Genomic DNA, 107,364 nt, shown 5'->3' with positions numbered 1-107,364 from the left:
GAGAGAGAGAGAGAGAGAGAGGAAGAAACAGACTCCCTGCTGAGTGGGGAGCCCAATGCAGGGCTCCATCCCGGGACCCTGAGATCATGACCTGAGCTTGAGTCAGACACTCAACAGACTGAGCCACCCAGGCATCCCCTTTGTTCATTTTTATTTTTATTTATTTTTTAAAATTATTTATTTATTCATGAGAGAGACACACAGAGAGAGGCAGAGACAGAAGCAGGCTCCCTGTGGAGAGCCTGATGCAGGACTTGATCCCGGACCCTGGGTTCAGGACCTGAGTCAAAGGCAGATACTCAATCGCTAAGCCACCCAGGCACCCCTGTTCATTTTTATTTTTTATTTTTTAATTTATTTTTATTTATTTATGATAGTCACACACATACACACACACACACACACACAGAGAGAGAGAGAGAGAGAGAGAGAGAGAGAGACATAGGCAGAGACATAAGCAGGCTCCATGCGCCGGGAGCCCGACGCGGGACTCGATCCCGGTCTCCAGGATCGTGCCCTGGGCCAACGGCAGGCGCCAAACCGCTGCGCCACCCAGGGATCCCCCCTGTTCATTTTTAAATTGAGTTGTTTTGTTTTTGTTGTTATTGAGTTTACTTACATTATTTTGCCCAATATTTCATTATGAAAAATTTCAAAAGTTCAGAAAATTTGAAAGGTTCGTAGAGTGAACATCCATATCCTCACTACCTAGATTCTTTGATGAGCGTTTTGCTTTATTACCTATGTATGCATCCATCCATCAGTCCATCTGATTTTTTTATGCATTCCAAAATAAGTTACAGACATCAGTACACCCCACACCTAAAATCTTCAGCACGCATATCATTAACTAGAGTTTAATATTTGTTTGCAAATTTAAGGTAAAATTTATATACAGGTAATTACACAAATCTTGAACGTACCATTTTGTGAGTTTTAACAAATGTATACACCTATGCTATCCAAACCCCTATCAAGATATAGAATATTTCCATCACTCTGGGAAGTTTCCTCATGCTCCTTCTGGATAATCACCATCCCCAACCCATCCTCAAGAGGGTTGCTCTGTTTGTCCACGTAGGTTGCTGCTCTGAGAGTTCATTGAAATGAACTCCTATAATATGATCTACTCTTTTTTTTTAAGATTTTATTTATTCATTAGAGACACAGAGAGAAGGTAGAGACATAGGCAGGCCCCCTGCAGGGATCCCGATGTGGGACTCAATCCCAGAACTCTGGAATCACGCTCTGGGTCAAAGGCAGATGTTCAACTGCTGAGCCACCCAGGCAGCCCAATATGATCTACTCTTGTATAAGCTTCTTTTGTTCAGAATAACATATATTTGTTTACTTTTATTTGTATTTATTTTATGCAGAATTTGCTCCTGGACCATATAGTTTTCTTTCTTTCTTTTTTTAGTTTTATTTCTTCATTTCCTTCTGGGATATCTTTTTCTTCTGTGCAACCTCCTCTTCTGGTTTAGGAACAGTCTGCTCTTTTCCAGTAACGCTCATCTCTGTGGCAGGGAGAGCTCACAGATGGGTTAACTTGAACATGTGCTCTGTAAGTTCTCACCACACTTCAGGGGGTTTTGTTCACCTGGATATACTCAATGACCACAGAATTACATCTAAACCCTTAAGTTCAGCATTGCTCTCTGCCTGTTTAAGCATGTGCAGTAAAGATTCAGAACTGTTTTTGGGTCGCTGACCATGTGTCCAACCCCATTGTTTGGCCTGAGCACACCTGCCAATTCCACCATTGCAGCGACAGAATGTCACACATTGCGTCTGCAAAGTGACATCCTTCAGATACTGGGTGACTTTTCAGATATGCATACCCTTGATGGCCTGGGCAGTTTCACAGGTGTTCTTTAAGGGAACATGAAAGATTCGAACTTCTTGATTTGCATGATTTTGTGGGGTTTTCTGGGTCAAGTGCATAGCAAACCATTTTCAGAGATCACCTCAGACCTTTTACAGGAAGAATTCAGCATAGTATTTTCAAGATTCATCCATCTTGTTGTGTTGTTTTGTGCCAGTCTTAGCCTCTCAATAACCAATGTTGTGGTTGGACCAGCCCATGGTTCTTATTATGAGTGCAAGACACTTTTCAGCAATAAACATCAGGAAACTTTGAAAAAATAAGAATGTATTATTTACAGGAGCTGAAATTTACACAGCACACCCAGAGCCACACAGCAAGGTCATAGGTAGGGAGAGAGAGAGGCACAGACCTGGGGTTTTACTTTTATTGGGGTTAAGGGTAGAGACCTAAGATTTCAGGGACTCGGTGTTTTGTTTTGTTTTGTTTCTAAGATTTTATTTATTTGTTTGAGAGAGCATGAGAGAGATAGCATGAGCGGGGGAGGGGCAGAGGGAGAGGGAGAAACAGACTCCCTACTGAGCAGGGAGCCTGATGTGGGGCTCATGGCTGGATCCCAGGACCCTGAGATCATGACCTCAGCCGAAGGCAGGATGCTTAACCGACTGAGCCACCCAGATGCCCCTCAAGGGCCTCAATATTTCTTGGTGAATTTAAAACCTAAGAGCAGGAATTTAAAGCATGGCAAGAGAAAAAAAAAAAAAGAGGCCCAAATGGTCAATTATCAAAATCAGCCAAGCTCTCTAAAACAAAGGAGACTCAGTGGAGGAAAGTGGTCTGGTTCTTTATCTAGTAACGTGGCTGGCAATATGTTTATTGGAGATAATCCATCTCTGAAGTAGATGCCTCAGCTATCAAAGCTTAAATCAGGCACTTGCCTTACAAAAAAAGAAATCTAACTGGGCTTACACCATATGTGTGAATCAGAAATTTTTTCTTCTTATCACTAACTAGTACTCCTTTGTTGTGAAGATATTTTCCTGTTTTCTTCTAAAAATGTTGTAATTTTACATTTTGTGTTTAGATCTACAATGGCTCTCAAATTTTCATATACGGTCTGAGGTAGGAGTTAAAATTAAATTTTTTCACATAGATACCTCATTATTACAGCACCATTTATTGAAATAGTTGTCCCTTCCCTGTTACATTTCTTTTTTTTTAATTTTATTATTTATTCATGAGAATACACAGAGAGGAGACAGAGAGAGAAGCAGAGGCACAGGTGGAAGGAGAAGCAGGCTCCATGCAGGGAGCCTGACGTGGGACTCGATCCGGGGTCTCCAGAGTCACACTCTGGGATGAAGGCAGGCGCTAAACCACTGAGCCACCCGGGCTGCCCCCTTCCCTGTTACATTTCACTGGCACCTTGTTTAGGAGTAAATGGCCATGCCACTGTGGGTCTATTTCTAGGCTCTCTATTCTGTTCCACTGACCTACTTATTGATCCTTGTGTCAGTAGCACAGTTGATTGCTGTAGCTTCCCAGAAAATTTTGAGAAACATCTCCATGGGTTCTCCAAGTTTTTTTTTATTACTTTTCAAGATTGCTTTGGATATTTCTGGTCCTTTGTATTCCTATAAAATATTAGATTTGTTCATTTCTTCAGGAAAAGCTTATTGGGATTGTGTTTACAATTGGATTGAAACTATAGATCAAGTTTGGGAGAATGGATATCTTAAATATATTGACCCTCCAAATCCATGAACTTGGTATCTTGCTCTCCATTGATTTATATCTTCTTTACGTTCATGCAGCAATATTTGTAGTTTGCAATGTAGATGTCTTACAGGTTAATTGTTAGATTAATTTCTAAGTATTTTATGTTTCTAGATGCTATTGTAAATGGAATTATTTTTAATTTTTCAATTATTTGTTACTACTATAATGGAAATATAGTTAATGTTTGTATATTAACTTCATATCATGACTGTATTAGTTTGCTAGAGCTGCTGTAACAAAGCACCACAACTAGGTCATGTAAAACAACAGAAGCTCACACTTCTGGGAGCTAGAAGTCTGAAAAAAGGGTCTTAAACAGGGCCATGCTCTCTGAAGCCTGGAGAGAAATCTTTCCTTACCTCTTCATAGCTTCTGGGGGTTTGCTGGGAATATTTGGCAGTCCTGGGCTTATAGTTATGTGACTCCAATCTTTGTTTTTGTTTTCACATTGCATTTTTTCCTGTGTGTCTCTTATCACATGGATGCATTCTTCTGAAGACACCATTCATGTTGGATTAGGGGTCCATCCTACTCTGGTAGGACCTCATCTTAACTAATTACACCTGCAATGACCTTACTTCCAAATAGAGTCACATTGTGACATACTGGGTATTAGGACTTCAACATATATTTTTTGAAAGGGACATAATTCAACCTTGCTGACTTCACATATTAACTTATAGACCTCTGTAATTTGGTTTTGTAGATACACAGAGATTTTCTATATAAAAGGGTATGCTGTCTGAAATACCATCTGTCTAGTTTTACTTCTTTTACAATATTATAACTTTTATTTCTTTTTTCTTGCCTTATAGAATTATCCAGACCTCCAACACAACATTGAATAAAAATGGTGATATCAAGCTTCTTTGCCTTGTTCCCAATCTTAGAAGGAAACAGCTCAGTCTTTAAGCTGATTATGGGGCAGCCCCGGTGGTGCAGCGGTTTAGCGCCGCCTGCAGCCCAAGGTGTGATCCTGGAGACCTGGGATCGGGTCCCACATCAGGCTCCCTGCGTGGAGCCTGCTTCTCCCTCTGCCTGTGTCTCTGCCTCTTTCTCTCTCTGAATAAATAAATAAATAAATAAATAAATAAATAAATAAATAAATAAATAAATCTTTTTTTTTAAAAGAATGATTATAGAAGCAGGTTTTTCAGAGATGTGGCAAAGATTTTGAAGCAACTATTATAACTATGTTCAAGGATATCAAAGAAAATATATTCATGATAAGTCATAAGATGGGAAGTCTCAGCAAAGAAAAAGAAACTTTAAACAAGAACCAAGTGGAAATTCCAGAATTGGAAAATACAATATTAGAAATAAAAAATTTACTAGATGGGCTTACCAGTAGAAGGGAGGTGACAGAAAAATCAGTGAACTCAAGATAGATCAATATAAATTATCCAACCTGGACAATAGAGAGAAAAATGATTGATTTAATAAATGAACAAAATCTCAGGGATCTAAGAGACCCTGCAGTAGTTCATACGATCTATCAGGTGTGTTACTGGAATCCCAGAAAAAGCAGAGGGATAATGAAGGTGTGTATTAGTTTCCTATCACTGTTGTAACAAGTTGTCACAAACTTGGTGGTTTAAAATAATACAAATATATTATCTTATATTTCTGTAGGTGAGAAGCCTGACACAGGCCACAAAGGGCTAAAAGCAAAGGGTTAGTAGGGCTCCATTCCCATCTGAGACAAAGTCCATTCCCTTGCCTTTCCCAGCTTTTAGAGACTGCTTTGGCTCACATTTCATTCCCACATCTTCCAAGACAGCAATGGTGGGTCACTTCTCACAATTGCACCTCTCTGACTTTTCCTGCCCCCCTTCCACTTCTAAGGGCCCTTGTAATTACACTGGACCCCCTGGAATACTCCAGGATAATCTCCTTATCTCAAGGCTCTAAATCTAGTCACATTTACAAAATCCTTTCTGCCATGTAAAAAAAACATATTCCCAGGTCCTGGGAATTAGGATGAAGACATCTCTGAGGAGATCATTATTCTTCCCACCACAGGGAGGAGAAAAATATCTGAAGAAATAATGGTTCAGCCTTTTAAAAAATGTAATGAAAGACATACGTTGACAGATTCACTGAGGTCAGCATTCCCTCAACAGGGTAAACACAAAGAAAACCACGGCTAGACACAACCTGGTCAAACTGAAAGCATTGAAAATAAAGAATAAATATTAAAAAATAACCAGAGAAACACGGCACATTATATACAGGGAAAGGATACAAATGTTAGCTGACTTTTCATCAGAAATTATTGAAAGACAGGGGGCCTGGGTGGTTCATTTGGTTGGGCAACTGATTCTCAGTTTCAGCTCAAATCAGGATCTCAAGGGTTGTGGGACTGAGCCCTACATCCAGCTCCCTGCTCAGTGGGGAGTCTTGGCTTGAAGATTCTCTTCCTCTGCACCTCCCCCCACTTGTACGTGTGCAGGCGAGCTCTCTGTCTTTTTTTTTTTTTTAAGATTTTATTTATTTATTCATGAGAGAGAGAGAGAGAGAGAGGCAGGGAGAAGCAGGCTCCATGCAGGGAGCCCGACGTGGGACTTGATCCAGGGTCTCCAGGATCGCCCTGGGCTGCAGGCAGAGCTAAACCCCTGCGCCACCAGGGCTGCCCTATTTTCTTACTTTTAAGTAGGCTCCATGCCCAGTGTAGATCCCAATGTGGGGCTTGAACTCATGACCCTAAGATCAAGACCTGAGCTGAGATTGAGAGTCGGAGGCTTAACTGAGCCACCCAGCTGCCCCAAGAAAACTATTGATATAAGCACAACATAGACAAATCTCATAATCATTATTCTGAATGAAAGATACTAGTCCCCTTCCCCTCTAAAAGAATACATACTATGTGTATCTTGAAAGTCTATAAAATGAGAAGTGTGAATTTTTGGAGGTGATGGTTTCATGGCTGTATATATATGACAAAACTCATAAAATTATACATTTTATTTTTTTAATACATTTTAAATATATGTGGTTTATAGTAGTTTGTGTCTCAGTAAAAAAAAGAAAAAAGAAAAAAAAAAGCTATTTGCCAATTCCAAAGTCTAGAATCATTCCGAGGCTGGTCTTCACTGATTGCCTTTCCTCTTCTACATGGCCCATTATTTCTTTTTTTTAAAGATTTTATTTATTTATTGAGAGAGAAAGAACACAAGCATGGGGAGAGGTGGAGGGAGAGGGGGAAGCAGACTCTCTGCTGAGCAGGGAGCCAGACATGGGGCTTGATCCCAGGACCCCAGGATCATGACCTGAGCCAAAGGCAGATGCTCAATCAACTGAACTACTCAGGCTTCCCTGGCCCATTATTTCTTGTTTCTTTGTATGTCTAATCATTTTGGATTGTATCCTGGACATTGTGTGATCTATCATAAAGACCATAGTTTCCGTTATGTTCCTCTGAACTTGTTTTGGCAGACAGTTAATTTGGATGAATGACAACTGCAAAATTTGATACCCCTGTAGTGTAAGGCAGCTAAAATCTCTGTTCCATTATTTTAGCCTTGGGTGGGCTACTTGGAATCTATTCTCTACATGCATCCTTCAGACGTTACCCAGAGATCTGGGCAGAATTTCTATGCAGAGTTTGGGACTCACCCTGCGTGGCTCTCTCTGAGGTCACCCCCCGCACTTTACAGTTGCTATGGTTCTGAAGTCAGCCTCAAGCAGAACAGCTCTTGGAAACAGTAATACCTTCTGGGCTCTTTTCAAGTTCTAGCCACTCTACTGGAGACTTCTTGATAATGGGAAACTCATGTTTTTTCCCCATGTGTTCACTCCCCTCTAGTTCCTGCCTGTTCACTATCCAATATCTTCAGATTAAAAATATACATATATATTGTCCAGAGTTTGTCATTGTTATTTATAGGACTGGTCCAAAACCTAGTGACTTCATGCTTACCAGAAGTGGAACACTTGTCATTTATTTATTTATTTATTTATTTATTTATTTAATTTTTTTTTCCACTTCTCATTTTAAATATCTTTTGAGGGACGCCTGGGTGGCTCAGCGGTTGAGCATCTGCCTTTGGCTCCTGGCCTGATCCTGGATTCCTAGGATCGAGTCCTACATCCGGCTCCTTGCATGGAGCCTGCTTCTCCTCCCTCTGCCTATGTCTCTGCCTCTCTTTTGGTGTCTCTCATGAATAAATACATAAAAATCTTTTAAAAAATAAATATCTTTGAAGCTTCTCTAAGTTGCTAGATACTGTTAAGCCATCCCTGCAGATCCTGTAGTCCAGGCCTCCTCGACTATTTTTCTATCTGGCAATCAATAGAATAAGCATTTCCCCTTGCTCCTAGCAGTTCATTCAGTGCCCAGCACCTGCTACACTAGGCTCCTGTGGTCCCGTTTCCCATGAGGAAGCCAGTTCTGTCGCGGCATCTTTCTCCTCACCCACAGGGGGCAGCAGGGGCCTCTCTGGCTTTTCACAGGGCACTCCTTTCACCAGGCCCTCAGAAGGATCTGGGGCACTCACAAGCACTTTGTGGCTTTTCTAATCATTAGCCCCATTCAACATGCTACTTTTCTGAGTCTTCTGATCTCTTTCTTTGCATTTTTTCCATGGCTATTTGAGTATCTCCATTTTGTTTGCTGTAGACCACGACTTTTTTCCATGGGTCGCCCTGGCAGTGTATTCGAATTATTTCTTGAGGGTTCCTGTAGAGTCTCCTGTGTCACAGGAGAGTACCTCTGTGTGGATCAGCTCTTCCTTATCAATCCTTGTGTCCCACTTTCTCCATCGACTGCCTTCAGGGTTCCCACTAAGGCATCTTGTCCTGGTTCTTGCCAGCTCTGCTCAGACAAACCTGCAGTACCCCTTGCACACCACCCATGCCCTTCCAATGGACCCAGCATTTCAGTTAGTCTATGCTGAGATATGATCCTAGTTTGGGGTGTGGTGGCTGACAAGGGAGGTGGGGGTGACCCAGAAGCAAACACTGTCTGATACGGTGCCTATCTCTTTTGAGGTGTGTGCAGAGTTCTGATGCATGGTGGGGCCACTTTTGTTACCCATGGACGAATCCTAGAGGGTTCGGGGGAGTCTGGGCTTCAAAGTGCTCAAGTCCATCCATCCAGATATCCCCACTCACTCCATGTGTCAGGGTCCCATTTCATCAGTATTAGGGCCCTGACTTTGATGTAAAGAGGCTTAACTAGGTTAAGATCCCTACTCTGCAGTGTCTCATCTTCATTTTCCTCAGGCTGCAGGGTCTCTTCACATGTGCCAGGTGGTCTCTGACACTCACTGTTGATTAATATCTCTGAACTTGCCATGTTCTCTCGTTAAGGAATCAATAATACTTCGCAACGGCCACAGCTCTTATTGTTACCATTTCCTCCCTCCCTCTCCAGTGCCTGAGACAGTGCACCGGCTACTACCTCCTTCTCCACTGTTTCCCATCCTGGTTCTCCCAGGTGACAGTTTTCAAAGTCACACTGCTACTCACGCCAGGCGCTATGAATTTTCCATATGTCATCAGTGATGGTCTCTCATTGCCACCCAGTTGCTAGGAATCCAACTGTAGAGAGCTGTCCTTAAGGTCGGTTTCCTGGGACCACCTGCTCTGGTCAAGGCCAAGTTCCCTAAACGCAAAGCCTGATACTGAGAGTCTTATCCAAATGAGATGTTTTTGAGGGTGTGGTCTTAGGAGTGAAGAAATCTGCATCAGTTTGCTAGGTCTTCCTTAACCACGTCCCACAATCTGTGTGGCTTACCGGAACAGAAATTTATTCTCTCAGTTCTAGAGGCCAAAGGTCCAAAATCAAGGGGTCCACAGGGCTGTGCTTTAGGTGAGAATCTGTTCCATGCCTTTTCCTTAGCTTCCGGTGCTTCCGGCAATCCTTGGTGCCCCCTGGCCTGTAGATGCATTGCTCCATTCTATGTCTGTTATCATGTCACTTTCTCCTTGTGTGTCTGTGCATCACGTGGCTTTTCCCTCTCTGTGTGTGTCTGCCTCTGTCTCTTACTTCTTTTAGTTTTTTTTTTAAGATTTTATTTACTTATTCATGAGAGACACAAAAAGAGGCAGAGACACAGGCAGAGGGAGATGTGGGACTCGATCCCGGGACTCCAGGATCACACCCTGAGCCAAAGGCGGACACTCAACCACTGAGCCACCCGGGCGTCCCTCTGTCTCTTAATTCTTATAAAGATATCAGTCATATTGGATTAAAGGCCCACCCTATTCCACTATGACTTCATCTTAATTTACATCTTAAGTACAGCTGCAAACACCCTATTTCCAGTTAAGTTTACATTCATGGGTACCAGGGTTTAGAACTTCAACATCTCTTTTTGTGGGACACAACAGAGGTATAAGGTGAGCAACCATTCTGGTTTGGGCAATGACATTTACCTCCTGGTAAAGTCTTTAGTGTCAGGAAACTGAGATGGTCAGTTACCCTGGAAGCAGGACAGGGCAGGGTGAGGAATGGAGAGTGCTAGGTGAGAAGGTGGTCTTGGTTGGGGTCAGCTTCCTGAAATCCCATATGGAAGCACTGGTGGCTTCACAGATCTGAATTGCCTTGAGGCAAAGTAAGGACCAGTCTTTTGTACCCTTATGCCAGTCAGTTCTTGGCTGAGCTCTGCCCTGAGCAGAGGGAGTGTGGGAGGGTCCGTCACCAGGGACAGTGCTTCAAGGTGGAGGCAGCTGTGCTCCATTAGCCACCAACACTCAAAGCAGCAGGACAGATGGGCTGACCACTGAAGGCATCTGGACGGAGTCCCAGCAGCCTCCATGACACCACCCATGGGCACACACCTGTCTACTTGTCCCCCTTGGTAAACGGCCCACCTTTCTACCTAGTCACCTAGATAAATGCACACCTGTCCATTCAGGTTTCGTGGCCCACCTGCCCACTTGAGCGCCTTGGTAAGTGCTCACCGGCCACAGGGCCATCCCTGCCTCAGAGGGGTGAGCCTGCCCACAGAGCCAGCAGTGTTCTCTACAAACAAATCCAATCAGAGCGCTCCCCTGCTTCATATTCTCAGGATAAGAGGATCCTGAGGATTAGTCCCTTTGCGTCCATGGTCCCCCAGCCCCTGGACTTTGCCACTTCTGTCCGCCTGCCCCATTGGCCTCTGGCTTCTCCCCTGATGCCCACATTCCGGGTCAGCTCCTCCAACCAGTCTAGTGCACAGCCAGCCTGGCTCGTCTCAGGCCCACCCTGGGGCTCATGGTGGTCTCTGCAGAGGGGCCCTTCCTACTCACCCCACTGCAACACCAGAGAGCTCAGGGCCCCTTTCCCTGCACATGCTCCGTCAACAATCCTAGTCAACACTGGATGCCCTCACTTCTGTTTTCCACACTGAAGAGCAGACCCGGCTGCTTCCAGGACTGGTCAAAGCCGGTTAGTGCCAAAAGAGAGGGACAGATGCAGGAGCATCAGGGGCCATGGGAAGAATGGATCTGCAGATGAGCCCTGAGAGATCGTCGGCTTTGGACAGACACGGGAGTGCAAGGCAGGCGCAGCAAGGCCCCGGTGGGTTTGGGGGTTAGGTCTCAGCAAGTGCAAGGATGGTGCAAGAGGGGAGGGGTCCTTGCATCCAGCAGAGAGGCGGCCAGGGTGGAAGTGGGGAGGGTCCTAGGTGCAGTCCAGGGCTGGGTGAGGCAGGCTCAGGATGGAGATGGGGAGTTGGGCTCCTGGAGGCAGCACCCCTCCTTTCTCCTGCCCCTCTTCCTACATCCCCTCCTCTTTCCGGACCCCCTTTCCTGTCTCCCTCCCAGGCCTGGCAGGCGAGGCCATCAGGATTCCCCTGATTGCTTTCTTTCATCCTGGTGCCTTTCTCTGCAGCAAACGCTGCTAATGCCTCCTTTATCACGGAATTAGGGGATTTAGGGCCAATAGCACAAAGAGGCCTTCGATAGCAGCCATAATCAAACGCCAATCGGCCGATCTTGAACGGGCTGGGGAAGAAAGCGAGCGCCGGGGATTAGCGCGGGACCCGCGGGCCGGGCGGGCTGAGATAGTATCGGCGCGGTCGCGGGGCTGAAGCTGCGGGGAGGGCCCCGGCCACGGCCACAGAGAAAGGCCGGCTTAGCTGCTCAGCGCCGGGGATTCTGAAGCCATTAGGGGGGATTAGCACCCGGGTTAATCTGCTTTGGCCGCTCAATTGTCAGCAGGGAGTGCGCCAGTGGTGGAGGACACCTCTGGCCCCGAGTGGCCATGGGACCTCTGCGGTCCAGCCCCAGAGGCTGCTCTCGGTTTCCCCAGCTGCCTGGGCCGAGCCTGGTCCTGAGGAGCAGAGGTAAGGATGCGCAGCCCATTTCATCAGGCCAAGGGGCTGATGCAAACACCTACCCCCTAGGTGTGAGTGCAGCCAGGCTCTTGGCTCTAGCCTCCCCCTCTGCCAGCCTTTTTGGGAGATCAGAGAACACGGTCCCTGCCCATCCTTGGGGACACCCTTCCCTTCTGTCCTCTCCCGCACTCCACCTCTGGCCTGATCACCACCTCTGGCCTGATCACCGCTTGCAGCCCTGGGGGTCAGCTTCCCCACTGAGCGTGGGTTCCTCAGTAAACCATACACCCTCTCCATCATGACCGTGAGGCAGGACACGGGCCGAGGGATGCTGATGGAGATCGCAAGGAGCCACCACTTGCAAACCCTTCTTGGGTCTCTCTTGGGGTCCCTTCTCAGGGTCTGGACCCCCGAGGGGCCTATTTGCTGATTTATTCAGTCAGAACTGATGTGATGCTGCCTGCTGTCTCCCCACTGCTTGTCTCCAGCCCTCTCGCACTAGCTGAGGCCAGTGGGGCCGTGCAGACCGGGGCCTCCATAGGTCCTGGATAGTCCTTTGTCTCTGCCTGGGTTTTCCCATCTGCGAAACAGGGCTGGCTGAGAGAAGGAAAGGTCCAGCCAGGAGGCGCCACGGTCCAGTCGCACTACCTGTGCTCACTGCTGCCTGCTGGAGGGACACCCTCCAGCCCCTTTGCCTCCTCCTGGGCTGCTAACGACAGGCTCCTAGAGTAGGAAACTCAGAGGGGTGTCAACACCCTAGGCAATGAGGATGTGGCAAGGCCACTGTGCCTACACAAGCCCACGGCCAGCAACAGATGGCTGGTCCGAAGGTGGCCAGGCCGGCACGATGGGGCGGGAGGCGGCAGCGGAGAGGCTGGTGGAGCCCCGTTGGTGCCATCCCCTCTCCCGCGGCTGAGGCTGGGGGCACCGAAGTAAACACATGCGAGAGGAGGAAAAGACGGTCTCCAAAGTTCCCTACCCTCCCTCGGCAGAGCCCTGTCCAGCCTGGGCTCCGTGGAGGGGACACGCGGAGCTACAGGCCCAGGCTCTGCCCCGGGAGCTCGGCTGTGGGCGCCCAGGCAGGCAACCCGGCGCCGGGCCAGTCCCCACCTGCACGTAGGTGGAGCGGACCGCGGCTGCCCTTCTGGGGCGAGGCGGAAGCGCGCTGCCGCGAGGAGGCCCAGCCCGGGGCAGCATCTGCAGGCGGGGCGCGGGGGCGCGCTTCCTCCGGCCGGCAGCGTCCCGCGGGGACAGTCGGTCGCCGGCGCGGGGCCTCAGCGACTCGGGGGAGCGGAGAGTGTCGGGCACTGGCGGTAACACACGAGGCTCGCGGGCTCCGGCAGCGCCCACCACCGGCCTCCGACGCCCCAGCCGCTCCGAGCGCGGCCGAGCCCCAGGGCGCGTGCGCGAGCCTCCGCCGGGAGCGCGCCCGTGACGCCATCAGCGCTAGCCGCCCCGACTTCCGGGCGCGAGCGTCCCCGCCGCGGGCGGCCGCCGTTCCGCTCCGGCTCTCGCTGCCTGTCCCCAAGGCCGGGAACACAGGTGGGCCCGGGCAGCCCCCAGGGTGCCTTCTGCGCCCGCGGGCCCCGTCCCGGACCTCCAGGGGCGAGGGCTGAGAGACGCCCCGACGGCCTGCGGCCTCCCGCAGCCGCCCTCACCTCCCTGGCCCCGGCGACCACAGCTCCTTCCCCGTGGCCCGGTCCGGACAAGGCCCCGGGTCACCAGCGCGGGCAGCGGATTACCTTCGCCCGTCGCAGCCCTGCGGGGTCCTCGTCAGGTCACCGGGCGGCGCGGGTGCGGAGGGCGCTGCGGGGCCTCGGTCAGCCTGTGTGGGGCCCCCGGGCGCAGACGGACGGACTGGCCGCGCCGCCCGAGGCCCCAGCGTCTTCGGTGCTTTCGGCCGGGGGTCGGGCGGCAGGCCCCGGCGGTCATCTGAGCTCCGCTAAGGGGCAGAGGCGGTGGGATGCGTTACCCCTCGAGGTCACTTCAGGACAGGCCGCCCCCTCCACCGCGGCCAAGCCCCCCGGGTCCGGCCTGCCCAGTGGAGGACTCTGTGGGGAGGTGGGCGTGGCCTGCCTGGGACACAAATGACAGCAGCTGGGGAGGGTCAGGGTCCGAACCAAACTGAGGGGGGCGGGCGAGAAGGGGAGCTTGCCCTCAGGGGTATTGCCAGGCGGGTGTGGAGGAGGGGAGATGGAGACCGCACCAGACCGCAGCGGGGCCGCCTTGCTTCCCACGGGTCACCCACGTGGTTGCCTGGCTCAAGTCCCCCGCAGCCCTGAGTGTTGTCTGGGGCCTCCAAGTTGTCCTTTGCGGCCAGCTCTTCACTGTGCATGCATCTCTGGCCTGGTCCCTGGGGCGAACAGACCCTGCTCCTGGATCTGGTTGTGGCAGGAGCCGCTCAGAGCCCCCCCCCCCCATTCTGTGCTCCTCCCCAAGGACCCTTTGTCTGGGGAACCTGAAAACGCGGAGGAAGTACAAAGAGAGGAAAATACTCTGGCATCGTCAACTGAGATTCTGTTGGCCATAAAGGCTGAGGGCACGATCTGAAGAACAATTCTCTTTGTTGGGTAGAAGGGGACAGACCCACTTCAGGAGTGACTGGGTTTTTTGTGTAGTAAACTCTGCCTGCCATTCATCACCTACACAAGGACACAGAAGAACCCAGGGAATGCCTGTGCAGTAGGGGCAGAGCAGGGGGTGGGTTCAAGGAAGCAGGGGGGCTGGAGGACAGCTGCGTGCGGCCCAGCCTAAAGCAGTAGGACACCCGGCCCCAGCCCCGCAGCAATGACCACAGGGCTGGCGGCCAGCCGAGCCCTGCCCAGGAGTAGCCACCACCTCACCCTCTGCTCGGTTGCCCTGGCCGAGGCCATTGTCCCCTTTGGCTACATTAGGTTAGTAACCCCGGCTCGAGGCCATGCTTGACGGTGAGGCTGCCTGAGGCCGAGTGAGGCTGGCTGCGGCCTCCGGCCTCGCACTGAGGCCCTGCGTGGGGCCGGGACACGGTGACCTGGAGTCCCCACACTTGTCAGCTCCCATCTCTCCCCTGACTGCGCAGAATCCCCCCACCTCCCGGGGTTCCTCCACCCCACCCCCTACCCACCACGGGGCTGTGTCCAGGTCTGTGGGAGACCGGGTTGGAAGTTGTTCTACCAATTACTTGCAGACCTGCACACATTCCTCCTCTGTTCCCCCACTGCCACAGGGCTAGGGTCCCCGTCGTCCTCCTCTGCAGCCTTTTGGGGTCTTGGTTGAATGCAGCTGGGCTCCCTCCAGGTCCCTACCTGCTTGTTCAGCTGCTCTCTGCACGCCCGGACACCTGCTCTTTCCCGCATACAGGACACCCCTCCCCTCCTGCCCCCTCAGGTCTCCGCAGAGAACCAAGGCCGCCTACTAATTCAGGCTGCGTGAAGGGGGTGAGATTGCCTCCACCACAGTGGGTGGCTCTTCTGTAATCACAGCCCCAGGGGGCTGGCCTCCCATTGTCCACATTGTGCTGTGAGGCACAGGAGAGGCAATGTGGCCCCGTGGTAGGGTTCCTGGCCCTCCTGGAGAGAGGAATGGGACCTAGGTTGCTCCTGGGTGGGGTTAGCCTCAGCCCCATCCTCCCAGTGACAGGTGAAGGGGACAGGCCTCGGGGATGCTGGTGTGCAGCCAGTGAATGGATACCATTCTGGACAGTCAGTGTTGGGGACATCGAGTCCCTTTGGGGCTCAGCACTGGGCTTGCCTGCTCTATGAACTACCTGGAACTCTGGGAGACTAAATAATCTCCTGCAACCCAAACAAAAACTACACATGCAAGGGCTTACTGTGTTAGGCATTGTTCTAAGCACTCTAAGGATGGGACGGGTTTTTCAGTCACCCCATTTCACAGATTAGGAAATTGAGCTTACACCTACCCTCACACGGTGGGCAAATGAGAGCCAGGGTTTTCTGTTCCCCACCACTGTCCACAGATGCTGCCTGCTGTGTGCCCCCTGGCCTCAGTGGCCTGTGCCATAGGCCAGCACTGCCTGTCACCACAGAGCCAGTGGGCTGTGTCTGGGCCTGCATGCCCTGGTATGTGTGTGGGAGACAGCCGCTGGCCTCAGGGGGCAGGCAGGCTTTGCTGTGGGGCTCGTTCTCAATTGTGGCTACGATTGGTATCTCCCAAGAGCACCGAGTGTGCACTGCCCAGTCCTTCAAAACCATTTTCCTTGTACCGCTACACCTACAAGTGTTCCTCAGATCTGCCCAGGTCCCCAGAGCAGGGATCTGGGTGCTGTGGGAGGTTGCGGGGGCAGGGCACTCTCCCCTAAAAGGAGCAGCTCTAAGGACCAGACCTGCTTACTGAGAGGCTCCTGTTGGCAAATTATTTCCCAATCTGAGCCAAACCCTTGAGTGACTCTTACCCATGGATCACTTGGACAGCAAAGTACCTTCTGCCCCTGCAGTCAGAGGCCCTGGTTTTATTCCATCCTGCTCTCGGATCTCTTCCACTTGGACCTGGGTTGTGGTTCCCAGCTTCTGATCTGGGGGCAAGGTGGGGTCCTGGGGCCCTGGTCGGGCGGTTCTACTCCCTCCTGCCCCACAGCAGCTGTCTCTTAGCCAGGGTAAAGGAGTGAGCAAAGGCGCCCTGCTCAGAGCCTCAGAAACTGGATGCCCCAGAGCACTTCCCCACAAGCAGACCACAGAGAAACTGAGGGAGTAAGGTATGTGGGGCCATAGGCTGAGGGGCAGTCAAGGGTCCTGGCGCGCGGTCTCCCAGGCCCAAACCCTGGGGATGGGCAGTTCTCTGTTCACTCAGTGCTGCCTGCCAGGTGACCCCGAAGGCATGTCTACTAGCTGACCCGGCAGAACCTTGCCCAAAGGCCACAAGCATGGCCTGGAGAGAGTCCAAATGTTATTTGGCTTCATGGAGCCAAGCCTCTTGGGAGCTGACGCTGTGGCCACAGCTGGCTCACCCACCAGCCTGCCTGCTGCCCTCCTTCCCTGTACTCCTGCCACTGTCCTCTGGTGAGGCAGTGGGCCTGCTCTTTGCAGAGGCACGGCCATCGTTATCCCATAGATGGGCCCACACAGGGACAGGAGGCTGCGACAGGATCCGGTTTATTCTGCCTTGGGAGGGTGGTCCTGAGAGTGGCGGGTGCCACCCTGTCCCGGGCGGAGGGAGGGCCCAAGGGCCAATTAAGGCCAGTGGCGGGAGAAGCAGGGGGCACATAGCCCCTGGAATGCGGTGAGGCCAGGCTGAGGCCCGGAGGCAGCTGTGGTAGGCTGGAGCAGGTGCCCCTGCTGCCCAGGGTGGAAGGCACCTGGCTGGGACCGGGCCATGGCTACAGGGCCGTGGACCCAAGCCACATGGGCACCCCGGGAAGCGGGGCACAGGGTCACTTGACACTGAACATGAAACACAGGCACACGGCTCATGAGTAAGCACATGGACAAGTGGGCACAGATTCAAAGGCCAGAGGGATACCTAACCTTGGCCAGACACATGGACACAATAGTAGTGTCATACACACCACAGGGGACATACGGCACTAAGGGACATATGGACTCGATGGCTACAGGGGATAGACCCAGGCCATGGAGTGCAAGGAACAGGGGAAAGGGGCCTTTTGGCACGACTGCACTGGAATTGTGAGAAGAGGGCAGTGGGGGTACTGGTCTGGAGGCACCTGGGGGCAGCCCCCATGCAGACCCCCTCAGTGACTCAGTCTGTCTTCCATACTTTGTTGAGTAGCTTCACTACTTCATCGTAGATGACAAACACGATGGCCACATCCAGGCAGACCCGGCCCAGGCGGGGGATGGTGCCCTTGTAGAATCTGGGGTTGGAGGGGAGGTAGGAGGTGAGAAGGCAGATGAAGAAGTGTCCCTGGACAGTGAGGGTGGGTCCAGACACCAGAGGGACAAGGGCAGGAACCTAAAGGTAAAGTCTCCCTGGGGGATAGCCTGGGGCTGGCAGCAGGTATGGGGGGAGGCCCAGGTAGAAGGCCGGGGGAGGCCTGGGGTGGGGACAACAGCCCTGCCTCCTGCCACACTCACGCCTTGAGCCCCTCATTCCTCAGGATCTGCAAGCCACAGTCCCACGTATTCCGGTATTTGTGCGCCTCCAAGCCCTGAAGGACAGCAGCATGCCACAGGGTTCAGCGGCTAGCCTCTGTCACAAACTCCCACCCCCTTTCTGGCCCCACCCTCACCTGCATGCGTGTCTTGATCACATCCAGAGGAGTGTTCCCAAAGACACTGGCTGCACCAGCGACAGCTCCAAACACTCCAGTGATCAGTGGGTTCATGGGCCTGTTGGGGTTGTCCCCTGGGTGGGGGTAGGGTTTCAATCAGAAAGTGATACGAAGGCAAAGGGGAGGGCTCTTCAGGGCTGGGGAGGAGCATGGACCAGAACCTTTGAATGTGGGGGCCCCAGGAGGTCCTGGCCAGGAGGATTGAAGAGGAGGAGCCTAACCCAGAGTGGCTGGAGGTAGGGTCTTGGGGTAGCCGACCCAACAGATACAGACCTCTGTACCAGTTACGCAGGGAGGTCATGACGAAGAAGCGGATGGCCTGGTTAGATCCCTGCTTCAGCACGGTGGCTGTGAGGCCCTGGTAGGTCCCCTTCAGCCCTAGGGGGAGACAGACATGGGAGTCATACTGGTGTCTTCCAGGCCCCAGTCCGGGGAGTGGGGGGAGTGGCGCATTAGAGCACCAAAGTAGGAAGGGGGAAGTGCAGGCCAGTCTGGCCAAGGTCCCTCGGCCTACCTGAGGAGGAAGGCATCATGGCTCACCTTGTTCCCGCACAATCTCCCGGACCCCATGGAAGAACCCTCTGTACTTGGGGTTGGGGGAGGTCTGGTCATGGATGAACTTCACCTGTGAGAGGGGAGCAAAGGCACTGGTTCTCAGGATTCCACTGGAAGGGCATGCTTCACCCTTTGCCTTGCAGGCCCAGGGCCCAAACAGCAGATCAAGGTTGGAGGTGCAGCTCTTTACCTGGAAATAGGGCCACCCAAGGCCACCAAGGGACACAAGGCCCCAGGAAACAGAGGGCTGGCCTTACCAAAGAGTCTCTGCAGTTGTATTTGCTAGTTATTTCCCACAGCTTAGGCAGGAAACATGCATTATCTTATGTTTTCTGTTTATTAAAGTTGTTAAAAACCCTAATATCACTTGCTCCATTGCCTTTAGGACAGAGTCCAGTCTGCGGCACACCTCCTGCACCCAGCTCCCTAGGCCTGCCCCCTGCACGCCTTGCCAGGCTCCATGGAGCACAAGAGCAGACTGGCCGCCGACTGGCCGCCGCCACCCCGGCATCCCTCTGCACCCCTCTGCACATCCTACCCCTCCTCACCTTGATGGTCTCCATTGGGCACACGACCACCACAGCTTCGGCGACGCCGGCACCCAGGCCGCACAGCAGCCCCCGGGTGCTGTCCAGGCGTCCCTGGGGATCTCGCATGTGGTTGCTGAGGAACTCAAACATCCCGAACCTGGGGACGGGTGGTGGGTGGGGGTGGGGCAGTGGGGTGAGAGGGGCTGCAGCCGCCCGGGGTGCCCTCCCTGGCCGCGGCCGCCCCAGCCCGCCTCACCTGACGGCCGCTTTGGGGATGGAGCCGTAGAGCAGGGAGCTGAGGCCTCGATACAGGCCCAGGACGCCATGGCTGCGGACAGTCTGCCGCACGCAGTCCCCTGGAGGAGGGGGCGTTCAGCGACCCCAGCCGCCCCGAGACCCGACCCCCGCGGCCCACCAGGGCTGCTCCCCGCGCGCAGGGGCCCGCCGTGCCCTCCGGGCGCCCGTCCAGCCGGAGCCGCGCCGCAGCCCCCTACTCACCGATGCCCCGGTACCGCGGAGGGTGCGAGCGCTCGTCCAGCTGCAGCTGTGTCTTCACGTACTCGGTGGGGAAGGTGATGCAAATTTCGATGCCGCCCGCCAGGCCGCCTGAGGGGACCAGGGACCCGGCCCTGAGACCCCCGCCCGGCGCCGGGCCGGCCCGCCCAGACTTTGTCCCGCGCCGGCGGGGAAGGGGAGGACCCGCGGCGTCCCCCGCCCCACCCACGTCGCCCTGGCCCGTGGGGACCCGGGCCGCGCCCCCCGCCCGACCCGGAAGTGGGGCGGGGCCTCGGTGTCCCGGGCCCACCCGGAAGCGTGGTGGGGCCAACGGAGGGGGCAGCCCGGGGGCCCGTGTCCCGGGGAGGGGGGCCCACCTGCCAGGATCGCTTTCCCCGGGTGCGTCAGCTTGGCCTTCCCGGACGCGGGCGCGGCGGCCGCCAGGGCGCGGGGCGCGGCCATAGCAGGCGGGGAGGCGGGGAGGCGGGGCGCCCGGCGTCGGCCTCGGGTCCGAGCCTCCTGCTCTCCGCGCTCGGTCCGCAGCGGCGGCGGCGGCCGGTTATGGCCCGGGGGGCGGGGCGGTCGCGTCAGCTCCCGGGCTCCGCCCCGCGTGGTCCGAGCCGGGCCCCGCCCCCGGCCCGCCCTGCGCCGGCCGGGAAACTGAGGCCGGGGCGGGGCGAGCGAGGCAGGCGCCGGGGCGGGGCCGGCAGCCTAGCCAATGGCCGAGCACAGAGACCTTGGGAGGCGGTGCTGTGCCCGGGCCTGGAGCTGCGGGTCAAGGTGCAGTTTCTAAAACCCGCCCCGGCCTCTGGCACAATCCGGCACGAGAAAGAGCTTGTCTCGTGGTCTTTGCGTCGGCCTGAGCGGCTGGGTCCTCGGGAAGTCGCGGGCGGAGAGACGCGCAGACCCTCCCCCAGGACACACGGGGCTCGTCCCGTTCCCGGTGCTTCAGGGTTTGGCATTCCGACACCCAACGGGCAGTGCAGCTACCCTTCCCCCTATGGTATCTAGAGCTCCATGGGGAGCACGCAGGAGAAGACCCCCGGTGCACCCTGGCTATCCTCCCCCTGCACGGCTTCTTCCCCGGGCAGACGCAGGTCCCCATCCCAAGAGGCCCCAACAAATCTTTTGTCTACCCACACCAGCACCAAGCAGGGAAGCTTTGCCTTGATAAACCGACTTTAATATTCATGATCGGTAGGAGGCTCAGGGCCAGGTTAGAAGGTCCGTTGTCTGCAAAGGGGCCTGGAGCTGGCAGATTTGCCAGTGCAGAGCGAAAACTGGGTGCCCCTCCCACCAAAGGCAGGGAATCCCTGATGAGAACTCCCCAGGAATGCCTGGCTCCAGCCAGAGGGCCTGGAGGCAGGAGTCCACCAGAGCTGGTTGCCTTGTGCAGTCAGTGGCTACCCTGGCCGCCCCAGGTGTGAGGATGGTTCAGAGGCTGCCATCACTGGGCCTCAGCAAAAATAAATAATGTCCAGGTGTCCCCGCCTCCCATCAGGATCCTCTGTGCTTCTGAGGTGACATACTCCTTGAGGTCAATAACCCCATAGAGGTGTGTAGCCACTGAGCGCCCACTACACGCTGAAGCCATACACAGGAGGCTGGGCGAAGGCAGCTGCAGCAGTATATCCATAGGGGAAGCCAGCAGGAGCAGGGCCTGCAGCAGAGCCTGCTGTCAGCATCAGCTGCTGGCCTGGAGAGGGAGAAGCAGAGTTAGGTAAGCAGAGCTCCTGCTGCCCCCGAGTGGCCAGGGGCCCAAGGAGCAGGGTCACAGACCAGCCCTGACCACCCAAGGCTCAGGCACTGGAGAACAGGTACCTGGGGGCAAGGACAGTAGGAGCTGCTATTGTGGGAGCAGCCACAGAGGCTGGCCAGGCTAGGGGGTAAGCTAGTCCCAAAATGGGACACTTACTTAGCTCAAATGGCTGGGTCTCAATCATGCCCATCAAAATCTAAAAAAACCAGATTGACATTAATGGTGGTGGTAGGGGGTCACAATGATCGTGAGGACACAGTTGGTGGGAGACTTGAGACTAGGCTCACGTGCTGTGTGCTCACACGACACCCTCAGGCATTTGTTAGCCCTGCAACACACTTCAGACCCCAAAAGCCTTTCAGTGCAGTGGACACCAACCAATCTGTCTGCTCAAAGGCCAGGCCATCCAGACAGGCTCTCAAGTCAAAGCCAGCAGCAGCCTTGCTGCCCGGAGCCAGGCAGAGCAGCACACAGCAGCAGACCCGAGTTAGGCAGTTGCTAGGCAAAGCAGCAGGCAGGGACACCTTCGCAGAAGGCACGTACCCTCCGAAAAGGGAGGACGATGGCTGTGCCTCTTCCACATTCCTGGATACACTGACCTCTTCACACCCAGCAGCTGTCAGGTGCTTCCGTCCCCCACCCTGTCCATTCCTTCTCCGATCTGAAGCCCAGCCAGGGAAGGACACTATGAATCACGTTCCCTCTCTCCCCTCCCTAGGGACAGGGGACTAGGGGCAATGGGGGACCACCTACCAAATAGGAGAGGGGCAGGCTCCACCACATGCTCCTCTCGCTTGCGCAGGCTCTCCGAGGCGTCTAGTCTGTCTACCTGCAAAGAGGTGAGAGCACTCAAGTGCTTGCCTGCCAGGCCGTGTTCAGTCTGGGTCAGGAGGTAAATGTGGGGCAGGGAGGTGGCATACAGCCTCCAGCAAAGTCAGAGTGGGGGATGGCTGGAGGGCAGAGGCCGTACCCACAGTGACCACTGCCCTGCTCCACAAGAAGGTGAAGCGTCTATAACTGGGTGGACATGGAATGGCCAAGGGGTCCTGGTGACCTCTGGCTGTTGTTCCAGTCCAGTGCTTTCCAAGCAGGCACTGGGCTGCCTGGTGCATCAGAGCAGTGGCCAGTGACTGCAGGCTGCATGTGTGGCACGACTCATAGGGCTAGGTCCTCCTCTGGATCAGGGACACTGCTAAGACAACATAGCACTTCCTACATCCAGCTAGTCCAGGCTGCCCCCCCTTCCTGAGATCAGTCACTTGACATGTGGGACATCCCACCTGGCAGGGAGGATGAGCCACCTCAGAGACAGGGGCAGCAACAGCCATCTGAGGACAGGCTGCCTCCTTGCTCTTCCTCGAGGCTTCAGCAGGGGCTGCCCATGCAGTACTCACAGGCTGGAGCAGACACACATATGGGAAGGGAAAAGAGCAAGGCAGTGCCAGGGGCCTGCAGGGCAGACAGCACTGTGCTTGTGGGGGCAACAGCAACTGTGTGTCTGGGGCATCCCTCCCACCCCTTTGCCACCCCCACCCCCAAAACAAGAAGAAATTATATGCCGTGTGTGCACTTGGGCCCAGGAGGGATGAGGCCAGGTACCAGAACCTTAGCAGAAACAGCCCTGTTACTGGCCCCATTACACCCCCTTCCCCTTCCCTCCTTGGGACCAGAGCTGAGGGGAGGAAGGAGCAAGACAGTGCAGGAGACTGGCAATCCACTCTCTTCCTTCAGCTGGCTCACAGTCAGACTGAGATCTAAGCTAGGCCTGCCCTCCACTGAGAGACCCAGGGGGTTCAGAGGTGTGGCTTTCTCTCAGAGGGATGGCCCTCAAGCTTCCCAAATGAATCAAGAGACCCTGGACCTGGTTCTCCAGGCAGGAAGGGGTTGTGGCCTTCTCAAAATAAGAAGTGCAGGGGAAGGGGGTGTCTGGCACTGCCAGCTTTGGCCTCCAAGGGCTTGCTCTGTCTGCCACCTACAGAGCCTCCTTGGAGCTGCCCAGCCTCTGTCAAGGACTGTCTTCCCTTCCCCAGTGTAAACACTAACTCCTGAAGGCACCTCCTCTCCCTTACACCACTGAAAAAGACCTCAGTCTAGTGGCTTCTTGGTATTGTGGGGCCTCCATGTGGCTGGAGGAAGGTTAGGTGTAATGGCTGACTAGGCCAGTAAGTGCTGCTGAGCAACAACTTTCCTGCAGCCTTAGAAACAAACCAGACTAGGTGACAAGGGTCTCTGGACAGTGCCTCAACTAGGCCCCAGACAGGAACTCCTAGGGCTTCAACACACAGGGAGAGCTAAAATCAGACACTGCCACCTCATTAAACAGCTCACCAACCTGCAAAAAAAGCCAGAGTAGGATGCTAGGGCCACTAAGTGACATCCAGAATAGTAGAAGCAATTTACTGAGACATGAGTATGGCCCTGAGGCCAGGAAGATGTGGGTCTGAGCCCAGGTCTTCATCAATCAGCTTTGGACCCAAACCCATGACTACAGCTGTAGAGGGGATGATTACCTACCCGTCAAGGTGTTGCCATTCCTACTAAGTGCTCAGCAAAAGGGGGGTTACCATGACAGGTATGCCAACAAATGCACCCCGAACTCCACTGGAGGTATGCTGAAAGGTTAATAGACCATATGGGGATGGAGCCCACGGGCTGTGTGCTGGTGCCTTGCTATTCTCACAAAAACCCTGGGCTGTGGGCAAGCACATAGTGCAGGAGAGCTGATGCAAGGGGAAGAAGTGCTTACTTCTATCCAAAGGCCCCCAAGGTGATTTTTTACAATAAGTTAATGTTGCGCAGAAAACCACTCAACTGTGAAGGCATAAGGCCCCTCTTCAAGGTGAGAGGGGCTGGTTGGACAACTTGGGCTGGTCCCATACAGGCCACTGGCTACCACATGGCCTCCGTGGACCTGGGCTAGCGTCACAGCCGAGCTACATGGGGGAAGGGATCCAGGGCAGAGCCTGTACTTACTTTGCTAAGGTACTCTCTCATCACCTGGATGAAGTAGGGCATGGCCAGGTCCACGAGGTTGTGTCTCCAGGCCAGCTCCAGCACCACATCTGGGGGAAGCAGGTCATAGCAGGTGAAGAGAGAGGCTGCGAAGCACTCTCGCTTGCCCTCCTCCAGGAACCACTGCAGCAACTTCTCAGCCAGCTCAGCATCCCTGGATTCTGCAGCATGCTGCATGGCATCCTGCAACCAAGGCAGACGCACAGCTCAGGTCTGTCCTGCCCGAAGCACATTCTGGATCGGCAGGACATCCTGGCCCATCTAAAATAAAGAATTATACCCATCCAGTGAGTAGTCATCAGCAAATTAGTGATTTCAATTTTCTAACCACAATGATAAGAACTGAACAGCCTAAACTGCCAGTGCGTGCGTCAGCTCCTCCGACCCTCCAACAGCCCTCTGTAGCAGGTATCCCACCGTCTCCTTGAGGACCTGAGACTGAAGCCCGAAGATGAGGCCTCTCAGCTGACAGGCACAACCAGTCTCAAAGGCATTCTAGTTGCCTACTAATTGCTGACTGCCATCATGGTCTCAGCTCCTTGCCTGCTCAGTCCTCTGACACGAACCTCTGAGGTCTGTTTGGGAGACTCTCCCATGGGACCCAACATCCTGTAAGCTAGCTCCGTGGAGGCCCCCCTCTGGATCCTGCTCCTAAAAGGATCCTCTCCCACTTGCTTGTTGCTGTCTGCTGAATCCTGTGTCATCCCCACGCTGTTCCTATGAAGGCAACTGGCCTTTTTATGGCGGGGGTGCAAAGTCAGCGGAGGCTCAAGTGAAAGCTCCAGGACGCCTTCAGGTCTCCTTGGACCTCTGACACCAATACTGTCGCTGCTCGGCACTTTCTCTGCATGTCCTCCAGTCCAGCAGAGCCCACCCATGGTTGGCTCATCTTCAATGTGCACCTAGAATTGGGCACTTCTCTCCCTCCACAGACCTGGAGACCATCTCACAAACCCTCACAGCCTCAACTGCCTTCATCAGAAAGTGGACGTTTCCAGAACCCTTGCGCTTCAACTGTCTACAATGGCAATTTCCCAGAGGATTCAGGTGCAGTGAGCCCCACAGATGATCTCAGTCTGTGCCCTCCTCCTGCAGCCTAGAACCAAGCTTGATTCTCTCACACCTTCTTACTTCTTGTAAAGTAAATAGAACTGGCCCATGTCACTATTGGGGGATTTCTCTACCTCGTCCCCATCCCTCAACCTCCTTCCCAAACTACTGGCAGCACTTGCCAGGGCCCTGCTCCAGGCCCTCGCCCTGTCCTTCATCATCCCCAGCCTGTGACTATACCTCTGCAGGCTCCTGTTCTTCACTTGTGGGCGTGAGGTACCTGTGAACCTATTGTCTGTTCACACACCTGAGTGTGGGCCCCTAGCCCTCACCTTCCCATGTCCTGACACATTCCCTCATGCACCACCTGTCCTGCTGTTCCTCAACAATCCCAGCCTCCCACGTGAGTTACCACCGCCTCTACTCCACTGGCTTCTCAAGTAGAATGAATACACCTCAAAGTGGCTACCCCTGACAGCCAAACGCCCGCTATGCTTTTACATCCAAGCTCTGCAATCTGGAAAATGTGCTTCTTATTCCTTTATGACTATTCCAGAAGCTAGCACTGACCACTCACCAATCCCTCCAGGTGGCACACTGACAAACCACTCACTCAGGACTTCCATGTAGGGCAGGCTCTACTGCTAAGGCATGGCTGACACTTGCATATGTGTATGGGGTGGGGGCCTGTGCACTGTGGGCCCTTCTAGCACCACCGTGGCCTCCACCTACTAGATGTATCACCACACCCCCAGGTATGACAACCAAACATCCCCTAGGGGTCGCTAAAAACCAGGGCACTGGAAAGTATGCCCACAACTTGCTGTCTATGGCTTTGTCCTTGTGGATTCTCTTCCTGGCACACATTGCTCTGAGTGGGACTGCTGGCTGAAGTGGACAGATGCCCTTCTGGCAGTTCTCATAGCACTGCTTGCTCACTCACTCACTGACTGAGTGATAAGGGGCTGCACTTTCAAGACTCTGGTATGCACACTGGCAGGATGGGACAGCTGGGACCCCTAGAAGGGGACAGCTTCCCACTGGTGTGTTGGAGCCCCCACTGCCGCCTCCCAGCACCAGAGCCTGAGCACCCTGACAAATTGTCTCAGAGTTCCCTTTGCAGGAGCTCTGTCAGCATCTGAGGAAAGACCATGAGCACTGTCACTAAAAGGGAGGACATGTCACATAACAGTCCCAAACTGGAAGTAACAATTGGGATGAAGCTTGATGTGCCTCTGATATCCAGGGTTCTCTGGCCTCAGCCAATGTGCTCTGAGGGAGATGCCTGTCCTCGTCCTAGAAAGGAACTCAGGAATGACAAGGACAGTTCTGGGAGTAACATCTTTATGTCAAGCTCATGGCTTGGGAAAAGGCTCTCCAGAAGCTCCTTGCATGGGGACCCCCTGGATATCAGCTTAGCCACACAGCACATTACAATAATGGCCCTCTCATGCAACTGCACTTTACCCCACTGGGGAGATGCTGAGGCCAGGTGGAGCAAAGGGCCTGAGACCTCTCCAAGCAGCCCACCCTGGCTGCCAGATGCCCAGATCTGGATCCAGACCCGAGGGTGGTGCCAAGCCACCACTCAATGGCAGAAATAAGTACTGTGAATGTGATTTTCACTTTGGAGTCTTTATTCCCCACATTTTTTTAATTCCCCACATCTTGATTGATAGAAAGCAAAGTAGGTGCCAGGTGAATGCTGCCACACTCTGCTGAGGGAAGAGCGAGACTTACAAATACCTGCCAGGAAAGACTGAACTCCATGGGAGCTAGTCTTCTGATCCAAATAACTGTGAAGAGGCTCTATGTTAATGATAGATAAGGATCCTAACCCTGTGTTCTACAAACACATCTCCCTTAACTTCATCCTTCTTGTCCCCACCATGAGGGTCTCCTGGGAGGGGGTGGTGGTCATCAGGAAGCACATGGGGGATGGATGGGGCACTGGGACACTAACCTTGTAGAGATGGTCCTTCTTGCAGAGCTCCACACTCTGGGCCCACCGGCTGTTGCCCTTGTATAGGTAAGCTGCAATGCGCCTGAACTCAATCAGCTGGTGCTTCTCCAACCTCTGTGCCAGGGCGATGTTGTCAAAGTTGTCGTAGGCATCTATAGATGCCCTCAAACCCTAGGAAGACCCAGCCTTTCCGTGGGTGAGGGCCACAGTGGAATGGACAACCAAGAATTACTCCCTGGCAGTTGCTGCCACCATGACCTCAAAAGGCCCCTTCCCATCTCCCTCTGGTGGGATCCATGACCACTCCTGTGCAAGGTCAGCCCTTGGGGAAGAAGGCTGGTGTGGAGAAGGGCTCTCCAGTTCCCTGAGCGCCCAACACAGCTGCTTCCCTCACACCCACCTGGTAATCCTCCTCTTCCGTCAGTAGGTGGTTGAGAGCCTCATTCACACTCTTGTTGTTGTGGCTCTGGACTGACCGCAGGTAAGGCTTCACTAGGGGCAACTGGCCTGCCTGACGAGTCAGGAGAATGGTTAGGGCACTCAGGCAAGTCATCAGGGCACTGAGCTGGGGGCCCTGGGACACACTGATGGGCCAATGCATATGCCTAGCTCCAGGTCTCCTTCTGGACACCCACAACTGATATGCTCTACACATAGTAACACATGACGGGCTGTCTGGGTTATTAAACAAATGTCATTTCATCTATGGACATTTTGGCGGAAGTACAAAGCTATATCTGAAACCTAAAGCGGTTTGATACATTTAATTTTTATATTTGCTAAGGATCAATTTAATAAACTACTCATTAAAGTATCCCTGAGTGGCTCAGCGGTTTGGCGCCTGCCTTTGGCCAGGAGCGTGATCTTGGAGTCCCAGGATCAAGTTCTGCATTGGGCTCCCTGCATGCAGCCTGCTTCTCCTTCTGCTCGTGTCTCTGCCTCACTCTCTCTGTGTCTCTCATGAATAAATAAAAATCTTTAAAACAAAACAAAACAACTATTCATTAAGGAATGGGTGCCTGGATGGCTCAGTCAGTTAAGTGTCTGCCTTTGGCTCAGGTCATGAACCCAGGGGCCTAGGATTGAGGCCTGTGCTGGGCTCCCTGCTCAGCAGGGGGTCGCTGCCTCTCCCTCTGCTGCTCTCCCTGCTTGTGTGCTCTTTCTCTCTCTCAAATAAATAAATAAAATCTTTTAACAACAACAACAAAAACTTTAGGGATGCCTGGGTGGCTCAGTGGTTGAGCGTCTGCCTTTGGTTCAGGTCATGATCCTGGGGTCCTGGGATCGAATCTTACAACAGGCTCCCCGCGGGGAGCCTGCTTCTCCTTCTACCTGTGTCTCTGCCTCTCTCTGTGTGTCTCTCATAAATAGATAATAAAATCTTTAAAAAAAGAAAAAACTTTAATTAAGAAACTACCATTCAGATGACCTTGGCCCAACACACCCTTCTCTGGCCCTGGGATGCTGGCTGACTCACCTTTGAAAAGAAGCCAACAGTCCGGGTATGGTCTAGCCGGGGCGCCAGCACAAGCAACAGGTCATTGATGAGCAGAGGTTTGTAATCCAAATAGAACTGCAGGGCTTTATAGTAGAGCTCCACATTGGCAACCTGGAGGTGGGGACAGAGCTGAGGGTTGGCCTCTGTCAATCTCCAGACTGCCCACATGTCTTAGATGTCTTAGATGTGTCTTAGATGCAGCACACTCTACTGTAACTCCTGGTATTTGCTCAAACGCACTTTATTAGCAAGGCTTGTTGTGAACGCCCCTTTTAAGACCACATACTCCCTCCCAACATGCCCCCTTTCCTACTTCTGACATTTTTCTCCTCAGCACTTGCCCCTCAATGACCTAAGAGGCAGACATTTGTTTCCTACCTTGCCCTAGTATCTGACAGAGGTCGATGCCCAACAAATAATTTCTGTTGAGTGAATGAAAGAGGGGTAACAAGCCACGATAAATCCAAACACCAAAATGTGGTTTTATCCAAGCAAGAGTCCCTCAGTTCTCCCTGGATGTGCAGCCTGAGCTGTAAACAAATCCATAACACATCCTATTATGTCTACATTGCTCTCAGATAAGACGCCATGGTGCTCAGACTGGGCACCCTGGTACACAGAGGAGGGCTGAATCACTCCAGGCTGACCCTGTCTATTTTATGGATGGGGTCACTGAGGTTCACAGTGATGACATTAGCTAAAAGTGACAGAGACAGCAAATGGCTGAGATACAACCCAGGCTTGTGTCACCCCTATCTGGCTCTCCACCGCTCAGTCCTATGGTCAGGTGATTCTGAAGCTCTCCTGTTATGTGCCCAGAATGCCAGCAATGTCCTCTCTGACAGGTACCATGCCAGCTGGTGTCCTCTACCTCTCTTTCTCCTCCACATGTGACCTGACAGGAGGCTCACATGGCAGACAGGCAGATGCACCAATGTGTTGCACCAAGAACAGAACTCAACTGTCAACTGTTTGAACACTATTTTGCCACAAGAAATGGTCTTGTATGCAAGCATGAGACCTAGGGCCCAAGATGCCATGATGCCCTCCGTCTCTCCTCTTGTCCTGACCTGAAGCTTCTTATCCTGACCACCATCCAGGTGGACTGAACTCAGGTCATGGGCCACATCAGCTGCCTGGACAACTTAGAATGCTCCAGATACCACTAAGAAACAGAAAGCACTGCCACCTCAACCATGGCACATCATCAATTTTAAAACGCACCCTGATTATCATTTGAGTTCAATGTGAAAAAAGCTCGCCTAGAATTGATCAGGTGTAGGTTTTCCAGCATGGGTTTCACGTGCTGGGGGCATAGGAACGTGAACTCTGGCCACCCTTCCTCAGCAACCTGCAGACCTATACAGGGTGGGACATCTGCAGGCGGCCACTGATTCCAATTCCACCACACTGGTATGTGAATAGCACTGACGTGTGACCCCAGACACTGAGACCTGGCTAGGCATCCCACCTGTCACCCACACCTGCCCCCAGCAGCCATATGTAGAACAGAGGCAGACAATTCCCTGGACCCAGACGGTGAGGAGTTCACATGCTCCCCTGTCCCTGCCACCCTGGGAGCAGTAAGACAGACACACAGTCAAAATGCCATCTTTCACTGACAGACAACAAATGAGAAAGATCTGTAGACAAGTTATTCGTATAAGGCCACTGGGACAACATGAGGACACTCAGAGCAAAAGACCCGGGACTGATGACAGAAAACTTCATGTCCCTACCTTCAAACATACAGAGCTCACAGAGGAAGAGAGAGGCTTGGAAGCTGGGCCCACTCTGAGCCCAGAAACAAAACAGCAGAGGTCCACTCAGTGCTTGCACCCAGACCTGACACCTGCCAACATGAGATGGCAGCTGGGAGACTAGTTCAGCACCCTGGTTTAGCCCAACTAGACTACTAGTTGGAAACTCCTAGGAAGGGCAGGGACCCAGAGGCCAGTAGATCCAGGCTCAGGACTCCACCTCCACAAGTGGCTCTGAGGGTGGCAGTTTTGGGAGGAGAGATGTGAAGAAAAAATATGCCAGGTGGTAGGAAATATGAAACGACAGGAAATGATATAGACAGAGTCTGGAGGTGGGCCCCAGTATGATAGGGCAGAAGGAAGAGTAAACACCAGGGTGTGGCTGTTCAGGACCATGCGTGGGAGGGAGGGAGAGTGGCCCTGGCCCCTGCCCCGCCTGCAGACCAGCTATGAGGTCGTGGCCAATCACTACCCACCTGAAACATCTATCCCCTCTGTGCAGACAGAATCCCCACCGCCCGCACAGAGGGCACAGAGACTCACGGGATAGAGGCAAACACAAACACACTCTGGACGCACATGCTGGCAGTCATCCTAGCCCCCCCAACCCCCGCAGGGCAGGCTGGGCAGAAGCAGAGGGGGGCTGGTGCTCAGGCACCCTCTGACCTTGGCAATGACATCCTTGAACTGCCCTTCCCTCCAGGCGTCAGTAGGGTGATTGATCATGGTAAGGACGGCATTGTCATACTCCTCATACTTGTCATAGAGGAACACCAGCTCTGCCCAGAGATGCGCCTGCTCTGCCGCTCTCAGCACCTGCGGGGACAGCCATGGCCGAGGGCTGGGCTTGTGCCACATATGCTCTCGGCAGCTAGAACCTCGGAGGGCTACATTACCTTTGGGATGTTGACTCGGGACCAGAAAAGCTCCAGGTGCTCTGGCATCTTCTGAGGCTTGAATTTGGAGTAGAGGATGGCCAGCTCTGTGAACATGCCCATGTGGGCTCGCTCCAGGCCCAGGGCAGCCTCCAGCAGAGAGATCAGTTCCTCAAAGTATCCCCGATCCTGACAGACCGACAGACATACTTGGGGTAGGGCTAAATGTACTCGGAGTGGCCAGCCCTGCTCCCTCTCTCGTATGCGCTCTGGTTCCAGCCTGCCTGACATGCCTAAGCTGAGTCTGACTGGGTCTCATCACAATAATGCCCGAAAATCTCCAGGGCCACCCCCAGGGGACTTCACACCCTCCTCATTGTCTTCACTCTACAGATAACCTTGCTCCTGCTTCACTGAGAAATGGAAGCCATTAGAAGCAAATGCCCGTGTTGACCCTGCCATCATCTGTACCCATGTTGTCTGCTGGCGAGCTGCTTATGTTCCTGCTTAGGACCCAGCCAACCTGGAGGCCAGGCCCCAGCACCAGCCACCTACAGAGGATGCTAGGCCAGTAACTGTCCCTTTCTCTCTGGGCACCAGCTTATCCCTCCACAGCTTGCCTTGAGCAAACATCCTACTAATTTTCTCATCCTGAAATGCTCTCTCCTGACTCCATGGCCCCTACCATGGAGAATCTACCCACCGATTCTCTACTCTTTCCAGCAAAACTCCTCAGCAGGACCCTGCCTGGCTGACTATCCTTCCCTCCTGGGCACAGCCATCTTGTTCTCTGGAGCTCCTTCTTGCTTTACCCCAACACGCTATTTCAGCTATTCTTTATCTGCTCCACCCCCACCCCGTGACCTCACTTAAGTTGTATGTCTTTATGTTCCATCTATGTGTCAACCAATGGATCCTATTTCACTTCTCTAGCTGAGCTTCTTCTCTGAACACCCAAGCCCTGTTTCCCTCTGCCTCCCCCGACACCTCTATATGAACATCCAATTGGCAGCTCAAACTTGGTGTGTCCAAAACTTAACCCTTGTCCTTCCTTCCACTAGTCTCTTTAGTCTTGCCCATGTCCACTAGGGAGAACCTCAAGTTGTTCAGGCCCAAAATAAATGGAGTCATCCTTGTCTTTTCTCTCTTAGTCATACACAATCCACTAACATATTGACTCAGTTGTACACTCAAAACCCCTGAAACCTGACCACTTCTTACCCCAAACCACCCACTTCAGGGCTCTCCGGGCTGCCACCTGCACTGTCCCCCACCTGCTTATCCCCAGAAGAGTTTGTTCTCAACATGCAAGTCAGAATAGCCCCTTATGCTCAGGTCCTGTGTCCTGCTGTGAGTCTTTCATGAAGGCCTGTGTCCCCGATCTCCCTTCCCCAGGACGCTTCCTCAAATACTTGGCATATTCCTGCCTTTGGACTCTGCTCTGGCTGCTGATTCTTCCTTCAAATATCCCCATGACCAAGCCTCTCAACTTCTCCAGGTCTCCTTTCAGGATCACCCTCTCAATGAGTGAGACCTTTATAGCCCCTCTGTGGTTTCACCTAGGCCCTCCTGGTCTCAGGCTCCACTGCCCTTGTTACTCATCACTTCCAAACATGATGTGTGTTGCCTGTCAACCTCACTGAATGTAAATTCAACTGAGTGAGGGTTTTTCTGTTTGGTCCGCTGCTATCATTACCTAGAATAATGCCCAGCATATGGCAGGTGCTTTAACACCTGCTGAACAAATGAAATATTTGTTCAGCCACCAGACTGCTTCATTACTTTCCCTGTCTACTTTACAGTTTTATTTTGTGAACTTCTGTAGAATAGGAAAGTGTATGTCAAGAAAAGTCATCCACCCTATCTTGACATTTTAGTCTCCAGTGGCACTCATTTTCACAAGGTCACAGCCCCTTGAGCCCCGTGACTTGCTAAGTCCCCCCATAGTCCTTACTATCCAGTCAGTGAGGGAGGCTGGGGCTTGAGTTCCATGTGACCAATAACATTGCTGAGCAAAATCAAACTTTTAGTCTTCCCTGCTACCTTCACACTTTCACACATATAGTTCCAGGATTCCCACAGACAGAGGCTCAGGCCCTCAAGACACTTGATGTCTGTCAACCACCTGACAGTGAAGATTAACTAGGATACCAACACAGGTAGCTCCCACTCTTCAAAGGCCTCCTGGGTTCCCTCCCCTGGACTGATGCAGGCCCCCTGTCTCTATGGTACCTGATAATCATACCCTCTGTAGGCCACATTCTGGGGCACTAGGGTGTGGGCTGTGTCTCTGCCATGACTGGTCCAGTGTTCCAGGCAAGGTACCCAAGGGTTATCCAAGCCACTGGCTGGGCTTCTGAAGGTCCAAGGACACAACAGGAGGGGAAGGGCACTTAAAACCACAAATATCAGCCAGAAGTGAGGTCCAGGATATCTAACACACCCATCCAATTTGTGGACAGGTTGTCTAGCACATGAAAAGACTTTCCCGTAGAGACAGTGCTTTGTATGACTTCCTGTGGATGTGACCCATACTAAGGGGATAAGCGTCCCTCTATGTGGAGTGTTTAGGTGTTACTTGTTACCTTCACTGCCAATAGAGATAATCTCTGGTCAGAGACTAGTTACCTGGTAATAGCGTATCAGCTCCTCCAGCTCATCTGCGTGAATGACAATGTGAAGACCACACAGCTGTGCAAGGCGGAACTCCTGCCCATCCACACATGCAAAGCATACCTATGGGAGGCAAGGCCAGACAGTGTGAATGTCCCCAGATGGGGCACAGGGCCCCAACAGCTGGCTACCAAGGATGTAACTACAAATGTAGAAATACCAGCAGACGGGGTTTTTAAAGTTAGATTCTGAACAAGTAAATAACTGAAAGGTGAGCTGTATGAGACTGGGAGAAAAAATAATGAACTTTCTAATCTGCAAGCCAAGGGGATGTTTGAGACCACGGAGAGAAGGCGGCTCATGTATTACTTTTAAGTCCTGAGATGTTAAGGTCTCTTTAGGTGACAGGAAAGCTATGCTTGCATTTCAGGTTTGGGGTTTGAACACACTTTTAACAAAGCTCAAGAATAACTGTCAATGGAGCACAGTTCATCTGAGTGCTGTTTATGTGGGAGGAGCTTATACTTTAATAAATATTTTTCTAACTGGGCTTTTGTTTTAAGATACTCTGAGGTATATACACATAAGTTCTAGGGAGTAAAAGCAGCCCCGTGCATTTCTGCTCAGAAAGACTCGAAAGGGGCCCCTGAGTTGCTCTTCTTCCTTTGTCATTTCCTTTTGTTTCTTTATTTCTAAGATTTTATTTATTTATTTATTTATTTATTTATTTATTTATTTGAGAGAGACAGAGACAGAGAGCGTGTGTGCAAGAGAGCACAAGCAAGGGGAAGGGCAGAGGGAGAGGGAGATGTGGAAGATAACCCCTGCGGAGCAGGAAGCCAAGTGAGGCTTGATACCAGAACCGTGGGATCATGACCTGAGCCTAAGTCAGACACTTAACCCACTGAGCCACCCAGGTGCTCATAAGCTGCTCTTCTTTCAATGGCTACAGACAGTCCTCATACCCACAGGCAGAGCTGGCTTCTTTTGAGGTTTCCCAACTTCATCTTCTATATATGCATGTGTTTTCATGGTAGATGAGGCAGGAAACCCAGATAAACAAAAATAATCCCACAACCCAGAGATAACTGGTCGTTACCTTGAGACACAATTGTTACCCACTATTTTCCCTGTGATAGAGCACCCACCAGCTCTCTCTCTCACACACTCACAAACAGAAGGGATTACACTGGACATTCTACTTAGATTTCTCACAGAATACTTCAAAAACCTTCCCTCCTGTAACCCTCCCTATGCAGTTTGGTAGAGTTACAATATGTATACTATTTAACCATGCCCTTGATATTGGACATTGATGTTGATTTTAATCTTTTATTAAACAGTACTTCAGAGATTCACTGAAGCTAAATCTTTTGCACCTTTCTTTAAAACTTTTTTTACTTACAGATACTGATAGTATCAGTGAGCTATAGATATGCCCTATCAATTTACTATAAAAGATCAACAATGTCAATTTACAGTGATAACCCTGAGAATATGGTGGTTTATACAAATATCTTAAATCATGATACTACTTCTCAGACTGATAATTCCATGCTATTAAGACAGCTTCTGGGGGCTGATTGGTCCAACACGGAGTCCTCCAGGACCTTTGCTACAACCACAACTGATAGCTTATGAGATTCTCTGAGCCTTCCCCTTCTGAGAAGACTCAGAACCCTGCCTGAACAAGGCAGGCATCCAGACACACCCCATGTGGCACAACGGTGTGGAGGAAGGAAGGACAAAGGGGGAAGGCTTGAGAGACCAGTGGTCCCCTGAAGACCAACTAAGCTTACCTCCTTCCATGTGCGGGTGCTATTGGCCTTGCGGCTGCTGTCCACTGCTGCCTGATATTCCCCGAGGTGGACCAGGGTGGAAGCTAGGCGGGCAAAGTTAGAAACGCTGCTGTACAACAGCTTGGCAGCTTCATACATTCCCTCCTCGTAACAGCGGTCTCCAACCTATGAACAACCGGGTAGCTCTGCTGAGACATTCTTAAATGGGAAGATCCTCCAGAGGTAGTCTAAAGTTCCAACTGATAGGGTATTTCTGTGTGTGTGTGTGTTTTTTTTTTTTTTTTGGTATTTCTGTTTTCAAAGAAGGTATCTTTCTGATCACACAGCATCCTGGGCCACCACAGAGCTTCTGAAGGATGAAGTGTGACCCTCAGGCCCTGGACCCACACCTGCTTGCTCCTGTGTATGCTGGCTATCATCTCCCACAGCTGCACCCCGGTGGGCCTGGCCTCAGAGCTGTGCTCCTTGCTGCTTCTAGGCTCCTCTCCACAACAGCTGCCTACCAGAGAATAGCCTGCCAGGGATCACACACAACCCTGGTTCTTGCTGCCATCCAAAGATCTCCCTCACTCCCTGACAGCTTTAACTTCCTCTGAATTCCTCTGGTCTGAGGACCTTGTGTCTCTGTGACGGGCCAGTCAATCCTGGGAAGCTTAGTACAAGAACCTACTCTGCCTGCCATCTCCCCTCCTCTCCAGCTCACCACCTCCAGCCCCCAACTCCTAACCCACCACCCCCATCTGCGCCTGGCCAACTTTCCTCCTGGCTTGATGGCTGTTGGCAAGCCATGTGGGCTCTATCTTCACTCCCTTGGTTGTAGTTGGCCAGCCCCAGTCTTGCTTAGAGCGGTTCTCTGCCAACTCCACACACCCAGGACTGCAGAGCTAAGTTCAGAGAGCTGAACTCCCAAGTGCTGCCTGGGCTCTCTTAAACTTCATGATGGTGACCCCAGAGGAACTCATGACATTAGCCATCCTACTCCCTCAGCCCAGGTACTTGCTCCTTTCCATCATTCATTTCCTAGCTTCTCTTCCCAAATCTCCAACAGCTCAGGCTGAGTGCCTGGTTCTCAGACCCTGAGGAGACAGACACAATCAGAAGATCCTGTCCATGAGCATCAGGACTGAGTCTGCCCCCTGCATCTGTGGTCCTCACCTGGCCACCTGGGCCAACTCACCTGGCCACCTGGGCCAACTCTACTGGTACACACGACCCCAGGTCCCCTCCCCTACTCTAGGTCAGGGGCCCAGGAAGCCCTAGCAGTGATTTTGCCCACTATCCTAAATCACTGCTATAAGCTTAAGGAATCAATACTGCTTTCCCCAGTTCCAAACCAAACTAACCAATCTTCACTGTGACCTCAGCCCAGCTATTGGCTACCACCCAGCTTTTAGCATTTCTTTTTAAGCAGTACTTCTCAGAAGAGGTGTCTGTGTGTCTTAAGAGCTGTCCCCAGTCTCTTTCTGTGCTCTCTGGAATCTGCTGCAATCCGTCTCTTGCTGATTCACCAGCAGGGTCACTGCTTCTAAGTCACCAGCACACCATCTGGCTTCCCTAACACTCTCCTGGACAGATATCTACTTGCTTCCCTGTACAAACCTTTGCTTTTGTCCCCCCTACCTCCAGCCATCTTCCTGCACCTGGGCTTAGGAGTGACCTAGTCTCAGGCCTCAGCTTCCCCCCACTGTACAGTGTCAACTGCACACTGAAGGCTGCCACATTTACAGCTCTAGTTTCAAATTCTCCTTAGAAATTGGACTTCTGTACCCAGCTGGACAGACATCCCTGGATGTCGAGATTGAACTTGTCTGCATATGAGTCTTGACTGCCCTCAAGGCAGGCCTCATACAGGGCCCCACCTTGGCAGACACAAATCCATCTGTCCAAAACTGTCCCATGCCACACATGGCACAGATGCCTCATTCCCGCTTCTCACTTACACTCCACCCACAACCCAAGCATATCACCAGCTCTCTGCCACTCATCCCGATCACTTACTCTGAGTGGCCATTGACTCTGGCCCGGGCTACTGAATCACTTATCTGCTCTCATTGCTTCTGTCTCTGTCCTTCAGTCTATTTTCAGCATAGCAACCAGCGGAGTTCTGTTAACCCCTGAGACCAGATCATATCCCTCCTCTGTTCAGTGTCCTCTTCCCAGACTGAAAGCCAGAATTCTGCCCATGGCCTCCAAGTCCTGACATGCCCTGCCAACAACCATCATTCCCCAGTGTTCCACCTTTGACTTAACTGAGTCCATGTCTGACCGTGCTGCTTCAGCCTCCTAGGCCACCTCTGCAATGTTCCTGCAATATGCCCAAGCACTCCTCAAGGCACCCTTGAACAGGCTGTTCCGTCCATGCTCAGGCCTCCTCCCCCACAGAGATGCAGACTCAAAAACTCACCTCCAGACATCTTCTTGGCCACCTGTCTAGAAGTGTACCACCCACCTCACCCACATCACCTGCCCTACACTGTCCACCCCTCCCTGCTGTACTTTTCTCCTATACATTTACCATTTAACATACAAGAAATTTTTTGAATGGATCATAAGATCTACAAAGGCAGAAATTTGACTACTACTTTCACATATGTATCCACAGTCCCTATCCTGGCACATGGAAGATGCTCAAGAAAAGTTTGTCGAATGGATTAATTAATGAAGTATCATATCAAAGCACATGATCCTTTAAGACCTGTTATTGTTGACTTATAGACAATACAGGGAAAATGAGTTAAATGACATCATGGGAATTCAGTCAGCAGAAGCCAGGCTGTGGAAAACATAAAAATAGGTGGTGGGTTGGAGCTGGTTGACGTGTACTGAGCCCATCTTGGAGGACTGTGGAAGGCAGTGAGTACAGCCTTAGGGTCACCATGAACAGAGGCAAAGAACAAACAAAGCCATCTGAGCTTCCCAGGCCAGCTAGCTTTCCAGTAGGATTTACCTTCAGTGTGACCCAAAAGAGCATCTCTGGCTATGATATTTAATGGGCTCCCCAGTTAGGAGAATTCTGTTATGAATTCAGAGGGAGATCTCGGACAAGGCTTAATTTTCTAACATCTTACTAATTTTATGATTATAAAGACAATTTAAAAAGTTTTGGTCACCAATCAAAACAAAACTTGGCAAAATGGGCAAATGAAAGGAAAATGGAAGACTACTGCCTAAACTGTATCTTTGCTGTCACACTTGGCATGTTTTTTCTAAGTACATAGATATGTTCATCATATTGTACATGCAGGTTTTCACTCAGCTGCAACTTACCTCAAAAGATTTTTCTGTCACAAACAAGGCTCTAAATACCTGTAATGGCTATATTATATTCCACTGATGGATGGTGTTTCATTATTTCCTTTTGTGGGACACTGGCTTTCAACTATTATTGGTATAAATCATGGTGCAATGATTAGATATTTATATTAAAGCTATCTGTACTTTTTTTTTCTTTCTTGGGATTTATTTTTACATTTAGACCTATGAGGCCTATGATTAGGAATATACATATATGTAGAACTTTTATGCATTAGATGAACTGATACTTTCCTTTATGCTTTCTTCAACTGCTTATATGCTTAAAAACTCCTTCCTCATGGAAAGACTCAAATAGATATTTAAAACTTTTAGATAAAACCCCCTCAACTTTTACCTATAATTTTTTCATATGGAATTTTAGTTACAGAATTACATGATGAACTTTTAAGCCCTTTCAAAACTCCAACCTAATTTCCAACAGCTAATTGGATCTTACTTTGAAATAAAGAATCCTAAGTCCACTTTTGTGTTACTTATTTCAGTAAAGAGTGTGTATTCTTTACAGAGGGGTTAGAATATATTCCATTAACCCTTCATCTCTATCACTTTTTCTAGGGGTAACACTTTATGCCAGGAAATAGACTTTACAGTTATTTATATCTTTCTTTTATTTAATACTTTCCCTTAAGGTTTATTTAAACATTTTGGTGTTCTTCCTACTTTAAAAAATATTTTTACCATTATGTTATTTGATAACTGCTGACATATGGAAAAACTCTTTTACCTGGCTAGTTAGTTCACTTTGCTCTCCCGTGATAATAGCTAGAACACTGGCACATAGTCCTGACACCTTTTTTTAGGAGTATCTTTCTGATGTGCACAGCCAGGGCCCTTAACTTCCATACTAGGGACAGTAACAAAGCTGTGGCTTGTTTCTCAGGGTCAGAGATCTGGGCCACTCTAGGGAGTAATCCCTAAACCTGCCTGTAGCAGTTCGCGGTCCCCAGGGCACAGCCTACCTGCTGGATGTGGGCATTGTTGGGTCCATTAATACAATCTTCTAGTTCAGACAGACGGTTGGTTTTAGCCAGGGCAAAAATAAGTTCAGTCTCTACATAGGATTCTCGGCCCTTTTTCCTGGCCATCTGTAGAAATTTAACCAGATCCTCCCAATTGTCTAAAGACAGAAAACAGAAATAGGTTAATCCAGAGCTGCTAAATTTAAACAGGAGGCTCAGTTCCTCCCATTCTATCCTCAGGTAAGATGTTTACACTCCCACTCTGCCTCAGTGAGGGCCTGGACTCCAGGTAAGGTCTCAGAGGACTTGTTTGTCTGCTAAGCAGAGCCCTATCCCAGATGGGAGAGACAGAAAGAGCAAAATCACACAGGGGCTGACCCCGGGGATGGGAAACTCTACGTCATCAAGTAAAGACCTCATCAGGAGAGAGGATGCTTATTCCAGTCCCTGGAGAAGCAAGCACCAGTTAACTGGAAAGGCTAGAAGAAGCTCTGGACCTAAGGTTCTGACCTTAAAATTATTATGATAGTGCTATCCATTGTGCTTAAACTGTCCAGCCAACCAAAGAGCTAGTGTCTAGTTAACAGTCAACTAAAGAGCTAGTGTCATTAGCAGAATAATAGTAATAGATTCTTTTGGAAAACTTTTACTTAGTGGTGTCTCCAATATTTCTGGATGTGTAACATGTGCAGATTCCTGGGAAGGCCACATCCTTCTCTTGCGAGGCTTCACACCAGTGAGAAGCAGAGCCTCAAGGAGAGGAAGTTCACTTACTGCTCCTGCTGGCTGCCTGAACGACCTCTAGGTAAGAGGAAGGGTCATCTGCTCTGATGTAGGAGTCGATGGATTCTTTCACCAAGTCTTTCTGGAGCTGGGCGCGGGCCAGCTGACTCCAAACAGCAGGCTCATTACATCTCTCTGCAAACTCGTATGCTCGGTCCAGGTTTCCAATGTGCTCAATCAGGACCTAGGGGTTATAAGAGGGCACTTATTCTTCACCACACCCAGCCAACTATAGGGAGCAGATTTTTGTTCAAAATCTAGAACATTTTGCCTAAAGCTGCATGGCCATTTCAGTCCAAAGCAACCAGGCATTAAGTATTTCTCAGATGATGAATGGAAGGAAAAGACAAGACTTATATTGTACAGGAGGAAGATGACTCATGGAGAAGAGACACTCCAAAAAAGAGAAATAAAGAAATGGGAGACAGTCAAGCTAAGCTTTTTGGTCCACAACAAGGACATGGGAATTGCCCTTGATCCTGGTTAAGATAGTACAATGGAGCATACAGGGTGTAAAAAGGCTCAAAGGAGCTACTGTAGGGAATGAGATAGCTTATCAGGCAGAAAATACCCTTGAAGGGTACTGTCATCTGGAGGCCTGGGGTGCAGCAGTTGCCCCCTCATACAGTTTGATCTCAGAGCAAGGCCACAGACCATGTATGAACCAAAAAGAGGGGTGTTTATGTCTGAGATTTCACAGGCAGGTACAGAAAAATGGTAAGGGAAGAGGCAAGGACATAAAGAATCTTGGTAAGAGAGTAATTAAAGTGATCTGTCCCATGGTTTATAATTAATTTGGAAATAAAACCAGAAAAGACCAATAGGCTGGGAGGAAACAGAGGAGGGTTATGGGAAGGGCTCTTGGTGGGGTTGAAGGTGGGCAGGAGGGCTGGCAGGACTGCTCTGGAGAGGTGACTGCTCTGGGGAGGTGAGGTAGCAGTGGGTGAAGGACTGGAACAGTCATCACGTGCAAGGACCTCAGTCACCAGGGCTGATCACATGACCTGGCATCAGGTACCCAAGTCTAGAGGAATGACCGGGGGTGACTGCCAGAGAGCAGGAGTACTAGCAGAGTAGGAGCCAACAGGCTGGGAAGACAGGTTACTGGTGAAGAGAAGAAAAGAGCACAAGAATCTGAGAGACACATCGAACAGCCAGATGGGGGTGACGACAGATGATGACGAGGACACGTGTGGCAGAGGTCACTAGGGTCTACCATGACCGCACTCAGCAGCCCACCTGGATTGCTGAGGTGTTTACATCAAACTTGCGGAAAATGGCAAAGGCCTCCTCATACAGTGCGCTGCTTACGGCGATGTTTGCAATGTCTGGGGCATCGTAGTTGTCCAGGCGGCTGATGTACTCCATGACCCGTGTGCGGTCTGCCTTAATGGCGGTTAGGATCAGCAGATTCTGGAGATTCCTTAGGAGAGGGGGTAGTCAGCACAGTGTCACAGGAATGAAAGCCACATGACACTCTTTGGCAGGTTGACCGGCCCAAGATTCTCAATTTAAAAGTATTTAAAACACACACACATGACTAATGAATGATACAACAGAATATTTATAAAGTACATGTGGTCCAAAGTCTTGAGAAAGCACCAGGTAGGAGAAATCAGAAAACCACCCACCACTGGAGGGCTGCTGTGGCTTCTCCAGAAGCAACCACCACCCTTACTTCACAGGCTTTCCTCTAACAGCTCTTTGTGTTTTGTTTTTTTTTTATAGTTCTGCCATATAAATTGTATATCTAGGGGTGCCTGGGTGCCTCAGTCAGTTGGTCATCTGTCTTCAGCTCAGGTCATGTTCCCAGGATCCTGGGATCGAGCCCTAAGTCAGGCTCCCTGCTCAGAGGAGAACCTGGTTCTCCCTCACCCACTCCCCATGCTTGTGATCATTCTATCAAATAAAGAAATCTTAAAAAAAACCTGTCTATCTAAGCAATATAGTTTTGCATGTTTTTGAACTTTTCTTTAATCATACTAGATGCATTCTTATAAAATGTTTTTTTTTACCTTATTTAAAAACATGGGGGAAAAATCAAGGTAATGTACCATATTAAGAATCTAAAAAAGAATAACATGAACATCACGTTGTTGACTGAGAAAAAGTATCTGACAAAATTCAATACTCATTAATGATAAAGACTCTAAGCAAACTAGAACTAGAAGGGAACTTCTTCAATCTGATGATGAAGGCCATCTACATAATATTCACAGCTCTCAATACTGAGAGACTGAATGCTTCTCCCCAGGATCAGGAATAAGACAATGATGAGCACTTTCCCCACTTTTATTCAACATTCTACTGGAGGCTCTAGTCAAGGCAGTTAGGCAAGAAAAATAAATAAAAAGCATCTAGACTAGAAAGGAAGAAATAAAACTGTCACTATTTATAAGCAACATAACTGATAGAAAATTCCAAGGAATCTATGAAAAAATCCTAGGAGAAATACATAAGCTTAGCAAGATATTAGGATAACCATTAAGTCATTTGTAGTTCTGTATACTAGCAGTGTACAATTGTAAACAAAGAAACCCCTACCTATTTACAGTAGCTCCCCAAACATGAAATATTTAGGTATTAATCTAATAAAACATGTACATGTTCTATATGCTGAAAAATATAAAATGCTGATGAGAAAAAGTAAAGATCTAAATAAACGGAGACATGCTGTATTTATATACTCAACATAGTAAATATATCAACTGTCCCCACATTCGTCTATAGATCTCATGCAATTCCAGTCAAAATTCCAGGAGGTTTCCCTTTTGATACAAAGCTAATTCTAAATCTTGAACAAGAATAAAGTTGGAGGGGGCAGCCCAGTTGGCTCAGTGGTTTAGCGCCGCCTTCAGCCGAGTGTGATCCTGGAGACCCAGGATCGAGTCCCACGTTGGGCTCCCTGCATGGAGCCTGCTTCTCTCTCTGCCTGTGTCTCTGCCTCTCTCTGTCTCTGTCTCTCATGAATAAATAAATACAATCTTAAAAAAAAAAAGAATAAAGTTGGAGGAATCATGCTACCTGGCCAAGTGATTTTTGGCAAAGATGCAAAAGGAATCTGACACAGAAAGGACCTAACAAATAACCCTGGAATGACTGGATATCCACAAGAAAAAAATGAACCTAAACCTAAACCTCATATGTTGGTGGGCACTGGACCACAGATCTAAATGTAAAACTGTAAGACTTTTAAAAGGAATTTAGAGAGAATTTTTGACCTGGGACCAGGCACAGAGTCCTTAACACCAAAACACAATCCATAATCACAGTCAGAGAAAAGTCTGACTTTGACTTGATCCAAATGAAAACTTTTAAGGGCACCTGGGTGGCTCAGTTGGTTAAGCATCTGCCTTTGGCTCACATCATCATCCTGGAATCCTGGGATCAGACCCTGTATCAGGCTCCCTGCTCAGCACTCTATCTCACTCTCGCTCTCTCAAATAAATACATAAAATCTTAAAAAAAAGAGAAAACTTTTTTTTTAAAGATTTTATTTATTCATGAGAAACACACAGAGAGAGAGACAGAGGAAGAGACACAGGCAGAGGGAGAAGCAGCTCTCCATGCAGGGAGCCTGACATGGGACTCAATCCCAGGTCTCCAGATCACGCCCTGGAGGCAGCGCTAAACCACTGAGCCACCAGGGCTGTCCGAAAACTTTTTTATTTTATTTTTTAAATATTTTATTTATTTATTCATGAGAGACAGAGAGAGAAAGAGAGAGAGAGAGAGAGAGAGAGAGGCAGAGACATAGGCAGAGGGAGAAGCAGGCTCCATGCAGGGAGCCTGACGTGGGACTCGATCCTGGGACTCCAGGATCACACCCGGGCTAAAGGCAGGCGCTAAACTGCTGAGCCACCCAGGGATCCCCACAAAAACTTTTTTTTAAAAAGATTTTTAAATTTATTCATTCATGGGAGAGAGAGACACACAGGGGGGCGGGCAGAGACATAGGCAGAGGGAGAAACAGGCCTCATTCAGGAAGCCTGAAATGGGACTCGATCCCAGGTCTCCAGGATCACGCCCTGGGCTGAAGGCAGTGCTAAACTGCTGAGCCACCCAGGCTGCCCAAAGAGAAAACTTTTGATCTTCAAATGATGCTATTAGGGGAATAAAAAGACAAGCTCCACACTAGGAAAAAATATTTGTAAATTTTTTTTGCAATCGAGTCCGATATGGGACTTGATCCCAGAACTCTAGGATCACGACCTGAGCCAAAAGCAGATGCTCAACCATTGAGCTACCCAGGTGCCCCAAGGCAAAAGATTTAGAAGGATCCTAGACCCAAGAGAATATATGGAGGGTAAATAAGCACAGGAAAAGTTGTTTAACACTATTAGCCATTAGGGAAATGCAAATTAAAACCACAATGACATACCACTATACACTTATTAGAATGGCTAAAATAAAAAATACCGGTAATATCAAGTGCTAATGAAGATGTAGAGAAATTGGAATTCTCACACATTGCTGGTGGGAATGCAAAATGGTACAGTCACTCTGAAAAACAATAGTTTGGCAACTTCTTAAACAGTTAAACATATATATACCATGTGGTTCACCAATTGCTAGATGTGTTCAAACAAAAATCTGGACACACGTTTATAGCAGCTGTATTCATAGTCACCCCAAACTGAAAACAATTCAAATGTCCTTCAATGAGCAAGTGGATAAACAAACTGCTGTACATGCATACCACAGAACACTATTCACCAATAAAAAAGAACAAACTATTGATGCAGATAACTTGGATGAAGCTCAAAGGCATTACACTGTGTAAAAGAAGCCAACTCTCAAAAGACTCCATACTGATTCCCTCTACATGACATTCTAGAAAAGGCAAAACTTCAGTGATGGTGATGAATCACAGATGGATGACTGTCAGGGGATGTAACTGTAAAGGGTAGTTTACACAAGGCAGTTTCATAGTGAGGGAACTGTTCTGTACCCTGACTGTGGTGATTACTTACACAAATCTTAGGCATGTGTTGAAATTCCTAGTACTGTACATCCCTCATAAAAGGCCAATTTAACTGTATTATAATGAAAAAGGAGGGGAAAAGGTATTAAAAAATTAGGTCCTAGATTCACCTGTGCTGTTGGACAGCATTCATTTTCTCTGTGACATGGTACGCCACTGTACAACAGTACCACAGCCCTTTTACAGTTGGGTATCTGGATTGCTCTCAGATCTTTGTTGCTGGAAACTGTGCTTTGTGCATTCTTGCACATGTCTCCTGATACATGTGAGCCAAGTTTCTCCAGAGTTCTGAACCAAGAGTGGAAACCTTTCCAACATGCACTGCTTCCCAAGAGGAATGCACATTCCCAACAGGGCATATAAGAGGCCCAGTTGCTCCACACTGTCATCAAGGCTGATTAGGAGAGCTAGATCCTTGCTGCTCTGCAGGAGGAAAGGGATGGCACACAGCAGTCAGACTGTGCTTCCTTGATGGCTGATGAGGCTGCATTCCTGCCTTAGGCTCACAGGCTGTCTCTCTTGCTGAAGTATCACTCAAGTGCTTTGCTGAGTTTTCTAACAGGTTGAGTTTTTCTTTCATTATATGTTCTCTGGGCTAGTTTTTGTTGGTTATGTATGTTGCAAATGTTGTCTGTGTTTGTAGCTTACCCTTTTCTCATTATGATAAAGTTCTTAAGTTTAACATAGTCTTACTTACTAGTTTTTCTTTTTTTTTCTATTTACTAGTTTTTCAAGCGGTTTATATATTTTCGTGGCTGGCTTATGTGTGCATTAGGCCACAAATACATTCTTCTTCTAAACATAAACTCTAAAAACATTATAGTTTTGACTTTATATTTAAATCTTTACATAGTATGGCACAGAGATCCAGTTTTAATTTTTACCTATATGGATAATCAGTTGTCCAGACATCATTTTACTGAAAAGTCTATTATTTCCTTCTGCATAACCAACTCTGTCATAAATGCATGTTTTACATATGTGTAGGTCTATTTTAGGGCTCTTTGCTCTACTATAATGGTCCATTTCTCTGTTCCTTGCCTAAACCATCAGGACTTGATTTAATTTTATAATAATTCTAGATCAGAATAAGTATCTTGCCATCCCTAAACCTACTCCCACCTCTTGGGTGATTTATTATTTGTGTTGGCAATCCTGATTATTCTTGGCCTTTTATCTTTTTGATTTAAAACTTAAAATCTCCTATCAAGTTTCATAAATAAATAGTTTTATTGGTATTGCAGTAAATCTGAATAACGTACTAAAACTGATGTCTTTTTTTCCTTAAAAAAAACTTAAGATTGGGATCCCTGGGTGGCGCAGCGGTTTGGCGCCTGCCTTTGGCCCAGGGCGGGATCCTGGATACCCGGGATCGAATCCCACGTTGGGCTCCCGGTGCATGGAGCCTGCTTCTCCCTCTGCCTGTGTCTCTGCCTGTGTCTCTGCCTCTCTCTCTCTCTCTCTCTCTCTCTCTCTCTCTGTGCGTGACTATCATAAAAAAAAAAACTTAAAAAAAAACTTAAGATTTTACTTATTTATGAGAGAGAGAGATAAAGTGAATGCATGTGCGCATGAGCAAGGGGAGTTGCAAATGGGAGAAGCAGGCTCCACACCGAGCAGACAGCCTGACATGGGGCTCGATCCCGGGACCCTAGGATCACAACCTGAACTGAAGGCAGACACTTAACTGAACAAGCCACCCAGGTGCCCCTGATGTCTTTCAGTATGTGATCATTCATAAATTTACATCAAGCTCTTTATCATGGTTGAGTGGATAGGATTATAGAAGTTTGCCTTTTCATTTATTTGTCTCTTGATTTGTTTTTTTTTAAGAACCATGCCTATTTGTTGAATAGATGTAAATTCATTCTAGTAAGCTTATAATTCAACAGCTATATTATTTTTATTTACTTTAAAAATGTATTTACTATGGTCTTTCTTTATGTATACTTTTTAATATGCTCATTTAAAAAAAAGATTTTATTTATTTATTCGTGAGAGACACAGAGAGAGAGAGAGAGAGGCAGAGACACAGGCAGAGGGAGAACCAGACTCCATGCAGGGAGCCCGACATGGGACTCGATCTCAGGTCTTCAGATCACGCCCTGGACTGAAGGCAGCGCTAAACCGCTGAGCCACCAGGGCTGCCCTAATATGCTCATTTTTAAAGCTAATTGTTCTATCAATTACCCAGAGATGTGTTAAGATGTTCTAATGTGCTGAATCTGCCTCTGTCTTCTTGCAGTTTTGGCAATTGCCACCTTACATATTTTGAAACTATATTATTAGGTATGTACAAGTTCAGAATTATCTCCCCGGTGAGTTAAATATTTCATCATTATATACAGTAGTCCCCCTCAGCTGCAGGTAATACATTCCAAGACTCCCAGTGGGGGTTTGAAACCACAGAGAGTACCAAATCCTACATATATGATATTTTTTCCTGTATATACATCCTTTGATAAGCTTTATTAATCAGGCACAGTAAGAGATTAACACTAATAACTCATGATAACATAGAACAATTACAACAATACATTATAAATAAAATTTATGTGAATGTGGTTTCTTGCTCTCAAAATATCTTGTACTGCACTCACCCTTCTTGGGATTATGTGAAATGCTAAAACGCCTATGTGATGAGAAGTGAGGTGAATGATGTAGGCACTGAGACATACTGTTAGGCCATACAAGCTTCTGACACACTATTTTCAGACTGAATATAGTTAACCATGACAACTGAAACCATAGGACATGAAATCATGGATAAATGGGGGACTACTGTACTGGATCTTTTTACTATTAATGGTTTTTACCTCAAAGTGTATTTTGTGTGACACAAATATAGACCATATAATATATATAAGTTTTTCTAGTAATGGTATAAGTATATAGGGATCTAGTCTGCCATACTGCCAACTCTGGCTATTTACACCTACACAGAAAATTATGTCTGATGAAGCAGCCAGTCCTAGAAAGAGGGGCAAGAACTTGAAGGTCCCCTTGCATGTATGAGAAACAACAGTGTTCAAGGAGTCAGCACACAGAATCAGATGTATTGATCCTTTAAGTATTTTTCTGGGGAAAGTACTAACAAGCTAATATCTATCAAAGGAGGTTGAGCAGACAACAAGATGGAATATCCTAGTCACCTCAGGCATCCTGTAATCAAGAAGGGCTCAGGATTCCATTAACATTTTACATTCCATAATTTGCCATTTAGCATTTCTGAGTTTAAAAACAAACACATACACAAAAATATGCTTTAACACATGCCACAGGCCTTGAAAGCCTTTCTGGCCTACAAAACAAACCTTACAATTAAATCTTTACAGCAGGATTTATGGTGCAAATATACTGGTCTGTTTGACACAGAATCTCTGATAACGAATTTTAAAGTGGAGATTAAGTGCTGAGTGCGACCACATTGAAGCATGCTCTATTACTTCCAAAGTGTCTGCCCATGGGGCATCTGGGTGGCTCAGTGGGTTAAGTGTCTGCCTACAGCTCGGGTCATGATCCCAGGGTCCTGGGATGGAGCCCCATGTCAGGTTCCCCTTTCAGTGGGGAATCTGCTTCTCCTTTTCCCTTCTGCAGGTTGTGTCTTTCACTCTGTCTTCAAATAAATAAAAATCTTTAAAAAACACACACACACACACAAAACAAAACAAAACAACAACAACAAAGTGTCTGCCCATGCTGTTGTTTCTGCCTAGAGTGTTCTTTCTACCAAAGCTCCTACTCATCATGTCTCTACATTACATATCCAGCAAGTCTTCCCTGATACATGACCAGATTTAGTTTTCTTGGCATTTGTTTCCAAGTTTTGTTCACCATGATTTCAAGAGTTTAACATGCTTGGGACATAGTAGGCACTAATGAATATTAGCTCCCTTTCTGAGCATTGTGGTTAAAAAAGAATAGTGCAGGCCAGAGAAGCAAGAGGAAGGATAGCTTCCTGGAAAAAGGAGAATTTAGATTGGGCTAGAAGACATAGGTAGGACTGAAAATACAGAACACAGTGAGAAGACACTGGGGAGCAGTCAATGAGGCTGGGCAGGTGAAGAAAGCCCAACAGTGTAATGGAAAGTGAACGTCAGGCAGGTGCTTGAATCTGACCTAGTCAGCACTACCCTTGGCATACCCTTACCTGTGCTCACTGAAGACCGAGTTATCCAGAACAATCTTCTCCAGCAGCTCAATCAGTTCATTAGGCAGATCAGCTGTCATGAAGGCTTTGACAGTGACTGAGACCTCTTCAGGATCCTGTGTTTCTGACAATGCCGTCTGTACTACCTGGTTTTAAAAATCATTTGAAAGAACTTGATTTAGATACAGCCAATTCAAGACTATCTTTGAAGCTAAACCGAAGGGAAGGATTCCTCCATGGCAGTCTGAAATAGTCACAGAGAAAACAGATTTCTCAAGGCAAAAAGGGAAGGTTGTCTAAAGGAGTCCATTTCAGAGATCTCTGCCTCCTCTATTTGACAGTTAGTTGCTCTCTCACATCAAAAAGGCTGCAGATTCATCTCTGCCTGAGTGACCATACAGCAAATTTACTCCACACTCAATAACACAGTGTACTAAACAGGCAGCTGAAAGGCATGTCTGCTTTCATCTTTGTTTTTTTAGGTCACTGTTCATAGCAAATATGGCTTCCATTTCTCTAATGAAGACACCACTCTAGTGAAGCTCTTGCTACCCTAGAGCACTACTGGCCCAGCTCACTTCCAGGCCTGCAGTCCAGTACACCCTGAGCTCCACAGCCCTCAGAACGCCAAGGGAAAGACTGAAAAAAAAACTTGCCACACCACCCCTCATCCAACTACAGGTGTCTTATTACAAAAAACTCACAAGTGGGGGAAAAGACACTTTCCCAAAGAGTACACTTCCTAGATGACAGCAGGCTAGAAGGCCAGCATCGTTCTCTTTATTTATACTTTGTGCCAGGGGCCTTTGGTGACTTCAGGATCTATCAGTTTTGCCAAGTTCGGGTGTTTATCAGGGGTGTGCAAGAGCAGTGCATTAAAGAGAAAGAACTGACAGCTCAAAGAAGGTATGACAGATAATAGATGATACACAGCTCTGGCCATGACCTTTTACTCTGCAAACAGGAGGGGCTGCAATAGAACTAGAATCAAAGCCCAGTCCACCTTGCAAGTGGCCACTATATACTCAATGGCCTCATAAGATACAAAAGTTCTTCTGAGGAGTTTATAACAATCCTAACAGTTATTCCAAGGAGTTTGAGGAAAAGGGGCTATCACAGGAGATAAATAACAAAAAAGGTGTACTTAAGGTAAAAGAAAACTGTCATAGCACACAGAATCCATCCAGAGTAGGAGGTATTTCCTGCCATCATGACATCTATCCATTCTTGAAAACCTTTGAGTGCTTTAAATATACACTGTTTATTTTAAGGGCAAAAATAAATTTCCATCATCTATTTGAGTCAACAGGATGCCTAATCTAAGGTTACTTAAGGAAGCTGCTTCCTCTAAGTAAACTTTCCATAATGAGCTTCTCCTCCAGGCCTACAAGCAGTCTACCTCTGGCCTCATGCAGTCTCTCTAATTAGAGAGACACGGTAGGTAAATGCCCCCTAGGAGGTGGCTATGAATATTCAGTCTCAGCAGACATAATGACAGGATTAGCAGCCCTACACAGACATGGGGAGACCAAGAGACACTCTGCTGGCTTCAGTTTAGCAAAGCATTAAAACTGCTTGAGCCAATGCAACATGGCCTACAAGACATGTCAGGCAGTTGGACAACACCTGGAGAAGTATCTGTTGTCTGTAAATCTGGAGATAGATCTCTAGTGGAATATAAGCCTACTCTGTCCCAGGCCCTTTGCTGTTCAGTATCTGTCAAGTCTGGATGAATGAATCTTCAGGCAAATCTTAGAGATGGGTAACTCCAAAGTTAATATGAGATCCAAAAAAAAAAATAGTCTTCTAGCCATCTAAAAGTGTTCCAAAATGAAGTTTATTAATAAAAATATAATGGCAGAAACATGAACAGTGGACAGAAAACAAGAAGATGAAATTCAGGAGAGATAGAGGTGAAACCCAGCAAGTGTGCCCAGTGGTTGGTAATGCACACAAAGGAGCAGAGGCACTTTAGTTGATAGGCTCAAGGCTGAAGGCCACTTCTTGGACCAGGGTGTCTTTTTCCCACCTTGGTCTTAGCCTACCCTCCAAAGAGTATGCCCAGCAGCTGAGGGGAGAATGGGGATGGTGAAGTATCAATTGTTGCCTTGAAGCTATGGGAAGCCTACCAAGTGGCTGAGGTTGACACCCATCCGCCAGACTGCACATAGGAGGAACCCTGGCCTCAGCACTGGAGGAGAAGGAGGCAACTGGATCATTATAAGAGTGCAAGGGGTTCCTCGACAAAGGCAAGTCCAGCTGAGACAACCCTGAAAGTCATTTACCTTGTGTCACCGGGGGCTGAGCTGAAAAAATACTAAGGATCCAGCATGTAGGCATGCCATCAGATATTCCTTTTACTGGGGCAGCACATCCCTGCTTTGGAGATCAGGGCCAACTCTGTGCCTTTAACCAGTAAACTCCAGAGAGGATTCACAAGATAGTCTGTCTGGTCATGCGTCTGAAGATGTGTTAGACATAATAATTCAACTAGTCACTCTGGCCACAAAATGGTAAGACAGCAAAATGCAGGCATGCATACCCATACTCCCATTTCCATTCCTCACCTGGTCAATCAGCTGTCTCCTAGACGGGTTAGTCTCCTCAAGGACATGAGCCCAGAGCTCAGGATCCTTCCTGCGCACCAGGTAGCGGGCCTCACTCTTGAACAGAGAATTCTCATTGCAAACCTGAAATGAGCACACTAGTGTGTATAACACAGCCAACCAATGGATGCTACTTAAGGGACCCAACCTAGCCAGTTCCCTCTGTCCCCAACACTTGTTTAGTGTCAGCCAGAGCCTAAATGAGAAACAGTACTTTGACATGTGATAAGCAGCATCCCAAAAGAGTGACAATGCACTTCCCAGAGTGACAAATTACCTCAAAACACAAGTTTCTCAGTTTAAAACTTAGAATGGGTATGACTGTGAGGCAGCTCCTCTCCACAGCAACCTGTTGCCCTAAAGTAGTGCTACCCAGCAGAACTTTCTCAGACAATGAAAATGTTCTAGACCGGGATCCCTGGGTGGCGCAGCAGTTTGGCGCCTGCCTTTGGCTCAGGGCGCGATCCTGGAGACCCGGGATCGAATCCCATATCGGGCTCCCGGTGCATGGAGCCTGCTTCTCCCTCTGCCTATGTCTCTGCCTCTCTCTCTGTATGTGACTATCATAAATAAATAAATTTTAAAAAATTAAAAAAAAAGAAAATGTTCTAGACCTGTGCAATGGAATGCGGTGCATGAAGGAGGGACTAATTTTTAAATTTTAGCTAACTTAAACAGTCATCATCTCTAAAATGTTATCAGAATATCCCAGAACTGGTACAAAACAGCATATATGCTACATTTCAAGGTCTATAAACTTTAAAATACACTTTCCTTGATTGAACTTGAGACCCTTTTTCTGAGTGTTCTAATACACATCTCTAAGAAATCAGCTGTTTACTGGAACATCTCAATGTGTGAGGCACTTGCTAAGGCCTAGTGGGTATCAGACTGGCTGGGTACCACAGGCCAGGCACAAGGCTAAGTGCTGCATGTGTGTCCATGGGCTGCTCATGTGTGCACAGCATGATTTCTAGCCTGCCCCAAAATCTCACTGCAGCTTCTCCTTCTGACACAGCAGACCTTAATGAGCATTTTTGGGTCTGAACTCTGCCTTACTAAAAGGCAATGTCCAGGTAGGACAGATGAGTGTAAAAATCCCTGAGAGGTCACTGAACTGAGTTTTAATAAAAAGGTGGTAACATTCAGTCAAAAGGTTGGCTTATGGTATCAAACCAACTAAAGTCCCAACTTCACACAAACTGGCTCCCTAGAGACTGTAAGACAAGGTGCTGTGTCAACCTGGCCTATTACTTGCATGGTCAGTGTCCAAAGCTAAAGTAGGATGAGAAACTGGTACACTGCTCTTGAGCTTTGGCTCTATATGCTTTATACCCTAACATATTCCTTCCTCAGTTGCTGAGTTTCTACCATGTTGTCAGGCACTCTGAAGTGCCCAGGGCAAACAGATGTCTATAGATCTTATAGTCAAACAAACATCAGGCACACCCACATGAGATTTCTGGAGTTTAAGGTCACATAAAATATGTAGATCCAACCGAGGGCGGAGGTAAGCAGACCTGAGGTGGATGTTCCAAGGAGGGGCCAGTTAAGAGCTCATGGTTGGGAAGAGTTGGCAGAGGGTATGTGTAAGAAGCTGCCCTAAGAAGAAGAGCAGGAAGTGCTAGGGCACACAGGATGGAAGCATCCAAGGTAGAGAGGCAAGAGGGGAGGTAGTCAGGCTGCTGAGGACAGGACTTGCGGTTCCAGAGGAACTGTGTGAACCCAAGTCAGACCAAGGGGCTCAATTTTGCCCTCAGGACACTAAGTAACCTTAAGGACTGTAAACAGAAGGCTGACAGGTCAGACTTGGAGCAGCCAGGCTTATAGGTACAATATATACAAACAGGGTATAAGGCATCTGAATGAAAAGTAAACCAAGTTTATGGAAATGTACCACATGATCTGCAACTGTGGGGCTCAGAGGAAGTCCTCAACAGCCCCAACTGATGAAGTCCTGCCACAGGAAGCCAGGGCAACAGCTGGCAGCTAGGTGTATTTGCTCCCCACCTTAATGAGTTCAAGATCACACTGCCCCCTCTCGTAGGCAACGCAGGCCAGATGTGGGTCCCGTTTCTCACAGTAGCGCCCCACCACACGGCTGTCATAGTAAGCATTCTCTCTCAGGAAGCGCTCGGGGCTATTGTTGCTATCAATGTAGATCTTGGCAAGTGCATTGTGAGTGGCAGGCTCTTCACAGCCTTCGTGACTCCGGGACTCCAGCCAGGGAAGCAGGAGCTTTAGCCTTTGGAAGAAAGAAGAACATCATAAAAGTCTCAAAACGAATATCCTAAGCCTCCAGAGCAGACCCTGAACTCTGAAGGTTGCTTCTAGAAACAAAAATCTCATTCTATTAACCTCAGGTTGTTCTAGGGACCAACACAGACTTGAGTTCCAAACTGATTTTAATTGTTACATTTTCCTGAAAGATCTGCAGTACCAATAGCAAATAACTCACTACCATGAATCCAGCCATGGAGACAGTTTACTCTTGGGGTCTGGAGGCTGACTGAAAGGGATCTTGGAGAACTTAACAGCAAATAGAACCCAGGGGCAAGAGAAGATACCGAGCTAGGATCCCTTACCTGTTTCTTTTTTCTACTTCAGCCACCAGCTCATCAGTAGAGAACTGTCCTCTCACCACCATGATTAAGTTTTTAATTACTTCCTCAGAACAATCCACATCAAGCAGCCCTCCAACCACAGCAGGTATCCGGCTAGGGTTGACCTAGAATGGTCAAGGTGGTGACTTCAGTGCTGCAGGCACAGGTCACTGCTACAAGTTCCCCAGTGCCTGGACAGTGTGGCTGTCTTAAAGGGCTCCTGTGGTGGGCAGAATGCATATTTGAAACTCTAAGCCCTAATGTGACTGTATTTGAAGATGGGCCTTGAAGGACATAATTATGGTTCAATGAAGTCACAAGTGTAGGGTCGTAATCAAAGAAAAGGCCATATAAAGGCACAGCAAGAAGGTGACCATCTATAAGCCAAGGGGAGTGGCTTCAGAAAGAACCAACCCAAGGTGGTGGGGTCAGCACCTTGATCTTGGGACTTCCGGGCTCTGGAACTGTTAGTAATAAATGTCTATTGCTTAAGCCACCCAGCCTGTGGTATTGTGCTATGGCAGCCTGGGTTAAGATACCAGCAGTCTCAAACACATTCAGGGAGCAGAATCGGTCTCTCAGGTGTAGGTTATTACCACCAACCAAGGCACAAAGGCAGACAGGTGTCACTTGGGGGCCAGCAGCGACGGTCCCAGTAGTACCTTCTGAACGTAGATCTCGATGTACTTCTGCAGGTTGTTGCGGTATAAGTACAAGACGAGGTCATGGACAAAGTCAAACCGATCACACACAATGATGAGGGGAAGCTGGTCTGTGAGCTTGGCCTCCTGTATTTTGGGAAAGCACAGAACAAAGCAGGCAGTGAAGACCCCACAGAGCTAGACTGCAGGAATCAGGAATAAGCATAGGGATGGCGCTGCTTCTATAGAAAAGCAACTCCAAGAAGACTCAGGATGAGAGTTTGTTCTAGAGATGCTATTGTTTTAAGTTATTTGCTTTTGGGGATATAGAGTTTGCCTGGGGAAACAAGTAATAGAAAGATAATACTATTTAATTAAAGAAGAAAAGAACTCTGCTAAATTTGGCAATAACACTGCAAACTGGTCCAAAAGCAAATACCATTTGTGTTAAGATAAGCAGCCCATTATGTATAAATGTGACTCAAGCCTGGCAGCAGACAGTGTGGGCTACTTTCAAGAACACCTGCCAAGAAGGGCTGCCTTTCTGGGCAAACAGCCACACTCCATGGAACATCAGCCATCAGTGCAGGGGGCTCCCCCCAACCCCCTGCTAACACACACAGTCCATCATAATAACGCCTCCCCTCATTTGGCCATACCTACATGACACTTCTCAGGTGCCCTTGCTGTGCAAAAGCTTCTTATCTTGATGAAGTCCCAATAGTTCATTTTTGCTTTTGTTTCTTTTGCCTTCGTGGATGTATCTTGCAAGAAGTTACTGTGGCTGAGTTCAAAAAGGTGTTGCCTGTGTTCTCCTCTAGGATTTTGATGGAATCTTGTCTCCCATTTAGATCATTCATCCATTTTGAGTTTATCTTTGTGTACGGTGCAAGAGAGTGGTCTAGTTTCATTCTTCTGCATGTGCATGTCCAATTTTCCCAGCACCATTTATTGAACAGACTGTCTTTCTTCCAGTGGATAGTTTTTCCTCCTTTATCGAATATTAGTTGACCATAAAGTCCGGGTCCACTTCTGGGTTCTCTATTCTGTTCCATTGATCTATGTGTCTGTTTTTGTGCCAGGACCACACTGTCTTGATGACCACAGCTTTGTAGTACAACCTGAAATCTGGCATTGTGATGCCCCCAGATATGGTTTTCTTTTTTAAAATTCCCCTGGCTATTCGGGGTCTTTTCTGATTCCACACAAATCTTAAAATAATTTGTTCTAACTCTCTGAAGAAAGTCCATGGTATTTTGATAGGGATTGCATTAAACGTGTAAATTGCCCTGGGTAACATTGACATTTTCACAATATTAATTCTGCCAATCCATGAGCATGGAATATTTTTCCATCTCTTTGTGTCTTCCTCAATTTCTTTCAGAAGTGTTCTATAGTTTTTAGGGTATAGATCCTTTACCTCTTTGGTTAGGTTTATTCCTAGGTATCCTATGCTTTTTGGGTGCAATTGTAAATGGGATTGACTCCTTAATTTCTCTTTCTTCAGTCTCATTGTTAGTGTATAGAAATGCCATTGATTTCCGGGCATTGATTTTGTATCCTGCCACGCTGCCAAATGGCTGTATGAGTTCTAGCAATCTTGGGGTGGAAGCTTTTGGGTTTTCTATGTAGAGTATCATGTCACTGGCGAAGAGGGAGAGTTTGACTTCTTCTTTGCCAATTTGAATGCCTTTAATGTCTTTTTGTTGTCTGATTGCTGAGGCTAGGACTTCCAGTACTATGTTGAATAGCTGTGGTGAGAGTGGACATCCCTGTCTTGTTCCTGATCTTAGGGGAAAGGCTCCCAGTGCTTTCCCACCTTTGCAAGGTTCCGGGTGTGGCCATGTGATCCAGTTTTCTCTAATGGAATGGGAATCGAAGTGCCACATGCCACCTGCAGTCTCACCCATAAAAACCACCCATGCTTACTCCTCTGAACTCTCTTTCCTTTTTCCTGTTGACCATTCAAGGTGGTATGCTGAAGATGGCAAAGCAGCCATCAGCCTGGTCCTTGAAAGATGGTGAAAAAGAAAGCCACCCTACTTAGCTCCACATCTACCCCAGTCTGTGCATGAGGAAAAAATACACTTCTCACTTTTGATGCCACTAGCACTGAGTCGCTTATTTGCTTCTATAGACTTTCCCAACCTAATTAACAAGGTCATAGTTGGGACATTGTTGAAACATAATGCAGCAATAAACTAACTACCTCTACTCATACACTGGATAATTAACAGCATAGCCTCATAGGTTGTAAAATGAGCAGTGGCTTCCTCCAAGAACTTTAGGCCATAAAGTAGAGCTCTGCACTAAGGACCTAGGGAACACTAATGGAGACAAAGCCGGCTTTCCACCTCTTGGGCAGCTGCCTGATGGTTTGCTCAAGGAAAGAGGCAATGCCTGGACACACTTACCTTCAGGAAATTCTTCACTCGCTCTGGGTTGTAGCAATTACTCTCCCGGCATATCCTCTCCACCTCCTTGATCTGCCCCGTCTTACAGGCAGCCTGAATGTATTTCAAGTGCACATCTGGATCTTGGCTGAAGTTCACAATTGAGCCCAAGAAGTAGAAGAGGCCTACAAAGAGAGATTGTTTCATCTTATGCCATCATAATATCGACCTGCCTTTTCCACAGTCACAGTCCACCTGCCCTTGAGGGCCAGCCCACAACAGCAATGCTCCAGTCTCCCAGCTCACATAGCCCACTCACCACTTAGAAAATCTACATGAAGTTCTTCTGCTGTGGCATCTCCCCTCAAATAGCTAGTTCTGATTTCCATCAAATTTGGGAGGTACACCTGAGATGTTCTGATGTAAAATACTGTGTGTGTGTGTGTGTGTGTGTGTGTGTGTGTGTGTGATCCTTCTGGGGGGCCCAGGCACACCCTGGATGGTCATCTTCAAGAATAATTCAAATTCAGGTAACCTAAGAGAGCTGTGTGACTGCTTCCCTAAAAAAGACAAACCAGGGAGAGAGGAAAGCAGAGGCTTTCAGTGGCAGCCTCCCTGACACTGAGCTGCTGGCACACATGGAGCCACTGTGGACTGGGCTGCAAGGTGAGTCACAAAGCACCGTTATTCATCAGAGGCTGAACATCTCCTGACTCTCACAGAAGCCAGCCAGGGAATGCTGGTGATAAGAACAGGACAGGATACCACAGAGAAAACCACTTTCTCTGAGGAGGTCTTTGGTCTAACCTGGGGGAAGGAACCAGAACTCTGAAAACAGACAGCTCCCACTGACCCTACTCTACTGCCATCTCCTCTCCCAGTGCAATCTAATAGCTGCTACAGCCTTTCCTGCAATGGCGTCTTCTGATGAGAGGGGCAGCTCCCTATAGGCAGGTCTTGCCTTTACTCCTCCAACATTCCAGCCTCACTAGGCCCAGGGAAGTGGCTTAACACCTCACTGGACAAATGCTCAGTTTCTATCCCTGCCCCAGCCTGTCTCCAGCAGACTCTCACCTAGGAAAGCCATCACCTTCACTAGCATATTCTTGGTGTGATACCCATAGGAGGACAGAGGTGGCTAACCACAGTCAGGCCTGCCAGCCCAACAACCACACGCCACTGAGCCTCCATGGGGCTCTTACTTGGGGGACGCCAAAGGCACTGCCCTCTTAGGGCCATGCACTAGTGCAAGTGGCTCAGGCTTTCTGGTGAACATTCAGCAGACTGTGTGACACAAAGATACTCAATTCCACAGAGGCTCCAGGGACACGAGGGGGATTCTAAATGTCCCCACCCAACACCAACCAACTAATTTCTTCCTTTGCAAATGCCAAAAAACTACCTAAGCTGGGTAACACGCACCAGACAGCAGAAATCTTCTGCCAACGACTGACACATCGGCCTGGCCTGTAGGAAGACTGTGAGATTACTACAGGCACCTGAGCAAGAGGTGCAGTTGGCTAGAGGCTGTGAAGTTTACCTTCGTAACTCTTGAAGGATTCAAAGAGCTCCACCAGGGACTGTGTGCCCAGTTGCTCGTGGTACTTGGAGGCTACCTGCACACACAGCTGAAGGTTCTGTCTGATACTGGCAGACAGCAGAGCATGCAGACACGCCAAAGAATCCTCAACCGACAAGGAGCCAAAGAAGCTGATGAGCCACTGTGAAGCAAGGAAGAGTTTGTCCACAGCTAAGTACCATTGTAGATGTTGCCGACACTGGCAAAATAACTGGGTCAATTCTTCCCACTGAGTGTCAAAAATATAAAGAATCTTCACTTAAGAGGACTGAAAAGCAACTATCCCTTGTGGTAAAAAGTACAAGCAAGGAGTGAACTTAGGATAAGATACTAAACTTCAACTATTCATTAGGCTGTCCCAGACCCTGCAACACCCCACAGTTGAAAGAAAAATCTATTCTGTAAATGGAATGCAGTACCAATTAGCTTCTGCTAATGGTTTTAGACAACCCTGATAGAGCTGTCAGTATTAATAGGTTCTTTCGGGTTAAGTCAAAGGTAGACAATGGAAAGAAAGAGGTGATGCAAGCCCAGCTGTGTGGGTGAGCAAGTGGAGCTTGTGTGGGGGCTAAATGAGAACTGTATATAGCAGTGACGAGGTTCATGCACAGGGAAGATACATGCCACAGTCCTATAACCACGTACATAGGAAATTTTGGGAGCATGTGATCCTAGTGATAGGTGGGTGTCATCCACAACAGGAGTGCCCCAAGGGTGCATGATACCTCAGGATTGAGGAGGTGAGTGTGGACCACAGCCCTCTTGATGTCGTAGAGGTCAGTGTAGTGCTCCAATGCACGCTGCAGGAGGCCTGCCTTTTCACAGAGCTGGGCAATGTGGGCTCGATCATAATGAGTAAACATCTGATTTCCAAGAATGGCATCTGCAACCTGTGAAATAGTGAGGTCAGGAAGAAAGTCTAAATGGTGGCAATTTTAAGAGCAGCTGCTCAAACCTTATCACTCAGGGCACAGCTCCAGAAAGTGCTCACAGGAGAGAGGGGCTTCACCAGGTCTAGGTCCTTCCCCACTTCTGAGCAGAACCCTAGCCAACCATCCAAGCCACGTAAGGCTCTTCAAACAAGGCTCTGGGGTACAAAGTGAGGTATGTATAAAAGGCTGAGGTTCTGCCCTAAAGCGTGTTACTTGGATCAGTCCAGACTATTACTCTGGCTTTTTAGCCATCATATCTGTACAGTTTTCTATGGCAAGTGAAGGTCAATGTCAGGGTGTGAGTCTACAAGGGTCTCCCTTAATGAGCTCAATCCTTGGACTAGCAACAGTTAAGATTAGACCTGGCAGTAACAAATCCTTTTGGCATTCACTAAGCATCTCAATTTGGTAAAAGGCAGAATTAGGGGTATGTTTTGTGGAGTCGGGTATGTGAGAAAATAACTAACACTCCTAGAAAGAATTCTGGTAAGATTTAATATCTATCATCTTTAAACAAGCAATCTCTGGCCTAAGAATGAGTAGGTCAACAAGCAACCTGTTATCTTGTTAAGTGATCTGACCCTCAGTATCTAACTAGTATCAAGTCTTGATGAGATGTGCTCCTGGGTGTCACCCAGAACACTCCCAATCCTTCCAGAATATGGAGCACCAACCAAGTATGCAGTGTCCACAGACCTAGTCTAACAACATGCTGCTCCAGGGAAATGTATACTCTGGGTTCCCTATAGAGGAAACAATCCAGACCAAGGGCTAAGAGGAGAGTTTTGTAATATCTGGAACTTATCGATGTCCCCACTGTTTGTTTTCTCCAGATCTGTCTTTACTATCCTCTTTAAAAAAAAAAAAAGTTTTCTCATTATAGCAATAGCGTCATTTAAAGAACTCAGAAAACACAGATGAGCCAAGAAAGAAAATATCATCCAGCCTCTGACATCCAGAGAAGACTGCTCCAATATTTCTGGTGTTGTGCCCAGCTGTGCACCCATCCAGGCTGACCCTCTTTCAGGTTTGGGCTCTTCTTAGGGTCTATCTGCTCAGTTCCTAAGTGGTACTTAGTTGCTGTTTCAAAACTCATTTACTAGGACAGCTTGGGTGGCTCAGCAGTTTAGCGCCTGCCTTTGGCCTAGGGTGTGATCCTGAGTCCCGGGATAGAGTCCCACATCAGGCTCCCTGCATGGAGCCTGCTTCTCCCTCTGCCTGTGTCTCTGCCTCTCTCTCTGTCTGTCTCTGTGTCTCTCATGAAAAAATAAAATCTCAAAAAAAATCTCATTTATAAGATTTCAACAGAACACCAAACAACAAATTAATAGCATTTTTGCTTCGTAAAGGTAGGGTATGAACCACACAACAGCAGCTGACTTGTGGACTGGATACCTGAGATCACAGAACAATACAATGAACATACTGTTTCCTAATCACAAAAACAGTACATGATTATAAAGAAAAAGAAACTGGAACACAAACAAGTAAAGAATAAAGTGAACTATGATCTTGTCCACTCAGACGACTGTGGTTAAGAGCTTGATATAAATTTCTCCAAACTCCTTTCCTGCATATATATCCAAAATTAACCCAAAAAGGCACATAAATGTAATTTAACGTCACCCCTCAACTTTCAGTTCAAGAAATGCCCTGCCACAATGAGCTACCACTTTACACCCATTTAGGAGAGCTATTTTTTTTTTTAAACACATACGGAAAATAGCAAGTGTTGACAAGCATATGAAGAAATTGGAACCCTCATATATTATGGTAAGAATATGATATAACTGCTTGGAATACAGTATGGTGGTACCTCAACAAGTTACATTCAGTATTACCATATGATCCAGCAATTCCACTTCTGGGTGTACACCCCAAAAGCTGAAAACAGGAACTCACTCAAACTGATTGATACCTGCATACCAATATTCACAGCAGCACTATTTGCAACAGCACAAGGTGAAAGCAACCCAATGTTTATCAACAAATAAATGGATAAACAAAATGTGATATACACATACAAAGGAATCTTATTCAGACATAATAAGGAATGAAATTCTTTTTTTTAAGATTTTATTTATTCATGAGAGAGAGAGAGAGAGAGAGAGAGAGAGAGAAAAGAGAGAGGCAGAGACACAGGCAGAAGGAGAAGCAGGTTCCACACAGGAGAACGTGGAGGACTTGATCCCCAGTCTCCAGGATCATGCCTCGGGCCGAAGGTGGCCCTAAACCATGGAGCCACCCGGGCTGCTGCCCTGGAATGAAATTCTAATCCATGGTATGACATGGATGAATCCTGAAAATAATATGCTAAATGAAATAAGCCAAACAAAAGAACAAATATATGATTCTACTTATATGAAGTATCTAGAATAGGCAAATTCATAGAAAAGGTACATAGAATACGGGGTTACCAAGGACTGGGGAAGGGAATGGGGAGTTACCACTTAATGGGTATAGATTTTCTGTTTGTGATGATAAAAAGTTCTGGAAATACATAGTGGTAACAGTTGCACAATATTGTGAATTTAGTTAATGCCACTGAATTGTGTGCTTAAACATGTTTAAAACTGGGGTGTCTGGGTGACTCAGTGGTTGAGTGTCTGCCTTCGGCTCAGGGCATGATCCCACAGTCCTGGGATCAAGTCCTGCATCGGGCTTCCCACAGAGAATCTGCTTCTCCCTCTGCCTATGTCTCTGCCTCTCTCTCTGTGTTTCTCATGAATAAATAATATCTTTTAAAAATGATTAAAACAGTAAATTTTTTATGTATACTTTACCACAGTGAAGAAAAGAAGAGAAAGAAAAGAAAAAAGGAAGCAAAAGAAAATATGCCCCAGTTGTAATTATTTCTTTGAAAGTTTTGCACCATGGATTCTGGAAATCTCTTATAAGAAAGTCCTAGAGAATGTCCACTGAAGCACGAGCACATCCCAGCCCAAAGCCTCTGTGTTTAGGTGTGCGAGTCCTACACAGAAACAGGTCCTTTGTCCCTTGGTTTCAGCCTAGAAATGGCACTTGCCTGGGGTGCATGAATCAGGTTCATCTCCAACAGGCGAGTCTGGAGGTGCCCCTCAGCTGGGCGATTATTTTTCAAAGCATCCAATAAGAAGGAAGTACACTGCTGAATTAAACTGTTTTCCATGAAAACATCTACAATCTGAAACAGATAGCAAGCCACATTTTTACCCAAAGGAAATGGTTTTATTTTCCTATTCAAATAGTTCCTAAAAATGAATCTCATTTAAAAATTCAATAATTAGCTCCTTCCTTTGCATTTAAAAACTTTTAATTTATTTTAGTAATCTCTACACTCAACATGGGGCTCAAGCTCACAACCCTGCGATCAACAGTCACATGCTCTTCTGAATAAGGCAAGTAGGTGCTCCTGCATTTTCTCTTATCATCAGAAGTAATGTAATTCATGGCCATTTTCTATTAGGTAATTTTGTGAAATTTATCACCCATGTCATACTCACCAACAGGGCATTTTATTCAAGTCAATCAAAGGAAGTAGTTGTATCGGTATGAATCCCCAAATTCCTCCAAAGTGATCCAAGCAATCTTTTTTTTTTTTTAATTTTTTAATTTATTTATGATAGGCACACAGTGAGAGAGAGAAGCAGAGACACAGGCAGAGGGAGAAGCAGGCTCCATGCACCGGGAGCCCGACGTGGGATTCGATCCCGGATCTCCAGGATCGTGCCCCGGGGCAAAGGCAGGCGCTAAACCGCTGCGCCACCCAGGGATCCCTGATCCAAGCAATCTTAACAATCTATTACTTAATCAAATCCTAGAGGCAGTCAAAACCTGGTTTCTAGCCCTTATACTCTTATTATTCAGGCACAGTTAAGAAAATGCAAACATTGACTTAGACACCAATCATTAGAGTTAAAATAGATATTAAAGAATAAGCCTTACTAAGAAGTGAAATATAGGTAATGAATTTATGAATTGTGTAACTGTTTCCAAGTTTAAAATACAAGAGAAAGTTTATAATAAAAATACTTCAGGGGTGCCTGGGTGGCTCAGTGGTTGAGCATCTGTCTTTGGCTCAGGTCGTGATCCCAGGGTCCCAGCATCGAGTCCCACATTGGGCTCCCTGCAAGGATCCTGCTTCTCCCTCTGCCTATGTCTCTGCCTCTCTGTCTGGGTCTCTCATAAATAAATAAATAACATCTTTTAAAAAATACATAAATAAAAATACTTCAGGAATATGAAATATAATCCAGATATAATCTGGAGGTTTTTTTTTCCTCTTGAGATCTATGTAAATTTGCCTCAAACCCCTTAATCTCCAAAATCTGCAAATTCCAAGATGTATATAACCTAGTGTGACTGTACTTATAATTGAATCTATACAGGATATTGATTTTGCTTTGCTTCAAGCTTCATTACACATCTCTGCATTATCCAGAGCTCTTTACACTAACTATGTTATGCTAAAATAACAGTCTCCTGTTCACCTACCTCCAGGTTAGCCAGACACCCACAAGATGAAAGTCTGCAGACTCAAAAGCACTCACCATAACCAGGTATGCAGGAAGAATTGGGTGGCTTTAGTCAGCAGAGTATAATGATGTGGGGCTGGGGGTGGAGTGGGGCCACCATTCCCAAATGACATCCTCACTCTCCACCACAAACCACCGCAAAGAAACAAGATCCTCACAACCTGACACATGAATCCTCTAAAATACTTCAAAAAAACGGTAAATGATATGTATTCAAACAATAAAAGACTAGAAGACAATCTCCTCTGGTACATCATATCTTTTAAAACTGGAAGATTAACAGCAGGCAAAGAAAATTGAGACACTGGTAAGAGTAAAAAAAACAAAAGGGAATCTTCTTGACAGCTATACAAGCCACAAAAAGCTGTCCCAAACAATCAGCCGATGCTCACCTGGTCAATATTGGCCAATGGCTCTTCCTCTCGCACTAGCATCTGAGTAAACTGCAGGGCCTGGTCTGGACTGATCCTCATTACACTCCTTAGCAAAAAGATCCAGTCTGGGACATAGCCAACCTAGAAGCAAGGGAACACCCATCAGAAAAATAAACAAAACACTGTGAGTGGCTAAACAAAAATAAAAACAATAAACAACTCCCATTTTTTGTTTTGAACTCATGTTTACAAAGAAATGAGGAACAATATTAGCATGTGTACATGCTCGGCCTCTGCCAAACACAACAACCACTTCAGTGTGATGATGCCATGTATTGCAGAGGTGCAATCAACTACACAAATAGCCTGGACCACAAAAACATCACTCCAACCAGTGTGCCAGTTCTGACCCATACCCAGCACACAAGCCGGTGAACTTTGGGCACAAGCTGCTGTGGAAGCCTGTGGAAACACAGGTTTAACACACAGATGATGCTGAGGAGGGTGAGGGAGAAAGAAGAAAAAGAACAAGATAAAATTACAGGAAAATCCCCAACTGGAAGGAAATTGGAAGGACTGTAAACATAAGACAGGAAAATAAAAAACTGAAGAGAATAAAATAGGATCATTATCACTGAATGACAGATACTAACAGCAACATCAACAACTCACACTAGAGCATGTCCGTAGGAGGAAGGGTATTTTATAAATTTCAGAATCAGCAACCACTCACCACAAATTAATTATCTATGAAATGCTAACGGTTAGGCATATATTACCTTTTTGGCATAGAGGACAATTTTCTGGAATTGGCCAGTTTCTGCAAAACATTGGATAACTTTGCTTGGCACATTTGCCCGAAGATATACACTCAGAGCGAGTGTAGGGTCAGCAGTTTTGACCAAATCTCCAAGTTCTTCTGAACACTCCAGCTGTGATGTGCCAAAGAGACAGGATTAGGACCAGAGGAGCCTGTGACCTTGTTTTCAAACTGTGCTGAGGGTTGTGATTTCGTAAGTGTTTGTACCTTATCTTCTTTCAGCCACTTTTCTAAGAGTTGCTTTCGTCCCTGCTGAAGCACTGGACGGCAAAGTTCTAAGGATTCAAGTTTATTGAGCTGACCCTGGTCAAGCAGGATTCCAAAGTACTGGAGCAAAGGAGAGGCCTGCCCTGGCTGGGCAGGAATACTCTGGAACTTCCGAACTGTGTCACTGGTACGCAGGACTCCCTGATGACAAATGGAAATATAGGTTGTTATGTCATTAATCACAGGCTGTCTCTTTACTTAACTGGCTTATATTTTTAAAAAATCTGCCAACGGAAATTCCTCACTAAATTAATTGTCAAAGACAGAAAGTCCTCTACCAAGGCAATGGCTTCCATCTTCAGCAAAAAACCACAAACACATTGGGTCTTGGTCTCACAGATGACTTCTAGCAAGGGTGAGAATTAGGCTTCTAAATCAGCTTTGCAGTAGTGAAGTTCTACTACCACTACATTTTAATTCAAAATACTCGAAGTCCTGGGTAAAGACTAGAAATAGTTTGTTCATATGCATCACTTGAAAGACAGAAAAAATCCTTTCAAGGAGGAGCAAATCAAAACCCTTTCTTTATCTGCTCAGAAGCAGATCTAGGCCTAGGACAATTTATCTTAATGAAATAAATCAAAGAAAATGCCCCAAGCAGTACTATTAACATTCCAGATGAGTGGAGAAAATAAATAGAATGTGACTAAATAAAATTGGGGCACAACCACTTGATGTATAATATATCTCTGTATTTCCTATGTTAAGAAGCTGGGTGTGAAATATCTATGCACATAGGTAATAACTGAAAGAGAATTTTAAAAAATATTGTAGTAGGATTGTACTTTTCATTGATTTGTCTCATTGTTATGCCAGTGGCACAAAATTTTAAAGCTAAAACAAATAACAAAACAGTAAGACAATCCAACAACAGCAGTGGAATGCTTTTATAACTGATTTTACTCTCAGACTAGAACACAGCACTCGAGGGTCATTACCTTTGGTGCAGATGCTGCTACTTTCGCAGCTTCAGCATAGCTCCCCTGTGCAAAGAGGGTACTGAATTTTCTCACAAATAATTCCTCTGCCCCAGCCAAGTTGCTACGAATGGCCAAACGCAGACCAAGGTCTGGATTCTGAAGCACATTGGTTGCATAATTCACAATGTTATCTTCCTCAACACAAATGGACAGCACCTATAAAGACCCAACAGGTGAGACTGGCCTACCATAGAAAGTGCTCCATATATACCTACTGCCAACATCTCGCCTGTAGGCACTGCAGTATCAGCAAAGTTCTAAAGCTCATGCTGAGTATCCCTAGAACATTGGCTCTAACAGTGACAGGATGCACAGGAACCAAATACCTAATGATAATAAAACAGAACTTCATGACAGAGCTACAGCATGGTCAAATGAGAAAAATATCAGGTTGCATGGATACTGACCAGTGACGCATTCAAGATAACTCTGCCAAAATCACTGGCTGTGGGGGTGGAACTGACAGTTTTTCTTCTCAGTCTTCTTTTTAAAGCACAGATTTCATTCTTTTAACTGTTTTAACTTTAGTTGAGAAAGGTAATTTAGGTAGCATAGCACCTGCCTTTCAACCCTCCCCAATTAGTCTGTGCCTAGCCTGAACATGTTAGTAGTGCGTATCAGAACCACTGCTCCACTGGTAGAAGCTTTGTGCAGGACGGGAGCTACTCCTCTCAGAATTGATCCTGTTTAATGGTGCTGTCCAGGGGCACCTGGGTAGCTCAGTCTGTTGAGCATCTGCCTTTGGTTCAGGTCATGATCCCAGGGTCCTGTTCGGTGGGGAGCCTGCTTCTCCCTCTCCCTCTGCTCCCCTGCTCCTGGTCTCTTGTTCTACCTCAAATAAATAAATAAAACCTTGAAAAAATGAAAAAGAATAGTGCTGTCTGAGAGGTGAAGTGATGGTAGGAAGGAGAAGGGAGACATGGGTGTAAGTTGAATAATAGGAGCTGATAATATTTGACCACCTTCCTGAGGAAGGAGGAAAAGTTAAGCTCCAGTACCCAATGAATGGAAAATGTGGGAGATGAACCCTCAAAGTTCCATACCTGTCCCTTTTTGTTGACACCGATAATTCCAGAAGTAGGTTCATGTGGAGCAGTGACAAAAATTGTGTCAGCACTAATACGGTTCATGTAAATGCACACGCCAGACTCTAGGTCATACAGATGAAGATAGCCATACTTTGTGATCAAGTAAATAACACCATGTTTAGCTCCAATCTACAGGGAGATAGAGAACAACAGGTAGAAATGTAAGTAAGGAGAAGTCAAAGCGGACAAAAGAGCTCACAAATGATGAAAGAGGAGTTTTCAGCCCAAGAGATCATTTATCATTGGTGGGAGTGGATCCCAAGTTGATTCCAGTCATATCCATTTGAGAACTAGTTTTAAAACCAATACTTTGCTTGACTTTTCTCAAATAAAGGTGCAATAAATCAGGCTATTCCATTTGTCTTTCAGGTCTAACTATCCTCTCCCCACTTCCTTACCAAATCCCTTTAGAAAAAGCTGTGAGTTCATAAAATAAGGGGAAAGTTCTGGATAAACTTTAAAAAATTATTATAAAACCCATAGTAATTTTATTTTTTAAAAGTTAATTTAAGTAATCTCTACACCCCAAGTGGGGCTTGAACTCATGACCCTGAGATCAAGAGTCACATACTCCTCCAATGGAACCAGCCAGGCACCCCAAACCTATAGTGGTTTTAAAGTATGGTAGTAAAAAAATAAAGTGAGTACCAGCATAGGAAAAAATATAAACAAACAGAACTAGAACCCTGAAATAGAATCAAATGTACATAAGAATTTAATATAAATGAGTAGATATTTCATATTAGTGGAAAACAGACTTTAACCAGTATAAAATGCTGATATAACTAGCTGTCTATATGGTGATGGGGGATGAGCATAAAAAACTGTCTCTTTGGGTGCCTGGGTGGTTCAGATGGTTAACTGTCTGCCTTCAGCTCAAATCGTGATCTCAGGTGCTGGGATCAGGCCCCACGTCATTGGGTTCTCTGTTCAGCAGGGGGTCTACTTCTCCCTCTGCCTTTCCTTCTTGCTCATGTTCTCTGTCTCTCTGTCTCAAATGAATAAATAAAATCTTTTTTTAAAAAAGCCCTCATCTTGAACATGAGAGACTCCTAACTCTGAGAAACGAACTAGGGGGTGGGGGAAGGAGAGGTGGGCGGGGGGTGGGGGTGACTGGGTGACGGGCACTGAGGGGGACACTTGATGGGATGAGCACTGGGCGTTATTCTATATGCTGGCAAATTGAACACCAATAAAAAATAAATTTACAAAAAAAAAGACTAAAAAAAAAAAAAAGCCCTGATCTTACTTTTTTTTTTAACATTTTCTTTCTTTCTTTTTTTTTTTTTTTTTATTTACGATAGTCATACAGAGAGAGAGAGAGGCAGAGACACAGGCAGAGGGAGAAGCAGGCTCCATGCACCGGGAGCCCGACGTGGGATTCGATCTCGGGTCTCCAGGATTCCGCCCTGGGCCAAAGGCAGGCGCCAAACCGCTGCGCCACCCAGGGATCCCTTTTTTAACATTTCTTATTTATTTATTCATGAGAGACAGAGAGAGAGAGGCAGAGACACAAGCAGAGACACAGGCAGAGGGAGAAGCAGGCTCCATGCAGGGAGTCTGACGTGGGACTTAATCCCAGGTTTCCAGGATCATGCCCTGGGCTGAAGGCAACACTAAACTGCTGAGCAACCCAGGCTGCCCTTCATCTTACTCTTTAAAGTAAATTCCAGATGGGTCAAAGATTTTAAGCAAATAAAACCAAGGAAGTAATAGAAGCAAATATGGGTGAATATTTTCATCACATTGGGGTGCAGAATTCTTTACAAAACATGATATCAAAGCCACATAAAAATGCAAAATCTTCCACAAAATGGAATATACCACAAATAAACTTGAGATGACTGGAAAGAAATATCTATTTGAAACACACCAGACAGTCAGTACCCCAAAACTACAGAGTTCTTACAAGATAAACACCCCAAGAGAAAAAAATGCCAATATTAGGAAGAGGCAATTAACAGGATGTATAGGAGTGCTAAACCCAGTCCATCTTAACAATAATCACAGGTAGGGAATGAACATCACTGGACACTGTCCAGAGTGGTTGTGCACATGCCCCTGACCAGTAGTTTCACTTGCAGGAGTTTATCCTTGGATGGAGCATTGGACAACAATGCTCCTACAAGTGTTACTGTAAACATAAATACCCAATGGGTGATTGTCTACATGAGTCAGGGACATCCACAGAACAGATGATACAGACATTAAAATATTATATGCATTTAAATGGTGTGGGATAGTCTACAACACAGTGAAAGAAGGTCATAAAGCTGAAGGTCAGTGCTAAGACACATCATAAGACTCTTTTTGTAAATATCTTCACAAATGCATGCATATGAAGAAGATACTTCCAAAGGGGCAGTCAGTTTTCAGTGGGGTAGGATTTCAGTCGTTATTTAATTCTTTGGTTATGTTTATTGATATTGATGGATATTTATGGACAATATGTATTTCTCTAAGACAGAAAAAAGGCCAATTTCACTTTGTGGGAAAAAATGCATTTGATTACATATTTATTTCCAGAAGTCTAGCTTAAAAAATTATCATTTAAAAAACACTTTAAAAAGAAATCATCATTAAGTATTATCAAATATTTGAGAACAGGAAAAAAGGCAAACAGCTAAACCATCCTACCATTATGGTAGATCCCTAAGAATAAACATTTATTTCTCAAAATATTAACTAAGACATAAAGACTCCTAACTCTGGGAAATGAACTAGGGGTGGTGGAAGGGGAGGAGGGCAGGGGGTGGGGGTAAATGGGTGACGGGCACTGTGGGGGACACTTGACGGGATGAGCACTGGGTGTTATTCTGTATGTTGGTAAATTGAACACCAATAAAAATTAATTTATTAAAAAATATTAACTAAGAATGTCATATCTACTATAGAAATGCCAATGATATACTGAGCAGAAGAGGAATAAGGGAGAGTAGATTGTATGCTCTTACATGTATAATGTGATCCCAATTTTGTTCAAAAAGTGTATCTAACTTTTTAAATATGACAAGTAGTGAGATCTTTGATATATTTTATATCCAACTGGTTCAGCTACAGAAGATTGTTTTCCTCTTTATATTTCTGTAGTACAGTGAACATCTAATCTTTTATAATAAAAAGGAAAAGGCCTGGGACTTTGGTATGTGAGTTGTACAAAGTCCTTGTTTGTAGAGAAGAGTGCTCCTTTCCAGAGAATGTTAAGACAGCATTAGCTAGAACATGAGCATCGACATTATCTTCTCCACAATCTAATATTATCTATTTGGGCATCTTCTGAAGCACAGGAACCTGCTATCTTCTATTCCCCTCCCCACAAGATCTGTGATTTGTTTGAACTCACATAGTGGGCAGCACATTCATACCTGCATAGCCACTGGGAAATCAGTCTGAGCCTCTGGAGGGAAAAACACATCCACAGCTTTCTTTACAAAAGGCTGGTTTCCTGCTGCAGGCTGCCCGACTTCAATTATGTGCAACTAGAGAAGAGATTTAAGTCAATGTAAGTAAACATACTGGTGGTAGACTGATGCTAACCAATGCCCAGTGGTAAACAGAGCCATAGCCCATGCTTTGTAGGGCTAAAGATAAAACTTACATCAAACAAAACAAGACAGTCTTGGAGTGCTCATGCTATTCATTAACCTGCTGCCTACCACACCAAGGACACAGGAAAAACCAACACCAGCAAACATGAGCAATGTTTAGTACCAGCATGTAAGCCAAGTCACTTCTCCCCTCTCTGGGCCTTAGTGTGGAAGCCCATGAAACAAGGGGCTCTCCTGGACACAGCTCAGGCTAACACAAATCAGGCGACAAGATACTGTAACTGAATGCCAAACTCACAAGACAGTCAACTGTGCCAAATGCCTGAGAGTTTTTCAAGGTTATGTTGGGGTAGTGGTGCTAAGAATCTTTGGAAAATCAGAAAGAATGAGAGTGAACAAGGGGCTTCATCCCTGCTACTATCAGAACAGCTTCAAGTTCCTCTCATCTAATGAGAAGGTACTAGAGCTAGAACAGGTCTGGAAAAAGTCATGAGTAGGGGTGGATCAAACACACAAAACAAGGGTTGGAGAGGGTGCCCAGCAGAAGAAACTGACGAGTGTACACTTAGAGAATAGTTTGGATTTGGCCTGGCAGAGAGGAGCGGGGAAACACCAAAAAGGCTTGAGGCAAGCGGAGTGATGGGCTAGAAGAGGAGGGCTGATGTAGCAAGTGAGCAGGGGCCACTGGGAGTTAAGATGCAGGGAGACTAAAACTCCTAGCATACAGGCACCTTAAGAGAAATGGTAGTTTGGAAAAATTATTTTTGAAAGGTGAGGTGGGTCTGAAGACCTAATGAATGACTATTCTCTAACCCAAATACAGGTAACAAGGGGCTGGTCTGCCTCAGAAGTGACACTTGCTAAAGATGGACAGTGGCAACACAAACAGAATGGAGCTAGAAAGCCATGGCTTCTTGCTTGGGAGTTGGGAAGGATGGTGCCATTGCCAACAGAAGGGGGGGGGTGATGGGTAAGGAAGCCAGGCTTCTTTGGGAGGTGGAGGGAAAAGGGCAGGACTATGGACAGGTGGCATCTGCCTGTAAGAAAGGAACAAGGAATTGGAGTACAGACAAAACTCAGATCCACATAAGGAGACTACAGAACCATTCCCATAAGTACAGCTGGGTGTTGTTCTAAATACTGTAAGAGCCTTCATTTACATGAAGCACCTACAGGTCATTCCCCACTGCCAATTATAAATTGGTTTTGAAATGTGGGTTAAGTGGCTACCAATTTACACTTATACAGACTCCCAACACAAAGAGAAGACAAAGTAGAGAGCTTACCTTGCCCCCTGTGGGACTTCGTAGAGCAAAGCAGAAAAGGGTGGCAGGCTTGGCGTTCCCCTCGCTCTTGAACTCTACAAAAGCAGCAGCATGGCCTTCTATGGGTTGTGAAACCTTCCTATCCACAGAGTAGAGCTGCATTGCCCCAACTACACGGTTTTGCTAAGACAAGACATTTGCAATGAAAGGGAAAGAAAAGAGAGGATATAAATTGTTAAAACAAATGTTTCTATAATGAAAGTCTCATATATTGATATAGTTTCTCTAAATAAAAAACAAGCCTATTTTTTTAAGATTTTATTTATTTGACACAGAGAGAGAGACAGCACGAGCAGGGGGAGCGGCAGGCAGAGGGAGAGGGATAAGCAGGCTCCCTGCTGGGTAGGGAGCCCAATGTGGGGCTCAATCCCAGGACCATGACCTGAGCCAAAAGCAGATGCTTAACCAGCTGAGCCATCCAGGTGCTCCCCAAAACAAGCCTATTATATATTAAAGACACGATATAACTCTAAATCTGATATGGAAAGATGGCTGCAAACACCAGGGAAAAAATAAGACGACAAACTTCTTGATTTGTTAAATGTAAAATGTGAGTATATACACAGGTATGCATTTAGACATATGTTTGTGTATATGTGTAAGTGTACATTCCATGTTTGCATATGTTAATAAATATACACATATTCTACAAACACATAAATATTCATGTAAAGTCTTGGGAAGCAACTCTAAAGGAGTAGTTGTATCAAGAGGAGGAAGTTATGGGCTAATTCTGAAAATTGGGTTTTCTGAAATCTGTAAATAGCAAAAACTGTATTCAATAAACCCCAATAAGGCTGGTATCTTTTATAAAACTTAGAATGTACATTTTTGGGCAAAGAATTTTAGTACATTTGTATCCAATGTCAAATGTTCAAAAAGCTAAGTAAATGAGATATGACAGCATCACAGCTCAAGCTCTTAGAATTCAACATTCAAATCGCCACCCCAGCCAAATGAGGCCCCATAAAGTCGGTGGATAAAATTCAGATCCTCAATGTATCTGCCACCTACTCCCACTCCTTAGAAAGGGAAACAAAGGCTTCAACATTTTTCTTTTTAAAGAACCTTTCCTTTGTACTTTTGTACTGCACTTATGTTAAAGTACTACGGAAAGTAGTTCATGCTACAACACTGATGAACCTTGAAAACATACAAAGTGAAAGAAGTCACTCACAAAGGCCACACATGAAATATCCGGAATAGGGAAATCCAGAGAGACAGAGTAGACAAGTGGTTGCCAAAGGCCGAGACGGGGAAGAAATAGGAGAGCAAGTGGTAGATAAATGTGTGCACTCTAACAGAAGAATGAACAAGAAAAGTTTTATTTTATTTTTTAAAAAATTTTTAACGATTTATTTATTTATTTATTCATAGAGATGCAGAGAGAGAGAGAGAGAGGCAGAGAGACACAGGCAGAGGGAGAAGCAGGCTCCATGCAGAGAGCCTGACGTGGGACTCCATCCAGGGTCTCCAGGATCACGCCCTGGGCTGCAGGTGGCGCTAAACCGCTGCGCCACCAGGGCTGCCCAAGAAAAGTTTTAAATGAGAGTAAGGACAGGACAAGACTCACCCTCCTGGGTGAGGATGGGAAGATTGGAGACCATATGGAGACAGTACCTTTAAGTCTCAATGCTAGAGAAGACTAACCTAAAGCCAAGAAGAGGTGAAGCAGAGAAGACCTGAGATCAAGCCTGAGACCTGGACTCTGCACTGCCTGTCCTCATGTCCCACCCAGAGGCTGCATGTGCAGTCTGGGGCCGCTTCTGAAACTTAGGCTCCTGTCTGGTAGTCCATCTTGCAGGAGTGCTGAGTGTGCTTTGGGAAAGGGCATACTGAGGACTGTAGCTGACAAAGACTCAATGTAAAAATGCTTTCATTTGGGACGCCTGGGTGGCTCAGTGGTTGAGTGTCTCCCTTTGGCTCAGGGCGTATCCCAGAGTACTGGGATCGAGTCTCACATCAGGCTCCATGCAGGGAGCCTCTGCCTGTGTCTCTGCCTGTGTCTCTGTGGGTCTCTCATGAATAAATAAATAAAATGTTTTTTAAAAAATGCTTTCATTTGTGCCAGGCACCATGTGAAGGGCTAAGGATAAGGAAAAATGAATGTGACTCAGACCCTTCCCTTAAGGACACATGATAAGGACTCTGGCAAGGAAACAAGCAACAGCAATACAGAGTGCTGTTATGGCCCAGGATAGAATGATATGCTGTGATTTCATGCAACCTGGTGAGTCAGGAAAGGCTTCCTAGTGACTCCTAAGCTGGAGTAAGAGGTCACAAGGTGAAGAGGAAAAGCTGTTTCAAACAAAGGGAAAACATTTACAAATGCTTAGACAGGGGGTTGCAAACCATGGTCTGTGGCCCAAAATCCATCCTTCATGTTATCGTCCTGTATCCTTTTAGTTGAGATGAAATTCACATACCTAAAACTACCCATTTTAAAGGAAGGATTCAATTCAGTGGCATTGAACATTCACAATGTTGTGCAACCATCCCCTTTATGTAGTTTCAAAACATTTTTATCATCCAAAAAACTCCCTGTGCCTATTAAAAGTTAGTTCCCATCTCCCCGCCCCTCACCCCCTGGCAACCACCAGTCTGCTTTATCTCTACAGATTTACCTATTTCATATAAATGGAATCATAAAACGCCTTTTGTATGACTTGTTTCACTCAGTGAGGCTTTTGAGGTTTATCCATGTTGTAGCCTGTATCACTAATTCCTTTTTTTAAGCCTAAATGATACTCCATTTTGTGTAAAAGTCATATTTTATCCATTCAGCCAGTGGTAAACATTTGGGTTGTTTTCACCTTTTAGCTATGACAAATGCTGCTATGTTTGTGCACAAGTTTTTGTATGGATGTGTTTTCATCACTTTTCTTGGGTAGATGCCTAGGAGTGAAATTGCTAGGTCAAATGTAACTTTATGTTAAATTTTTTGAGGAACCATCAATCTGTTTTCGACAGGAGCTGAACCATTTTACATTCCCACTACTGACATACAAGGATTCCAATAACTCTGCATCCCTGCCAAAACTCATTATTTCCCATTAAAAAAAATTATGCCACCATCCCAATGGGTGGTACCTCATTGTGGTTTTGACTTGCAATTCCTTAGTGACTAATGATGTTGAATACCTTTTCATGTGCTTGTTGGCTATTTGTATATATCTCTGGATAAATATCTGTTCAAGTCTTTTTGTATATTTTCTATCTGGGACATCTTTTTGTCCCAAGTGTTCTCTATACATTGTAGATACTAGATTCTTCTCAGATATATGTTTTACAAATCCTTCTGTATGTTATCTTTTCCCTTTCTCAATAATGTCTTGATTCATAAATGTTTTTAATTTTGATATAATCCAATTTACCTATGTTTTCTTTTGTTGCTCATGCTTTGGGTGTTATATCTAAAAATCCATAGCCAAATACAAAGTCATGAACATTTCTCACATCTTCTTCTAAAGGTTTTAGTTTTGCCTCTTATATTTAGGTCTTTGATCCCTTTTGAGCTAACTTTAAAGATTTATTTGAGGGAGAAAGCAAGAGAAACTAAGTTGTGAGCTGGGGGAGGGGCAGAGGGAGGAGAGAGAGAATGTTAAGCAGGCTCCACGTGCAGCATGGAGATCGTGACCTGAGCCAAAATCAAGAGTTGGGACACTCAACAAACTAAGCCACTCTGGTGCCCCAAATTAATTTTTATATACAGTATGAGGTAGGAATCCAACTCCATTCTTTTGCATTTGGATATCTTGGTGTGCCAGCATTTGTTGAAGAGAACGGTCTTTCCCAATTGATTGGTCTTGCCATCACTGTCAAAAATCAAATGTCCATAGGTGTATGGTTTATTCCTAGACTCTCAGGGGTGTGTGTGTTTTAAGATTTATTTATTTGACAGAGGAAGAGAGAGAGCACAAGCAGGGCAAGTGGCAGGCAGAGGGAGAGAAGTAGGCTCCCTGCTGAGCAGGAAGCCTGATACAGGGCTTGATCCTGGGACCCTGAGATCATGACCTGAACTGAAAGCAGACATTTAACCGACTGAGCCATCCAGGCATCCCTGGACTCTCAGTTCTATTCCATTGGTTTCCACTGTCTATCCTTATACCCATGGATTTTGGTTGTTGTTTGTTAAATACTTGTGTGATAGTATAGTAAGAAATACATATTCAGTTTTGTCTCTTGTTCCTGGCACAGAACTCCTAAAACCTTTAAAATATCCTAAATGATATGAGTGACAGGTGCATCTTTGTGACACAAAAGCCTATGGGGGATCTTAGATAGCTTCAAGTTTGGAACTTTATGTCCCATCCCTCTGGAGACAAAGTTAATCCCCAAAGACCAATGCAAATCTACACAGAAACCCCCGAGTGACAGAGTTCAGAAAGCTCCTATCATTAAAGTGGTGGTAGGGTGGAGGGCCTGCATGGGGCATGGAAGCTCCATGCATACCCCTTTCCTCCATGCCTTGCCTTATACATTGTTTCCATTTGATTGTTCCTAAATTGTACCCTTTTTAATGAACCAGTAATAGTAAGTAAAGTGCCTTCCTGAGCCATTCTAATAACTTATTGAACCTGAGAAGGAGGTTGTGGGAACCTCTGATTTATAGCTTGTTGGTCAGAGGTGCTGGTGGCCTGGGACTAGAGACTGGCATCTGAAGGCATGGGGGCAGTCTTGTGGGACTGAACTCTTAACCTACGGAGTCTGCGCTAATTCTTGGATATCCAGTTGGTGTCCACAGGGAATTAGAGAATTGTTTGATGTAGAAAAGCCAACACTTGATGTCAGAAGCATAGTGAGAGTCAAAACAGCTTTTGGCTTGGATTTTTTTTGTTGGTTTTTATTTTTGTCAGTAAAGCACAAATAAGTAACACTGTGATTGATAATCTTTTCTTTAAAATATTTCTCAGACATGACGATTTCCTTATAAATGACCAGGATTCCTAAAGGTATTTTTAACAACTTTGAGATAGAATTCATTTACCATTAATTCATTCATTTGAAGCATACTATTCAATGTTTTTTAGTTTATTCACAAGATTGTACAATCATCACAATATAATTTTAAAACTTTCATCCCTTAACAAAAAGCTCATTAACATCCAACCCTCATTCCCACCTCCCACACTCCATCCTCAGTCAAAGCAACTGCTTATCCATTTTCTATCTCTGTAGATAATAACTATTCTGAATGTCTCATAAAAATGGAATCATACAATATATGGGTTTTTTTGTGCCGACACCTTTCACTTAGCTTATTATTTCCAAGATTAAGCATGATATAGCATATATCAGTAGAGATGACTTGAGCAATATGAGGAAGGTTAGGGTCATAAGCCCAACACAGTAAAAAATTCATGTATTAACTTTTGACTCTCCAAAAACTTAACTACTAATAGTTTACTGCTGACCAGAAACCTTACCAATAACAGTCAAATAACACATATTTTGTATGGTATATGTATTATGCACTGCATTCTCACAAAACTAAAGAAATTGTTAAAAAATCATGAGAAAATACATTTACAATACTATACTGTATTTATTGAAAACATAATTCGTCTGTAAGTAAACTCATGCACTTCAAACTCATGTTGTTCAAAAGTCAACTGTACTTCATTTCTTTTTAAGGTCAAATAAATATCCCACTGTCAAATATCTATACAGTAGATATATTTATTAGTAGATGGACATTTGGATTACTTCCACATTTTGCCTAAAATAGTGTTTTAACTGATGGTTAACAGAGGGGAGGTGGGGGAGGTGGGTTAAGGGGATTTGATGGGGATTATGGAGTATATTTGTGATGATCATCAGGTATTATATATATTGTAAGTGTTGAATTGCCATATTGTACACCTGAAACTAATATGACACACTATGTTAACCAATTGTAATTTACTTTTTTTTAAATGATTTTATTTATTTATTCATAGAGACAGAGAGAGAGAGAGAGAGAGAGAGAGAGAGAACGAGAGAGAGGCACAGGCACAGGCAGAGGGAGAAGCAGGCTCCATGCAGGGAGTCTGATGTGGGACTCGATCCAGGGTCCCCAGGATCAAACCCCGGGCTGCAGGCGGCGTCAAACGGCTGCGCCACCGGGGCTGCCCTGGAATTTACTTTTTTAAAAGATTTTATTTATTTATTTATTTATTTATTTATTTATTTATTTATTTATTTATTTATGAGAGAGAGAGAGAGAGAGAGAGAGAGAGAGAGAGAGAGAGAAAGAGAGGGCTCCATGCAGGGAGCCCAACATGGGACTCGGCCCCGGGTCTCCAGGATCACACCCTGGGCCGAAGGCAGGTGGCTAAACCACTGAGCCACCTGGGCTGCCCAACCAATTGGAATTTAAATTAAAACTCAAGGTGGGTTAGTGAAGTAAGTCAATCGGAGAAGGACAAACATTATATGTTCTCATTCATTTGGGGAATATAAATAACAGTGAAAGGGAATATAAGGGAAGGGAGAAGAAACGTGTGGGAAATATCAGAAAGGGAGACAGAACATAAAGACTCCTAACTCTGGGAAACGAACTAGGGGTGGTGGAAGGGGAGGAGAGCGGGGGGTGGGGGTGAATGGGTGACGGGCACTGAGGGGGGCACTTGATGGGATGAGCACTGGGTGTTATTCTGTATATTGGTAAATTGAACACCAATAAAAAATAAATTTATTATTAAAAAAAAACTCAAGGTGGGGGGTGCACCTGAGTGGCTCAGTTTGTTACATGTCTGACACTCGATTTTGGCTCAGGTCATGACATCAGAGTTATGAGATTGAGCCCTTTGCTGGGCTCTCCACTGGGCACGGAGCCTCCATTCCTTCTTATCCTTTGTTTTGTCACATAAAGTACATATTTTTGTTTGTTTGTTTTTTGTTTTGTCACATAAAGTACATATTTATATATCATTAACACAGATTTATAATTATTGCTTTAGTAGTCATCTTTGAACTCGCATAAAAATAGTCATACATAAAAACTACCTTTATGCAGTCTTTTATGTTTACCTATACAGTTTACTCATACTGTGCTCTTTATTTCTTCATGTGGGTTTGGGTTACTGACTTCCATTTCCACCTTAAAGATTCACTTTAGTATTTATTATAGGGCAGATGTATTAGAGACAAATTCTCTGTTTTTGTTACTTGGTAATGCCTTAATCTCCCCTTCATTATTTGAAGAATAATTTTGCTGGATATGGAATTCTTGCTTGACAGTCTTATTTTTTTAAAAGCACTTTGATTATATCATACCACTGCCTGGATGGGTTCTATTAAGAAATCAATTGTTAATCTTACTGAGAGTCCATTGTATAAGTTTGCTTCTTTCTTACTGCTGTCAAGATTTTTTGTCTTTTGATAGTTTAATTATGATATATCTGGGTGTAGATTAATGGCTTTCATCAAATTTGCTAAGTTTGGGGCCATTATTTCTTCAAATATTCTTTTCCCCTTTCTTTCTCTCCTGTGGCACTTCCAGTATGTGTACTGACTCACTTGATGTGTTCCACAAATCTATGAAGCTTTTTTTTTTAAGTAGACTCTGTGCCCAGCATGGGGGCTTCAACTCACAACCCTGAGGGGCCAAGAGTCATATGCTCTACCAATTGAGCGAGCCAGGCATCCCATAGGCTGTTGTTTTTTTTTCCCGATACCACCTAGTTCTTTATTATTATGATTTATATGGAGACACACTGTTCTCATAATTTCCTTTAGTTCCCTGGACATACTTTCCATTAGCTCTTTGAACATACTTAAAATAGTTGACTTATAGTCTTTTTGAAAATAACTCCAATGTCTGGGTTTCCTCAAAACAGTCTCTACTGACTAATTTTCCCCCCTTTGAGTATGGGCTATACTTTGTTTCTTTGCCTATTTCATTTTTGGTGCTGTTGTTGAAAGCTGGATATTTTAAATAACATAAAGTGACAACTCTGGAAATCAGATATTCCACCCCCCACCCCGGGCTTATTGAAGTTGTTTGTTTAACAAATCTCCTGAACTAAGTCCATAAAGCCTGTATTCTTTGTCATATGTGGTCACTGAGGTCTCTATTCAGCTTAGTGGTCAGTTAATGATTTGAAATAAATTCCTTAAATGCCTTGAGTTTCATTCAGCCTTTGCTGAGAGGGTGTGTATGTGTTGAGACATACCTTCAATACTCTGGCAGGCAGCTTACAATACTGCCTTGGCCTTCAACCTTCCTGCTTGTACAGACCCTCAAGGTGAGCTAAGGGTGAGAGTTTAAGGCCTTGTCAATCCTCTCTTGGGCAGGTGCACAGCTCTGTGCATGTACATTTCCCAAGAATATGCTTAAACTTTTGAAAGCCTCCTATGAACATGCTTTTAATTTTTTTTAGCCAGCTTCTTATTTACCTCAAGTATTACCATCCTACCAGGCAGTTGTGATGTTAAACAATTGCTGCTGATGGTACATCACAACCATCCCAGGAGGTTGGCCATTTGCACTGAGTTAAGAGTGAGTCAAATCAAATAAAAGGCAAGGTCTGTGAAAGGAGATTTCCAAGAAACTATTAGATAGGTCAAATAATGACATTTATCTGGGAAAGGTGCTTTTGGGAGAAGTTCTAAGCCTTTCTTGCCTCCTTCAGAGGCTGTAAGGTTGCTGTATTTCACCAACTGGTGGAACACCATATTGGTTTTTAACACTATCAGAAACTGTACAGAAGGAGATGGGACTGGCACAAGTTAAAATGTCACCAAACTTGCTGTTCTGAGATGTAGCAAATTTTCTTAAATAAAAGTTCTTTAGATTTTTAAGCCTGTGGTTAATTTCTAGAACTCTGAAAAAGTTGATTTTGGAAATTTTTTGCCATTGTTCTCAGTGCTTTTATGGAGGAGCAGATTTTCAAAGGTCTGTATTCCACCAATCCTGCTGATATACTGTGTTTAATATTTTATGTGGATGTATATTTACATTTCTCTTGGGTATATAAATGGGAGTGGAATTCCTAGGTCACACAGTAACTCTACATTTAACTTTTTGGGGAATTGCCCAACTATTTTCCATCAACACTCTGTGTTTTACATTCCCACCAACAATGTATGAGGGTTCCAATTTCTCTACATCCTTGACAACATTTGTTATTGACGATCTTTTTGATTATAGCCATCCTAATACGTGAGAAGTCACATCACATTTTTTGGGGGGAGGGGGTTGTTTCATTTGTTTTTTAAGTAAGCTCTACACCCAATGCGGGGTTTGAACTCATCACCTTGAGATCAAGAGTGGCATGCTCTTCTGAATCAGCCAGCCAGCTGTCCCTCACACTGAATTTTCAATTTGTATTTCCACAATGACTAAGGATTTTTTTTTATAAAGACTTTTCATTTATTTATTTATGAGAGACACAGAGAGAGGCAGAGACATAGGCAGAAGGAGAACCAGGTTCCCTGCAGGGAGCCTGATGCAGGACTCAGTCTCAGGACCCTGGGATCACGACCCAAGCCAAAGGCAGACACTCAACCAATGAACCACCCAGATGGTTCAGAAGCCCCAAGGACTAATGATGTTAAACAAATTTTCATGTGTTTTTGGAGAAATATCTGTTCAAATCATTTAACAATTTGTAAACTGGATTATTTGCCTTTTTATTACTGAGTTGTAAGAATTCTTTATATATTCTGGATACAAGTCCCTTATCAGATATATGATCTTGAAATATTTTCTCCAAATGGTGGGTTATTTTTTCACTTTCAAATGGTATCTTTTGTAGCACAAAGGATTTTAATTTTGTTTTACCTGTTTTTCTTTTGTTGCTTATGCTTTTGATGTTGTATCTATAAAGGTTCTGCTTAACTCAAGGTCACTAAGATTTGCTATGTTTTCTTCTAAGAGTTTTATAGCTTCAGCTCTTACATTTGGGTTTGATCCATTTTGAGTTAATTTTTAGTATGTTGAGAGGTAGGGGTTCAGTTTCATGCTTTGGTATGTACAGATATCCAGTGTCCCCAAACCATTTGTTAAACAGACTATTCTTTCCTCTGTTGAATTGTCTTAGCATCCCTATCAAAAAAATAAACTGATCATAAATGTAAGGATATTATTTCTAGACTCTCAATTTTACCTTATTGATCTATATGTCTACTCCTATCTTGGTACCATACTGTCTTGATGATTGTAGGTTTGTAGCAATTTTTGAAATTGGGAAGTATGAGTACTCTAACTTTGTTTTCTTTTCATCAAGACTGTTCTGGCTATTATGAGTTCTCTGCAATTCCATATGAATTTTAGGGTTAGCTTATCAATTTCTACAAAGAATTTATCTGGTATTCTGATAGAGATTATGTTGAATTTGCAGATTAGGGTGTATTAACATCTTAAAAATATTAACTATTATGATACATGAACATGAGATGTTCTCCCATTTATTTAGATCTTTAGTTATTTTCAACAGTGTTTTGTAGTTTTAAGGATAAAAGTATATAACATATATATATATATATATATAGAGAGAGAGAGAGAGACACTTATAAGTATATAACTTATACATATAAACACATATATAGTTATATAAATTATATACTTCTTTTATTAAATTTATTCCTATTTTATTCATTTTGATGCTATTATGAATGGAATATCATTTCTAATTATTCATTGAAAGTGTATATTATCTTGCATTCTATAACCTTGTACTTGTTAGTTCTAGAATTTTATTGGATGCCTTAAGATTTTCAATATGTAAAATCATGTCATCTGCAAACAGATATTTTTAATTCTTCCTTTCAAATCAGGATGCCTTTTATTTCTTTTTCTGATTGTTCTGACTAGAATCTCTAGTCCAATACTGAACAGCAGTGGCAAAAGTGGACATCTCTGCCTTGTCTGATCTTAGGGGTAAACTTTCAGTCTTTCGCTATTAAGTAAGATGCTAGCTGTGTGTTTTTCTCAGATGCCTTTTATCAGGTTAAGGAAGTTCCTTTCTATTCCTAGTTTGTTGAACATTTTTATCATAAAAGGTGTTGGATTTTATACTATGCTTTTTCTGTGTCTGCTGAGATGACCATGTGGTTTTTGTATTTTATTCTATTAATACTGTACATTATTTTCATTGGTTTTCAGATATTAAACCCACCTGATATCACCAGGTAAGTCCCACTTGGTTGTGACATACAATTCTTTTATATGTTGCTGGATTCAGTTCACTAGTATGTTGTTGAAGCTTTCTGCATCTATATTCAGAGGAGATAGTGGTTTGCAGTTTTCTTGTGATGTCTTTGGTGTCTGGGTACTAATGGTCTCATAGAATGAATTGAGAGGTGTTCCCTCCTCTTCTATGTTTTAGAAAAGTTTGTGAAGGATTAGTACTACCTTTTCTTTGAATATTTGATAGAATTAACCAGTGAAACCATCTGGGTCAGAGTTTTTCTTTGTGAGTAGTTTTTTCATTAGTAATTATCTTAACTTGTTATATAAGACTATTCATATTTTCTATTTCTTCTTGAGTCATTTTCATAATCTATGTTTTTTTCTGGGAATTAGTCCTTTCATCTAAGTTATATAGTTTGCTGGTATACAATATTCTTAGTATTCTCTAATTTTTTAAATTTCTGTATGGTTTGTCCCACCTGTTTTGAAGCCATGCCCATTCACTTATGTACTGTCTATGGCTGTCCATACTAAAATTTCACAGTTGAGTAATTGTGACAGAGACCAAATTTTGGGGGCCCACAAAGCAAAAAAATTTACTATCTGGGCCTTTATAGAAAAAATATGCTAACCTTCAGCTAAGAAGAACAAAATAACATTTGAAGTATTCAGGTCAAACTGGAGCAAAGGGCCTTTAAGAAAATATTAGAGGCAGTTAAAAAGTGCAGAATGAATTAACTGTTGTCTTAGTTTTATAAGTCTCAGCTCAAATTTCATTCCAACCCCTCAGACATAATCAATCCTGGGGGAACAAACATATTTCCAGACCAGATTCAGTACAAAGATAGAGCTTCATGGAATAAAGAGGAAACTCAAAAACAAAAAGTATTCTGGGCAAGTATTTGGGAAGAGTGATAAAGGCTACCCTGTGAGTAACTTTGTTCCTTGGTTGAGAGTCCTGTAACTCTACATACCTCTTTCCAAAAGCAACATAAACGCTCAAAAAGTACAGTTTTCCCACTGACTCTTGAATAGTATGAAGGGCTATGGAAGAGAGATCTTCTGGCTCCCCTGCCTTCACAAAGGTAGAGTAAATCAATTTTTTCTTTTCATGCCCATACCACCTTGAAAATTCACCATGACAGCATATGTCATACAGATTTTACTTGTCTGTAACTCTCTCGCAATTCATCCCACCATCTCCAGGCTCCCCTCAGCCCTAACATCACAAACACTCCTGTCTTCATTTCTATTAGCAACACCTGAACTGTCTGCAACCTCTGTCCACCATAAGGGCCAGCAACATCCAAATCCTTTCAGGGGAAAGCCAAAGGTAGAGTTTTCACATGAGAAAAACTTCATAAATAGCATCTAATCTAGGGTTAGTTTCCTCCCAAAAGGAAATCATTCAAGCTAATAGATGATACATCACAGAAAATGTCCTAGGTGTAAAATTATTCCTTTTATGGAAGCCTGGGCAATCAGACCCAAACAAGCTGTTATGGATGAATCATAATATCATGTGTAGGGGCAATGGGATTGCCCATTATTCTAGATATATATTCCTATAAATACACTGTCATTCCAGCTTAACCCTCAGCCCTGACAATAAGTAACTGGGGCTGAATGGAAGTCATGGACCTATCTATAAAAGGCTCTGTGACTAAGCAAGTCCCTTATATTACACCAAAAAACTCCCACATCACCTGAGGATACAAACTTGTCAGTGTAATACAAAGATGCAGGGTTAGAGCAGATATACTTCAGTTCTCCCTTATCTACGTCTCAATTCTAAGACAAATGCTGGGCCATCATCCAACTCTCCTCTCCCTGAGAGGAGTCCCATGCATCACCAATTTCTAGCCATTTCTCCTCTAAAATCTAAAGCCTTGCATTGGGGCACCTGGCTGACTCAGTCATTAGAGCATGTGACTCTTGATCTTAAGGTTGTGAGTTTGAGCCCCACGTTGAGCACAGAGATTACTAAACAAAATTCTCTCTCTCTCTCTCTCTGTCCCAAACCTTGCCTCTACTATTCATCTCCAATGCCAGTGCTTCCATCTAAATTACACATAGCTTACTTCTCCTGGGAGCTGCAGATTGGAAGAGACTTCTAAAGTGAAGTACTCCTTCCATCTTTGCTCGCTCTTTACCTTTCTCATACATGTCTTTATTCCAGAACATGCTATACGGTTTCTTCCTGTATCTGCCTATCAACTAGCTTCCCAGCCTCCAGTCTTCATGGTGGTCCCTCCTCGACATCACTGATAGCATTATTTCTATGCCATCATGCTACAGAGAAAGAAAATAAATCATATCACTTTCACTTTAAAATCTGCAGAATTCCCACTGCCAACAGCATTCACCTCAGTCTTGCCCCCACTGATCTCTCAGCCTCTTATGCATCCTGTAGGTATCAGCCAAGGTGATACCTGAGACTCACAGAAAGAGCCATTCTCTTCCACTTCCATGCCTTTGCATACAGTTTCCTTCCCAAGTGCACTTTTATAGCTGGCAAAACGCAGCTTAAGAGGTCCTTTATGTTGTGGGCCCTCTCTGACTTAAGGTATTTTCTTACAGCTTCCACAGCACTGTTTTGAAATGTTTGACAGTTTTATAAGTGCTAGAATCCTGCATTTATACTCTTCCCACTAGGCTATGGAAGGCCATTCAACGGCCAGAATTAGCTAATAAAGATCTAAAACCAAAAATCCTGTAGTCAAGTATCTGGTGACTAGATTAGCCACCAGGAATGAAAAAAAGAAGCACAGCAGAAAGTTACTGCTTCTATCATAAAAATATAAAAATTAGTAAGGGCACCTGGGTTGCACTGTCAGTTAAGTGTCTGACTCTTGTTTCAGCTCAGGTCATGATCTTAGGGTTCTGAGATGGAGCCATATGTCAATCAGGCTCTGTACTGAAAGAGGAGTCTGCTTAAGACTTTCTTTCCTTCTCCCTCTGCCCTTCCACTCTTGTACTTGCTCACTCTCTCTCCCTCTATTAAAATACATAAATGAATCTTTAAAAAAGTATATGAATTAGTAACATTCAATTAAAGCCCTTAAAATAGAGCCCCCAAACTACTTTCCATAAACCTATAGGTTCCAAGTGGCTTTACAAAATTCCTCAACAATTAACTTCTCAAAACTATGCCAGAAATAGTTTACAGAATGAGTATCAGTAATCTGATGGAATACAGAGTTAAACTACAATTCTTATACAATCCAAAGTTTGAATTTCTTGTAACCTCTATTTCTTTTAGGCCTGGGCCTATTTCTTCTGCCTCAAACCTAATGCTAACTTCACTATTATACCTCTAACATTCCATCATACCAGTCCCTGAAGGCAGCCAAAAGCTTACCTGAGCTGAGATGCCAATGAGGAGCAACCACTTCTGGTACTCATCAGTCCGGTAGTGGATCATCTGGCACCCTGACAGACTAGCATGTCTATCAAACATCTTCACGGGTTGAGAGTCACCTTCCATGCTCCAGTGGTAGACTGTGGTCTCAGTCACCAGGGCAACAGTGTTCACAGAGACCCATTTCCAGAAAATCACCTCTTCTGCCATTGTATGAGACTTCATTTTACTCTTCATTTCAATATTAAAGATCTGAAGTGTCTTCCCAGCTAGTATTTGATGTGATGGAGATTAGAGAAAGATAAATTAAAAATCTGAAAGACAAATTCTTACACTCCTAATTCTGAATCGTTTTAATGTTACTTTAAGTTGTACTACTTACAGGCAATCTGATTAAGAAGGGAAAAAAGCTGCCTCAGTAGTAATTAACCACACTTTGATGTCTCAATATTGAGAAGAGCCTTCTTCAAAAGAAGAATGTAAAAGTGTGTGAATATATAATGTATGAATAACAATCAGAAATTAGTTCTTTTGAAGCAACTATCAGGAGAATCAGTTTTAAATTGTTATCTTCTAGTTTTAAAATGTTTCTGGATAAGTCAGCAAAAACAAGACTCAAAGATTTCAGTTTTACAAAAGGAAAATCATTCTGAAAGTGGATGGTCCTGATAGGTGTACAACAACATAAATGTACTTAAGACCACTGAACAATACACTAAAAAATGGTTAAGATAATAGACTCCAAGATATATATTTAGCTGCAACTCTTAAAAATTGAAAAAACTTGGAGATTTCAATACCCCACTCTAAATAATAAAACAACTAGACAGAAAAATATACTTGAACATTACTGACCAATTCAACCTAACATCTTTAGAACACATTACCCAACAAGAAAATATAATACATTCTTTCCAAGTATACCTGAAACATATTCTAGGATAGATCTTATGCTTGGCTATTAAAAAAGTATCAAGAAATTTTAAAATTTAAAGTCATATAAGTTATCTGATTACAACAAAATTATTAAAAAACAACAGAAAAAAAGTGTGAGATATTCCCAAATTTTGGAATTCAACCACATACCACATGCTTCTATATAGCCCATGTGTCAAAGAAGAAATTACAAAGAAAATTAGAAAATATGTTGAACTGAATAAAATAAAAAGTACAACATATCAATTTTGGGGTTGCAGCTAAGGCACTACTTAAAGAAAAAAATATCATTTTAAACATCAAGATCATAAAAGAAGATCTCAAACCAATAAAGTTTCCACCTTAATAAACTATAAAAAGAGTAAACTAAACCCAAAGCAACAAAAAAACAGAAATTAAGAATAGAGTGAAAATCAAGGAAGGAAACAAAAAATAATAAAGAAAAATCAATAAAATAAAAAGTTGACTTCACAACAATCAAGAAAATTGACAAAATGATCAAGAAAAAAAAGGTAATATCCAAATTACCAAAATTAGGAATAAAAGAGAGTACATCAGAGGTGATCTTGGAGAAATTAAAAGGACTATGAGTGAATAGTATGAACAATTTTATGTCAACACAGTAGAGGACTTAAATAGAGAATTTGGATATAAATTCCTAGAAAGAGAAATTACCAAAACTGACACAAGAAAGAAAAATCTGAACAAATTTACAGCAAGTAAAGAAGCTGAACTCTCAGTTTAAAATCATCTCACAAAGGAAAACCCAAGCTCAGAGGGCTTTCACTGATGAATTCTATCAAGTACTCAAAGATGACTCAAGTAACAAGTCTCTCACAAACTTCAGGAAGCAGAAAAGGACCACTTCCCACCTCATTCTGTAAGGCCAATACTAACCTAATTCCAAAGTTAAAGACATCACAAGAAAACACAGACCAATCATCATAAAACCAGACAGAAAAGTCCTTAAAACAGGAGTGAACCAAGTCCAGCCACATATAAAAACAATCATGGGGCACATAGGTGGCTAAGTTGGTTACATGTACAACTCTTGGTTTCAGCTCAGGTCATGATCTTGGGGTTGTGAGATCAAGCCAAGCTCTGCGTTGGGCTCCATACTCAGTGCAGAGTCTGCTGGAGAGTCTCTCCTTCTTCCTCTCCCTCCCCCACCTCTTCCCCCTGCTCTTGCACATGCTATCTAAACAAACAAAAAATCTTTTAAAAAATACTTTGAAAAATATGAGGTTGGAGTACCAACACTGATTTCAAACTTACTATAAAACCATAGTAATCAAGTAATTGGCACAAGGTTGAGGATATGGATCAATGAAACAGAATGAGTGTCCAGAAGTTGATCTTTCTATTTATGGTCAATTGACTTTAACCAAAGGTGCTAGATAATTCAATGGGATATTCATTCTCAACAAATGGTGCTCGAACAAGTGAATGCCCTTACCCCACCAAAAAAAATGATGATGATGATGATGACGAAAAGGAGGAAGAAGGGGCAGCCTGGGTGGCTCAGCGATTTACTGCCATCTTCAGCCCAGGGCGTGATCCTGGAGACCCGGGATTGAGTCCCATGTTGGGCTCCCTGCATGGAGTCTGCTTCTCCCTCTGCCTACTTCTCCCTCTGCCTGTGTCTCTGCCTCTCTCTGTGTCTCATGAATAAATAAAATCTTAAAAAAAAAGAAAGAAAGAAAGAAAGAAAAAGAAAAGGAGGAAGAGGAAGAAGAAGAAAAACCTTACACCCTTACCACACACAAAAACTAATCCCAAATAGACTATGAACTTAAGTGTAAGAGTTAAAACTAAAAAAAAAAAAAACATTAGAAGAAATGCAGAACATCATCATGACCTTGGGCTAGGCTAAGCATTCTCAGGTAGGACTTCAAAATCATGATCCATTAAAGAAAAAAACTGGTAAGCTGGACTTTAACAAAATTAAATTTTTTCTTCAAAAGATACATCAGGAAAATAAAATGATGAGCTACAAAATGGGAGAAAATATGTAGATCACATATTTGATAAATGATTTATATCTAGGATATATAAAGAACCCTTAAAATTCAGTAAGACAGATAAGCCAATTAAGAAATGAGCAAAAGATTGTAGATATTTCTCTGACAAGATATGAGTGGCAAATAAATAAAACAAAAAAGATATATAAATGGAATTGCTATGATTAAGAAAAAGACAATACCATTATAAAGCTTTCATGTATGGTGCAAAAACTAGAATCCCCATACATTATTGACAGGAACGTAAAATGGTACAGCCATTAAGAAACAGGCAGTATCTTAAAAAGCTAAAAAAATTTATCATATGACCCAGCAATTCTACTCCTAGGTATTTATCTAAGAAAAATGGAAACATACATCCACACAAAGACTTGTCGGCAAGTGTTCACAGCAGCAATATTCTTAATGGCCAAAAACCGTAACCAATCCAAATGTCCACAAACTGATAAACAGAGAAACAAAATGTGATAAATGTGATATATCTATAGAGTAACGGAGTACTGGAATCTTACTCAACTATAAAAAGGAACTAACTACTGATACAAGCTACAACATGGATGAATCTCAGACATGCTATGCTAATTGAAGGAACCCAGATGTAAAAGACTGTATGTTGTATGATTTATTTGAAATGTCCAGAAATGGCAAATCTATAGAGTCAGAAAACAGATCAGTAGCTACCTAGGGCTGAGGGTGGAAGTGGGGAACGACTGCAAACAGGAATAAAGGAACTTTCTGTAGTAGTAGAAATGTTCTAAAACCAGAGCATGTTGGTGGTTCCGCAACTCAATAAATTTACCAAAGATCACTGAATGGTACACTTAGAATAAATGGATTTTATGGCATATAAATTATACCTGAATAAAGTAGTTAAGAAAGAAAAGACTAGACTAGCAGTTCAACTGTAGGCTGGGGGTACCTTTTAGTTTCCAATAGCCTGGGATCACAGAGGGAATTTCCACTAGTTCGAAAACTTGTCAAGTTGTCCTTAGACTGGTTAAGAAGAACTTGTTTTACACGACGTACTAGATATTTAGTGTCACAAAGAGAATAAAACAAAACAAAACAAAACAAAACAAAACAAAACAAAAACCCTACCAATCTCCTTTGGGAATCAACCTGCTGTTAGACTCTAGTTGCCAGGGTGAAGAATGTGCTACCACAAGGGGGCTCCATCTCACCACCTTTCCTCTCCTCAACTGGGCCAAGAGCTAACTACTAAGCTGGCACTACCCTAACATAACACAATACACTTCTAAAAATTAAGAAAAAAGGGAGAGTCTGCAAAAAGAAATACACATGACTACTCAAAAAGCTATGCTTTTTTATTTTTTTAAAGATTTTATTTATTCATGAGAGACACACAGAGAGAGAGGCAGAGACACAGGCAGAGGTTAGAAGCAGGCTCCATGCAGGGAGCCCGACGTGGAACTTGATCCCAGGTCTCCAGGATCATGCCCTGGGCTGAAGGAGGCACTAAACCACTGAGCAACCTGGGCTGCCCAAAAGGCTATGTTTCATAATAAAAGTAAAAAATATACTTGGGCCAGTAATGCAAGTGGTCAGTCAACTTTTTCTATATAGGGACATATACAATCTTTGTCACATATTTGTCTGTTTTTACAACTCTTTAAAAATATAAAAACCATTCTTAGCTTGGTTATGTACAAAAACCAACAGTTTACTGACACCTCACTTGGAGCATTAATGTTCCACTAAGATGATGAGCAGCTAATGAGGAATTCTACTCCTCACTTCCTCCTCCTTTAGTCAAAGGTAAAAATTTATCTCTGGTTTTATTTATTCATTTTTTAAGAATTTATTTTCTTATTTATGAGAGACACAGAGAAAGAGAGAGGCAGAGATGCAGGTAGAGGGAGAAGCAGGCTCCCCACAGGGAGCCTGATGTGGGACTTGACCCCAAAACCCTGGGACCCTGACCTGAGCCAAAGGCAGATGCTCAACCACTGAGCCACCTGGGCATTCTGTATCTCTGATTTTAAAATATTCACCACAAAAGCACCAGTACAGAGTTTCAAGAGAGACTGGGGTGAGTGAATCTGCTCCAGGCTTCTCCAGAAGGATGGGCAGTGATACGGGCTGAACACCTCAGGAGATCTCAGCCAGATAAAAGGACAGACTGTGAAGGAAGACCTCTTTTAAAAAGAGGTTCATCTCATCACAAACCTCTTTCCAATCACAAGACTTCACCAGTCAAAATGGGGTATCTGTGAGATTCAAGACCAGGCCCCTTCACTTCACTTTCATGCTTTCACACTGGGACCTATGGAATAGCTAAGTCATACGACGCAATAAAAGTATAATTAAATTATCTCTGTAATACAGCCACTGTTCAAATACCATTTTTTTTAAATTCTTAAAGACAGTTTTCCTCATTTTGGTCTAGGGTCTTTGAATCACACTGTGATACTTGCCCACAATTTGTACTACAAGAGTCCAAGATCATTCTAATGGTCATTGCAGTAAAAATAGGATACTTGAAATTATATCACTTTGGTTCCACATCTCACACTCAAGTAAAAGAAAACAACACTCAATTACTATAGCTGAAGCAATTCATATGAACACTAAGAATGGAAAAAAAAAAAAAAAAAGGAACAGCCCCCGCCATTAGAAAGCTGGCCTGGTCTTCACAGCCAGGCCATGTTGCTCTCCTAGCAGACATAAACCATCTTAGACAAGTCCAAGACCATGATAAAGTGAGACAAAGCAAGGTCGCTTCAGAATTTTATCTAAGTACAGACAAAAACAAGGTAAATGTGCAACACGCAAAATATGAAACAGCCCCTCTCGTAGCTGAAATGAGTGCCTGCTACTTCTTTAACCAATGCCAGTTTTATCCTCGCTCTAGTCTGTCCATCTCTACAGATAAGATTAAGATAACCTAATAAAATTACTCCCATTTTCTAGCAGCAATCTACAACAAACTCCTATTTCCTTAGACCATCCCCCAAATCCCTCAACCAAACCCCAAATCCTACAAAAGGCAAAAGATTCTTTCTAACACCCTCAAATAGTAGTATGATACATCCCAGCTCCCCATGGTGCAGTTTTGTCCTCGCTGAAACAAGTAATAAACCCAACTTATTCAACTTCAGGTGTGTTGCCAGTGGCCTTTGGTTGAAGGGGACTGACAGCATGTAAATACGAGTTCTCTCCATTCCCTTACCACACTCCAACAACCTCTTCCAGGAGATCCATAGTGCACAATGGTAAAGAGAACTGTATTAGAGGACCAGGAAGACTAAAATGCTGGTCATCTGTGAGACCTGCAGAGAACATCAAACAGCAAACGACATGATAGATAAGGGCTCTCAAAAGTAATGAAAAATAGAAAATGCAGAAAAGCCAAAAGGTCATGAAGAATCCATAAAGGTTAGCAATTTCTTCAATTAAAATTAGTTTACACTGCTTACACTACATGGTCATAAGTTTCAGATGTCTATTTACCTACTGAAAGGACAAAGTAGACCCTATTTCTGTAACAAAACAGAAGCACAGGCAAAGCTAATATTTGGCATTCACTAATTTTAGCTCCAGAAAAACTCTCACTTTTCAAGGTAAGTGGCAATACACTTTGCATAAAATATTAACAAGTCCAGTATATACATAATCCTTTCAATTTCCCAAATCATGATAATATGAAAAGATTTTATATTCTCAAAGTAACTAGGATGTTTCAAGCACCCAATATTCCCTGATTTCAGGGAGGTAAAATTCTATTAATCAACAGCTATACTGTCATTGATGTGTTTCACAGGAGAAGTAGTACCTTGGCTCATATTCCGGGATGCCTGGAGCACCACCGTAAAGCAGCCCATCATGAGGTCCAGGGCACCACATGGCCCTCCTGGGGAACATATGCAGTGTGGTGTTAGCTTTTCCAGATGTGGCAGTCATGAGGATGAGGCCCTGGGCACTCTCTCCTGTATCTGGTAGTGTGCATGATGTCTCAAAAAGCTGGGGTGCTCAGGGGCCTCTGGTTAAATAAGGTATGTAAACAGAGCTTTGGCTAAAACTTTTGGAGTTTAATTTAATATTACTGATGACACTTCCCTGTGAATTTACTTGCAGTTGTCTGATATTTAAGGTAACAAAGCAGGTAAAGTGAAGTAAAATTCCTTTCTGAAAATCCCATCAGGCTTACCTTTCAGAGCTATCACCTTAGAGGCTGGATTCATGATGGCACTCTCAGCAGAGATGGGTCGTCTGATTGGCACCATTGGCTCGCTCATGTCAATAATCACTACCTGCGTCTGTTCGCCAACCTTCTCTCGGACACATATAAACTTATCAGATTCCATGGTCAGTGTGCTAAATCCAATGTTGGCTGGATTAATTCCCAGGTTCTGGAGCTAAATAGAAAAGAAACATTTAATTAAAAGCAAATCTTTCGGGATCCCTGGGTGGTGCAGCGGTTTAGCGCCTGCCTTTGGCCCAGAGCGCGATCCTGGAGACCCGGGATTGAATCCCACGTCGGGCTCCCGGTGCATGGAGCCTGCTTCTCCCTCTGCCTGTGTTTCTGCCTCTCTGTGTGACTGTCATAAATAAATAAAAATTAAAAAAAATTAAAAAAAAGCAAATCCTTCCTCTCTGAAATAGATTAAATCTAGCCTATCATTTCCCAAAACCTAACAGAAGGTGGAAGAAAAGTTAAACAAGAGTTTAGAAAAAACTTAACATTGACTATTTGAGGCAAACACTGACTTGTGTTTCTATACCTTTAAAGACACAGGCAATGCATCAACAGTAGGCTGTGAATCAACTCTCAAGGAACTTATCCTGCAGGCTGATGAGAACATACAAGAATAAGGATAATACCAAGAAGAGAGAAGGATGCCACGAGTGATACAGATGGGAAAACATCTGGTTGGGTGTTGGGGGGGGTGGAGGAGCCCACAAAGAATACCTCACAGATAAGCCCATAGTTGAGGAGAGCCCATAGTTTGGAGAGGTGAAGGCGGAGGAAGAGAGGAGAAAGGAAGAAAAGACAAAAACTGATTTCTCTGAAAGCAAGCAATAACAAAGAATCAGCCAAGAGTTTTTCCTTAAAGCAACCCCACATATCATAAAATCTGATTTAATTTCTCAGTTTACTTTTATTTTTTAATTTTTTAAAAATGTATTTATTCATGATAGACATAGAGAGAGAAAGAGGCAGAGACACAGGCAGAGGGAGAAGCAGGCTCCATGCAGGGAGCCTGATGTGGGACTCCATCCCGGGTTTCCAAGATCATGCCCTGGGCCAAAGGCAGGCACTAAACCACTGAGCCACCCAGGGATCCCCTCTCAGTCGGTTTAAATATTTCTTGGCAAGTCCAAGGTTAACAAAAAGTCAACACATTTGGTACATCTTTGGAGGCAGACTGCTTGAACTTGTGTAAAACTTAAATCAGGCGCCTTTCTCCAAAGGCCACTTTACATAGTGCCTATTTTAAATAAAAACCTATGGATGAGATAAGCTTCAGTGAAATATCCTGGGAAAACACACACTCAAGAAATTTCTATCACTCTTATAAAGAATGGTGCTTATTTCTATAAAACTCCCCTGCTCCAACCTATCTACAAGGTATCTTTGTTTCTAAATATTGTTCTGCTCAACCCCAACCCTACTGCTACTGACTTAACCCTTTAGTACCTGTTACTCTGTGTGAACTTGTATAAAAGAGTATGTTAGCAACAAAGATTAGGGACTATTTGTTAAAAATAACTACCAGCCTTTGGAAGAAGCACAAACAAGGCTGTTCAAACTGCTAGTGTAATTCTTTACTCTATCATTTTTTTTTCTATGAACTCCTCAAAAGCAGGGATTATATCTTATTTGTTTCTTGTGGTACAGAGTCTAGCATATATTGAACATTCCAGCTGCTGAGTGGAACAGACTACAGGACAACAGGTCACCTCATCTTATCTTTCTGCTAACTCAGGAGACAAGTATGCCATGCACAATTTACACAACACAGGGTTTTCAGATTATCTTCCCAAAGTCACCATGCTTATTAATGATGGAGATAGTTGTGAATAAAGCTTGTGCTCTGGACCACAAAATTGAGTTGAAATTCACATTTTATTTTCACACATCTGAAATAGCAGCTTAATGCAATTGTAAATGTAGTGTAGTGAAAGCTGAGACTTTCTCATAGAAAGTAATTTTCATACATTCGTTCCATAAATAAGTACTGAATACATAGTACCTACTAGCCACTAATTAGACTCTGAAAACAGTAAGATACATAAGATATAGTTAGTCACAATATCCAGAGCCCACAGACTGCGGAGACTAATGGTCACTATTTGGTTGAACTATATGAAGTTGCTGATAGGAGGGCATTGAAAAGTTCCCTTGGGGGCAGAAGGAGGGGGAGGAGCAAAAGGGTGAAAGAAAGTTCCCAGGAGACCTACACAGTCTTCCTTTCTCATTATGAATTATTGTAAGCGTTATACTATATTAGCATATAGTAACAATTCGCGAGCACCCTAACACTCAAGCACCCAACACCCAACACTGTCAAATCTTTACATTTCAGAGCCATATATTTAAGTGGACCTAGATTTTCTAAATTTTCATTTTATTCTTAGTTTGGGATTATATGGCTACATTCTGATTTCAACTCCAAATATCAAGAAATATTTGTACCCAACCTCTTGAGCACAGTAGGTTCTTAAGTATTAGTGACTGAGTCCAGTTCCTCACACAAGAGCATATACACATATTCATGGCATTCTGAAAAGGTAAAATCACAAATCAAGACACTGTTTTAATAGCTGAGAACAGTATATCCAAAAATAAGAGACTGTTAGAACTAGAAGAAAGGAAGACAGTGGTTCTCAAGCAGGGCTAGTATCCTGTAGTCTCTGGAAATGGGCAATTTGAATTGTACAATGACTAGAGAACACTAATTAGCTAGCATTTACTGGGGCCAGGGATGTCAAACACAGGACAATTCCACAAAAAGAACTTTTACATCTAAAATATCAAATACCGGTGTGCCTGGGTGCTCAGTCAGTTGAGCTTCCAACTCCTGATTTTTCGTCATGATCTCGGGTCGTGCAATCAAGCCCCGAGGCAGGCTTCATGCTCTACTGGCAGCGGGGGGGGGGAGGGGGGGTGCTTTAGATTCTCCCTCCCACCCACCCCTGCACACCCTCTATTTCTCTAAGTAAACAAATCGTAAATATGTAAATAAATAAAATGTCAAATACTATGTTTTCTCATTAGTAGCTATAACTAAGGACTCCTGATTCCTATAATAATTATTCTGAAAGGTAACACAGATACACATTTAAACAGCCAATATATATGAGTTAAGCAAAAGTACACAAGAGACTATCTAATAATCCTTTTCTGTTCTCAAGACCCGCAATTAAATGAATCCAAATTCAAATCTGACACTGGGGAAAACATAAAAAGAAATTACTCATCCAACAGTCCTGTTGTTTCTATATTTAAAGGGCTTAGGGACAGTAGTCTGACTGGGAGGGAAGGTTGCAGCTGTGTTTACACAGGGCTGTTGGTGAAAACACAAACTGCCGGTATCAAAGAGCCAGAACGTTCCAGTTACACTGAACATCCAGGTTTTTATGCCTCTCTTTGAAAAACCTAGTTCTTTTTCCTTCTGTATAAGTCTCTGCAGGCTCACTTACTATTGCCTTATCCCTATGCCCAGCACAAGGTCGTTCAATAATTAATTAGTAAAGAAGATAAGTTTTAGGCAGTCAAGAAAATAATCTGAAGTAACTTAGAAATCTTTTATATCTCAAACTTATTAGCAAGCTTTTTCCTACCTTAAAGAGGGAGCTTTGTAATTGAGGACCTAGGAAGAATAATGATACTGAGGTCCTTTCTAGAAGTAACCTAAAATTCTAGGACTAGGGTAGTTCAGAGTAGTTTAAAAACAACATTTGTAGAGTGCTTTATAGAACCTCTCTCAAATTACACCAATGTAGGTTTTCTGTATTTTAAAACCAACGCACAAGACCCTATATTTATACCTGTTAAATGTCAACTAGTTGGATCCTAGCCTGTCAAGATCTGCTTGGATTCTAATTTAGTCATTGAACTTTGCTAGGCCAGCTCTGCGGCATCCTTCTTCAGCCAGCCAAGAGAGATGGTAATCTTTCCTTGGCATGGAGACCGCCAGCAGGCCCCAAGCAAGAGAAACAAAAGAAAATACAGAATAGACTGAAAGCAATAGATTTGTTGAAGCAGCAAGGGAAAGCAAAGAAATACAGGATGGGGTGACAGGTGTCAACAACTACAGAAGGATATTAGTAAGCAATACTGTCAAATACATGCTGCAATCTGTGTGTAATCTTTTTTTTTTTTTAAAGATTTTAGTTATTTATTCATGAGAGATACAGAGAGAGGCAGAGACATAGGCAGAGGAAAAAGCAGGCTCCCTGCAGGGAGCCTGATGTGGGACTTGATCCCTAGACTCCAGGATCACGACCTAAGCCAAACTGAGCCACCCAAGTGTCCCAATCTCTAGGTAATCTTAAAAGAAAGAGCTTCAAACTCTGTTAACTTACAAAAGCAAAAGGAGGGGAATTTAAAAAAAAGATTTTATTTATTTATTTTACTGACAGAGCACAAGCAGGGGGAGTGGCAGGCAGGAGAGGAGAAGCATGCTCCCCACTAAGCAAGGAGCCCAATGAGGGGCTTGATCCCAGGACCCCAGGATCATGACCTGAGCCAAAGGCAGCAACTCAATTGACTGAGCCACCCAGGTGCCCCAAGGTGGGGAATTTTATAGCAGGATTCTTTTAATTATTTTTTGAAAGATATAGTGATTTTTAATAATAGTTTCTTTTGGGAAAAGACTCAGTGTTTGAACAGAAAAGTTTACTTTTCATTTACACTTTCTATTTAGGGCTATTCTTCCCATGTATACGTATTACTTTAAAGCTTGTTCCAGGCAGACTTTGCCCCAGCTATAGACTTTGCTCAAGAACCTTGTGTAGAGGGACCTTGACTAAGATCTTCCTAGTACATGGTAACTCTTTTAACCCAATAAATTCAAAAAGTACTTATGTAGTTTGGGGATTTTGAACATTTAAAATATGCTCAATAGTAATAATTTATTCTTCCAAAGAGGACCTGGCCAAATTCATTTAATATTTGCTCACTTAACATGCCACTGTTGTGGACACACTCACAAAGGCTGACCCTTCCACATTCCCTGGTTACTTTCTTCACTTTGTAAATAAGAAAGTCAGAAGGTAATGACTGACCCAGTATCTCCTTCCAATACAAGAATCATCAGTCCACCAAGAAGCAAAATTTAACAGCTTACACAAGACCATAAAAACATTTTACATGGGTGCACAACAATTTCAGGACACAAGCAGCCTACCGCTGTTTGTCTTAGTATATCAAAAACCATTTCACAAAATAAGATGGCTACATAATGGCAACTTAAACTAAACATATACTAGGCTGTGAGTACAGCATCCCTTTCAGAGTGACTTCCCGCTTCTTTACCAGCAGCCACAGATACACATGAACTGTTTTCAATTCACGCTCAATCTACTCCTCAAAGTGCTGCCTTCCCTACTCATGTGCAAAAGGCTTCAAATATCAACCTCTTTCTTTAATTATGAATGACTAGAAGATTGATTCAATACAGCTGCATGTGAGACTCACCTGGAAAGAAAGGCCAAAGTCCTTACCTCTCAGAGATCCTGATTTAATGTTTAAGGTAGGCACTTATGTAAGTGTTTCTCAGCCTGGGCTAGGAAGCACTGATTAAGACTAGTGGCCACCTTGCTCCTATAATTTACATAGATCACCTTGGCAGACTCTGTAAGAACATCAACTCAAAGATATGCTACATAACCAAAACTCTAAGGGAATGCATTTGTATGTTCTTTGTGTACTGAGCTGTGTCACATTTCAAAACTCTTTCAAATAACTATTCCTCTTCTGAATTAAGGTGTCATTGTTTCTTAGCCCTTTTGCTTTTTTCCATTCTAGCATAAAGAGCAACAACCTTCAAACTTAGATATTGGAAAATAAAAAAGTTAAAATAGTACATATAAGAAAAATATTTCTGCAGGATAAGTACTCCTCTCAAAACCAGGGTGACAGGATAAATAAATTCATATAAATTGTAACAATCCCAAACTGAAGTTGAAGGATGCTCTATTACAATGCATTAGATCTAGAAGTGCAGCTTCTGCTCTGGGTACATTTCTGAAAGGTTCTTTGTAGAATAAAAGTTCTTATACACCAATTTGTTTTTTTCTTTTTTTAAAAAAAAGATTTTATTTATTTATTCATGAGAGACACAAAGAGAGAAGCAGAGACACAGAGGGAGAAGCAGGCTCCATGTGGGGAGCCCGATGTGGGACTCGATCCTGGGACTCCAGGATCACACCCTGAGCCAAAGGCAGACACTCAACCGCTGAGCCACCCAGGCGCCCCTGTTTTTTTCTTTTTTAAAGATTTATCTTAGAGAGACAGAGAGGGGGGTGAATGCATGAGGGGGGTGGGGGGGGAGAGGGAGAATCCCAAGCAGATTCCCCCACCTACTGTGCATGAAGCCTCTCGTGGGGCTTGATCCCATGACCCTGAGATCACGACCCCCAGCTGAAATCCAGAGTTGGAGACCCAACTGACTGAGCCATCTAGGTGCCCTGCTATACACTGATTTCTATTTTCCGACTGACCATTATAAAACTATTGTTTTTCCTCTAGGGAAAATTTGGCCCAAGAATTTTCATATGAAAGAAGCCAAAATTAAAAACAGAAAAAAATAATAAGATTCGCAAAATATAAAGTGATAATATGGTAGACACAGGGTGGGGGCAGAAAAAATGTCAGTGATATACGCAGGAGTATATTTTTTAAGATTTTATTTATTTATCTATTTATTTATTTAGAAAGAGCAACAACCAGGGTTGGGGGGTAGGAGCAGAGGGAGAGGGAAAAGAAGACCCCCCCCCAAAGCAGGAAGCCCGATGCAGGGCTTGATGACAGGATCCTGAGATCACAACCTGAGCTGAAGGCAGATGCTTAACCAACTGAACCACCCAGGCACCCCTAGCAGAAGTATTCTTTTTTTTAAATTTATTTATTTATTCATGACAGAGAGAGAGAGAGAGAGAGAGGCAGAGACAGAAGCAGGCTCCATGCAGGGAGCCCGACATGGGACTCGATCCTGGGCCTCCAGGATCACACACCCTGGGCTGAACACTAAACGGCTGAGCCACCCAGGCTGCCTGTAGCAGGAGTATTCTTAATAAAATAGACAAGAATAAATTGTTCACAGGTGAGCTATATGGAGGGCCTGGAAAAGCCTATAAACTGTATCATTAGACAATCTACATTATAATTAGTCATTGATTATACATTTTAATATGAGATTGGGTTCCATTCCTTCAAAGATCTCAAGCCTGTTATATACCAGGCAGTGGGAATACAACTGCAGTTAAGAGGAGATCCTGAGCTTACAGTACAGTAGGGACCTATATACCATATGGTTAGGGCCATCATGAGGGAAGCCCTAAAGCTATGGGGGCACTCAGGAAGGGCTTCTAATTCTGACATGTCATGGACACCTTCCTGTCATTTAAACAGATAGATACCAGAAGGCTAAGTAGTATTTGGCTGGGTAATAAGAGTGAAGGGAGGAATGTTCTGGAAAGAGGCAATAACCTGCAAAAGCCCAGAGGTAAGAGAAAGTCCTGAAGGACAAGATGGGGAGCAGCAAAAACCTGAGCAGGTGTTGGATTAGGCACGGCTTTACAGGGCATTGGAGAGTCTGGCATTTTCATCCTGGAAGCAAGAGGGAAGCATTCACTGACGAACTTTAAGCAGATGTTTAGTCTTTGAGAAGATCTCTTTGCCTGTGTGCTAGACTGGAGATAGAGGACCAGAGACAAAGTTAGTGCAGCCATCTAGGTGAGGAATGCTGGCATAATCCAGGGTCATGTCAGTTATGCTCAAAGTGGCAGAATAATGCCCAAAATACACAGGAGGAAGAATCAACAAGTTAGGGAGAAGTCATGGCTGTCTCCTAGGTTCCTGGCTGGAAACTGGAGAAGATACACATTTAGAGAAAAAGAGGAACCCTATTTTGGAACGTGATGTGTTTGAAGAACCTATGGATCCAATGCCCTTCTCCAATAGACAGCTGTCATCATGGTAGTAACAAATAACAAGAATAAGGTGTTTTATTATGTACCAGACATAATAAAAATTTTACAAACTTTTTGTAAAATTATGTCCCACACCTTACATTTACATTTATTTTTTTTTCATTTGCCACATTTATTAACTCAAAACCTTACAACATGGGGATCTCTGGGTGGCTCAGTGGTTTAGTGCCTACCTTTGGCCCAGGGCGTGATCCTGGAGTCCCAGGATGGAGTCCCGCGTCAGGTTCCCTGCACAGAGCCTGCTTCTCCCTCTGCCTGTGTCTCTGCCTCTCCCTCTGTGTTCATGAATGAATAAATAAAATCTTAAAAAAAAAAGAGATAAAGGGGCTCAAGACAGACCCCAGGCTTATGCCTCAGAGAAGCTCACAAAGAAAACTGGGTTGTGGGCAGAGAGATAGGAGAAACCCTGGGAGACTGTGGTACTAGCAAAAGCAACAGAAAAAGGGTCATAAGGAGGCAGTAAAGCACAATGTCAACTGTAGATGTTTGTGATGGTGGGATTTGAGTTTTTTTTTTCTTTTCTTTTCTTTTTTTTTTTTTGAGCAGGGCTTAGCAAACTACAAACTTTTTGTATAGCCCAACTAAAAATGGATTTTGCACTTTTTACAAGATTTTTTAAAGGGGGGATGGGAAAATATGTGACAAGAGACACAATGTGGCCTTCAAAGGCCTAACCTATATACCTGGTCCTTTACAAAAAAAGTCTACATTTCAACTTGTGACCTTGGCAACAACAGATGCAGGGGAAGAGTGGATGCAAAAACCAGACTGCAGGTTATTGAGGAATATAAGGGAAGGGATGGAGTGATAAGGTGATTCTTTCATGTCTAGCTGTGAAGTAAGAGCTTCAAGGGGACAGGGGAGAGGGAGAAGTTTGTTTGCTGTAAAGACAGAAGAGATATGAGCATGGTTAAACACAAACATGGAAGAAGCCACCACGAGGGAATGGATGAAAACAAAGGAAAGAGAAGATGCTACTGAGTAAGGCCCCGTTAAAAGGGGGAAGGATGTAGGATCCAGAACACACACAAGGGAAAAAGTGGGAAAAAACCCACTTCTAAGATAACAGGAAAGCAGAAAAGGGCAACTACAGACAAGTTTTCAAGACTGCAGGCATGAAGGTGAGGAATATCCCATTTATGGCTTCTGTTTCTCCAACCATCTGCTACCAGCAAGGGGGAGTAGCGGGATCAGAGATTTAAGGAACAAGCGGAAATTTTGAAATGTCTGCAGCGAAGGGAGAGTGTACAAACTAGAAAAACAAGGAGTGCAGAGTAACCTCAACAGCTGGTTAATGCTGGAGACCACAAACCATATTTACATAGCCTGTATGCTAACAAGGCACAAGTAGTTTCCAGATAATAGAATATATCTCTTCAAGGCATTATGAACTTCAATAGGAATTTAAAATGTGTTACTGCTTCCTTGCCTTCTGAAAAAAACATATTTAGTGGCTAAAGCACAGGCTTTGGAGTCAGAGATCAGGATTAGAACCCAAGCTGTCACTTCCTAGCTGTGTAATTTTACCTTTATTACTTACCCTCTCTGTGCCCCAGTTAGATAAACACTAAGTTAAATGAGGTTTATAAAATACACAATATAGTGACTAGCAGCAGAAATGGCTCAATAAATGGCACATAGTATTACATTGTTCTAATTATCAGCAGCAGTAGTATTTTGCTATTTCATATTACTGTCAAGAGATGGGCGTTCAGGATACCTTCTACCTCCACACAACTACAGCTGCTGTTATCACTAACTAAGTGACAACGGAGGAATACTCAGGGATCAAGTTTCCAATCTGTATAATAGGTGGATCTAGCCAGTCACTATACTCCCAGGGCCTTTCCCATTTGGATACAGAGTAAGAAGTGCTCTATGCTGTGAAAAAAGAAAAAAAAAAGAAAAAAAAAAAAGACCTTCCGATCCACCACACTCCTTGCAATACCACAATTTAGTCACAAAGACCTGAATCTAGGGATGCCTGGGTGGCTCAGCGGTTTAGCGCCTGCCTTCCACCCGCGATCCTGGGGTCACGGGATCAGTTCCCACATCGGGCTCCCTGCATGGAGCCTGCTTCTCCCTCTGCCTGTGTCTCTGCCTCTCTGTGTGTCTCTCATGAATAAATAAATAAAACCTTAAAAAAAAAAAAAGACCTGAGTCTGAATCCTGCTCTTATTTGTCAAATGACTAGACAAGATTGATTGATTGATTGATTTATGATAGACACAGAGAGTGGGAGGCAGAGACACAGGCAGAGGGAGAGGCAGGCTCCACGCCGGGCGGACACGGGACTCGATCCCGGGTCTCCAGGATGGCGCCCTGGGCCAAAGGCAGGCGCCAAGCCGCTGAGCCACCCAGGGATCCCCTTGACAACTTATTTAACATCTTTGTGCCTTGGTTTCCTCAACTAGAAAACAGGGATCTTATGGGATTGTGATGATTTTTTTTTTTAAGTCGGCTCTATGCCCAGCAACAGGGAACTCCAACTCACAAGGGTGAGATCCAGACCTGAGCTGAGATCAAGAGTCAGACGCTTAACAGACTGAGCCACCCAGGAGCCCAGGATTGCGATGATTTTACATAAAGCACAGCGCCAATGGCAAGTATTCATGTAGCCCTGCCTCCTCACCTGTAAAAAGGGAATCACATCACCGCTCAGGTGACACAGGCTTGTCATGGAATAGAGCACTGCGCACCGTGCCAGTCCACGATCCTCGGTCACACACAGGCAGCCCAATCTGTATTTCCCTGAGACACAACTCTACTGGGACAGTTGGAGATATAACAAACTGCGACCTCACTAAACAGCTAAACTTTGGGGGTGTCACTGCATATTGAAGGGTGCCTCTTCCTCCCTGATCACACGGCTTGACGACCCTTCCCCCACGAAGCCGCCCCAGTGACAGGGAGCCAACAGACGCAAAGTCAGATGGAAGGATGGAGGGGCGGAGAGAGAGCATCAGGCTCAGGCACGGGCTCTAGAGTCGCAGAGCTCGCGCTGCAGTCCGGGGGCCCCGCTCGCCGGTCTGGGGGCGCACCCACCCCGCGCTCCCAGCACGCCCTCCCGCTCCGGGGTCGGGACCACGGCGCCCCCAGGGCTCTACCGTCGCCGCCGGATAACGGGTCTCGGCGGCCAGCACCCCCGGCGAGCCGCACGCGCCGCCCGTCCGCCCCCGCCCCGGCCCGGCCGCGTCTGCGTCCGCGGGAGCCGGGGTCCAGGGCCTGGGCCGGGGTCTGGGCGGCCGGGCGCCGGCGTCTCCAGCCCAGTCCCCGGGGAGGCGGGGCGGCGGGGGGCGCGGCTGACAGGACTGAGCGCGCGACCCGCCCCCTGAAGCCCGCCCAGCCTCGGCGCCGGAGCCCGGGCCTCACCTGGAAGTGCTCCTGGAAGCGGATGGGGAGGATCTGCGCCATGGCGGGCGCGAGGCCGAGACGGCGGCGGAGACACAAACCGATGCGGCGGCGGCGGCGGCGGCGGCTCCCCTCACGCGGGCAGACGGGCGGCGGCGGCGGCGGCGGCCGCGCAGGCGCATTGCCCCATCCCGCGACCCGCACGCGCCTGCCTCCACACGGACCCTACGCGGGATCCCTCCGCCCGCCTCCAGAGGGTCCGCGAAAAGTAGTCCCTCGCGTAGCCGCACTTCCAGCTCTCGGGGGCAGGAACCCGTCTGCCCTGGGGAGGCAGGTGTGCGCGGGAAGGTGCAGGGTCCCGGGCAGGTGTGCGCGAGAAGGTGCAAGGGTCCCGGGCCAACTCCCAGTTGGTGTCCCGGACAGTTGTGCGCGGGAAGATTCAAGGGTCCCGGGCAGGTGTGCGCGAGAAGGTGCAAGGGTCCCGGGCCAATCCCCAGCTGGTGTCCCAGGCAGGTGTGCGGGGAAGGTGCAGAGGTCC

At 45.3% G+C, this 107,364-nt stretch overlaps 2 protein-coding genes across 4 annotated transcripts; both read right to left on the bottom strand.

Moving 5' to 3' along the window:
- Positions 1-16,939: 16,939 nt before the first annotated feature.
- SLC25A1 (solute carrier family 25 member 1) lies at positions 16,940-20,365 on the bottom strand. Its single transcript, XM_055322919.1, has 9 exons — positions 20,049-20,365; positions 19,675-19,782; positions 19,433-19,532; positions 19,195-19,333; positions 18,632-18,716; positions 18,365-18,469; positions 18,050-18,165; positions 17,895-17,968; positions 16,940-17,674 (listed from the first exon to the last, which is right to left on the bottom strand). The coding sequence occupies exons 1-9, from the start codon at positions 20,131-20,133 to the stop codon at positions 17,560-17,562; spliced, it is 927 nt and encodes a 308-aa protein (XP_055178894.1). The 5' UTR covers positions 20,134-20,365; the 3' UTR covers positions 16,940-17,559.
- CLTCL1 (clathrin heavy chain like 1) lies at positions 20,365-106,969 on the bottom strand. 3 transcript variants are annotated; one of them, XM_055322918.1, is made up of 33 exons: positions 106,848-106,969; positions 95,464-95,671; positions 88,339-88,607; positions 73,823-73,984; positions 72,354-72,467; positions 68,944-69,117; positions 67,859-68,056; positions 66,861-67,061; positions 66,613-66,765; positions 65,852-65,974; positions 63,971-64,108; positions 60,739-60,903; positions 59,975-60,155; positions 58,456-58,619; positions 56,063-56,188; positions 55,383-55,525; positions 54,808-55,042; positions 52,759-52,881; positions 50,192-50,337; positions 42,297-42,480; positions 41,049-41,241; positions 40,275-40,432; positions 36,001-36,165; positions 34,217-34,324; positions 31,610-31,777; positions 31,380-31,529; positions 28,933-29,064; positions 27,856-27,966; positions 27,456-27,626; positions 24,404-24,625; positions 22,184-22,259; positions 21,587-21,626; positions 21,289-21,367 (listed from the first exon to the last, which is right to left on the bottom strand). In XM_055322918.1, the coding sequence occupies exons 1-32, from the start codon at positions 106,887-106,889 to the stop codon at positions 21,607-21,609; spliced, it is 4,923 nt and encodes a 1,640-aa protein (XP_055178893.1). In that variant the 5' UTR covers positions 106,890-106,969; the 3' UTR covers positions 21,289-21,367; positions 21,587-21,606. The 3 variants fall into 3 exon arrangements, 2 of the variants coding, with proteins under 2 accessions (XP_055178892.1, XP_055178893.1); XM_055322917.1 differs by lacking the exon at positions 21,587-21,626 and having other exon boundaries at positions 20,365-21,367; XR_008664121.1 differs by lacking the exons at positions 21,289-21,367; positions 21,587-21,626; positions 22,184-22,259; positions 24,404-24,625 and having other exon boundaries at positions 27,590-27,626; positions 27,856-27,962.
- Positions 106,970-107,364: the final 395 nt, after the last annotated feature.

The sequence above is a fragment of the Nyctereutes procyonoides genome, unplaced genomic scaffold, assembly GCF_905146905.1.
Source record: "Nyctereutes procyonoides isolate TBG_1078 unplaced genomic scaffold, NYPRO_anot_genome, whole genome shotgun sequence".
Classification (NCBI taxonomy): domain Eukaryota; kingdom Metazoa; phylum Chordata; class Mammalia; order Carnivora; family Canidae; genus Nyctereutes; species Nyctereutes procyonoides.
This window is presented reverse-complemented; position numbering and strand designations above follow the sequence as displayed.

Bases quoted from the DNA above. Each gene is read 5' to 3' on its own strand.
- SLC25A1 (XM_055322919.1), bottom strand. From the start codon at position 20,133: ATGGCCGCGCCCCGCGCCCTGGCGGCCGCCGCGCCCGCGTCCGGGAAG. The intron at 19,533-19,674 runs GTGAGTAGGGGG...CCCCTCCTCCAG, and splicing joins TCCGCGGTACCGGGGCATCG to GGGACTGCGTGCGGCAGACT. The intron at 18,470-18,631 runs GTGAGCCATGAT...GTCTCCCCCTAG, and splicing joins GGAGATTGTGCGGGAACAAG to GGCTGAAGGGGACCTACCAG.
- CLTCL1 (XM_055322917.1), bottom strand. From the start codon at position 106,889: ATGGCGCAGATCCTCCCCATCCGCTTCCAGGAGCACTTCCAG. The intron at 69,118-72,353 runs GTATGAATGTGC...ATCTCCCTGTAG, and splicing joins ATTTCCCAGTGGCTATGCAG to ATTGGAGCTAAACATGGTGT. The intron at 68,057-68,943 runs GTATGGAACTTT...GGGTCTTTATAG, and splicing joins GTGTCAACAAAAAGGGACAG to GTGCTGTCCATTTGTGTTGA.